Consider the following 144,179-nt stretch of genomic DNA (forward strand, 5'->3'; position numbering starts at 1 on the left):
TAAGCTTCCAGCTAAAGCCACCTTCAGATGAGAGAAATGCACACACACACACACACACACACACACACACACACACACACACACGCTCGCGCGCGCGCAAGCACATCTTGTAACACATGACCACAACCTCTGGGCAGACCAGAGGCAGCAGTTATGTGTGTGAGGTGTACTTGCTTGTGTGAATGTGTATTCATTCCTCTTTTCTGAAGAAGGCTTTGGCTGCAAGCTTATATGCAACAGTCTTTTCATCATGACAACTGAATATGCCATTTTTACAGAGAGTAGCAATCCATCTTTTTCTAATATTATTACTATGGAGTTAAGCACTGCAAGAGTTCCAGGAAGGTACCAGATACTTCTGTGCTCCATCATACTATATTATGCCAAGAGCAGCTTCAGAATCAGCGAAGAATTCTAACAGTTAATGTTATGACAGCAGCTGGTGTCAGAGATGGCTACATAGCTATACAGCTTTCCTCACCCCACAGATAAGCTTCTGGCAGACTAGTGCATTGTGGCGATGTCTACATGACTGTATTAGTGAAGGCTCCCAGTTACGATGAATGACATAGCTTTCTAAAGTGTTGGAATATTTGGTGAGATTTCGTGACTCAAAACGTAATACATAAGGCACATGTAACAGGACTAGAATTCGGCTCTCTCTGTTTTTCTGTCAGACATAGTTGTAACTGGGGAAGTGCTCTTTTCTTTGTATTGTTTTAGGAAGCTATCACACTTAAAAGTAAATGGTGTTTTCAGTCAAAAGATACATTTATCCTGATGGACCCAGTTATAAAAAACTTTTTTCTGATGAAAGTGAGTGTTTTCCTTACTTTACCTGTATGATGAAAAGAGTAAATTGCAAACTTGCACTTTTTGTAAATGGTGGGAGGCAGGTATTGCAGTACTCCAGCTCTTAAGTCAACAGTGGTGTGCAATGTCAAGGTAACATTTAAGGAGGGGGAGAGGCAATTAGCACACAAATTGGGCATTGTAAGAAGGTGGGGTGACATGCCTCACTCATACAGAGTACTCAAAGAGTGAAGCAAACTGTGGTGCAGTTTGATATATCAGCTGAGAAATATTGGTTTTATTATTTTCATGTTTTGTGCTTGTAGTGAATAAATGTTTCTATGTCACTTGGATATGATATTTATTGTCAGAATGTACACATCATATGAGTGAGTAAATCAACTCACAATTACCACTGAACCGGAGAATGGTAGTAGTGTGGCGAGATAAATAATAGTGAGCAATTTAGCTATTGTTGAGAAGTGTAGCATAGGTGACTGTGAAGGGAGTTGGGTGAGTCAGCACACAGGCAGCCAGATGTGTCTCAAGAAGCTGGTGTTTCCTGTCTGAATGGAAGTGCTTGCACAAAAAACATGCTAGGCTTGGAGGTGTTCTCATTCTCATATCCCTTAGTCACTGGTCTTCAGAGATTTTTACTATGTACTATAATGGATAAACATTTATGGGCCTTTGCAACAGCTGAGGTGTTCTAAAGCTCCACCATATTGTTCAAAGCAGCATCACAGCAGTCAGTCCAGCATCATTCTACATGTCAGTGCAAGGCATCAAAACTAAGTTTTCTCTTCCTGCTAAAACTTGGCAAATTAGTTCAGTCGCAGCAGCTAGCAGTAGTGGGTAGTAAAGTAGAGTTGCAGTTGCAATTTTCAGAAGATGCAGACACGCAAGATGAATCACTCTCAACACTGTCAATGCAGGAAGATTATACCAAAAAGGAATATGTCAAAATCGGGTATGTGGATAAATCTTTTGAAGAAAAATTAGATGACCGCCTTGCCCTCACAAAAAATATTCTTACAAATTACTAACTATTCTCAAAACTGAAGATTTGCAGTGTGTTACAGAAATAACAGAGTGTATAAAATAAGCACAATGTCCTGAATATAAAGAGCCGTTGGATAGTCTGATGTCTGACAAGGTTGTTGCTTTGGATATAAACCTGTCTTCTGAAAGTACTAACATACTGTAGGCACAGTGTACACTGCGAGTACAATCTTTAAAAAATAAAGTGTGAAAAAAATCTGGAGTCATTCAGTAATAACTACCACTTTTTTCTTCACCCATAACAAACTCACCAAACTAATTATGATTTATTTGTTGCTAGTTCTATTAATAATTTGCACGATGTGCTTTTTCATGATTGGAATGAGAAAATTAGTAGCCAGGCAACCGTGCACCACTTGTTGGTCACTAAGTGTTAGGCTTGCATATCATTTCAGATTAGGTAGCTCAAATTTAACAAAGAAGTGGATGAAAATTAGTAACTTTGCTAAAGATACTGCACAAGTATTCACATTTCAAAAAGGATTGCACAGCAGGCACCTGTCATTTCAGCAGAGAATATTTTCATTAAATGTAAGGCACTAGATTCAAAACATGATGTTTGACTCACCCAATAGCATTTATAAAAGAATTTCACAGTATGTTACCTGAATTGTGGAGGAAAAGGAAACAAACTGCTTTTATTATTGGTCATGTGCTGGGAGAAGCTACCAGATAGGTATAGGAAGTCTTGGAAATTTGTTCTAATATGTGAGAGTATTGGTCTCAAGGAATATAGCACGAATTATTGGTGGATTTCTGGAATGGGAAAGCGTATCAGCTGCAGCAAGGCTCTATGCAAAGTTTCTGCAAATATTTGTGGTCCAAACTAAACTATTTAGACAAGTTAATGGATATTAAAGATTCTATAATGGGCCTTGAACAAAAAATTATGTTTGTCAGGCGATGTGCTTTGATATTTGCACCAAGGAATAGTTATGACAATTATTTTCAGGTTTTTAGAGCGAATTGAGCATTTAACCGAATGCCAAGGGAAGACCAAGATGGTGAATGCCACAGGAAGGCCCTAAGAGGCACTTGACAACTGTGGGAGTAAGGAGTACTCAGAGTGGCCTTGTTCTGTGCAGTGGTCTATTAAAATAGAATAACACTCAGCTATAAAGCAAACGGAGATGAGGTCAGTCGAGGAAAAGAATTTTATATCACCATTTGAGTGTCACAAAGAGGTTTAAATTTTGAATGCTATGGGTCTACAGGGCCTGTGCACTGAAGCTATCCTAAGATATTATGGAATAATCAAATGGTTGTAGTTTGCAGTAGTCCTGCAGAGATGAAGAAAGTTACACAGCATGGGACAGTGTGAAGAGTTGCATCAAACCAGTCTTTGGACTAAAGATGAAGACAACAATGACAACAACAGTAGCTACACAGCAGTCAGTGTGTTAAGGAATAATAATTTGTCAAAAGATGCTTTTATATATCAATTGATTTCTCCTTTGCAGAATGTTTACTTTTTGACACAGCAATTAAATATTGCACCAACATCACACCAGTGGTTGGGTAAGCCTCTTTCAACCACTGTGCTAACATGATAAACATACACTGCACATTTTTGGGGTAAAAAACAGGAAAAATGCCCCATCTGAGAAACAGTGACAAGCCTTCTAGAACATTCTCTGGACCTATTTACCCCACCATGCATTAAACCATAACATTTCACAATGATGAATCACTTCATATGCATCCCCATTACTAGGGAGGAACTTGAGCTGGCAATGCTGCAAATATCCTAACTGCGTGCAGGACAACATTTGCTAAACAGCTCTCATAAATTTACCACCAGAAGCATTAAAATACTTGCTGTATAACCTTAATGAAATGTAGGTACCAAAATCTCTCTCATTATGGCAGTCTCACACATCATTGTATATATACTGAAGCAGGCAAAATAGCCCAGTTATTCCATGTCTCACAGGACAATTTCCAATACCTGCACCAGAAAATATAACTGTAATTGTGGCTGTAACTCAACAATCTTGCATCAAAAATGGATTTGGAAAATGAAGGGGGTTTTATGATAACCATGCAGTATTAATGACACTTCTAATCTGTTTTAGATCTCAATGCTCATACTGCCAGATGTTGTTTGATATAACTGATCTTGGTGGACACTTAAGTAATACAATCGTAAATGAGTCTCCTGGCAGTTTTATGCATGTAGCTATGAGCCAGAGTATTGGTAATACCATACACAATACTATTAATTACTGGTGTACTGTAGTTTCATGGATCAATAGGACAGTGCTGTCTTCCCCTCATTCTAGCATTTTGGAATAAGTTGTATCTGGTGCATCTAATTTAGGACTTGGGCTTGAACCACATTTCTGAATCATCAAGGTGGATGAATAAATGGTAGTGTCAAATGGAGTAGGATTTTCTCTGTCGAATCTCACTGACTGGGTGTTTAAATCTTCTTCATAGAGTTAAAAATACAGAGAATTATTTCTCATATGAATATTGTGACAATTGGACCTGGCTTTCCCATGGAAAATAATGTATTTGTGCAAAGCAAAAGATGCTTATGGTGTCAGTCAAGTCTAAAGATGTATTCTGAGTGAGAGTATTGTTCACTGTGTCTGTTAAGTCATTATCACAGATAATGAAAACTGAGATTGTCAAAATAAGTCTTCAAAATAGGTCTCAGAATAATTGTGCAGCTGTGGGATTATCTGACACTCTGCTGATCTCTGCTCCTTCTGCTGATTCATAACTCTAACCTACAGCTCTCCCAAAGATAAGCCTCTGTCATAACTTGCAGTGTTCATGAATGCAGGCTATGATGCCTGCATTTCGAGGAACTGTTGCAGATTTTTACATCTGGTAGCAATGATCCGAGTGGTAAAGAAATGTGGATCACTCATAAGTGCCTTAGTATATGAATGGCTAAGAGTGTTCATCAGAAACAAGGGTATTGTCAGGAGTGCGAGGAGAGTGTGACAAGATTGCTCTTATTCTCTAGATGCAGACAGGGGTAATAGCCAATTATGGCAGTTTTTTCATTATGTTGTGGTGTACAGAAAGGTGTGATCATTGAGTGACTGTAAAAGGATACAGGATGACTTAGACAGAATTTCTAGTTGGTATGATGAATGACAGCTTACTCTAAACGTTAGAAAAGATAAGTTAATGTGGATGAGTAGAAAGAACAGTTCTGTAATGTTGGAATACAGCGTTAGTAGTGTGCCACATCAAACAGTCAAATCAATTACGTATATCTATGCGCAGCTTTGCGAAGCGATATGAAACAGAATGAGGTTGTCAGGTCAACAGTAGGAAAGGCAAATGGCTGACTTTGTTTTATTGGGAGAATTTGGGAAAGAGTAGATCATCTATAAGAGAGATGGCATACGAAACAATTGTGTGACCCAGTCTTGAATACTACTCAAGGTTTGGGATCTCCATCAAGTCAGATTAAGGTAAGACATAAAAGCAATTCAGAGGCAAGCTACTAGATTTTTACTAGTATATTTGAACAGCACAAAAGAATTATGGAAATGCATTGTGAACTCAAATGGAAATCCCTGGAGGGAAGACAAGATTCTTTTTGTGAGACACTATTGAGGAAATTTAGGGAACCAAAATTTGAGCGCAACTGCTGAATGATTCTACTGCTGCAAAAATACATTTTGTGTACAGATCATGAAGATAAGCTGACAGAAATTAGGGCTAGAAATTAGGGCTCATGTGGAGGGTTATAGATAGTCATTTTTCCCTCACTCTGTTTGTGAGTCCGCAGCTCGAGGCTAGCGTTGCTGTCTCTGGATCATGGGGTCCCAGGTTCGATTCCCAGTTAGGTTAGGGATTTTTCTCCGCCCAGGGACTAGGTGTTTGTGTTGTCTTCACATTTGTGAGAATGACTAGATTGGATTGTGCAAAGAAAATGGGCTGAGTAAAAACTTTGACTTTGTACGGGCACTGATGACCGCGCAGTTGAGTGGCTCACAAACCAAACATCATCATCATCATCATCTGTTTGTGACTGGAACAGGAAAGGAAATTATTATGTACCATGCACCATACAGTGGCTCATGAGTTGTAGTAGATGTAGATGAGATTCCACTGTACATGCACCTCCTTGCAATGAGATTTTGTGAACAATACTCAACTCCTAATCCATTCTCCTTCCATGATAGTGTGTAGATTATTTGCCTATGTTACAACCCTTACCTTTGCAATTGCCTCACTGAACATAAAGAACATTACAAGAATGGACTGCGTGGTGACATTTAGATTTATAACAACCTGTTTGACTCTTGCATTGCTCGCTGCAAGATCTACAGTCCAAATAATGATTTGTTATGACACTGGGCAATAAGTACACTGAATGAAAGGACAGTAATCACCTTAGCATTGGCATCTATGAATGGTAAGTTTGTGCAATAAAGCAGTTTCGCCACAATCATAAGGTGAAGTTTCGTTAGCTCTTATGTTTTCATTCCATGCAAATTTTAATTAGCTCTGAGAATGTAAGTCTGTGTATGTGCTTCTGAAATGTTTCTACAGGATGGGTTCTTGCTGTGGGACTAGGGGCACTGATCACCATCATGTTGTTGTTGTTGTTGAGGTCTTCAGTCCTGGGACTGGTTTGATGCAGCTCTCCATGCTACTCTATCCTGTGCAAGCTTCTTCATCTCCCAGTACCTATTGCAACCTACATACTTCTGAATCTGTTTGGTGTATTCATCTCTTGTTCTCCCTCTACGATTTTTATCCTCCACGCTGCCCTCCAATACTAAATTTGTGATCCCTTGGTGCCTCAGAACATGTCCTACCAATGGATCCCTTCTTCTAGTCAAGTTGTGCCACAAACTCCTCTTTTTCCCAATAATATTCAATACCTCCTCGTTAGTTATGTGATCTACCCAACTAATCTTCAGCATTCTTCTGAAGCACCACCTTTCAAAAGCTTCTATTCTCTTCTTGTCTAAACTATTTATCGTCCATGTTTCACTTCCATACATGGCTACACTCCACACGAATACTTTCAGAAACGACTTCCTGACACTTAAATCTATACTCGATGTTAACAAATTTCTCTTCTTAAGAAACGCTTTCCTAGCCATTGCCAGTCTACATTTTATATCTTCTCTACTTCATCCATCATTAGTTATTTTGCTCCCCAAATAGCAAAACTCCTTTACTACTTTAAGTGTCTCATTTCCTAATCTAATTCCTTTAGCATCACCCGACTTAATTCGAGTACATTCCATTATCCTCGTTTTGGTTTTCTTGATGTTCATCTTATACACTCCTTCCAAGACACTGTCCATTCCATTCAACTCCTCTTCCAAGTCCTTTGCTGTCTCTGACAGAATTACAATGTCATCGGCGAACCTCAAAGTTTTTATTTCTTCTCCATGGATTTTAATACCTACTCTGAATTTTTCTTTTGTTTCCTTCATTGCTTGCTCAATATACAGATTGAATAACATCGGGGAGAGGCTACAACCCTGTCACCTCCCTTCCCAACCACTGCTTCCCTTTCATGCCCCTCAACTCTTATAACTGCCATTTGGTTTCTATAAAAATTGTAAATAGCCTTTCACTCCCTGTATTTTACCCCTGCCACCTTCAGAATTTGAAAGAGAGTATTCCAGTCAACGTTGTCAAAAGCTTTCTCTAAGTCTACAAATGCTAGAAACGTAGGTTTGCCTTTCCTTAATCTAGCTTCTAAGATAAGTTATAGGGTCAGTATTGCCACACGTGTTCCAATATTTCTACGGAATCCAAACTGATCTTTCCTGAAGTCAGCTTCTACTCGTTTTTCCATTCGTCTGTAAAGAATTCGCGTTAGTATTTTGCAGCCATGACTTATTAAACTGATAGTTCAATAATTTTCACATCTGTCAACACCTGCTTTTTTTGGGATTGGAATTATTATATTCTTCTTGAAGTCTGAGGGTATCTTGCCTGTCTCATACATCTTGCTCACCAGATGGTAGAGTTTTGTCGGGACTGGCTCCCCGAAGGCTGCCAGTAGTTCTAATGGAATGTTATCTACTCAGGTCTTTCAGTGCTCTGTCAAACTCTTCACACAGTATCATATCTCCCATTTCATCTTCATCTACATCCTCTTCCATTTCCATAATATTGTCCTCAAGTACATCGCCCTTGTATAGACCCAGTATATATTCCTTCCACCTTTCTGTTTTCCCTTTGTTGCTTAGAACTGGGTTTCCATCTGAGCTCTTGAAATTCATGCAAGTGGTTCTCCTTTCTCCAAATGTCTCTTTAATTTTCCTGTAGGCAGTATCTATCTTACCCCTAGTGAGATAAGCATCTACATCCTTACATTTGTCCTCTAGCCATCCCTGCTTAGCCATTTTGCACTTCCCGTCGATATTTTCTCCTTTCATCAATTAAATTCAATATTTCTTCTGTTACCCAAGGGTTTCTACTAGCTATCATCATTTTACCTATTTGATCCTTAGCTGCCTTCACTATTTCATCCCTCAAAGCTATGTATTCTTCTTCCACTGTATTTCTTTCCCCCATTCCTGTCAATTGTTCTCTTATGCTCTCCCATGCTCTCCCTGAAACTCTGTACAACTTCTGGTTTAGTCAGTTTATCCAGGTCCCATCTCCTTAAATTGCCACCTTTTTGCAGTTTCTTCAGTTTTAATCTACAGGTCACAACCAATATATTGTGGTCAGAGTCCACATCTGCCCCTGGAAATGTCTTACAATTTCAAACCTGGTTCCTAAATCTCTGTCTTACCATTATATAACGTATCTGAAACCTGCCAGTATCTCCAGGCTTCTTCCATGTATGCAACCTTCTCTTATGATTCTTGAACCAAGTGTTAGCTATGATTAACTTGTGCTCTGTGCAAAATACTACCAGGCAGCTTCCTCTTTCATTTCTTACCCCCAGTCCATGTTCACGTACTATGTTTCCTTCTCTCCCTTTTCCTACTACCGAATTCCAGTCACCCATGACTATTAAATTTTCGTCTCCCTTCACTATCTGAATAATTTCTTTTATTTCATCATACATTTCTTCAATTTCTTCATCATCTGCACAGCTAGTTGGCATATAAACTTGTACTACTGTAGTAGGTGTCGGCTTCGTGTCTATCTTGGCCAGAATAATGCGTTCACTATGTTGTTTGTGGTAGCTTACCCACATTCCTTTTTTTTTATTCATTATTAAACCTACTCCTGCATTACCCCTATTTGATTTTGTATTTATAATCCTGTATTCGCCTGACAAAAAGTTTTGTTCCTCCTGCCTCCGAACTTCACTAATTCCCACTGTATCTAACTTCAACCTATCCATTTCCCTTTTTAAATTTTCTAAGCTACCTGCCTGATTAAGAGATCTGACATTCCATGCTCCGATCCGTAGAACGTCAGTTTTCATTCTCCTGATAACGACATCCCCCTGAGTAGTCCCCGCCCGGAGATCTGAATGGGGGACTATTTTACCTCCGGAATATTTTACCCAAGAGGACACCATCATCATTAACCATACAGTAAAGCTGCATGCCCTCGGGAAAAATTACAGCTGTAGTTTCCCCTTGCTTTCAACCTTTCGCAGTACCAGCACAGCAAGGCCGTTTTGGTAAGTGTTACAAGGCCAGATCAGTCAATCATCCTGACTGTTCCCCTGCAACTACTGAAAAGGCTGCTGCCCCTCTTCAGGAACCGCATGTTTGTCTGGCCTCTCAACAGATACCCCTCCGTTGTGGTTGCACCTACGGTACGGCTATCTATATCGCTGAGGCACGCAAGTCTCCCCCCTTCAATGGCAATGTCCATGGTTCATGAGGGGGGGGGGGGGGTAATGTCATGGTTACTGAATGAAGTTCTGATTGCCTCAAATTTCCTTAATTTTATGCTGTACTTTGCTGTTTTCATCAAAGGTCTTCCTGGGTTAGGTCAGTCATGACAGAACAATCTGTATTCCAGTTCGCTGAAACCCTGGAGAGTTTCATTATAAGAGTTACAGAATCTTGAAAGAGATCAGTGATCAGGGTGCACTTATACACTGGAAGTACTGCCAAGATCAGATGTAATACATATCCATGTCAACTATAAATTATATCTAAAAACAAAGATGATGTGACTTATCAAACAAAAGCACTGGCAGGTCGATAGACACACAAACATACACACAAAATTCAAGCTTTTAACCAGTGGTTGCTTCTTCAGGAAAGAGGGAAGGACAGGAAAAGACGAAAGGATGTGGGTTTTAAGGGAGAGGGTAAGGAGTCATTTCAATCCCGGGAGTGGAAAGACTTACCTTAGGGGGAAAAAAGGACAGGTATACACTCGCACACACACACATATCCATCTGCACATACACAGACACAAGCAGACATTTGTGAAGGCAAAGAGTTTGGGCAGAGATGTCAGTTGAGGCGGAAGTACAGAGGCGAAGATGTTGTTGAAAGACAGGTGAGGTATGAGTGGCGGCAACTTGAAATTAGCGGAGGTTGAGGCCTGGCGAATAACGAGAAGAGAGGATATACTGAAGGGCAAGTTCCCATCTCCGGAGTTCTGACAGGTTGGTGTTAGTGGGAAGTATCCAGATAACCCAGACGGTGTAACACTGTGCCAAGATATGCTGGGCGTGCACCAAGGCATGTTTAGCCACAGGGTGATCCTCATTACCAACAAACACTGTCTACCTGTGTCCATTCATGCGAACGGACAGTTTGTTGCTGGTCATTCCCACATAGAAAGCTTCACAGTGTAGGCAGGTCAGTTGGTAAATCACGTGGGTGCTTTCACACGTGGCTCTGCCTTTGATCGTGTACACCTTCCGGGTTACAGGACTGGAGTAGGTGGTGGTGGGAGGGTGCATGGGACAGGTTTTACACCGGGGGCGGTTACAAGAGTAGGACCCAGAGGGTAGGGAAACTATAAATTATGTGTTTTGGCAGACTGTCATCATAATACTCAAGCAAAATTAAATAAGCAACACAGGAAATATTTCCAAACATTTTATATTCAGTACAAATTTAAAAGGAGATATTCTGTATGATTTTTTCCGTGAATATGATGATCATGGTCTCCCATTTGCAGTTGATGTGGATCAAGTAGAAAGTAAGTGTGACCTAGACAGTTATCTCATTGTTTAACTAAGAGTTACATCTAAATATATTACTAGAGAGTTCCAAAAAGTCTCTGTTGTGATGGTAGATGAGTTTGCAGAGATTTGAAACTCTGGCTTCTTGTTCTTGCCTCCGCCATGATTCTATCAAACATGGTAGTATGGTGACAGAGCAGAAACAATAATTTAGACATAATATCACTAAAACACTTGTATGAGTAATGCAATACCACTTATTGAGGCAAGTCAACACAGTTGCGTAACTCAAAGCAAACTAGCTAGTGGACTGTGTTCACTTCTAAATGGACATTATCCAAGCAGAAAACTTGGGTAGTATCTTCTGTGATTGACAAGAGCATGACAACCGAGATTAGTTTTTCTGCCATTATTGTGTTTATTAAACAAAGACTCTCCTTGAACTAAGTGTGCTGCCATGATTTTGAATACATTTGCTCTAGAATACCCCAATACATTTGAGACTGTTGTGACAAATGCGTCAACAATGTAGGCACCAACATTTAGCAGTGTAGGCAGCAACATTTAGCCTTCATTGGAAATTTGAAATGTTCAACATAATGGTACATCAAAGCAATGAAAAACCATGATGATCAGTGGTATACTCGTGGGTAAGATGATTTCCAGATATGGGATAACATGAGAGGAAAATAAAAGACACTATCAGCTCATTACAGGTAAGTTATAAAATGGACTTGAGAAAGTGTTTGTATTGAAGTTATTATATTATTTCACCAACCCATTTATGAGGAAAGGGGAAGGTTATTTAAGGATGACACAGGGTCTATCAGCAATGTTGTGAAGGTGAAGTGGGCAATAGATCATGTCGACAATCTCATTTCAAGGTTTCCATTATTTATTGTAACTAACGCTATTCATTTGAAGATCAACTGATTGTACCATGGCTATAATAGGTTAGTTCATGAACCTTGATATTATACATTTAAATGAATGAGACTCTTATTTGTATTGTGTAGTGGGGATATTGGTCTTAAATTTTATTGTGTTCTCTATCTCAATGCTTAATTGTAGTGTTAAAACACTAGTTAGTAAACTTACACACCAAGAAATGTTTATCTGTCACTTTTTTGTAGAGGTCAATTTTTTTATAATTACAGGTGCAGGAATGAAATAGGTGATTTTGAAACCACCACTAGTGATACAAATTTATTCTCAGCTATATAGAAGTAATATGATATAAATATACAGTGCTTGCCATTTAAAATGTCCATAACTTGAAAATGGCATCACACAGGTCCCGCCACTTTCCATCACACACATTTCAAATCTTTTATGGAAGTTGGACATCAGATCTTGCAGTACTGGTGCTGGAATTTCTATTAACTTTTTCCCGAATTTGATCCTTCCTTTCAATTCCTAGACAGTGTGTGGTGGGTCACACTGCAAGATATGTGCTTTCAAATTGCCCTAAAGGAAGAAATTACATTCTGAAAGGTCATGGGATCCAGAAGGCCATGTAATATCCCCATTCTTGAAGATGAGATGGCCAGAACAGTAGTTCTGTATCACATTAATTGAGTCCTGCAAGGTATGGCAAAAAAATAAGGCCCTATGATTCCAAACGATGATACACTGCTCCACACTACCACTTTCTGATGGTGAAGTGACATTTCATGAAGCATTTCAGGATTTTCACACAACCAGTATCTAAAGTTTTGCTTGTTAACGAAGTTTGACTCATAAAAATTGGCCTCATTGCTCAATTTCAAATTTTCACACAGGCCTGAGTTGTCATTCATGAGTTCCACCAATTCCTGACACAAGTGTAGTCTGGTGGTATTGAAGTTACTTTTGCAGTATTAGCTGCACACTGTGACCTGATATGTCAAGCTGAAATGCATGCTTAAATGCAGAAAGACTGGGGCTTTGGTGGAAGCCTGCATCCACTCTTGCAACATTCTCTGGTGTGCGCACACATTTCGCACTTCCAATCCCATCATTTTTCTGAAGCAACTGTATTGGATATTGCTTTCATTAGGCCACAGTTAAATATGTGTTTGGTGACTGTGAGATTGTGCTCCAGGGAAGTGCTTTGGGACACTTGCTATTCGTGTTATATGTTAATGAATTGGTGGACGTAGAAGTAGCCTCAGGCCTTTCACAGATGATGCAGTTATCTATAATGAGGCACTGTCTGGAACAAGTTGCATAAATATTTAGTCAGATCTTTACTAGATTTCAAAGTGGTGCAAAGACTGGAAACTTGCTTTAAATGTTCAGAAATGTAAGACTGTAAACTCCACAAAACAAAAAAAAACATAGTATACTATGACTATAAAATCAATGAGTCATAGTGAGAATCGATCAGCTCCTACAGTAATTGGATGTGACACTTGAAAACTCCAAGTTGGAATATAAACAATATAAGGTAAGGGATATGACACATTGAGTTGCAGACTGTTATGTCAATTTACAAAGGAGATTGCTTACAAACCACTTGTGTGACCATTCTAAACTATCTATCAAGTATGTGGGACCCATACCAAACATGACTAACAGAGGATATTGAACAGCACAAATGATCACAGGTTTGACCCATGGCAGATTGTCCCAGAGATGCCCAAGAAATGGAACTGGCAGACACTCTAAGATAGACATAAACTATCATGAGAAAAACTTCTTTCAAAGTTTCAAGAGGTGGCTTTAAATGATGACTCTACGAACAAACTACAAACCCCTACACATCACTCCCATACAAATCATAAGGACAACATTAGAAAAAATTACAGCATGGAAACACTTCAACAATCATTTTTTCTGCTCTGCTTATATGAATGGAAGGGGGAAGAATTCTAATAACCAGAACAATGGAAAGTACTCTATGCCATGCATTTCACTGTGGTTTGCAGAGTATAGATGTAAATGCTGATATTAATTGCATGCGACTAAGTTCTGAGATTTATGGGACTTAACTTAAGCATGATAAATTCACTTAGTTATAAATCATCAGTATAAAAAAATAATAAGCTTTATTTTAAATACAATTCAATATCAACATTGATGTTAATTCATAATATAGCACCAGAACTTGCAACAACCTTACATACTGCTAAACAGTTGTATTTAAAACAACAGAATATATATAATGCATGATTACATGACTTCCACTGCATTAATTTACATTCAAAATTTGTAAATGGCAACAAATTTTGTACAGAGGAATAATTCTTTTATATCACAGAACTCATTCAGCTGTATTCTGTCATACAAAAGGATTTTGCAATGTACATTTTAAATGAAAGAACTCTTCTACTTTTCAATGACTGGTGACATACATCTTTTCATAGCTCATCTTATCCTTATAACAGCATAATAGGGGTGCCAGACTGACTTTCACATTTCCAACCTGAATGCCTGATCACAATTCTGCTAACCAACAAATGTATTGAGATTAACTACTAAATTCTTGACTTATGTATGCACAGCTTCTTCAGAATTACACTCTTCATTGGGTGTGCAATACTACTATTTTCTTCTGTAGATGTATATGTTACATAACCTTTGGTACTTGTATGTACTACTGTTGTAAACCAAGTCATTCTTTGAACTTTTATAGTCAACCAGCCCATGTCCCAAAAAAGGAAAAGTACTGCTTTCATATAATAAATATACGACAAATTAATTTTGGTATCATCTCACTTTCCTCTCGGACAGCACATAAAAATACATTTTGTCAGATGACAAAGTTTTGCAAAATAAAACACTGTTTTGAGTTTTACTAGTAGTTCTACAAGGTCTTTGTAATGCTATATAATCTTTAACACTTTTAGCTGAGGATTTTTTTCCCCTTTGTATACTGTGATTGAGCACTAGTGTTTGGACTCTATAACTAAATAGTTGTAGAGACATTAGCTCCTAGGATTAGTACGTGAGGCAGACTCTCTTTTGCAGTACCATATGTAAATCAAAATATGGATTATGTGAACACAATTTTTTTGTGAAACGTTGGAATAAAAAAATTGTTTTACTGTAGTTGCCAAGAACAATTCATTAAGCAGTCATAGCCAGAGTCATAAAAAAAACTGTGTATTTTCTTGTCGCCTGAAGAACAATACAAAAGGCAGAAAATAAAATAAAAAATTATCATAATAATACATGCAATATTTCATAAAATTTCAGGCATAACATCAACAATTTGAAATAAATGAAATGATATACACATTTCTTTTTTCAGGTACATAATATTTAACATTAAAACATGTGTACACAAAATAATGTGCTGTGTCTCTGACGAAGACTAATTGCACAATGCCTTTTCTATCTCTTTCTTTGAACTGTTTTACATTTCCTCATTAGTCACATGAGACACATTATTCAGAAACAATATAAATAATCTAGCAAATCATTTCTACACAATCACAAATGTTCACTGCAGTGAACATTCTATTGCAGGTTGAAGGTTTGAGAGGTTTCCTGACCATTAATATATGCATACTGTGTTTTCTCCTAGAGATGTAAACTTCACAGTACTGTACAAGAGCCTGTGCCACATTTTTGACAGCAGGGGAGAGGTAACAGCAGTCATAATGTGTGCTCTAGAAGCTCTCCTGCCAAATACCAGCCTGTGAGAGGCTAATGTCTTAATTTGAATCCCTGTGTATCATACATATTTGTCTCAACAAGTTTTCCACTAAGCATTCAGCACACTGAGACCATACTTTTCTTCTAAACGTGCTGAATGAATCATAAGTGTGCAATGATCTGACAGATGTTTAGACTTAGCATGTATATTTTCTGAACTCTCTTACAACCCATTATGCCTTACTGATCATCTTCCACAGACTTTCTCTGTTGTGCTGAAGGTGCTTTTCAACAGAAGTGTAACTGCTCTGATTGATGACATGTGCAGAGGACTGTTATTACAAGAATTTTACAGAATGTTTTCCACTGAAGCAAACCAAAAATCCCAGTTCTTTCTCTCTTATTCTGTCTTATGTTCACAACATGAAAAGTTTTATCCAATTTACCAAATGAAATAGTGCTTGGTAATGAATGAATGAATGAGATGGAGAATTATATGAGGAGGGGGGACGGGGGAGAGGGGTGGAGGGGGGAGAGGGAGAGAGGGGGGAGAGGGAGAGAGGGGGAGGGGGAGGGAGAGGTAGGGAGGGGGAGAGGGGTGGAAGGGGAGAGGGAGAAAGCACAACCCATTGATAAAGTGAAGTATCACAAGGTAATTCAGTTTCAATGCCAGGCAGAATGTCACTGTATCAGGCCAATCTAGTTGACATCTTTACCAGTAGGCAAAATGTTGCATCTGTGTCAGTTATATCCAGGTGACTTCATCTGTCAAGACTGGCCTCACTAGCTGCAACATGTCTGTTGCTGCCAATAATGAATTTCCATACAGTAATCAATGGGTTGCACCATTCTGTTTTGGCTTCTCTGCTAGTGTGTTATGAAAGTGTGGTACATGAATTTCAGTGTGTACCAGGACTGAAAAAGCATACCTGCAAATACCACATGCAACTGCACCAGTAAATAAAGATAAAAATCTAAGATGAAATATTCCATATCATTTGGTAGTGAAGAAGTGGCAATAGACCTGAACAGAGAGAGAGTTGGGAAAGCATCTGGTTTTGTTGACAATCCTTCCAGGTTCCTGAGACAAATGGAAAATACGGGAAAAAGTGACTAATGACATTCTGTACAGGCATTTTCCAGTGTGGTAAAATACCAGCTAAAATGGAGCAGACTCAAATCATACTTTTAAAACCATATAAGCCTAAGAATATGACAAAATAGTTGCTGGCCTTTTGCTGTACTTAGCATGATATATAAGGTATTGAAAAGATCTCCAGAAACATACCTGTTGAGCAAGCAATATTCAAACCTAAATTCAACTGTATCAACCAATTACTATCGTTGACTCCTAGCACAGAATCTGATTTTGAGAAGAAACAGATTGATTTGACAGCAAAGTATGACACAGTATGAAGACATGAGACAGTATATCAACTATCAAAGGTTGTCTCATGTGTGAAAATCACAAATGCAATGTGCAGCAACATGACACATTCACAACTGAAACTCAATAATAGTCTTCCACAATAATCTATATTGCTTCCTCTCCTGTTCGACACATAGCATACAAGCCTGGGATTATTTAAAGGATTTTTATACCCACTGCTAACTAGGCACAGTCTAAAAGCCGTAATAGCCTATAAGTTATGACACCTATCCTGACCAAGGATCTGCACCTTCTCATCAAGTACTTGCATTACCTGAGGTAGGAATCAAGGCAGAAGTAAAATCATTTAAGATGCTGACTGTCACATGCATAGTGATAGATGTTTCACTGCCAGGCCAAGCCACATCATCAGGTGTGAGGCTTTTCTGTTGCTGCCAGTGGGCACACAGTGTCAGGCAAGACCACTGCCAATGTTGTGGCAGTCAAATTGTTAATCTCAATAAGAAAATGGCAAATAAGGAAATTTGGATCAATTCTAAAGATAAGATGCTAACATGGAATGAAAGTTTAAAATATATGAGGACTGTACCAGATAGAACAAATGTATTTGTCGCTTTGCATCACACTATAATGTTTTTGTTTCATTTTCCATAAACGTTATTCCAAAGCTCTGCACTGGTCAATACTAACATCTTACCCATTTTCTGTACTCAACACCTCACTCATCATGGAGAGATGTTGCTTGAATTTTTGCAGGTAAGCAAATGGGAAGTTGTGGTACACAAAATGGAAACCAAACATCATTGCATGGCACTGATGTCAGCTCATACCCAAGTGCAATGATTCATATTAAGAAATGAATTAACAGTGTCGCACTGGCTTTTTACATTATTAAACAACTTCTCCGCACAATAATATTGTGCACCAGGGATAGATTGATTGCCATTGCACTGCTTTAAACAGATTGGTCTTGCATTTTGGACAATAGTGGCTCCAACGACCATCTGGACATCCTGATTTAGGTTTTCCCACATTACTTCCAGCAAAGCCCACAGCTGACTACATGTCCTGTCCTTGTCCAAATATTCCTGTAAGTATCTAAATGCCTGTATATATGAATTGCATCGTCCTTCAACAGTAAATGTCCATATCTAATATCCTTGAACAGAGATCCACAGATGAATAAACTACCACTACCACCAACACCAACACCACCACCAACAACAACAACAGCAACAGCAACAGCAACAGCAACTACTACTACTACTACTACTACTATTACTATTACAACACTTGTCAGGAACAGCTGCCAAACTCAGAACAAGGAATAACTTCTGGCAATATAACACGAGGCTTATCAGCACAGCACAGAGAACTTCTGGCCCTAGCTGGTGCATACTGGGGGCAGGGTGCTATTGCCCAATGTGGCTTACAGCTTCAGATCATATGGATTGTAATAGAAACACTTAAACTTTCTGTCTGCTCTTAGTCAGAGAGAACCTCCATCCTGCAGCAGTAATACACTCTCATTTTTACAGTTAAGAAAAACTGACAGAAAATGCTGAGCTTCCTGCTAAATCATCAACAAAAATAGCTTCATTCCTGAATTCCTTCTCTACTACAGCTAAAGATGTCTGCCAAAATGTAGGCAGTATAAATGAACAATGGACACAATAATGTTAGTCTAGTCCTACATGGTGACCTATATTACAACCAATCCTCCAACAAAATATCATATATTTCTGAGAACAGGAAGGCTGATCATGGACAAATCACATGTGTGGCATATTCTTGAGATCTGCTCAAGTGTTTAGGATCCTCACTAGGTCAGATTAAAGGAACACATCAAAGTAATTCAAAGATTTGCTGCTAGAGTTGTAGCCAGCTTGTTCAGTCAAAAACGGAGATGATGCAATGACTTCATTTTTATCGTAAATATTTCTGGCCAAGTTTATAGAATGACAGAAAGAAAGTTAGAGCTTAATAACTCACTGAACCAGTGTTGCTACAGATAGAGCAGTAGCTTGGGCTGGGCATGGATGGGGAATGAAAATGGACATGACCTCAATGAAGAAACCAGTATCTGAAGTGACCTCTGGAACCCATAGAACACTTAAATTAGGATGGCCAGATGAGGAGTTAAATCCATCTCCCTCAATACAAATCTAAGGTGTTAGACATTGCATTATTTCACTAAAGACGTCTAAGGAATCGATTATAGGACAGACTGTAAAATAATTCTATTGCCTTAAACACATATTTCACATCAGGATGGTTAAAACAAGGGAGAGAGATTTGGGTATATACAGAGACATATAGACAATCAGTTTTACTGCACTCTGCTCCTCAGTGTGCAGTCCAAGCATTCTCCACCTACAGTAGACTGCAACATATTTACATAGGTTTTGGACCAGGAGAAAATAATAGCATGCATGTACAATCCACAGACAATCAATATTTCCATTTCCCATGTCTTTCCTATGTAACAATAAGTAAAGGTTGAAAACTTCCTTGTGCAAACCCAAGAGGAAGCATTTCATTCTTGTGTCCATTTCTACTCAACATTCTATGATGAAATCTTAATATATTCATTGTAACATTCCTATTAATCCTAACATTCAGAATCTGATATTTTTTAAGACAGTAAACTTTATATATCTTCTGTAACTTATTATTCACAATTCTGTGCTATATTTGTCATTGAATGACCCCCCCCCCCAACCCTCCACCCCACCCAACCCCAATTTTCTCAAAATATTTTATTATCTTACTCAACAGGTATTATACACTTTCATGTTGATCAAATATAAAATATGTGGAATCTTTTATTGATGAAATAAATAACTGATGTGTGGATCTAAGCCTGCCATGCACCTTCAATTTGACATCACTTCAGTGGCCTACTTGTCAATTTTGCAACTTATGTATTCCAACTGCTTCTCACTCAGTCTCAAGATGTTTACAGTACCTTGTTCCAGACCTCCCCACCACAGAAAAATCAGAGATGGTCATTGGGAGTTGAATCCAGGACTTCCACATTACGAGACTTGCCAGCTATGCTGATCAGTAGACCAGAGAAACAGTCACTATTTGTTGATGGTTTCTTTCATACTGGGTTAAAACAAGTCTAGATCACAATAATATTTTATTAATTATCAGTTTTGACTTAATGTAGAAGTCATCTTCAGAAAATGATCACCATCTGGCTGGTGTTGGTGACTCCTGGGATGTTCACGTGGCAGCATGATCATGCAATTCATGATCAGGTTGCCACATGAGCATCCAGTGAGCCTCCTGCAGCAGCCAGATGGTGCTCATTTTCTAAAGATGACTTCAACATTCAAAGCTAGTCATTAACAAAATGTTATTGTGATCTAGAATATCATATGTGCCCATTTGTATCACCAGTACACTGTTACTCCTCTGGACCTAGTCAAAATATATGGTTTCTTTCATAGACTGAGCCTTCTACTATGGTCAAATTATTACAATAAACAGAAATTTGTTTAGACTTATCCTGGTCTGCAAGGTTTTGAATTTAAATGCTTAAATCAAAAACCATACATAATATTTATTTCTGCTAAAAATTATTCTGATTTTTCTGGAAGACAGCTCCAGCTATACATGTTCCAGTTTCTGCTCTATACCACCTGTTTCCCAGATTTGCTTTGAAAGCATTCTCCAAACTCTAATAATATTTTTTCTGTATTCTGTATTTTTTGCACTGCATAGTATTCGATAACTTCATGAATAATTGTTATATAGAAACTTGTCTTAATTGAGAATCCCTTGAACCTATTTCATGATCCAAGCTGTTCCTACAATACTGAGGAATAATACTTAAATTAATACATGAAATATTACTCCTGCAATGCTGAGGAATAATACTTAAATTAACACTTTGAATATTACTGATTTTTCCCATCTTTCTTATTTTTTGATTATTCCAATTACAGTTTTATCAAATAATACTGAATATCTTAGCCTAACATAGTTTTGACAGCCATTGCCTTTATGAATAGCTAAAATCTGAGACCATCCTATCACAGTCCCATATTTTATTAATGTATTTGATGTTATTGACGCTATCTGTCATGGTGACACAGATATATCTACTGTTCACATATTCCCATTAAATGGGAAACTCACAGCAATTATTTCATAACTGGTATAAAGCACAGTGCAGTTCAACAATTTAGAGTATAAAAGCTGCAAAATAATTCAAACAGTTTTCACACTAGTTTGTTCTGACTGCAATGCTGTGATATTTTGATTGGTATCTTGTGATGTTCTAGCAGCCAGATGCTCCTGCAACATTGTCATTTCTTGCTTTAGTGATTCAAGACAACATTGCAAGTTACTTAGAGGCTTGTTTTCCTGTAATATTGAGCTCTGATATAAAAGATCTTGAATTTGTGCCTCATTATGAATTGCTGGAGGTGGTGAGATACTTGGTATCATGGTGTGGATCGTGTCTTTTGCCTTACTATGAAAAGAAATAAACTCCTTTTTCAGAACCTAGAAAACAAACAAAACTCAAGGTAATAAATTGTGCAATGTCGCGCAGCCTTTACTTACAATCCAACCTTACTTACTTCATTTTGTTTTATGACTGATTGCAATGCTAGCTTTAGTTCTGATGAGTGAGTCTGCAGGCGTAACTTATCTCGATGTATCATATCTGTTTCTTTTCTTAGTTCAGATAACTCATTATAAAGAACCTCAATTTTTCTTGTAAAGCCATTCTCAAGTGCTTCCCAGTTTTCCTTGTCAATAACTGCCCTTTCTTTCAAATCAGAAATTTCCTGTGTTCTTTGATGCAGATGATAACTCAAAGTCTGAAATTCATAAAAAATATATAAATAACAAATGTATATACAGAACATTCAAAATAACAAAGATACACTTCTTGGAATATGCACACCTAGAATGATAAAATTTCAGCTCCCCAAAATGGCTCTGAGCACTATGGGACTCTACTTCTGAGGTCATTAGTCCCCTAGAACTTAGAACTAGTTAAACCTAACTAACCTAAGGACATCACACACATCCATGCCCGAGGCAGGATTTGAACCTGCGACTGTAGTGGTCTTGCGGTTCCAGACTGCAGCGCCTAGAACCGCACGGCCGCTTCAGGTCCCCATAACATTCACTGGAAAAGGACCATAATTGAGAGTGAAGCAGATTCCCTTGAAAATTTTACATTGTGTTGGCCCACATCTGCACTAAAACTTGTATCTAACATATTTGTGAATTTATTTGTCTTCAGTCAGCTCTTGATATATTTATGCTTTTCTTCTTTTGCCTCCTCCCTCTCTCTCTCTCTCTCTCTCTCTCTCTCTCTCTCTCTCTCTCTCTCTCTCTCTTTCTTCTTATTTAGCTTTATTATCGAACATGTTACAAAAGATTCTCATCTTCTTCTTTATTATTATTATTATTATTATTATTATTATTATTCCACAGTCCAGCTAGTGTAAATCGCTGTTAACTCCTCTTCATTTGTTTTGCCCTTGAATTAGGCTTGCATCTGGTCAGTGATGAGATATGATGAGAAAGGTAGCATAGTAGTGACACATTGCTCTTGTAATCAAAAAGATCTTGATTTAAATAAAACTGAAGAAGGAATTAAATCTGTGCTTCATTCAAGAAACACTCTTCAAATGTATCACTCAAGAAACACTCTTCAAATGTATCACTGACTATTATCTATAAACTAAATGATAATATCATCAAATATTATTTGTATCGTATATCTGATATGTTGATTGAGGCTCAGGAATCTTATAATATACGTACGTTCACACAATGATATAAGGCTGTCAACAACAGTGGTGAATGTACATATTAAGCATAAAACACAACAATAAAATGTACTACCTGCATGAAACAGTTAAAAAGAAATTCAGGATACACAAGTTATTAACGCACATTGTGACTAGGACAGAAGTAACAGTGACTGCAATGAGAACTTATGACAAAATACTGATGTTTAAAATAATATAAAACATACAGACAAAATTCATGTACGAGAATGATGGAAGCCAAAGAAATGAATAAAAATATGTGCTATGGGTGGAGCTTGAAGTCCCCATTCTTATTTGACAGGAATGCTAGCCATACACCACTGCATCACTATAGTTAACATTGCAACATGGACTACTTACGTTCAATGCCCACCCAAAAACAAACTTCATTTCACATCTTCAGCTTATTTTCCCCTTCTTAGATCATCACTATGTTATTCTGAGGTTCTCCAACATGGGAATAGCTTCCATCATTACCATAGATAAAGATGAGAGTCAAATGTCTTGAAGAAAACTTAATTATAAGATCTGTAGATCAGATACACCTGAGGTATAGGATTTGCCCATTATGTCCAATGCTAGTCCAATGCCAGAGAGCCTCAGCAATAGTGGTTATCTAAGAAGGGGAAAATAAGCTGAAGATATGAGATGAAGTTTGTGCTGGGGAGGGCACTGCAATTGGGTAGTCCATGCAGTCATTTTAGCTATAGTGATGCAGTGGTGTAATGGGTAGCATTCCTACATAGTAAGCTTAGGGACCTGGATCCAAGCCCCAGCCATGGCACAAATTTTAATTAATTTCTTTGGCTTCCATCATTATTGTAGATAAAGATGAGACTTAAATGTCTCAAGGAAAATTTAATTATAAAATTCGTGTTATACATATAAATGCATTTGAAATAGGGATGCATTATTCCAAACTGGCATTCATAAATTCAACTGCAAACAAGAAGCAGTGTTTCTGTAGTGAATTTTTCATTTTTGTCCTGAAATTTCTAGACAGACTTAAGATGGACAGTGGTGTCATATCTCAATAAGGTACTCAAAACATTTAGCTCTGGAAAGATGCCTGTAGAAGAACTGTGGCTCAGAATTAGAACAGTTGACCATGCTCTTGACAGATTTGTTCTTAGTGGAACAGTTCATGATAGGAGGGACTCTCCATGGTGAACAGACACTGTAAAGAAATTGCTAAATAAACAGAGACTACTGCACAACTCATCCAAAACAAAGCATAGGGCTATAGATAACGGAGATGTTGAATCAAACAAGTTTGGCTGCCAAGAAGGCAATGCATGAAGCCTTCAACAAATACTGAGCAGAATATAGGTTTTCTCACAAACCAGTGAAATTCTGGTCATATTTAAAAGCTGTTGGTGGTTCTAAAGTTAATGTCCAGACACTAATGTATGACAGAATTTGAAATTAAGGGTAGCAAAACAAAAGCAGAAATGCTTAACTCTGTTTTCAATAAATTCCTCCACCACTGGAAAGTTCATGCTACAGAGCATCAAAGTAATAGGCATTGGTGCCTATCTCCTAGCCACCCCTCTGGCAGCAAACATGGCTTTCTACACTGACAGATCATAGGCAGAATCTCTCAGAATGTTGTTTGTTTTTCAGTGATCATGACTGATTGCCACAATCACCAGTTGAGAAGATGAAGCCAGCTGCTGCATGGACAGGCCTTGTCGCCTATGAATGTGGTGCTCCACTGCCTTGGTGGATTATAGTTTTGGCTCAAATGGCTCTGAGCACTATGGGACTTAACATCTGTGGTCATCAGTCCCCTAGAACTTAGAACTACTTAAACCTAACTAACCTCAGGACATCACACACATCCATGCCTGAGGCAGGATTCGAACCTGCGACCGTAGCAGTCCTGTGGATCCGGACTGAGCGCCTAGAACCACGAGACCACCGCAGCCGGCCGATTATGGTTTTGGACATGGGTTTCCATCTGTCGTTTATTTTTCTCCTGTGTGTCTAAAAACACTGTAGATTTTAGGGGATCCAGGAGCAAATCTGTGTCTGAAACCATCATCCCACTGAGGCAACAAAGCATCACATTCTTAAGAAACAAGACCAGTTTATGCAGCAGCTACCTCCATCCACTCCACTGTGGATTATGGCAATCAACAGCAATCACTGAACAACAAACAACACTGTGAGATGTTCTGCCTATGGTCCATCAGTGTACACAGTCACATTTACTGCCAAAGGGGTGGCCTAGCAGCAGGCACCAGCACTTATAACCTCAAAGCTTTGTAGCATCATTGGATGGTGTTGCTTGACGTGGATTCCCACACTCAATTTTTTTCTCATGACATGCTCTACAACCCCATGAGGTCTGTCAGTATTGTTTCGTAACACCCTGTATAATGAAGCAATGCCTGGAAAAAAAAAATAATAAAAAAAATTGCAGATCTTGATATGATTTCAGATTTGTGGAAAAATTGGCAACTTGCTATAAATGTTCAGGAATGTAAAATTGTACATCTCACACAATGCGAAAGAACTGTATACTATACTATAGCATCAGTGAGTTGTAACTGGAATCAATCAACTCATACAAATACTTGGCTACAGGAATTTGTGGGGATATGAAGTAGAATGAGCTTGTAGACACTTTTGTAGCTAAATCAGTTGGGAGACTAAGGGCCATTGTAAAGATACTGAGAAAATGCAGGCAGTCTACAATGAAGATTACTTACAAAACACTCACTTGACCTACCCTAGAATGCAAAATTATTGAGACTTTTGAGGTCACTTGTTGACATATTGCCTATTGGCATCTGTCTCGGGATCTACTGCAAACTTTTGTTTAATTATTTTCCTGGCATTTCACTAATATGAATAGCTGGTGTTATCAAAGGTTCACTGTCCACTACTGCTGGCAGACTGGAGTTGAGTCTACAGCCGGAGATTATATGTACCTGTCACGTCAACATTTGTAGGCTTTTCCCTTGTCATTCCACTTTGGTTCTTCCCTTGCTATGCACAAAGACATTCAGGAATCCATGACCTGTTTATCTCAAAGCTTTCTTCTTGCTTGGGTTTCCTTGTTGCAGTGAATGACCAATGCAGGTAGCATGGGGGAACACAGTGGTAATGACCAATGAAAAGCCCTCAGATACTGGTGCAAGAGATACAAACAATCTCTGGCTGCCGACTCGATTCCAGTTTACCACCAGCAATAGATGGTGAACCTTAGACAATGCCAGCCATTTGTGCTGACAAAACAGCTGCAAAATAGTTAAACAAATGTCATCCAAAGATCCTGAGACAGAAACCAACAGGCAATATGTCTATCCTAAAATATTGCTAAAGTGTGAGGGACCTGAGTCAGAAAGGTCTAACAGGCAATAACGAACACATAAAAAGAGTGAAAACATTAATCATGAAAGGTCTGTTTGAATGACATGACATTGGCATGGAAATTGTGAAGTAACCTGAACTGGCTAACACCTGAAGATAGGTGCAAAATATCCCATAAAAGCCTATTTACAAAGTTTTGAAAGCCACTATTAAGTGAGCCTCGTACATATTTCTCCTGTAGGGGCCACAAAGACAAGATTAAGCAAATTGCCAAGGGCATTTAATGAATCATTCTTCCTGTGCTCCATACACAATTTGAACGGAGGAAACTCGAATACATGGTGCAGTGGTGTGTACTATGCCATTTATCCACAGCAGCTTGCAAAGTATGAATGTAGGTATGTTCATAGAACATGCAATGGACTCTAATAGAATTTTGTGCATATGATGAGTTTGCCAGCTTTATATTCCCTTGAATCTCTGCACTATTTGTTGACATAATAGATTGTGTCCTCACCAGACAAAAAACATCCAGTTATTGACAGTTGAATTACAGCTCTGAAATGCACAGCATATCATATAGAAGATTGATTAGCCTACTGTCCCTGAAGATTTTGAGTTTCTCTTAACTCATTTAACCTACCGTAAAAATAGGTGTCACAGCATTCTCATAAAGCCTAAAAAATGTTTATTATCTTGCCCCAGCTGAAAGGGGCTCATCATAATCCAGGCACACTAAACAATCCATCTGTTTTGCCAGATTCTAGGGCCTACATAACAAAAGTAGTGTTCTGCCAAATTTTACGTTTAAGATTTACTTCTGTTGTCCCCCCTTTTGATGCTTCACTCCTGCTGATATGCTCAGCTATTAGCATGATGTCTCATAATGCTTCGTTGAAAAACAACCATGACATCTAAGAACAATCCACAACTGAAAACCATTTAAAACTTATCCTTTACTGAAATTCTAACACCTAGCTCTCAAACTTTTACAACACAGTGTTAGATCATGTGACACAGTGAAATATGTAGTTCATACCATTTACTGACATACCAGTGACTTAACTAAACAAAGTAGGGTATATGGGCATACACCATCATTTACTTCCAGACATGTATGTTACCCTTGATCACCAGAACCGACAACTATCATTTATTTGAAACACCACTTTGACATGACATTAAGTACTGCTGTATGGGAAATTCCAATATTGTTTATCGGATGATACAGAAGATGATGATAATAATGCATGTGACTAAGCCAGGAACCCCACCTATGGGGAGACCAACTCCCTGGTGTAAATCTTTTTAGTTCATGCCACTTTGGTGACTTGCATGTTGAAATACAGAAGAATACTCAAACAGTTCTCCTATATATCCTAAACTTATTCTCATCATTCAATCTCCATTTCTTCTTTCCACCATTTTTGCAACCTATTAATTTGCTACCAACACTGACATCCCCTTTTTTCCATTCATTTGGATTGTTCTTTAATTATATCTCTCACTATCCTTGCTGCAAATCACACCTGTTAACCTAGCACATCACCTCCTTAAACTGGCACTTTAGTAACAAACTTTCTTTCATTGTCTTAATCTCATGTGTTGCTTATAGCAAGTTCTAAGATATCTGATGTCATCTCCCTGTGACAAAGCAATCTGCATTTTCATGAAAGATAAAGGTTGGCCCTCAGTTTTAAAGAATAGAACACCAGATCTAATTTTGCGCTTAGTTTTATGTATGTATTTGATTTTCTAATTTCTTTCAACTTTTATTAGTTAATACTTTTGTTTTAGGGTGAAATCAGTAATTGTTTCGTAACTTAACTTCTATTGTTGAATTATAAACAAATAAAAATTCTGTACTAAGTATAAGCATTTGGAGGAACAACTAATAGTAATCTTAAATTACATTATCTATTTGGCTCTGTTTTGAAAACATGTTAGCAAAGCCAGCTCTTAAGTAATTCCAAATTAATTAACAGTGTTGTCAAAAGTATTGTAAGTTCGCATCACTATATATGTTAACTTCATGATTTAAACAAATAATTCGGCTAAACCCTTGTAGTAGAGGAAAATGTTAGAACCAATTTTTCAATGTATTCATTTAACTTAATGAGTGACATTTTAATTGTAATTTATGTAGCTTTAAATTCAAACAATGAGTAGTTTCAGTACCTATTTTGTGCAGATATGGTCCCGAGACAGTCCACAGCTGAGTTTCAGACAAGGAACCTGTATTGGTTAGATCAACAACAATTCATTTGTGAAATAATTGTAACACAATTAGGCCATGTGTTAAAACACTGACAGAGTCTGCTCCATACATATCTTTCTATTCTTCAAGAACTGTGAACTTCGTGGTTAGGTTTTTACTGCTCACAGATGTTCAATAGTAAACTATTGTAGCAGTATGTGCAGGTTTGCCTGCAGACTATTAATGAGCCTTATGGAAAGTTAAGACAATAGTGCACTGCCCATATATAACTGTATATTATTGGGGGATTGTGAACAGTGAAAGTAAACTACTGTGAAACCCAACTGTGCACCTGTCGGCTACACTATTTAAAGTAGTCAGTGTTGCACTTCCACACCTCATTTTTCAGCCAGTATCACAACACAGTATGTCGGCACTGAGGACAACAAATGAAGAAATAAAGAAGGCAAACTGTCACATTCCGAATAACATACTATGTAAGAATCTATACACCTTCTTACCATGGGCAGCTTCAGAAAATCAGATTTACAAAATCATAGATTATTTATTTCAGTGTAGGCTCTTCCATTTATTGACTTGACTGGGAACTTACAAGATACTAGATTGTCATTAGCCTATATGTGAGTGATGAGATTTCATAGAGAAACACTGGTGTCTAATCACAAATTTAAGGGGATCACATTATAAGCACTAGGCAAGTGTGTATGATGCATCTCTGAAATATCTGATACCTTTATCTGGTCTTCCAAAATTGGATCTTTTGCTCTGGCCTCTTCCAATTCCATTTTCACTTTAGCCAGTTCCTCTTGATAATTCTCAATTCTCTTCTGTTCAGCGTGCAGTTGTTCTTGCAGGCAAGAATTGCTGTTAGTTAATTCATCATACAGGGATTCTACATGCATTAGTTCTGATGACTTTCTTTCTAATTTGGAATGGGCATTGGTTAAATCCACATCCAAGTTCTTCAGCTCTTTCCTCAGCTGTGAATTTTCAGTTTTCTGGAGAAATATCTGAAACAAATCAATCATTCCTGATGATAATACTTTCAGTACTAGTTCAGAAATTTCAGATTTTTAGAACAAATCAAAATGAGGGTGTATATCAGATCTCAAGTAAATGAACACTGCACATACATCATGACAACATTAAACACAAATAATCTGTTTTATGGAAGACTATATTCCACACAGCAAAATGTTGCAGTTAAGCTCTAAAGTCTGTGTTATATGACTAGCAAGTTTACAGGATCTTCCCACATGCTGCTAGGGAGTTTACCAAGCTGTGTACACCTGAATACCAGGAGAGATAGCTACACATGTAGAAGCACAATACTGTCACCATTCTTCCAGAAATTTTTCTTGCAATAACATCTCATTTGATAGAAAATGATATAAATACCAGCAATCCAAAATTTAATAAGTTTTTATTTTTTACTTAGTAATTAATTAACAATTTACTGGTGTTTTCGATGGCACCATAAACAATAGCTCCAAATCTGAAAATTTGTTGCTAGGTCTACTTTCAACAGAAATACAGTCTGAACAAAATTTTTAAATGTTCTCATAATTATTAAAGACAATTTGTATTTAATAATCTTTACTTGTACAGCTAAAATCTTAATAAACTGTTCAAAAAAACTTTGCACTACCTGAAAACCTGCAAACACGTGTTGGTTTAAAGTCAAGGGAAGCAGGGAATGAAAGCATAAACCTTATGAAACTGAAAAAATTACTTCACTGTGAAATAAAAACAAAACAATAGAAAGAATAAAGGCAGTATGTTCAAAAATGCACATCTTTGTGCAACTATAAACTCAAAATTGACTGCTGGTAATGTTCAATGCTGTTTCTTGATGCTGGGCAATGTAACATGCTTGGATCCCCTTTGGTGTGCTGTCAACAGGTTGGTTCAGATGTTGATCAATCCTGGCCCAATTTTTTGATGGAGGCTCTTCTGAAGTCATCCAGTGTCTGAGGAGAATGTCTATAAAACACACTTCTAGTTTCAACTGGTCCCAAGCATGCTCAATTGGGCTGAGGTCAGTAGATATCATCCTCCATTGCATTCCTCCATTGCATTGCAAATCCTGTCTCCTGAAGGAAAATGCACACAAGGAGGGTACAGTGTGCTCATATATTCTTCATCATTATGCTTTCTGTGACCTGCTATTTCATGGTTAGTAATGGTGTTTTCGAAGTTGTGCTTCCAAGATATCTGAAATGGGGAACTGAGTCTAATTTCATCACTTTAAAAAATAAGTTCTAACTTGTTACTTTCTTGTTGATGGTCATTTTTACTGTCTTGGTGTTACTTATCTTCAGTTCGTGTATTATCATTTTGAAAGACAAGTCCATCACCAAATTGTTGACTGTAAGGCTTGACAATAAGTGTAGTATCTTGCCTCAATACTGCACAGTCCTCAAGTTATCCTCAATAGCAATCAGAGACATCAAACATCTATATCCACTTAAATAGTCTGCAAACCACTGTTAAGTACATGCCAGAGGGTACTCTGCATGCTGACACCTCTTAGGATTTGTTCCCATTCCAGTCTTAAATGGGGCACAGAGAGAATGACTGCTTAAATACTCTGTTTGTGCTGGAATTTGTCTGTTTTTTTTCTTCGTGATTCCTACAGGTCATCACTTAATATTGGTTCTTGAAATTTTACAAGTAGCCTTTTATGGAATAATTTAAGTCTATCTTCAAGAGTCTGGCAATTCAGGTTTTTTCAACATTTCTGTGATGCCCTCTCAAGAACTAGAACTAAACAAATCTGTGCTGCACTTCTTTATATACACTAAATATCCACTATTAACCATATTTGGTATGGGCCCCACACAACTGAGCAGTATTTTATTATGGGGTTCACAAGTGATTTGTAAGTGGTCTCTTTTATAGACTTACCACATTTACTCAGCATTCTGCCACCTAACCTATGGCTAAGCCTATGTGATCATTCCATTTCATATTCCTACAAATGTGTGCATGATTTAAACTTTAAATGACCCTCTTGCAACAAAACAAACAGTGTACACAAGCTGTCACACAGATGGCTATACATAGCAACTTTGTATGGTCAAAAAGAGTACAGATAAATAAAGAAATAGTAAGAGAGAATTATGTAACAAAAAGCTATCCAATTACTGCAAGTACCAAAGTATTACATGCACAAACGTCATTTCTTAATACAGTTAGAGCAGGTAATTTAATGAGGCTGTACAAAATTGGAGCCTTGTAAAGGCACAGTGAATTTGAAATGTTTCACTCATGCTGCCACACACATGAAATAATCACATTTTCAGAAATATTTTGGGATTTAAAATTAAAAGAGAATAATGAGTTTTCTTCCAGACTCACTACAAGAAGTCACTTTAAATAAAAAATTACCACACACTAGCTAAGATATGTTAGGTAGCTAGATGTGATATTAGAGGATACAGATAACTATTTTTCTCAATCAATGTTTCACTGATTGGAGAAAAAAAAATCTGACTGGCAGCTAGCATATCAATTGAGCTGAGACCCATAAAGCTCTGTGTTCAGGCTTGTATAGGGCTCATTTTGAACTCTGCTTTTTGCAATTGTATCACTGACTTCAAGTCATTCATGATATAAATAATTTCAAACATTTTAATGTTATTCCTGAATCTCATGATTTGAACATTTTTCATTGTTACTGTGTGTATAAATTTTCATGGTAAATGAAATTACTGAGGACTGCTTTAGTCAATATTAGAAGAAAAATTTTTCCTGGCAGATCTACTTTTGAGCAAGCAAGTATCAGTATACTGGTGAAAATTAATCATCATCTATTGCAGTTACTATTATTCGCACATCAAGATTGCTTGGAAATAAATCATTTCCACCAATTTTGTGGAAAATTTATTTAAATACTACTATGTGTAAATGCCTTATTTGCAATGATGTTTCAATGGAAAATCAGCATGGACTCAGAAGGGCAAGACTGTATGTACAGACAGCAATATGTGGATGTCTTAATAATCCATTAAATCTAACACATAAGAAATGATTAATAATTGGGATATTTTTAAATTTGTCAGAAGCATTTGACATGATTAATCATGAAAACCAGCTTACTAAGATTGACCACTGTGGCATATGAGGTCTTTTACACCTGTGGATCAAATCATTCCTGGAGAATTGTAAACAAATTAAACAAGTCATTTGACTAATTTGAAGTACTGTCAAATGTGGGCACAATCAAATATTGTGTGTTATAAGTCCCTTCGTACTCTGTATTAATGATCTGGGCACAAATGTTGATGTGAACAAAACTGTTGTATTTCTTGATGACACAACAGTTATACTAAAAGGTGAGAACAGTGAGGAACTAAAACAACCTGTAATTTGTGCCATGAAGTACATCAGCAGATGGGCAGACCACAGCCAGTTATTTATAAATAGCAGTAAATCTGCCACAGTTATTTTTCAAATGCAACAAATAATTAATGTTTGAAAATATAACATGGATAGATAAAAATTCTACTTACCATACGGCAGCAGGAGAAAACATAAAAGATGTAGAAAAGAATGAGCTTTCAGAGCCACTGGCTCCTTTATCCAGCAGAAGGGTTGAGAAGGATTGAAGGAAAAGGAAGAGGAATCTAGAAAGAGAGATCAAGGAAAAGGACTGGTGATGTTTAGAAAATGGGAAGAGTCATGGAAAAGTCACCCAGAACTGTGGGTTAGGAGAGACTTACTGGAGTGGATGAGAAGAAAATACTGACTGTTGGTACCTGCACAAGATGAGATTTGAAAACATGACAACTTCAAACGTGAAAGATAGGGTGATAAGACAGAGATTACTGAAAAAAAAAACGTTGTGAAAGGGTCAATAGGAGCAGAAAGCTAAGTGCATTATGCATGACAGATGGGTATGGGGGAATGGACAGAACAGAAAATAAACAATAAAAAATAAAAGGAAGAGGAGAAAAGGAATAGTTATTAAAAAGAAATGTTGAGACCATAGAAATTAACATAAATTTAGGCCCAGTGGGTGGCGAGAGCCAAGCACATGTTGTGAAGTCAGTTCCCACCTCTGAAATTCTGAGAAACTGATGGCATGTGCAGTACAACAGGATCCAATGTCACAAATGTCTTGTTATAGACCATGCGCTGCAACAACATACTGTGTATTGCCAATATATTAATGATCTGGGCACAAATGTTGATGTGTACAAAACTATTGTATTTTTTAATGATCTTTGCCAATTCACTCTTACTGACAACTTGATGGTAGTCATACCAATGAAGAAGGACAATCAGTGTTACATAACAACAAGTACACAGGTGGCTCTCCTTTTGACAACGTAAGTTCTGCCAGTTACAGGGCCAGTGTATGTGGTGGTAGAAGGGTGAGTACATCTGAAAAGTCTTACAGTGCAGCAGTGATAGTTACAGTGATAGGCTGGTATCCCAATCTTGCACATTTGGAGACCCACCAGATGGTATGGACATTGATGATGGCTGCTTAGTGGCACTGCTGCAATTGTTTGCATTAAATTACTGATGTAAACACCACCATATGCCTTGCCTATCCAGCTGGCCTGTCAGGGCTCGCACCCTCCTTTCAAAGGCAGCAGCACAGACACTCCACCTGTTAGTTGTGATTTCTCTGCATTGCCACATATATCTTGTTACACACTGTTGCCTTGGCTCTCAATTTTCTATATCTTAGTTTTTGATCTTGCTATGCCCCTTGGACTTATTTTGCCATGCCATCTCTGTTGTCTGCCATTCTCTTGTGTTGTCTACCCATTGTTCTCTGGCAACTCACTGTTGACTCTCTTGGCCAGCCAGCAACTGCTGGTTCTGAAATAATTTCTGGATTTATCTGACTCTAGTCACTATAGGTAGGAGCCATTAGAGAATAGAAATGTGGGCAGAAGGAGAGTCTGACAGGATACTTCAGAGATTGGAGGGGGTTAATGGAAAGATATTTTAGGTTTATGTTGTGACAAGAGTTGTATTCCTAAGTAGGACGTGATGGCCCAGAGAATCTGGTGTTGAACTAGGATGACTGTGACAATTACATACAGTGAAAGCTGTGGTGAGGCTGTTGGTACACTGTTGTAAAAAGTCAGCATCTGGACAAATACATTTGCCTTGAATACCATGGGTATAAGGGAGAAAAAATTTGACATGGAAAGATGCAACTGTAAAAATGTAAGTACTGTTGTTTGTTTGTTTGTAGGTTTAATATGAATAGAAGTGTGTATATGACCCTTAGTGAGGGTGAGACCAACACCTAGGAAAGTGGCATGAGATTGGAAAAGAATAATGTGAAATTTAATTGGAAGAATGTATTTATATACTCCAAAAATTTCAACAAGCCAGTTTACCATGAGTCCATGTGGCAAAAATGTCACCAACGTATCTAAACCAAACAAAGGGTTGGTGGCTTATGTATCCCAGGATAGCCCCCTCCATGAAAACATTGGCTTAGCAAGGAGTCATCTTAGTTCCTGTGGTCATACCCCTTATTTGTTATTATGTCTCCCCCATCAAAGGTAAAGTAGTTGTTGCGAAGTGTAAAGTTAATTAACATGAGTAGGAAGTACGTCATAAGTTCAGAATCAGGTGGGCACTGGTTGAGGTATTGTTCTGTAGCAGACATTCCATGTACAGGGGAATGTTGGTGTAGGGGAAGGTAGCATTAATGGTGACAAGCAAGGTGCGGTGGAAGTGTGACAGGAACAGATTTCGGATGATCTAGGAAACAATTCATACCTTCAATTTAAGAGGTGTGTCTTTGCACTATAGTCTGAAGAAGAAGGTAACAGGTGAGAGTGCATTGTTTGGGTGAAGAAAGAAATTTTATGCAATGGGGTATTAGTCCTTCTGAGAGGCATCGGGTTTTCAGTATGAACACTAGGTCACTTTGTATCTTCATGGCAGATTCTGTATGCAAAAGTGTCAGAAAGCTGGTACTGACCTTCATTTACATGCTCATGTTGATCCGGTACCAGAGTGGTAATTCTCTTGTCTGCTGGGAAGTTAGTGATTCAGGGAATTAAGTGCCTTGGTCTCCAGAGGACAGGTTAGGGTCATGCTGCAGGGATCTGAGAAAGGATGATGAAGCAACATTGGATCTTAGAAATTCTTGGAATGCTCGTAAGTGGTGATTCTGAGGTAGTGGTGGCGGATCAAGTTGGAATCTTAGTCAGAACTGTTCAAGACAAGATTCAGTGTTTGATTTGCTGTTGAAAAGCTTTATAGATTGGGTTGCAAAGTGATATTTCCAGTTGACATTGTGTATGAAGGACAGTAAGTCCTTAACCAAAGAGCCATGATTAAGTGTAGGTTTAGGGCTGAAAGTGAGACCATTTGATAAAAAGGATTATTCATGAGAAAGGGCATTAGATGAAAGATTGAGAACACTGTACTGTTGAGGCTGGTGCTTGTGTTTGTGATCGTGAATTTTTATTGCTCTGGGAGGCAGTGGTGAATGCTCAGGGATGTTAAGCAGGATGGTGAACCTCAGTCTGTAGAAGAAGTGTTGAGGTTGATAATGTGGCTGTTTAAAGAGCTGCAATGGGTCATGGATTGGAACATCACTGTTGAGGTACTTTAGTTGAAGGTAAGATGTTTTTTCAAAGTGAAGTCTGGACTGTTGTTGCACTTTATAATTGGCTTGGCAGATGATACTATCCAATGAAATGTGAGGGGCAGATAACTGTAGGATTTTATAAAAGGAGAGAAGTCTGCTGGAGAGGAAATTTGCAGACAAGATGTACACATCATAGATGAGCTGGGTAAGTGCAAGAAATTGCTGGTGAAGGGTGGGATTAAATCCAAAAATATGAACTTTCAAAGAAGCTGTTTTATACATGGGAGTTTGATTCTTTAAAGAAACATGGGTGGGAGGTGTATATGTATCCTGTAAAATGATTTGTTCCACATCTTTTGATAAAAAATTGGTCAAATGATCTATGGAACATGTAATTAGCTAACTACATTTTGCACCCTGTACATCTCAATCCACCTACAAATTGAATAATATATGCTTCTTACTATACTCTACATAAACAAAAAGTAAAATTTTGTTATTTGATATTATTCCTGGTGCAGCAATTTTAATCAACAGTAATGTATTTACTGATAGGCCTCATTTTCATTAACATTAAATAAAATATTGACTTACCTCTCTTTTTAATTCTTCGATTGATTTCAGATATTGATCAGCTTGTTTTTCAGTCTCCTGTAATCGAGCAAGTGCTTGTTGATATTTCATTTCCTTAGCTTTTTCATCAAGCTGGCCAATTACCGTAGGAATTTCAATATCACTGACATTTATTGTTTGTTGTATCATACTCTGCTGCTGCTCCAATTTACCTTTATACCTTTCGAGTTCCAACAAATTATTCTGATATTTTTCTGCTAAATTTTTCTGTTGCTCTAACTGTTTGTAGCTGCTCTCTAACTCCATTTCTAGCTTTTTAATTTTTGCCTGAAGTGTAGCAGCATCAGATTCGTCTTTGCATAATTCATCTTTGTGTATGCCTATCTGCATTTGAAAAAGCTGAAGTTGTCTCTCCGCTGCTTTGCGACATCTTAAATGTTCTTTCACTTTCTTCAGTAAAATTCTTGTGTTTAATTCATAACGCCTGTATTTTTCATGAAGTTCAGATTCCAGTTTTGTCTTCTGACATCTTAAAGTTTCAATCTCTTTCCTATACTGAACACACTCTCTGTCATATTGTTTGCAAAAGTTACATACATTTTTATTTTTTGTTGTACTAAGCACATCACTTTGTGGCTTACCTACCAGCTTAAACCCCTTTGCACTGCACAATGAATTCTGAAAAACATTTATATTTAGTTCTCCAATTTCTTCTTCCACACAATTCCTCGCTGGCATTAATTTTTCTGCTTCTAATAGTAAATTTTGTCTGTAGTCTGATAAGAATTTAAGAACTGCAGTCACTTTTACCAGTTTAAATACCCAGGTAGCTAAGAAGTTTTCCTCATTACATTCTTTCTCTTGACACTTATTATCAATATGTGAGGCTTCAGGCTCACAATTATTACACTTTTCAAGAAACATCTGCAATCCTGACTCCAGCCAATCAGTAAGAGTTGATGTTAGTTGAACAGGAGATATTTCCGGCTCACAGTTAAGTTCCTCAACATATTTAATTATGTTTTCAAATTTGCTGTTAATCTCTTCCTTTCTTTCTTGTGCTCTGTGATTTATATGCTCTAGTATCACAACTGTCTGCAGGAGATGGAATCTAGATAAGTCTACTTCTTTCAACAGTGAACAATTCTGATTTGTTCTGTCTTCCAGTTCTTTTTTCATATTAAAATTTGTTTCCTCAACTGCCTGTAGTCTTTCCTTTAGCTCCAACATGCCTTTATTCCTAGAGTCTACCTCTTCCCTGATTGTTTCAAGGTGAGCAGAAAGGGTATGCAGTTCTTCTTCGCGTGACTTAAGAACTTCTTGCAACTTAGAGTCATTAGACTGAGCTATTGATAAAGAATTCTGCAAATAAAAAATGTGATCTTTAAGTTTGAGGTTTTCATTCTTCAAATCATGGAGCTCCTGTTCCACATTATTAAATTCAGTGGTGCTATTTTGTTTACAGTTTAAACTGTTTGTCTGTTCATCTTGTACATGTTCTTTCATTGTATAAATTCTCTTACTCTCTTCAAGTTTTTCTTTCATCTCAATTATTTCATTCTCTTTTTCGAGCAATTGTGTTTTCATTGCAGTGTAACTGTGTTGAATACATGAAATGTCCTCACGCAGTTGTTTGATTGATGAATCTATTTCGGCTTTCTCCCTCAAGGCTGCTGAAAGAGTGACCTCTAAAGCAATTTTTTCATTTTTAATATCCATTAACTGTTGTTCTGTTGTTTTTAAAGCATCCTTAAGATGTTGGTTTGACATTTCAAGATGGCCATATTTGTTTTCTATATTTTGTTGACATGCATTTTTTTCATTTATGATTATTTGTAGCTCATTTGCTTTAATTAAAAGAGCAGCATTTTCCTCTTCTAACTGCGTAATCCTGTTGTCTCGATGTATAATGTCTTTCCTGAGCTCATCTACCTGCTGTTCTAGTTCAGATACTTTATCTGCAGGATTTTCTAGAAGTGATGTAGTCTCAAGACTTTTAGGGTCTTTTGAAGCAAGTCCTTCACTATTACCATCAGGGCGAACCTGACTCAAAAGAACTGCTTCTCGACTGAACATTTCTGCTTGGATAACTTCAAGTTTCCGGACCAGGTTCTGTTTTTCCCTAACCATCTTCTGCTCCAAATCATCTACCAAATTTTGCAGCTGGGATTTTTCTGCTCTTAACTTTTCAACAGCTTGTGAGTAAGACATCAAGTTTGTTTGAGATGCCATTAGGTCCTGTTGTACTTTCGTTCTTGCAGCCTGGCTAAGGTGCAGCTGATCACGGTACCAAGCAGTTAATTTCTGGGAAGAAATCAAATCATTTTTCAGAGTTGTAACACTGTTTTCAGCTTTCAGCTTTCCTTGAAGAAGTGACTGACATTCCATGTGCAAATCTGTAATCTTTGATTTTAAACCAGAAACTGATCCAATCTTAGACTCCAGTTCCACTTGAAGCTCCTGCAACTCAATACGCAGTTTTTCATTAATGGATTCCATGCTTTTCATTTCGTCCTTGAGCTTATTTTTCTCAGCAACAGACAAATCTACAGTTGATTTTAATTCTAAGTTCTCTTTGTTTTTCTCTCTCAGAAGCTTCTGAAGTTGATCATTTTCAAGGTACAAATTTTCAGACTCTCTGAAGAGGGATGTAAGTTCTGATGCTCTACTTGATTTTGCCTCACTCTCTAAAAGTTTTACTTTATTACTAGCATCCTGCATTTCTTTACGTAATATCTCAGTTTCCTTAAGAAGACTTTCAAGCCGCCCTTCAACATGTGCTTTCTGTCTAAGTGCCTCTTGGCACTTTTCTTGCCATTTTATGGCTAGTTCACTTTCCGTTTTTTTAAGAAGGACATCACTTCTTTCTTTACTTGGATAAATATCACATACATTCCTGTTATGTGGATCTTTGTTTGTACTCTCTGAAGGGACAAATAATTCACACTTGTTTAGTCTCACTCCATGGTCCCTAGAGTTCTTTCTTGAGTTCTGCTTTTTTAATGGCAGTACTGAAGTGTCCTGAATTAACAAGCGCTTAATGCGAAATATTTCTTCTTCATAGCCACTTACATCTGACACACTGGACACTGTTTCTACTAGATCAGAACAATTTGAGTCAGCATCAAAATGAGATGATGAAAGTGATATATTATCAAAGCACCTTTTACCTGGTTCCCATGCAATAAGATTGTCACCACTACCATCACGATTGGAGTTTGTTTCAATATTATGCATGACCCCAATATTTGAGGTATTTTTTAGTTCACAATTATGCAGTGGCATGGCAATACTGCCACTGCTCTCTGTATTTTTAATACCACAATTCACTCTTGAATTATAGTGAGACTGCTCAGGAATCTGGGCACAGTTTTCATTGAACCCAGAAAATGAAAAACGTTTAGGTGAATTATAAGAACGATCCTTATCAGCAGCTTCGACCTTCTTTCTGACATACGAGTGTATTTGTGTCAAAAGTGCATCTTTTTCAACAGAGCGTACATTGCATGTGTCAGTATCTTGCAAAAATTCAGAGTGCTGAATTGATTTCATATCCTTGAGATTATTTTTATCCATTTTGGGTGTCTTTTTTACAGCAGAGGCATGAACTTCTGGAATGACAGTGTGTTTGATGATATCATGAGGATGTGCTGTAATAGTCCCTGAAATAGAAACACAAACTGTTTCAACCATGAATAGAATTACTGAAGTTCAAAGCATTGTCACACTTGCCCATGTCAGTTACCTTTCTCTTCTTCTGAACATTTGACAGCTGATGCCTCTGTAACTGAGTGCTCACTCACATGATATCTACTACCCTCCACATGTTCCGCATAATATGTGCCAAATGACAACTCTGAAGCTGCAGATTCCTCATTACATTCAGTCTAAAACAAAAATGGCTTATTAAAGCAACTGCCTCTGCTTAAAATAAAAATAAGGTTTAAATTTTTTAAGCACACATCTGTAGTGATTAGTGTAAAAATGCAGTGTCACTAATGAAGAAGTATTTTGTGGAAATTGGATCTTTGCAGAGTTTCATGGTAGATCATTGTGTACCCATTTTGGAGCAGCATTCTACAAGGTTGTTCATGTGTATAATGTCAGCTTCTGCTAACTGGATGCAAGTGCAGAATGTTTCCCAAACATTTATAACAGACTATATTATCTATTGGGCAGCAATTTATTACTCATACATGGGAGCTGATTTCCCCCTCTCCCCTCCCTCTCTCTCAGGGATTTTTTTCTGCTTTTAGCTTGATGTCTTTGGTAAAATAAATATTGCCCTTACTCAAATGCAACAAATAGGTCTAACATAAAATTGTTAATATAACACTTTTAACTTGTTTGCTTCATACGAAGTGTGGTACATTACTAAGAAAAATTCCTTGATAATTCTATATAAACCACAGCATTTATCTAACACAGCAACACAACCACGTAATATTGTTTGAGTTCATTGTTTGTGTTCCCTGCAATTAATAACTGTTCTCAGGGCCTTCAGGACTTTCATTTGATTATACAAATCTGTGAGACATTGACTAAATTACTGTGTATCCAACATACATTACTATTGCTTTTAAAATTGGATTGATTTATTCTACCCGAAAACTAACCTGTATATATTATGTACCACATAGGATTAAATCAGCCTTCCTGTTTATGTGCCTAAACAAGGGCATTTGTAATTATGAAAAGAACAGATTGCTACTCACTGTAAAAATCAGAGACTGAGTTGCAGACAGACATGATGAAAAGACTGAACCATATTAGCTTTCAGCCAAAGCCTTTGTTGGAAGAGAGAAGTGCATATACATTCACACAAGCAAATACATCTCACACACACACACACCTATGATCGCTACCTCTGGTCACTCCAGTCAGAGTCTGTTTTCTGAAGAAGGCGTTGGCCAAATGCTAATATACAACAGTCTTTTCATTATGCCTGTCTGCAACTCAATGTGTGAGCTTTATGAAGGGCAGAAATCTGTCATTTTCATAATATTGTTGATGTTCTAAACTGGACTTTCCACTGTTAGGTATTTAAACTTACATGTTTATGAGTCAATTCAAGGAAAACTACATCAAGGACAATACACAAAGTGATGATACCCGTCCAGTACAGCAGCAATGTTGTAATTGTACTTTCTGCTACAGATCACATATGGAATTTGAAGCATTGTATGGGCTGCAACATTATTAAAATTTTAACATGGTATGTCTCAATGTGTATTCTTACCTCAGCTCAGTACAGCCGATAGAAACACAAAAAAAAAAAAATCGAAAATTTAAGCTCCTAGCTTTCGGAATAAATGTTCCTTCATCAGGGAGGAGAGAGGGGAAAGAAAGGGAAGAAGGGAAAGTGGATTTAGTTACTCACAACCCAGGTTATGAAGCAACAGGGAAAGGAAAACAGGGAAGGTAGCAAGGATGGAGGCATGGTTTGTCAGAGGGAAGCCAAAGATATTCTACTGCAGGTACTTCCCTGTTTTCCTTTCCCTGTTGCTTCATAACCTGGGTTGTGAGTAACTAAATCCACTTTCCCTTCTTCCCTTTCTTTCCCCTCTCTCCTCCCTGATGAAGGAACATTTATTCCGAAAGTTAGGAGCTTAAATTTTCGTGGGTTTTTTTTTTTTTTTTTTTTTTTTTTTTTTTTTTTTTTTTTTTTTTTTTTTTTTGTCGGCTGTACTGAGCTGAGGTAAGTACTGGCCAGCCCCTCTATCTCTTTGTTAGTAATTGTTTCACATCTTTATATGAGATTTTCCATTAATTAGTTCAATGTGTATTCTCTTTGATAGATTAAATTTATGTTCATGTGTTGTAATCTAGTAATGTTACCTTAAATTCTGTATCAGCATTGACAACAACATCAAAGGCCACTCTCGACCCACTGTTCCACTCTGCTATGGGGGCAATAATGACATTATGTTGAATTCCATTGGCATCAATGTATAGATCATGTTTCTCCATTATTCAGTGTACATTGCAGATTCATGATTTTTGAGCACACAATCTGAAATTACAAATGATTGGATAACTGTTATTCAAGGAGAATTACATAAGCACAAAATTAAATGCATAAACAAAATATTCATACCAAAATCATAGTTGGTATCTTTTCCCCTTCTAAAAACTGGAAGAAGTTTGGTAAGAAAAGTACTTTCTGGCTATGTGCAGTTTGCCTGTGCCTTTGTACAAGTTTTTAATTTTTCTTAGTGGGTAACAGGTTTATACAAAGTTTATTGCATAAATTTAATGTGACTAAGTGTGAATACCATTATATTAATCACATGCAGTGGACAGGTTGGCTCTATGCATTTATAACAAATCGTTATGTGGTGATGTGCTCAATGGGATTTAAATCAGGGGAATTTGCAAACAAGTTCATTTGCTGAATATCGTCTCATTCCAACAGCTCTTCCACCTGTGCTGTTCAATGAGGTCAAACACTGTCATTCATAAAAGTGAAGTCAGGACGAAAAACACCCCTGAAAAGGTGCACATGGGACAGTAGTACAGTGTCGCAATAAAGTTGACCAGTGAGTTTACTATGTTCAAAGATTTGGGGGTCAGTACACCCATGCTACATTGTGCCTCCCTGCATCATAGCACACAGACCACCAAAACAAACATGTTTGATGATGTTTCTGGGTGCATTACATGTCCCCACCTCTCATCGTGTGATATGGTCCAGATGTTATGGGGTGGGGAGGCATACTGCCATGGGGGTTACTGACCTCTAAATCTTTGATTACAATACACATCACAGTCAGTGTTATTGGGACACAGTACTCCTTCCACGTGTGCATCTTTTCAGGGGTGCATTTGGCCCCGACTTCATTTTTATAAATGACAATGTGCGACTGCATCGAACAGTGAATACAGAGGAGCTTTTGGAATGGGAAGATATTTGGCGAATGGACTGGTTTGCCAATTCCCCCAACTTAAAGCCATTCCAGTATATGTGGGATGTGTTGAGGAGGTGTATTGCAGCAAATCCACACATACCAATGGCCATCCAGCAGTTTTCAGCAGTGCTCATGAAAGAATGGCAAACCCTTCTATAATTACCTTGTGGCCAGCAGAGCAGGCACTGCCATCCATGATGATCACACCCCTTAGTCTACCTTTTCTAATGTCCAAAGGACCATCGTGAAACGCAGTGAATTCAGCATAATTATTGTCTTTGAACAAAACTGTCATCTCCATTGATCTCATTGTGCATTACTTTCAGTTATCTTCTGTACTATGCTGTAGCAATTCTTTCTATGTAAGGTCCAAGTTTCAGTAAGCTATGGTACTTGGCAGTGCCACACATGCAAAAGTTACTTTCGTCCTAAGTTTCCTACACCAGTGTATATATTAATCAAGAAATACTATATTTTGTGTATGGAAAACTAAGACTTTCTAGTAGATGTCTACTTCGCTTAAAATGACATTTATTTCTCAGTGTAACATGCAACCTGTGTTTGTAAGTACACATACAGGGGTATAGGGGAAATAAATGTAAACATTTATTTTATAAAAGTAGCTCAAATCATAATATGAGCATTTACAGTAAACCATTTTGTCATATTACATGATACAGTTGCTGACCAGTTGTGCCTTTCAGTCAGTCCATTCCTGACTGTAATGAAAGTGCCATTTTTTCCTTCATGAGATGATTCAGATTACTGGACAGGAAATGTTCACTAATTCGGTAGATGTTTATGGTGATGAACATGGCATCGTGTACAGGGCACATAATATTGGAAATTGTAAAATCTCTTGGCAATTTGTGGCTAATAGGTGAGAATCTTCTCCTTTCTATTCTGAGTAGTCTTCTGTTTGGAACAACCTAGTATTCAGAATAAGCACCTGCACTGTTTTGAGGTGTAGGGAAACAGGCAGAAGACAGGAATCTATGAATATTTAAGAGACTTTAATAAGGATATACAGAATTCTGATAGGGGACATTATTTTTCAGTACATGGCAGACATATTTATGTATTGGAGAAAGAGCTTCTGTGACAAGTACTTCAAGATGTGTAGACCTTTTGTCACATACTTCCTGAATACAAGCTTTTTAATAGTGGCAACAAAGTGTGCTGATGCTGGGGAGGGAGGGGGGAGGGGAGGAGAAGGTATGCATTGACAACAATATGTCAGAATTTGAGAGAGCAAACAAAACAGCATGTGTCACGAAAACTGTTTCTGGTAACCTCTTATTGTAGCTCATGCAGTCCTAAACTAAACAGGATTCACTAAAAGGACTCCTTCTTTTTATTGTTATGAACTGCAGATTAAAATTGAAGAAACTGCAAAAAGGAGGGAATTTACGGAGATGGGACCTGGATAAACTGACTAAACCACAGGTTGTGCAGAGTTTCATGGAGAGCATAAGGGAACAATTGACAGCAGTGGGGGAAAGAAGTACAGTAGAAGAAGAATGGGTAGCTCTGAGGGATCAAGTAGTGAAGGCAGCAGAGGATCAAGTTGGTAAAAAGGTGGAAGGAGTATATAGAGGGTCTATACTAGGGCGATGTGCTTGAGGACAATATTATAGAAATGGAAGAGGAATATAGATGAAGGTGAAATGGGAGATAAGATAAAGCGTGAAGAGTTTGACAATGTACTGAAACACCTGAGCCGAAACAAGGCCCCGGGAGTAGACAACATTCCATTAGAACTACTGACGGCCTTGGGAGAGCCAGTCCTGACAAAAAAGTCCTGGTAAGCAAGATGTATGAGACAGGCGAAGTACCCTCAGACTTCAAGAAGAATATAATAATTCCAATCCCAAAGAAAGCAGCTGTTGACAGATGTGAAAATTAGCGAACTATCAGTTTAATAAGTCACAGCTGCAAAATACTAAAGCGAAATCTTTACAGATGAATGGAAAAACTGATAGAAGCCGACCTCAGCGAAGATCAGTTTGGATTCCATAGAAATACTGGAACACGTGAGGAAATACTGACCTTATGACTTATCTTAGAAGAAAGATTAAGGAAAAGCAAATCTACGTTTCTAGCATTTGTAGACTTAGAGAAAGCTTTTGATAATGTTGACTGGAATAGTCTCTTTCAAATTCTAAAGGTGGCGGGGTAAAATACAGGGAGTGAAAGGCTATTTACAATTTGTACAGAAACCAGATGGCAGTTATAAGAAGCAGTGGTTGGGAAAGGAGTGAGACAGGGTTGTAGCCTCTCCCCAATGTTATTTAATCTGTATATTGAGCAAGCAGTATAGGAAACAAAAGAAAAATTCGGAGTAGGTATTAAAATCCACAGAGAAGAAATAAAAACTTTGAGGTTCGCCGATGACATTGTAATTCTGTCAGAGACAGCAAAGAACTTGGAAGAGCAGTTGAACGGAATGGACAGTGTCTTGAAAGGAGGGTATAATATGAACATCAAGAAAATCAAAACAAGGATAATGGAATGTTGTCAAATTAAGTCGGGTTATGCTGAGGGAATTAGATTAGGAAATGAGACACTTAAAGTAGTAAAGGAGTTTTGCTATTTGGGGAGCAAAATAACTGATAATGGTCGAAGTAGAGAAGATATAAAATGTAGACTGGCAATGGCAAGGAAAGCGTTTCTGAAGAAGAGAAATTTGTTAACATCGTGTATAGATTTTAGTATCAGGAAGTCATTTCTGAAAGTATTTGTATGGAGTGTAGCCATGTATGGAAGTGAAGCATGGACGATAAATAGTTTGGACAAGAAGAGAATAGAAGCTTTCGAAATGTGGTGCTACAGAAGAACGCTGAAGATTAGATGGGTAGATCCCATAACTAATGAGGAGGTATTGAATAGAATTGGGGAGAAGAGGAGTTTGTGGCACAACTTGACGAGAGGAAGGGACCGGTTGGTAGGACGTGTTCTGAGGCATCAAGGGATCACCAATTTAGTATTGGAGGGCAGCGTGGAGGGTAAAAATTCTAGAGGGAGACCAAGAGATGAATACACTAAGCAGATTCAGAAGGATGTAGGTTGCAGTAGGTACTAGGAGATGAAGAAACTTGCACAGGATAGGGTAGCATGGAGAGCTGCATCAAACCAGTCTCAGGACTGAAGACCATGTAGCTGAGATGGAACTTGGGTACCAGCTCAGTATTCAGCTAGTGGGATGTGGGATACTGACTAAAGACCGCATCCAGGCTGGCTGTCACATCAACCCTTCTCATTATTCAGCCAAGGAGATTCAATCCAGGACCAGTGCACCTCCCCATCTCAGAAGCGGCACTTGAACACGCACTACTATCTGGGCAGATATTCACATCTAAAATTGCCCCTATTATTTTCTAGAGCTATTGTGTTAGTGCTGCTGTCCATTTTCATTAATATAATCATCTTCACCTGGGCCACAATACTGGAGACAAAAATGTTTCAATATGAAATGAGCAGCAGCATTAAACAATTTTGGGAGGGCTTAGAAGTAGTCATCCGATAAGCTCACCAAAGACCTGCACCCACTCACACGTTACAAGTGGAAATTCTATGAGTTACTCAACAACTCAACACACAGAAAAATGAAGGGGCTCCAGTGAGTCACATTAAAACGAAACAAATGAAACTTCCACACAGCTTCTTGCAAGAGAAATTCACAAGAAGCTATGACTATGCACATTAGTTTCTGCAATTATACAGCCTGCCAAAAAGACACAAGGAGGCCATATCACAGTCATCCACTGTAAGTGACACAGAGCTATTGAAACATTTTACAGCATTGTTAAGCCCACTCTTTGATAAATGCCAACATCATTTTGGAAACTCATGCTACTTTCTGCAGTGAAGGAGAATGCCTAGGAAAAGGTAACATAATGGTGAGCTTCAGTGTGGTGTCTCTCCTCACCAGAGCCACATTCTCTTATTGTGAGTTTTAAAAATACCATTTTAATCTGTGTACTGTGAGTTTTAAAAATACCATTTTAATCTGTGTACTGCTTTTATTAATGACAAAGTATGACATAAATTATGTACATGCCATAGTATTGTTGACAATGTGTCAGTATGTACTACCTGCAGCTTTCAATTTCCTGGATTTTTTAGATCTGGGAAACAATAGTATTCTGATTGAAAAGATGGGTATCAAATTTGTAATCACAACTTCAATCTAATAAGCTTAAGTAATTCTTGACAAAACCTTTCACAAAAAAATACACATTATTTTGTATTGACTTAAAAGTAAAACTGCAACTAACTTACCAAAAGGTGAACTAACTAGACTAATTTGGGACACAGCCACTGTACAATAAATAAAGTTATAAAAACACAGACGTATAAATCCATTATTTAAACCTTGGCAGTAATTAACTTACAAAGGAAAATTAAGAGTTCACAAAAGTTGATTTCCTATGTGCAGTTTTGCATAGTTCAGTTTGTTAACAATTAATTGCAAATAACTGACAATTAGTTTTTAATTACATTATTGTTTTAATTTTTAACATTTTTATGTGTTCTTTTACAGAAGATGAATATTTTAGTACAGTTAGCTTTTATCATTACATTATCATATATGCTCTTTAACTAACCTAATGTTATCTTGTTATTTTTCTGGAATTTCCTAAACGGTAATTTTACATGAAATAGATGCACTGAAAAATCAAAACAACAAACTTTTAAGTTTTACAGCAATTATAAGTTTGTTCATAATTACAAAATCAGTGACAAATATGAACAGAAGTTATGAGACTTAACAAAACTCACAACTTTGTATTGTGTCAGGTGTACTGAGTAGATGTTTCTCGGTGTATACATTGTAGTCTACATCTATATACATACATAAATGTCTGCTTGTGTCTGTGTATGTGCGGATGGATATGTGTGTGTGTGTGTGCGAGTGTACACCTATCCTTTTTTCCCCCTAAGGGAAGTCTTTCCACTCCCGGGATTGGAATGACTCCTTACCCTCTCCCTTAAAACCCACATCCTTTCGTCTTTCCCTCTCCTTCCCTCTTTCCTGAAGAAGCAAGCGTCAGTTGCAAAAGCTAGAAATTCTGTGTGTGTTTTATTTATTGTGCCTATCTACCGGTGCTTTCCCGCTTGGTAAGTCTTGGAATCTTTGTTTTTATATACATACTCCTCAACACACATTACAGTGCTTGATGGAGGGTACCTCATGCCACTGTTGGTCATTCCCTTTCCTGTTCCACTGGCAAATGGAGTGAGGGAAAAATGACTGTCTATACGCTTACACACGAGACCTGATTTATCTTATCTATTCTTTGTAGTCCTTATGCAAGTTACTTGTTGCCAGCAGTAAGATTATTCTATGATCTGTTGCAAAGTTGTTCTCTAAACTTTCTCAATAGTGTTTCATCTGTAGATACCCATTTGAGTTTGTGTACGATTTCTGTAATGCTCATACATTGATCAAACCCACCTTTAACAAATATAGTATCATGCTTTGACACCTTACTTTAATATGACCTGGAGGGGATCCCAAACACTCTAGCAATACTTAAGAATGGGTCACATAAGTGTTCTGTATGTGGTCTCCTTTACAGATGATCCACACTTTCCCAGAATTCTCCCAGTAACCCAAAGTTGACCATCCGCCTTCCCTATAATCAAACTTACATGTTTGTTTCATTTCATGTCACTTTGCAATGTTACACGTAGATATTTATTTACTGTGAATACGTTAAGTAGCACACAACTAATATTGTATTCAAACATAACAGAACTGCTGTTCGTACTCCAAGTCACACTGTATCCACCTAAAACCACACAATAATGACACTTTCCTGTACATTACACTGTCATTAGCAAACAGTCACAGATTGGTGCACATCCTTTCTGTCAGATTTTTATACTTCCTTGGAGGTACTCCTGCTGATACCTTTGTCAGCTGTGAACACTCACCTTCTAGGACAAGGTACTGAGTTGTATTAGTCAAAAAGTCTTTGAGCCACTCCCATACCTGAGACCCTTTCTGTATGCTTGGTAGCACAGTATCCTACACTTTCCAGAAATCTAGGAATATGGAATCTGATTATTGCCCATCATCCATGGTTCACAAGATGTTGTAGGAGAAAAGGACAAGTTGAGTTTTGCATGTTGATTTGTGAATGGAAGTCTTTACATCTCAAGAAACTTTATTTTATTCTAACTTAGAATATAAGAACTCTGCAGCAAATCAATGTTAAAGACATTCATCTGTAATTCTGTGGGTCAGTTCTTTTTCCCTTCTTATATACGAGAGACTAGAGCACATTTAATCAGTCACTTGGAACTTGCCTCTGTGCAAGAGATTCACAGTAGTTGCAAGCTAACACAGAAAATACGGGGCCAATGCCAAAGAGCACTCTCTGTAAAATTGAAATGGAATTCCATCTGAACCTGGTGACTTACTTGTTTTCAACTCTTTCATCTGCTTTTCAACTGCCACTAAGTAGATAATACTTCCATATGGAAGGGACGTTTAGAATGGTTTCCATGTCGCCTAAACTAACTTCAACCCACCATACATTTCACAGCAGCCAGTGCACATATAACAGAATGAGTTGGAGACCCTCAATGCAAGTACATACACCTTGTACGCATACATTGTGTGGAGGATCTGCATAATCCTACAATGACATAACATCAAGAATGTTTCCTATCATCTAGAAAGATCACAGCATTACAAGAATCTGAGAAAGATGATCTAAGCCTCAAAAAGCTAGGGATCTATCAAAACACCAGCCAGCACAACAAACCATATTTTGGAAAGGGAGCACACAAGATTGAGGAGGGGTGTTACAAATGTAAAAATCTTTGTGGAAACCTACGAAGACAGCCACCAAGGAGTTAGCATTAGGAAGTACTACTTAGAAACTTGCTGCATCATGGATTATGGGAAAAATAAAGACACTAAGACAGTCCTTTTCTTTCTGAGACAGTGTACTTTGAGAAATAGTGCCAAACCAACTAAACAAGAGCCTTGTGAACAAAGATAGTGGTTTTCATCTTGGAAATATTGTTGTGAGCTGTGGTGCAAGCAGTGAAGTGTAGTGGCTAGCATTGCTGCCTCGTGTGCTGTGGGTTGTCAGTTCACATCTGATCACCAAAAACTATTTGCTTTTTAGTATTTTTAATTTCTGGAAGATTTTTTTAAAATATATTATGTTTGTACTGTTTGTATAGCTGGAATATTCAATGTTCATACAAAAACTTACATTCTGGGATATTTGGTGTTTGAATAAATAGCTGCACTCTTTGTAAAGGAGGTCAGTTCTGTTCTGGCTGTACACTGGTGTCAGTAATAAATGTGCTTTCAGTTCTAAGTGTTATGCTTCAATGATGACTCTTCCTTTGGATTTGGACTTGTTTGTTGTTTAAACATGACATTGTTTGGTGGAGATGCTGGGTACTTCAATACATCTATATTACCAAGGCTCCAATTAGGCAACATACAAGCCATTGCCTACACATACAAGAACCATAATACAAGCATTATATCATACCTAATATCTCTATATTTACAACATCGATGGGTTACAAAACAGCAAAAAGTCAGCTGCACATCAGACGTCCTTCAGTATTTCCTGGAGACACTACTAATCAGTACCCTACAAAACGAGTGAAAGGATTGCTAAATACGATAGGTGGGATGGCATTTTGTGACAATCAACAGGAAAGTCATCTAGCAGGACAACTGAAGAACAGGCCCCAGTGCCATGGTATAATGACACAGTCATATGTACAGAATGTTTTTCCCCGTCACCACACTATGAATATGAATGACAGAAGCTGCCTAAATCTCATATTTGACAAATGGAGTCATAGAAGACATGTACTCTTCTGGTACAGGATATCACAACAACATAAGAATTCATCAAGTAGTGCCAGTGCACTGAGGAAATGCAACAGACAAAAACACATAGACGAAAGAGAGATGATTGTCTACCGAATGTGGTCCCCATGGCAGTTGTGGAAGACCTCTACTACTTTGCCTCTCTCACACATAGGAGAGAACCACTATGACATAGGAGAGATTGACAATCCAGCACCTCACCAACACAGGTACAACCAACTCCTCCCCTAAGTAAAACGTCCTGCAGAACAGCAGAAGTCGGAGGGTGGAGGACAACATGCTGATCTATTTTCACTGTAGGTACCCTGGACACATTGTGCACTATTGCAGAGAAAAAAAGGTGTGTTTTTGACAATTATTATGCTGCAAGACATCTAACATCACAACACTTCTATTCACACTAGTCGACTGCAGGTAGTTATTACCTGATGTGTGGGCTGAAGATTACAATTGTACCTTGGATGAGTCACACATTGTAGCTACTCCCCATCACCATACAGAGGTACCAACCACTCGCCTAGCTACTGAATTCAGGGAAACTAAGTGAGTCAGCCACATAAAAGGTGAGGCCTCATGAGAGGAAAGTCATCTATGGCTGACAGTCAGCAAGATGACAGAAAAGCTCATTGATATCACTTTGATCACCAAGTAGTCCAGGTGCTAGTAGACTCATTGGCTTCTTTTTCTTTAATGTTGAATGCTTATTATCACCATCTAAAGAAGACTGTCTGAAGGTCACAAATGAGCAATACATCCAGCAGTTAGGAACATGTACTGCAAGAATAACTATCAGTTATAGAACACAGCCTTTTTTGTATAAAGAGTGTAGTCATGATATTATTCTCAGATGGGACTTCTTACAGGCATAACAAGCAGTCATAGACTGTGAAAGATCAGAGAACCAGAGTGACAAAGTCATTCCAACAAGTACACATAACAAAGATTGCTCTGGGCTGTTGTTTGCCATCGAAGAACTGGTTATTCTGCCATCATCAATTGAAATGACAGTTAAACTATGAAGCTTTTGTTGACTGCAAAAAGCTATTTGGGCTCACAAAGGAAATCTACGTGCCAGTGATGATCATAAGCATTGTTAGTGACCATGGAGAACTTTCACTCACTAACAGTTACAAGCAGCCACAACTCACCCATAAAGGTATGTGTGTAGCGACAGCTGAACCAGTGTGGGAAGGGCAAATATTTGGCAAATTTATGGGAAGGGCGAATTTGTTTCATTGACAAAGAATTATGCTCTGCTACCACTTCCAACAATGCATGGGAGGAAGCTACTATTGAAATGCTATGAGTATCTGGCCAGACCAACAAACTACACCGGCAAGAGATAGCCATTCTTCATTGACTATTTGGACATTTTCAAATACAGAGTGAAGAAAAGACCAACCGAGTGGTCTATGATAAAACACCATACCTACACTGGGAACCATCCACCAATTATCCAACATTCATATGGAGTGTCACCATCTGAACCATGGATAATACAAAGGAAGTGGAAAAGACGTTGCAAGTTGATATCATTGAACCTTGGAGAAAATAAGAACAGTCACAGATTTTCTGACTTCTTGGCACATTCATAATGCAAGACGTTTTCTCGGAAAGTGCTCATACTACCAGAAATTCATGAAGGACTTCTGTACCTATGTATGTCTCTTGGAAGAAGTTCTCCAGGGAGATGTCAAGTTTTCCTGGAACGAGGAGATGCTACATCTTCTCCAGTTATAGCACTGTATGACGAGAATGCTGAGAAAAACATCAAACCAATGCTACTGGTTTTGTGATACAGATAGTTATAGTAAAAATTCAGGAAGGTGCTGGAAATGTGATAGCTTATAGTTCCAGAGTACTCACTGAACGACAAATTCTGGCCACATTTATTTGACAAACTATTCAGTGCTGTGGTGGATCACTGTTCTCTATGCTGGATGAATAGCCATAAAGATCCATTGGATTGGTTGGCGAGATAAGCAGTGAGACTTCAGGAGCACAACTTTACAATGGTACACAAAAATCAACACAAAAAAACAAGGACACCAACTGTCTTTCAAGGAATCCTTTAGCGGAACACAGCAGTGTGGACAAATCTCCATCACTGCTGCATTAAATGCATAGCTGCTGAACAAAGGGAACATCCAACATTGCTGAAAAACAGAAACCTTGAAGAATGAGGAACCAACCAGATGAGGATTCCAATTATTACAAGGAATATTGTTTGAGAGGAACTATGATCTGATGGGTGGAAATGGTTGCTCATCATCCCAGCTCATCAGCATCCAGTGATCTCTGAAGTATTTCCACAGTTTACCAAATTCTGATCACAGGGATTTGTGGAGACTTAGACACAGGTATCACTGGCCATTTCTCTAGCAATTCATTATACTCAATGTGAGCAACTGCAAGGAATACTAACAAGTGAAGCACATGTCAAAATCACCTCTGATCCTGATCCCACGTGCAGCAGCACAACCGGGCTGGAACTGACCTCTTGGGGATGTTTCCAAAGTCAATAAATGTGAATTCAAGGACAATATTCTGCAATGACTACCACACCCACTACACTCTCACTACAGCATTTCTGACTGTAGAAGCAACAAAAATTACAAAGTCCCTTGTAGAAAACATCACTTTGAAATACACAGCACCCTATATGATGATATCTGTCCACAGTAAAGTTTTCCTGTCAATATTAGTATTAGAGATAATTTCACACTGCAACCTCACCCATAGAGTGACAACTGCCTACCATGTAAAAGATGAATAACCTCACAGAATGCTTTAATAAGACGTTTGCAGACATTCTCTTGGTTATATGTTGATGTCGAACAGAGAGATTGGGATTCAGTACTGCCAGTCATGACATTCACATACAACACAGTGAAGTAAGACGGTAGAGGCTTCACAACATTTTTCCTGCCCCATGATGTTCCTCTATGAACTAGGTGATACTTAGAATGACTACATGAAACATCTTATCACCAAGACCAGACAAACAAGTTATCATGGATTTCTAGAGGAGTTATTTAACACCAAACATCAGACAGTGATATATGACCTGGGGAGAGACTTGGCATGGACTTCTGGCCTGTGCAGGAAGGGGAACTATCAGAAAAGTTAGTAAAGTGCTACTTTGGACCATATTGTATCCTTCATTGCTTGTCGGACATCACACACAAAGTCAAGGATTATGACACTTCACCAAGAAGACAAATGAACAGGCATCATCTTGTCCTCCAAATGAAGCCCTACTGCAGTCAAGAGTTGGAGATCAGTGATGGAAGGTTCAAGATAACTGAAGACTTACTCAATGATCACAAACTTTCCATGTGAGATGCTACCTTTGCTCATCATAGTGAAGACAATATAGCAACACGACCAGAAAATGAGGATCTGCCAATGACACCATACAGAGGACAACTGACAACATCTGGGTTGAGGTGATGTATTCAGCTCCAATTAGTACATCTACATCTACATATATACTCTGCTAGCCACCATGCGGGTGTGTGGCAGAGGGCACTATTCACACTGAAGTAATATCCCCCCCCCCCCTCCCCCCCTTCTGTTCCACTCACGGATCGCGCAAGGGAAAAATGACTGTCTGAACACCTCAGTATGAATTCTAATTTCCCTTATCTTTGAAAGGTGATCATTGAGCAATTTGTAAGTTGTTGGTAATAATATATCCTCTACATCCTCAGCAAAGACCAGATTTTGGAATTTAGCGAGCAGCCTCTTCGTTTAGCGCATTGTCTATCTGCAAGTGTGTCCCACTTCAAACTTTCTATGAGATTTTTTATGCTCTCATGATGGCTAAATGTACCAGTTACAAATCTTGCTGCTCTTCTTTGGACCTTCTCAATCTCTTGAATCAGACCCCAACTGTTAAGGGTCCCATACATACAAACAATACTCTAAGACTGGACGAACTAAAGTATTGTAAGCAATTTCCTTTGTTACAGGACTGCATCGCTTCAGGAGTCTACCAATAAACTACAGTCTAGAGTTTGCCTTACCTGTTATTTGTGTAATATGATCGTTCCATTTGAAATCATTTCGAATAGTTGGTTGGTTGGTTGGTTTGGGGAAGGAGACCAAACAGCATGGTCATTGGCCTCATCGGATTAGGGAAGGATGGGGAAGGAAGTCGGCCATGCCCTTTCAGAGGAACCATCCCGGCATTTGCCTAGAGTGATTCAAGGAAATCACGGAAAACCGAAATCTGGATGGCCGGACACGGGATTGAACCATCGTCCTCCCAAATGCGAGTCCAATGTCTAACCATTGCGCCACCTCGCTCGGTCATTTCGAATAGTCAAGGATGTTACCGCATCCAAAGACTGGAAATTTATTTTGTACTCGTACATTAATGGGAATTTTCGCTTTGTTATACGCAGTAGGTTACATTTACTAATATTGAGAGATAACTGCCAGTCATTACGCCACACATTTATTTTCTGCAAATCCTCACAAATTTGTTGACAACTTTCTTGTGATACTACTTTCCTGTAGACTATAGCATCATCAGCAAACAGTCTAATGCCACTCTCAATACCATAAACCAGATCGTTTCTGTAAATTGTAAAAAGCAGTGGACCTATTATACTGCCCTGGGGCACACCTGATGCTACACTTGCTTCTGCTGAAGTCTCCCCATTCAGGATGACATACTGCTCTCTGTCAGTTAGAAAACTTTCTATTCAACCACACGCCATCGGATAGACTGTAAGTGTGCACTTTTTGGAGCAAGCGACAGAGTGAAACTGAGTCAAACGCCTTTCAAAAGTCGAGGAATATGGCATCAACCTGGGAGCCAGTATCTAGAGCGTGTTGTATATCATGCACAAAGAGGGCCAGCTGTGTCTTGCATGACCACTGTTTCCTAAAACCGTGCTGGTTTCTGCAGATGAACTTCTCAGAGTCTAGAAAGGTCATTATGTCTGAACACAAAATATGGTCCACGATTCTACAACAAATCAATGTTCAGTGAAATTGGCCAGTAATTATGTGCATCTGATTTTCTACCCTTTTTATAGATTGCTACGACTAGGGCCTTCTGCCAGTTCCGTGGAACTTTCTGGTTTTCCAATGATCTCTGACTGACGATGCATAAGAATGGTGCTACATTTGTAGCATAGTCAACATAAAATCTTACAGGGATACCGTCTGGGCCAGATGCCTTCCTGGCGTCTAAGGATCTTAACTGTTTTACAATCCCAAATACACTAAACACTATGTCAGCCATCCTTGTGTTTGTTCGATAGCTGAAAGGGGGAATGGTGCAGCAGTCCTCAACTGTAAATGAGTTTTTTAAAGCTAGGTTTAAAAATTCAGCCTTCTGTTTTATGATCATCTGTTACATTACCTATACTGTCAGCAAGAGAAAGTATTGAATTATTTGTAGCATTCATCAATTTTATGCACAACCAAAATTTTTTGGGGTTATTTTAGAATCTGCAGGTAAAATATTGCTTCCAAATTCGTTAAAAGAATCTCTCATTGACTTTTTGACAGCTACTTTCATTTTGCATAATTTCTGTTTGTCAGTGGGGCAGTGACTATGTTTAAAATGATTGTGCAAAATTCTTTGCTTTCTCAGCAACTTCCTAAAATGTTTGTTGAACCAAGGTGGATCCTTTTCCTCCCCTTTATTTTTGCTAGGCACATATTTCTCTAGCACGTGGTGGACAATACCTTTAAATTCTGACCAAAGATGCTCAATAGCTTTTTGTCTCACGGTGAATGCTTGGAGCTATGAAGATATCCATTAATGACACTTTTTTTTGCTTTCCCAAACATGAAAACTCTACACTGTTTCTTTGGTTTTTTTACAACTTCCACTGACATAGAAGCCACGACATTATGGTCACTAATACCTTCTTCTAGGTTAACTTCCTCAGAAAGATCAGGTCTGTTTGTCGCCAAGATATCTAATGTGTTCCCATCACAAGTTGCTTTTCTATCCAAATGCTCAAGGTTGTGTTTTGAGAGCACTCCTAGAATAAATTCACATGAATCTTTGCTTCTGCCCCCAGTGATAAACGTGTAATTTTTCCAGTCAGTGGGTGCCAGATTAAAGTCTACACCTTTGACTATTGGATAATTTGTATATTTATTTCCTACACATTCATGACTTTCCTTGAAATGTTCTGTGACATTTGATGCGAAAGCTGGTTGTGTATAAAAACATCTTCAGTACAATGGTCGCTCCTTGTCTGATTGACAGCTTTATCCAGACTATTTCATAGTCCAACCCAGTATCGATCTCAACTGCATTTCAACAGCTTTTAACTGCAATGAACACACCACCTCCCATAGCATCAGTCCTGTCCTTCCTAACATTGTCCAATCAAAGTTCAAAATTTCACTGCTATTTATGTCTGGTCTCAACCAGCTTTCAGTACCTAATACAGTATTGGCATTACCACTGTTTATTTCAGAGAGTAACTCTGGGATCTTGCTACAAACACTTCAACAATTTACTAACATGATATTTATCATATTTAAATCCTTAGGAATGACCTGTTTAGATGAACTAACAATTTTTACAGTTGGCACACCCACATCAGTGTCATGAATTGGTAATTTTTCAGGCCAACAGTTTGTTTTCCGTGTGGAGTAACCTAATCTAAAAAACCCCCATGTGCATGCCACAAGTACTGTGCTACCCATATAGCTGCTTCCTGTGTGTAGTGCACACCTGATCTATTGAGGGGCATCCTACAACCTTCCACCCCATAGCACAGGTCAAGGAATCTACAACCATTTTCATCACAGAGTCGAAGTATCCTCTGGTTTAGATTCTCCACTCGACTCTAAACCAGATGACTCTAGTCCACCCTGTGTATAATGCTGCAAATTGTCAGTTTGGCTTCCACTCCTCAAGAGATGGAGGCCGCCTTCGCCAATTTAGCCAGCCATTGAAAGGACCCAAGGATTTCCTTGGAACCCCAATGATGCCATCTGCAACTGGCTGCACCCCACATGTTCAACAGCCACTGGAAGAGCCTCTTCAACACACTGGGCAAAGCCCCCATGTAAACACACCGAGTGAATGTTGGACTTCTTCCCCGCCCTAGCACCTATGTTCCTGAGGGGCTCCTTGACCCACCTGACATTGGAGTTCCCAATAACTAACAAATTCCTATCCGCACATGCCTGTCTGGAGCAGCCACTAGCCTGGTAGAAGGTGCATTCTGATCTGGCTCAGTGTCCCAACCAGCATCAGCTAGCACACTGAACCTATTAGCAAAGTGCATGGGATTTGGCAGGAGCCTGCATCCCCCAGGCAGCCTCCACCTTGAGGCTCGAGACCTCGACACAGTCCACCACCCACACTGAGGTGAGAGTAGGCTGGCTGGCTCAGTTGCACCTGAGGTCAGCTCAGTGACAGAGAGCTGTGACATCCCCCCTGCACTTCTAGTACAGCAGAGGCTGCCCCAGGCACCCCATCCCCACCACACCTCGAGGTGGCACTCTGTAGCCTGTTGACTGTGGTCAACAAAGCTTCCAGCTGTGTTTAGACTGTGGCCAACTCCTCTTGCATCTGCACACAACAGATACAGTCCCTATCCATGAAGCTAATGTGTGATTTACTATAAGAAACTTAAGGAAACCTACTGTCACACAAGGTTAACAGCTACACTCTAGTTGGCAGAAATGACACACAATGAAAAACAATGAAAATGTATGGTAGAAGCTAGACCTGGTGCTTATTTTCCTACTAGGAGTTATCTAGTGAATACTAAAGGGAAAAAAAAAAAGCCAGCAACCTACAGTGAACTGCAAGGGGCTATCTAGTGAATATTATTAAAGAAATAAACAGTAACCTAAGGTAAGCTACACCTAGTGATTATCCCTTGTATTTACTCGTATAATGTAAACAAGTGTTTACGTACACTCGAAAGTGACCTAATAAAACCATAAAAACTTCTACCTTCAATGTATCGAGTCTAAATGACACTAATAAACATAAATACTGAGTAAAAACAAAGATTCCAAGACTTACCAAGCGGGAAAGCACCGGCAGACAGGTACATGAACAAAACACACAAACACACACACAGAATTACGAGCTTTCGCAACTGGCAGTTGCTTCGTCAGGAAAGAGGGAAGGAGAGGGAAAAATGAAAGGATGTGGGTTTTAAGGGAGAGGGTAAGGAGTCATTCCAATCCCGGGAGCGGAAAGACTTCCCTTAGGGGAAAAAAAGGACAGGTGTACACTCGCACACATACACACATATCCATCCGCACATACACAGACACAAGCAGACAAAGTTGCGAAAGCTCGTAATTCTGTGTGTGTGTTTGTGTGTTTTGTTCATGCACCTGTCTGCCGGCGCTTTCCCGCTTGGTAAGTCTTGGAATCTTTGTTTTTAATATATTTTTCCCATGTGGAAGTTTCTTTCTATTGTATTTAAATACTGAGTAATGTACATTGGCAGATGCAGGTACAAAACAAAACCTTTAGCTAACAATAAGAGTTCAGAATGTAAAGCACAAATACGAACTCTACTTTATAGGAACTGATGAGCTTACAGTACACAATCACTAAAGCCCACAACAAGCTAAGGAATTTAAGCAGGCGGCGAGGTGAGTATTAGCTTTCTGCTAACTAAACTGAAGTTGTATTATAGCACTGATTTACTCAGATATTGTAATGTAACACTAATTTACCATAAAATGACACTAATAAACGTGAATACTGAGTATTGTATACTTACTTAAACTGATTAACCCTCATATTTATAATGTGAACAAACGTGTACTTCTGAAACAGCAGGTTCCTGTTTCTTCTGGAGAGTGAGCAATGACATGAGCTGTGGTGCATGCAGTGTAGTGTAGTGTTGATATCACTGCTTGGCAAGTTGCCAGTTGAATCCTACTACCAGCAGTTATTTTTTATTTAGTACTTATAATTTCTCAAAGGTACTTCAAACATATAATAATTATATATTCCAAAATATTAGACATTTTTATAAATATCATCATTGTTAAATATTTTATGTTTGTATAAAGAGATGCATTCTCCATCCACACGTAGCATCCTGTTCTGGCTGTAGATTGGTGTCAGTAATAAACAAGCTTTCAGTTTTAAGTACTGTACTTTATTGATGTCTGCTTCAATAGCTGTGAGGTCAGCATAGTGGATTGCTAACTGAAGGGACCCGAGTTTGATTCCCAGCTGGACGGGACATTTTCTCTGCTCAGGGCTGGGTGTTGGGTTGTCCTCATGTTTGTATCATCATAATTCACATTTCACTATTTGGAAGCTGCTGTGTGAGAATGTCCTGAAAGCCAACAAATTTTTAAAAAATACTTCTTACCCTGCCTTCAAATTTGGGCTGGATTATGGTTTCAATGTGACAGTATGTAAGAAAATAATGTTGCACTTTGAATACTGAGGGCTCAGCAAGGGTTTATTAACTACGTGATGTTGGTGACAACTGAGTTATTAGAGCACAGCCACACACTGCACTACAGGGGTCACCACCAGGAGATGGGAATATTGATTAAGTGATAAAATGACATCTTCCTAGAGCAATTAATCATTCATCAAAAGTCACCTGAAGATTGTGAGATGCTCTGTTATCAATAATTCAAACTTGAGTAATATCTCAGCATGCAAGAATACATGAGAATAATTTCAATCAATAACCGAAGTTAGAGCGAGCATGCAATGACAAACAGCACAACTGGTGAGTCTCAATCTTCTGTTGCAACATGCATCTAAACTAAGGGTCAAGGTATCCACATGATTGTTGGTTTCATTTAGACATTTCATGGTAGCAAAATCAGATTTAACTCAGTTGTAGACAACAATTTCTTTATGATATATTTGGCCCTGTCACCCATCTGTTTTTATTTAAAATGATCACTTACAACTCATATTTATATTTCTTACTTTACTTGAAATTTTATTGTTCTGAATACCCTAATTTCTATAAAACGTGGTATTGAGCATTTTATGAAGTATCAGCATATTACACACACACACACACACACACACACACACACGCGCGCAGTACTTAGGTATGTACAACACCAGTAGTAAATCTTATGATGCCATGATGCTCTATTAAAGTGCATTATACAATATTAAATGTTTATTAGACAGAGACCATGCTTATGTTAATAAAATGCACTAAAAGAACACACTATCTTGTAGTTCAATGGACATTGAATAGTATTATACACTAAAAGGCAGTGCTGCTGAGATGGCTGTCTATGAAGGAGTGGAATGTGTAGCACAGAACAAATTTAAAATGTACAACTGTGATCAACATCTGGTTTTATAAAGACACTGCAATCAAATTGAAATAAAATCTGGGACAGACAGATGGTTAGTAAAGAATTAATAAAAATAAGAGAGATATCCAGAAGTCTGAAAAGCTATAAAGACTGGATCACTGTGCACATAAAATACTCGACTATAATGAGGATGGAAATAATGTTGAAAAGCAAGAGTTCAAGATATATTTTAAACATATAAGTAAATAATGTCCTGAAAAATATTTGAAATAATGATGAAATCTATAGAAATTCCTATTTGTAAAACAAACAAAAATAATCAGTTTTTGAAAATGTAATATAATTGGAATAATAAAAAATCTACAGATCATGTGGTGACAAGAGAACACACATACAAAAATGTGGAAATGTGCAAGCTTTTGGAACCCATGGCTCCTTCTTCTGGCTAAAGGGCTTAAGGGAAAGTAGAGGGATGAAAGAAAATGACTAGTGAAGTTTAGTAAATGGGGAGAGTTATAAAAAAGCTGCCAAGTACACTGGGTCAGGAGACTTACCGAATGGCATGAGAAGGAAGGACTGATTGTTTGGGGCTGCATCAGATGAGAATTGAAAACCTGAGAGCTTAAAGGGGGAACGTAGGTGCAACACGCTCCATTATGTCACCCGTAACACTTAGTATTACACAATTTTCCATAAATTGATCATCTTCAACTTGGCATTTGGTAAAAGAATTATTTGTCTCAGTGTCATGTCAATAAACTGTAGAATGGTGACATATTTATTATGATATTCCTAGTTATAACACAATAAAATGGCGACGAGCCAGCAACCACCTACATTGGAAGTCACACAACTTATTCATCAGCAGGACGAGAACCAGAAGCTGTTACTGAACACCCTCCAACCACTTTTTCAAAGCTTACCGCAGACACAAGTAACATAACAAGTGTCGATGAGGCTTTAGAGGATTGGAAAGCCTACAAATCAATATTACTGGAGAATTTCCACACATTCAAGGTAACTTATGCCAGCCTCATGAAATCTTTGTTTTTGTCATGGTCAAAACCTGAGATTTGCCAGCTACTGTGCAAATTTGCCCCCTTTGCTCACCTTTTCAAATATTCATTCATTACCAGCAGCATACCCATGTTATTTCCTCCCAGGTAGCATTTTACCAACACAAGACACAGCAAAAACAGACTCATAGACGATGGGCCACAGAGTTGTAAGGTTTAGGGAGAAAATGTCATTATGTGTCCACTAAAAGCAAGGAGTTGTGTGCAGAAGAAATGATCAGGGACATGATCATCTGGGGTATTCCAGACAGGCATTTCCAGCACGAGGCATTTCAACTTGAATACCTGTCATTGGCCTAAGTTTTGGACTTAGCACAAAGCTTTGAAGTGACCTGAGCAGCAGCCAAGAAACTGGAGTCGAGGATCGAAGCCAGCAGCCAATGGCCATACTAGTCGCGATTTGGACATAGCAACTGTACAGGTGGGACACCATTAACCAACATCATCTTCCACTTCGCTCGAGCTAATCAAACCAGTCTTGGATACCAAAGCGATTACCATCATGTCTGGATTGTTTTAAACAACATTAATGTGATGACTGTCCTGATAGATGGGCATATTGCCAAAACTGTTATAATAACAGCAATTTAGCTTCTGTACATCGTAAGTCCTGTCAGGCAAGGCAGCCTCCTGACCAACAGATGGACGTTAATCTGGTAGCCACTATAGACCTCCAATAAGCTTTTCGTAGAAGTGCAAAGAGAAACCAGTTCAATTACAAGCCGACACCGGAGCGACATTGAATATTCTGAATTACAGTACATATATTAAACTTGGAACTCCTGCCTTGCAATGAACAAAGAAATGTCTAATGGTGTATAATAAACATACCACCCCAGTACATGGACAGATTGAACTGCTAATGACATATCATAATGTCACCCACCACGTTACGTTCTTAGTCGTTTTAACAGTGATTCTGCTAAGAACTTGTTTGTACTTCACTCTTTTCAGAAATTTGGATTTTCAATAGACGATTCTGTGAATTTAGTATCCAAAAATGTTCTGTGCTTGAACCTAGAGATGCTCTCCCAGGATTACGAGGATCTGTTCACCCTGGAACTAGGCATCACAAAGGAGTTTTAGGTGTACATTGCACTCAAACATAATGCACGGTCTCAGTAATTTCGAGCCCACACTGTTCTGTTAGCTCTAAGAGACCAACTGAAGGAAGCATTGGATCACCAAACTGGAAGTGGAGTTCTAGAACCTATTCCTTGTAGTCAATGGGCTATCTCATTAATCATAGTGAGAAAGCCATTGGGGAAGATTCGCTTGTGGGGTGATTTTAAAGTAACTGTTAGCCATCAATTAGAGATTGAGACATATCCTATTCCAAAGTCAGAAGAATTACTGTCAAAATTAAAAAGAGGAAACTTCTTTTCTAAAATAGACCTAGCGGATGCATACCTTGAACTTCCCCTTGATGCTGAATCTCAACAGGTTCTTAAACTTAACGTGCTGAATGGGTTTTATAGTCTGAAATGCCTAATGTTTGGTATAGCAAGTGTCCCCGCCATTCTTCAATGGTTTTTGGAACAATTAATACTCAAAATGGATCGATGCATTAACTATTTAGATGACGTCATTGTAACAGGGAGAGCCACGGAGGAACACCTTTGCAATGTGAAATCTTTATTTAGTGTCTTAAGGGAGGCTGGCCTAAAATGCAGGAAAGAAAAATGTTTTTTCCAGCCTGAGATTGAGAACCTCAGCTACATCATTTCCAGCTCAGGCATTGGTCCTCTGGATAAACATGTCAAAGCCATAATCAAAATTCCCAGACCAACAATGCTTAAGCAACTTCGTTCCTCTCTGGGGAAGATATCGTATTACTAAAAATTCTTACCCACAGCAGCAACAGACACCACCACCTTGTCCCAGATATGCAAAAAAGGGGTTCCTTCCCAGTGGACACCAGCTTGCGAGTGCCAACATGTTGAAATCCCAGTTGTTGATGGCTCCATGTCTCACACGTTTTGATCCAAAAATCAGATAGTTATTGCAATGGATGCATCTGATACAGGCATCAGAACGGTCCTGGCACACTGAGAGGCAGAGGGCTCTGAGCACTTTGTGGCCTATGCAACAAAAACATTGACTGAGACAAAACGCAAGTACTCCCAAATAGAAAAAGAAGCACTGGCGATCATCTTCACATTAAAGAAATTCCACATTTTTGTTTATGGCACAATGTTTCACCACTGATTTCCTTATTCAATCCAGCAGCGAAGATTCCAGGCAGGCCCAGCTCCAGTGCTGGGCTTTATTTATGGCATGCTATCAACATGAGATCCACTCCCACAATATGACTGAGCATGCCAATGCTGATGCCTTCTGCTGCCTTCCATGTGTACCTAATCCAGAGTTCAGCAAAGAAGAAATCCTGTGTTTTCAGACTGAAGAAGAAGTTGATGAAGAAGCAGAAGCTGCTGTAGATTCTTTCCCCATTACCAGCTCCTGGGTCACAGACACAACTGATAGTGATGACATATTCCAACAAGTCTGGAGTCACATACTTCATGGATGACCTGAACAACAAGCACCCAAGGATTCCACGGCATTTCATCAGTTCTTTAATGCCCGCCATCAGCTCATGTTGATCAGTGGAATAATTCTGCTTGTTTCTGATGAGAGACACCCACAAGTAGTCATTGCTTATTCTTTACGTCAGCACGTCCTGCAACTTTTGCACCAAGGTCATTGGGGGCTATCCTGAACTAAACTCCTGGCTCACAGGTCCAGTTACAGGCTGGGAATGAACCAGGAGATTGAACGACTCACCCAAACATGTCCATCCTGCCAACACCAGCAGGCAGCCCCATGGCATTCATTAGCTTATTGGCCACCAAGTGCTCACCTCTGAGTGGATAAACATTGATTTCATCAGGACAGTGTTTAATGCCATGTTCTTGATAGTGGTTGATGCCTACTCCAAATTTCAATACATTGTCCATCACAGCCTCAGAAAAAAAAATTATGATTGAAGGTCTGCAGTGCTTGTAACTGACAACGGTCCACAGTTCCATAGCAAGGAGTTCTGTAGTTTCTGTGCCCAGCACAGCATTCACCACATTCCAATCCCCCCCACCTCCTTCCATTTACAATCTACTGGAGAAGCCAAGAGGATGATTTGCACATTCAAAATCAGATGAAGAAATACCTCCAGGATCACTCCACTGATGCATCACCAAGGTGTTTTTTAATAGGTACAGGTCCACGCACATCGGACGGCAGTCCCAGACCCTCTTGACCCTGCTCCTGCCAATGCTGCACTCAGCATCAGCCCGCTTCCAAGTTCTACCCTGGGACCTTGGTGTGGACAAAAGGAGTTGGCTGGCAACCAGCCTGCATTCCTGGAACAATGGTCCAGCACTGGGGCCAGAAGGTTTCTCAGGTACAGCTTCCAGACCAGGAGGTTTTGTCCACTTCACTCCATCTAGTTTCCAAAAAAATTTTCCACTTTCCTCCCCACAACACCGTTACCAGTCACCTAGTTCTCATCCTACCCAAACCCACCCAGCCTGTGTAATGTCAGACTTATACACACCTTTTGCCCACAGCCAGCTGACTAACACCACAACCCCACAAGAGCAACTTACCCCAAACATCACCCAGCCCCAGGGGGCTGCACTTCCTGGACTATGAGATGTCACCCAGTCACCAACCACCAGAAATTCTGGACGAAGATGAAGACATGCTGCTGGCTCCTCCTGCTCCGTTGCCAAGGGCACTCTTCACCCCTGGCCAGGGCATTTTCATTCTTATCTTCCTGTGCCCCAGGTCACTAACACCACTGAGGACTTGGAGGAGGCCCGTGGATGTAGCATTCATTCACAGGAGATGCTCCCCATATCTCTAAGCGAGTTGGGGGGTTGCATCCACCATTATTAAAACTCCGCACTGAGCAGTGGCATGCTCCATTATGCGCAGCTGAGAAGTGCATCATTGGCCACACTTCTCCATGCACGATCTGCTACTAACATCACATGCCATCTTTGTGCACATGTGCTTCAAACCATAGCAATTGGCCACGTAACACTCAGTGATTGGCTGCCCAGAATACACATCAACCCCAGCTGCCGGCTCTGTAACTATGGAGCCTTATTTAACGTCACTACTGACGTTTATAAGCAGTTCTCATTGTTCTGTGTTTCTACTCCACAACTTGGAAGTTGTTTGCTGCGGTGGACCTACTGTCCGGTGTTGATTTGGCTGTGCTCTGGACTTAGAATCTGAATGCTATACTTCAACTTTTACTTCAACGTTCACTCGGCTTAGTATGTCAACAGACTTGTGATTTCTGCCAGAATTCTGCATTTCACTTGCATTTCCTGGACATTGGTATAACCATCATCATCGGCAACTTGACACTTCGTAGCAGAATTATTTGTCTCGGTGTCATGTAAATATACTGTGGAAAGGTAATATAGTTATTGTGTCATTCCTACTTATAGCAATAGAGTAATAAGCAAGACAGAGATTACTGAAAACCTCATACAAGACTAAATAAGAGTGGAAAGCTAGAGGCATTATACAGGATAGACAGGTCCTATTCCAAACCCTGGCCTCCCGAGTAAATTTCAGATTCCTATTCTGAATCCCATCCCACTTTCCTTGATGTTGACCTTATCCTTACCGAAGGACAACTGCACACTTCTGTTCACATTAAATCTACTAACAAACAACAGTGCTTACATTTCGTCAGTAGCCATCCTTTCCATGTCAAACGTTCCTTCTCATACACGCTTGGCATTTGAGGTAAACATATTTTTTCGTTGCATATTCCTTTCAGCAATGCACCACCATTCCACCTCAGTCTTCACTGGATATAATTATCCCACCAGCCAAGTTCAAAAGCAGATTTCTCCAGCCCTAATTCCTCCAAAAACAGTAGTAGTAAATCACTTGTCACTCAGTGCTATCCTGTTCTTGAAAGAATTTATCAGCTATTTCACTTAGGTTATGACTGCCTAAATTCATGCCCTGAAATGAGGTGCATTCTGTCTGACATTCTGCCCCCCACACCTAGAATAGCTTTTTGCCCCTCCTCCCACCCCCACCCCAATCTCTGCAATATCCCGGTCAGACCCTATGGTCCTTCTGCATCCATTTACCTACCCTATGGCTGCTACCCGTGTGACCATACCGCTCTAACACTTACCCCACACATGCTCCTACCACCACCTGTACCAGCTCTGTAAGTGGCAAAACATATACACTGTCCAGCCGATAACATGACCACCTGTCAAAACCCTGGATAACCACCTCTGCAGCGCATACTGCTGCAAGACATGCAGGAAGAGAGTCAGTGAGGTTCTGGAAGGTACTGATAAGGACGTGGGGCTATGCCGACTCCAGTGCCGTGGCCAGCTGTGCTAGGTTTCTCGGCTGATGATCCGCGGCACAAACAGTCCAATCATGGGTTTCAATTTGGAGAATTTGGTGGTTATGTGAGTATGGTAAACTCATCCTGATGTTTTTTCAGCCACACATGCAGACTGAGAGTTGTGTGCATGTTATATTTTTCTGATAGTAGATGTCATTGTGCCAAAGAAAAACAAACTTTATGAAGAATATATTAAAAACAAAGATTTTAAGACTTACCAAGCGGGAAAGCGCCGGCAGACAGGCACAATGAACAAAACACACAAACACACACACAGAATTACTAGCTTTCGTCTTTCCCTCTCCTTCCTGAAGAAGCAACCATCGGTTGCGAAAGCTAGTAATTCTGTGTGTGTGTTTGTGTGTTTTGTTCATTGTGCCTGTCTGCCGGCGCTTTCCCGCTTGGTAAGTCTTGGAATCTTTGTTTTTAATATATTTTTCCCATGTGGAAGTTTCTTTCTATTTTATTTACAAACTTTATGAAGAGGTGGACATGATCCCTGAGGATAGATACATACTCGTGTTGATCCACTGTGCCTTCCACAATGATATCAGCCAGAGAATTCCACAAAAGCATTCCCCAGACCAAAAAGCTCCCTCCTTTATGATGACTGTTGCAGGATGTTTGCTTTTAGATGTTTCATGCCTTACACACTAATGTCCATCTGTCTGATTATGTATAAAATGTGATTCATCTGGAAAGGTCACCTGAGGATGTCTAGTTGCGGTATTAGCATGCAATGTTGCTTATCGACAACAGTCAGTGTGGGTGTACGAACCAGGTGCCTGCTGTGGGCATCCATACACAGCAACATTTGCTAAACACTGTTGGTAGTCCCTTGTTTCATCTGGGCTCAACACCTGCACGTCTATTCACCCATCCACATCTTGCAGTGCACAGTATACTTTAACCACGGTGGCACCCGAAAAGTTTCCAAATGTAGCCGTATCAGAAATGCTTCCATCCTTTCCCCATAAGCTAATGATCATGTCCTTTTGTACAGCAGATAAACTACTCTGTTTCCATATTATGACAATGACTGCACCATTTTCAGCATCCCCTGACATACTTTGTTATGTCTTCCAGTGCTAGTGCTACCATCTACTGTCTGTGAATGGTTACTGCACATTGATGTCGGAAATAGGCAAGTCACATTAAAGTGAATGGACTGTATACTGTCAAAGGGAAAACCAGTTGTGAAACAACACATTGCGTACCAGCTGTTACGTAAACATTACTCGACCCTTCTACATTCGTATGATTACAACCAAGTAATCAATTAGGATGAGTGGGCATAGACAGAGGGTGTGTACTGGCGACACAGAATATTCTGTTGCAGAGTATGCTCTACAACATGACAGATGTGACAACTTCGGTGCCTGTTTCACGACACGTGCCACCTGGATTCTCCTCCTGGCATTAGTTTCTCAGAATTCTGCAGGTGAAAACTAGAGCTACAACATGCAAACATGCGCTTGGTTCTGCCATCCACCTAGCCTACATTTATGTTAATTTCTTTGGTTTCAGCATTTCTCTTCAGTAATATTCCTTTTCTTCACTCTCTTTTAGTTTTCTACATATTCTATTTTCTGACCTGTCTATTCATCCCCCCTCCCCCCACCTATCTACCACACATAATGCACTTAGCTTTATGCCCTTACTAAATCTTACACAATGTTTTTTCCCCTCCAGTAACCTCTGTCTTGCTTACCCAATGTTCCACCATTGAGCTCTCAGGTTTTCCAATCTCATCTGGCGCAGACTCCGACAATCAGTCTTTCCTTCTGATCCCAATTGGTAAGTGTCCCCTGACCCACGGTATTTGGCAACTTTTCTGTAACTCTCCCCATTCCCTAAACTTCACTAGTCATTTTCTTTCATCTCCTTTTCCTTTCCCTTCAGCCCTTCTCCAGAAGAAGGAGCCATGGGTTCCATAAGCTTCCACATTTCCATAATCTTTAAATTTGTTTTCTCCTGCCACTACCTGGTGAGAAGATTCTTGTTATCTATCCAATTATATTATAACTGTGAAATTAGGTAAGTCTTGAAGCTAGTATACTTAATATAAATCATTCTACAATAAAGTCTTCTGAACCATGCATAACAAAACTTGAAGGTCCATGGGCTTTCCTGAAATGATGTGTATTTTAACAAAAAAAACTAGTTTATTCTGCATATTTTCATTCACTAATGAGTTACAGGATCATTTTCTGGAGATATTCAAACTACAAGGATAGTATTTATAGAACAGAAAGTGCATTATAAGAAATATTTTGTGTTAATTCAAGAACATCCTGTAGGGACCTATTCAAAAAACTATGTATTTTGACAACTACTTCACACTACACATATTCATTAATATATTTCCTCATTACCAGTACTTCTCTTTTCACAAAAAATATAAAAAGCATGAATATAGGACCAAAAGCAACCTCTACAAGGACCTCAATGAGACAGATACATGAGTATGCATCTATTCAACAACCTACCCGAGCACATTACATGTCATGCAGATATTTTAGTGGACTTTAAAGAGTGAATTAAAGAATTTTCTTATTGAGCAACTCTTTCTAATCAATGGAAGAGTATCTCCACAAAAACTCTTATTTTCAATGTTTTATGTTAATGCATAATTACTATATAATTTGCACTGTAATACAGTAATTTAATATAGTTTCACTGTTTTGCACTCATGTTAAGTTAAATGTACAATGACTTTTTCCAAATCCCACAGACAGCTCACTGTGGAATTCATGGAATATTATTAATGGAATGTAACATGTAAGGCAATGTAAGAAGCCTTAAAATACAGACCAGGTGTCAGGGCAGTGTAGCAAACTGACAATATTTGTAGAATGCACAACCCACTGAAATTAACTACCAAATAATTGCAGTTTGTAGTAGAGCATTTAGTTATGTACCAACTGCATCAATGAAAGGAAAATTTGTAGAGTAGTGTGAATAAAAAAGCTTGTTATCTGATAAGAGCTGAATTAGTAAGCAGTATTAATCACAGAAATACACGGTTCTAGGAAGGCCTCAACTGTTTTAGGCAAACTATAGATACATTAAATCATGCTTATTACATGTGGATATGATCCACAATCCTCCTGGATGTGAATATATCTCAAGCATGATGCCGCTATGGTCAGTTACATTTGTGGAATTGTGTTGAAAATTTATTACAGACACAAAAGTACTCTATAATACAACTGAATCTTTAACTACACATTTTTAGTAATAATTATTTGTATTTGACACTTTTATTAGTAACAATTATTTGCTGCTGGAATGTGACTACTTTAGATGCAATATGTTACTTACTTCAAATAAAGAAAGATGAGAACATTAGACAAAGGATTAAAATAGTGTAAAATTGTAATTTGAATAAGTGTACTAAACATGAGATGATAAAGCTGAATCATGATGCACAATAACTTAAAATGCTACCTACTGCTTAAAGAGGATGAAAGGGGTTAGTGGTGGTATGTGTTATATTTTATTGTATGTATATGTAACAAAACTGTATTGTTATAATAATGATGCTGCTGTTAACATCAGCTGTTCTATGTTTATGGTGAAATTTTACCACAATTTGACATGTGTCCTATACCTGAATCAAATGATCTAGATGATGTATGTTATGAGGCAAATACATTACAATTCACAATATCTGAGTTTATAACTATGGAAATGTGTGTTCGCTTTGGTGGTACATATACTAAAACTATGAAAATGCAGGTAAGCGATTTTCTGTAAAATTATTAGAGTCATTCAAAAAGAATGAAAACTAGTGAAGGGATTGTAATGCCATTGCCTATGGCAAAAGATGTAGTTCTTATAAGTGTAATGAGGCCGCAAACTTGCCACTAGAGGGACATGGGCACACACTCATATGATGACAGAATGAGAATGTGCACATGTCGACCACCCACTACACTGTCGAGCTAAAAACAGAGAAATGGGGGTTTCAAAAGAAGACCAACAGGGTATAGTGCATTTCCTGAGAGTGGAAGGAGTGTGGGGAATGGAAATACAGCAAAGTATGGCAGAGGTGTACAAAGACCAGTGCATGTCCTTTTCAAGGGTCAAGGTATGGCACAAGTGATTCAAGGATGGACAAATGTCATTGGCCAATGATGCACAATCTGGAATGTCACACTGCACTACTGATACCACTGTCCAACAGGTGGATGTCCTCCATTATTGAACAGCAGCGAGTTATGGTGGCATCCACTGGCCCAAAGGTCAAATTGAATATCACAATTTCAATGGGCACCCATTACTCTCTGTACATTTGAGGCATTCTTTGAGGAATTTCATTTCCCCACACTTCTTCTGTCACAAGGAAACACACTGCACCCCTCTCCTCTTCTTGTGAAAGCTCCATTTCTCTGTTTTCAGCATTAGAGAGTAGCGAATGGTGCATGTGCTCCCTTTGTCATCATGTGGCATTACGGTCCCTTCAGTGATTTTTATTTTACAGCCTTTGGTTCATTTCTTTTTGAATGAGGCTAATGTATTCATTGAGTTTGTAAGCAACAAGTATGGCAAATGAGAAAAAAAATGTTACCTCTGATCTCAGTGACTATTCCACCAATGTCTGCCACAGAATTGTTGTTAGGAAAACAACCTGCATCTTGACACAGAAAACAACAATAGAAAGTAATCAGAATGGGGTGAATTTCAGTATTAGAAGAGTAGATGATGGACATTATTCTAGATACAATGTACATCATTAGTGACTTGGCAGCACAGTTCCATTTACATCTTCATCTACATCTACACTCAGGAAACCTCTATAATTTGAATGACAGAGGGTACTTTCCATTGTATCATTTATTAGGGCTTCTTCCTGTTCCATTTGTGTGTGGAGTGTGGGAAGAATTAATTATTGCTTAAATGCCTCTGTGCATGCTACAAGTAGCCCAACCTTATCTTGAATAGGGGGTTGTAGTGTGAGGTGATGCAGTTTATGAAGAAGGAAGTATTCTGTTACTGTATCAAATGATGATGAAACTATTTATAAATCATGTATTTGGCTGTGGATGTTGCACTAGTTAAATTAAATATATCAAAGAATGAGATATATGGACAAAAACTGTAGAAAACACCCAACTATTTAAACCAGTTTCTGGACAAATAAGACTGAAAAGTATCAACATTGTATGTGATTCTGGTAGTGATGTAAGTATTACGTATAACAGTTAATTTGAGGATGAAGTAAATATAAGTAAATTTCCTTACTTTACCAGTACCTGGTGTCAAAACATTTGAAAACACTGAGACTGCTGGAAAAGTAAGTAATAACAGACGAGATTGCTGGAAAAGTAAGTAATAACAGAGGAAAGATTAGTTAATTTTAAACTGGAAGGATTAAAATTTGAGAAACCTATGCCTCTCTTGAACTATAAATGACCACCTTTGATTTTGAACATGGGCTGAATGACAGCTTGTCATGCCATCATTGACTTTAGCAGAGAGACTTTTGGTTTTATGTGTAGAGGAGAATGTAAAGAATTAAGGAAGTGAAGATTCTTATCTTATTCTAGTTTAAAGGATATTAAAACAAGTGTAGTGGCTGATTTATTTATAATGGCAAATGGTATAAGCCAAAAACGAAAAAAGAAATAGTATGATAAGGGAAAATTTACAGCTGCGGGCAGCTTCTCTAAAGTAATCAATGATAAAACTTTATTGAATAAGCAAGAACAGTCAGAACTTCTTGGTCATCTGAAAATATACGATGTTGTCTTCATATCAAGTCCTGGAGTTATAACGGACTTTGCATGTACATTAAAGGTCGAGGATCACACTCCATTCAATGTGAAACCATTTCCTATCCCACTACTGGTCAAAACCCTATAGTGGCTGTGAAGAATGTTGATGGCATATAGGGCATCCCCGACAGAATGGTCAATATGGCAGAACACTCATTTGAAGCAAAAAACATCTTATGTACATCTGCCCTTTTCTGAATGGTTTTTTGAGATGGAACATGATTAATGTACATTTGTTTTGGGGCTCAACTGCACTTACCTAATTACTGTACTGATTGTAGTAGTACAATTAACTGCTCAATGAGATAATCAGACCTTATACCACTAGATTTGTTTATGCCGTTGAATGAAATCTGAGCTGTATAAATGAAGGGGAAATATGTGAGATGAACTGTTTGGTCACATCATGGATGCTGATTCCCTCATTACTGGGTGTGCAGAAGCATTCAGACATGCAACACATCTTGTTCTCTTAAGAGTGCACAAGTGCCGTGAAGCTGAAGGTAGGATATTCGAACATTTATTGTGAACTGTCCAAAAGCTGTAACAAATACAATAATGCTTAAAGGCGTTAGAAAGACTGATACTTTGTAAAACACATGTTGTAATGTTTACTAACTGTTATACATGTGTAAACCTCGCAATGTATTGAATAAAACAGAAAATAAATATTATGTGCGTTAAATGTGTTCTATCTTGGAAACCATTCGTAATACAGCATATGTCCATATGATGCTTTTTGCCTCAAATTACCATGCCTGTAATATCCCTGAATATTAACCATTCTCTTGGAACACCCTGTACATCAGAAGAAGAAAGGGACAAACCACCCACCACTGCACACCGTTGAAGTAAGGGTAAAGGAGTTCAGTACATTATTACTATGTGGTTAATAGCAGGGTTCTCCAAGTACCACTGGCTAATGAATACAGGCAGTAAACTGCTTTCCTCTTTGAAGGAATGGAATTTTAGTTTAGAATACTAAAGAGGTCCATGGACACAATCAAAGCAAAGAGGCTCAATGTGACAGTTTTGGTTTTTATTAGAGCCTTAAACCAATTAGTTGGTAAGGTGTTATGGCACAATATCTTGACACATGTAGATGAAATAGTTATCCTTAGTTCTACATGGAAACAACACTGTGAAACTATGGAGAGACAATTCCAGGGGCTTAGAAGTGGAAGAGTAACTAGCAAATTATGTAAATCACAACTTGGGTGCTGGAAGATAAAATTTTTAGGCAATGTTATCAATAGGTGTAGTATTATTGATAAGTAAATACTCAGGATAGGTATACACTCGCACACGCACGCACACACACACACACACACACACACACACACACACACACACACACACACATCCATCCATACATATACAGACACAAGCGGACATATTTAAAGTCAAAGAACTCTTTGACTTTAAATATGTCTGCTTGTGTCTGTATATGTATGTATGTATGGATATGTGTGTGTGTGTGTGTGTGTGTGTGTGTGTGTGTGCGCGCGCGCGCGCAAGTATATACCTATCCTTTTTTCCCCCCTAAGGTAAGTCTTTCCGCTCCCGGGACTGGAATGACTCCTTACCCTCTCCCTTAAAACCCACATCCTTTCATCTTTCCTTCTCCTTCCCTCTTTCCTGACGAAGCAACTGCCGGTTGCAAAAGCTCGAAATTTTGTGTGTGTGTTTGTGTGTTATTTTATTGTGTCTGCCTACTGGCGCTTTCCCGCTTGGTAAGTCTTGGAATCTTTGTTTTTAATGTATTTTTCCCATGTGGAAGTTTCTTTCTATTTTATGAACAGAATTATGGTAATACTGAAAAATGGAAGCAAGGTTAGGGTTTAAAGTCTTGTGGATAGCAAGGCTATTATAGAAGGAGCACAAGCTCATATTAAGAAACCACGGAAAAGGAAACTGGCTGTGCCCTTTCAAAGGAGCCATCCTGGCACTTGATTAAAATAATTTGGAAAATCTTGGGAAACCTAAATCTGGATGGTTGGGTGGTGATTTGAACCATTGTTCTTTCAAATGTAAATTCAGTGTGCTAAACACTGTGACACATCTCATGGTATTGCCGAAAAAGAAGCTGTATGTGTTGTTTGGAGTTTTAAGAAATTTATGTATCCACTTTCTGGGAGTGAAGTATAGTTCTAATCACAAAGCTCTGACATTTTTAATGCATAGTAAATTGTTACATTTGAGAGTTTTTAGATGCTACCTGTAATTACAGCAGTTTTACTTCCTTATAAGATATATTAAAAGATATGAGAAATTAGTGTTAGATAAGTTATCTCAATTACATCTGAGTATGCAAATGACTTCAGATGTTCCAGCAAGAGAGTGATTTGGTGTTTACTTTACAGACCAGTACTTTAAGAAGATTTGTCTGTTTTTCAAAAATACTGACAAATATAGATGGAGATAAATATTTCCACTGAGTAATTACACAACTCCATGATAAGTCTTGTACAAGCATTGACACCTCTAGTTTGAAATTGTATGACAGTGTTCTGTTTAAGAAACCTTACAGCAGCAGAAACAGCAGCACTTGTTACATACACATACACTGAATAGCCAAAGAAACTGGTACACCTGTCTATTATCACATAGGGGCCCCATAAGCATGCAGAAGTGCCACAACAGGGCATGGCATGGACATGACTAATGTCTAAAGTAGTGCTGGAGGGAATTGACACCATGAACACTGCAGGGCTCTCTATAAATCCGTAACAGTATGGGGGAGTGGAGATCTCTTCTGCACAGCAGGTTGCAAGGTATCCTAGATATGCTCAATAATGTTCATGTCTGGGGAATTTGGTGGCCAGTGGAAGTGCTTAAACTCAGAAGAGTATTCCTGGAGCCAGTCTGTAGCAATTCTGGACATGTGGGGTATTGCATTGTCCTGCTGGAATTGCCCAAGTCCATCTAAATGCACACTGGACATAAATGGATGCAAGTGAACAGACAGGATGCTTACATATGGGCCACCTGTCAGAGTCATATCTAGGTGTATCAGGGGTCCCATATCATTCCAACAGAACATACCCCACACCATTACAGAGCCTCCATCAGCTTGAATAGTTCCCTGCTGTCACGCAGCGTCCATGGATTCATCAGGTTGCCTCCATATCTGCACAAGTCCATCCACTCAATACAATTTGAAAAGAGACTCGTCCGACCAGGCAACATGTTTCCAGCAATCAACAGTCCAATATGTTAGTGTTGACGGGCCAAGGTGAGGTATAAAGCTTTGTGTCATCAAGGGTACATGAATGGGCCTTTGACTCTAAAAGGCTTCTATTGATGATGTTTCATTGAATGGTTCGCATGCTGCCATTTGCTGATGGGCCAGCATTGAAATCTGCAGCAATTTGTAGAAGTGTTACACTTCTGTTATGTTGGAAGAGTCTCTTCAGTTGTTGTTGGTCCCATTCTTACAGGATCTTTTCCCGGCCTTGGCAATGTTAGAGATTTGATGTTTTACCAGATTCCTGATACTCACAGCACACTCATGAAATGGTAGTATGGAAAAATTCCCACTTCATTGATATCTCAGAGATGCTGCCTCCCATTGCTCGTGTGCCGACTACAGCACTACGTTCAAACTTACTTAAATCTGTTGTCTTATATAGGCATTGCCGACCACAGCCATTCTGCCTGTTTATGTACCTCTGTATTTGAATATGAATGCCTATGCCAGTTTCTTTGGTGCTCCAGTGTATAAGTAAATACTATTATTTCAAGAAAATGAGTTAGCTTGTCAAAAGAACTTTGTATAGGTAGACCCATTACATGCAGATTCATTTTCCATGTTTTCAGATTTATGTGATTATAGTTTTAAGTACAGCACTGCTACTAGTTAACAGTATGTAGAAGCAGTAATGCATCAGCACATATAAAGAAAGTGTGCCTGTTGAAGGAAAGTAGCATGTGTGAAGGTTATATTCAGCAGAAACAAAGCTGGAAGGTTTGGACTGTTAGACTTTCAGCATGCTCTGGTACTTACTGAATTCACTGTGAGAACTATTTGTGACCATGTGAATCAACTGGAAAAACTGCTAAATCTCAGTTAACTTAAGTGTGACTAGAGTGATCAAATTTCCTTTGGAGATGATGGAAAGAATGGAAATATGCTAAGCCACTGGACTGAGCACCACAGCCAACATTAAAAACATTGCATATCTCTCTCTCTGGAGCAGCCATTCTAGCTAAAGCTAAGATCTTGTATGCAGATTTAACAAAATAAGAGGATGATCCAGCACCTTTTTAGGCTAGCTCAGGTTGGTTTGATTGCCTCAAGCATCTTTTTATCTTCCGCAACATTCAAATGACAGGAGAGGCAGCTGTGACAGATAACGTTGAAGCTAAGGAATTCAAAAAGGCACTTAAAGGAATTGTGACAAAGGTTTTCAACCTTGATGAAATGGGCTTATTTTCCAAATTAATGCCTAGCCACACATTGATGTCTATTGACAAAAAAAAAAAAAAAAAAAAACAGCACCAGAATTAAGAACACCACGGTCTGATGCACCTTTCTTTTCAGAGGGAATGTTGCAGGGGATTGCTAACTAAAGCCCCTTATTATCTACTACTCTCAAAACTCTAGGGCACTAAAGGGCTGTGACAAGAGCAGGCTGGGAGTTCATTGAAGATGGAATAAAAAAGGGTTGATGACTTCTGCTATTTTCAGTAACTATTTTTTAATGAACTACACAGAGAATTGAAGACCTAGTATGAGAGAGAGAAAAAATCCCTTTACAAATTCTTCTCCTCCTTGATAATGTTCCTAACCATCCACTTTCCATTATTGATTCAAATAAAAACATTAAGTTCTGTTTCTAGCACCAAACGCTACATCTATCCTGCAACCATTGGACCATGGAGTTATTTCTACATTCAAGAAATACTATATGCATACAATTTTCTCCAAACTCATAGATGAATGTGATCCAAGTGACGAACTTACCATCAAGAGTTTCTGGCAACAGTTTACTATCAAGACGGCAGTTGATGTTATTAGTGATGTGTGGATTGACATCACTCCAAAATATATGAATGTTATATGGAGGAAACTGTGTTCCGAAGTTGGCCAATGCTAAAAGATGAAGTAATCACTGATATCACTGCTCCAACAAAAGAAACTGTGGACATGGCACGACAGATTGGGTGACATTGGTGAAGAGAATGTGTGTGCCCTCCTGAACTCTGATTCAGAAGATCTGAGCAGTGAAGATTTGATAGTTTTCAGTGAGCATAGTAATAAAGATAAAACAGACAATGAGGAAGTTTAGCCTGTTGGAAAGTTGACAAGAAAGAAAATGGCTGAGTCTTCCAGAACGATCAACACTGCAACGAGAATTTTTGGGGAATGTGATCCTGAAGAAGTACGAAGAGTGCAATAGTGAAGAGAGATGTTGAACATTCTCTTCAATGTTATAAAGAGTTGTATAGTCAAATGCTAAATGAAATTAGACTGCTACCAATTAAACAATCTTTGCAATATAGTGTGGCCCTTCGAATGAATGTCAAGTGCCTAGTGAGAACACTTCAGCTACAAAGGATTTGAATGTAAAGAAATAAATCACAGAACCTAAACTGACTGTAGCACCATTAAATTCTTCTGATTTAGATGATCCATAAACTATTTAGGATGCAGACTTAATGATAATGATTTCAGTGTATCATTGTGTTTTTTTAGATTTTGCATCATTACAATGCAAGTATAAAATGACTCTCGATTTAGACAAATTCGGTGTGTGTGACAATACCGTGGAACATAAGTATTGCACATAACGGGATTTACCCGTACATGTGCAATATATGTCAGAAAATGGAAGCAAGCACGGTACACCAATATAATGAACTGCAAAATATTTTTCCCTGTTGGTTCTCCACAGATGTAATATATTTAATTAAGGACATTTTTACATATCCCATCAACTGCTGTGTAAATTTTATGGAAATGTGTTGGCAGGTTGATGGCTGACTTAGTCAAAACTGGAATCTATGTTGGAAGAGCGACCAGGAAAAATACGTGCAGTAAATTCAAGAAAGTTGTGAAAATTAGGAAAAAACAATGAGACAGAGTGTATTGGCCACATGAAGTGTGGGTGATATGGTGTTGGTTTATGGTCATCAGATAAGCAAACTAAGAAAAAGCTTCCTTGTATGAAGGACTATTCTTTATCAAACCCATGCCTCATCCAAAGGCAGCTGTTTTACTTGTGGCAGGGAACAAGGCTTGTGTAGTGGCCATGATTTGAAGAAGTTTCTATATGGACATATGAATCCATTGAGTAATTGAATGATGAAAAAATATACAGGAGGAGCAATAGTAATTACTTACTGGGGAAATGATATTTAAGAGTATACTATCACTAGTTATAAGTCCATTGAGGCTGATACTTTCAGGGTAGAAGATAACAGACTTTTGTGTTTGCTTGAGTTTTATCTTACACTTTTTGATCGAAACCAAAGTCAGTCACTCTCCTCCTAACCTCCCTCTTCTGCTCCACCTCCCATCTCTCTTCATCACTCCACCCATCACAACTCCTCACCCCAGTTGAGCTGCAATTCCAGCGCAGCATATTCTGCCGACACAATGTAGCCGTTCAGCTACCAGACTTCTCAATCCTCTTTATGTGCCATGTGCATTTCAATGGTTATTGCCTCTAATGTTTGACGAGTTGTTACACTGAAAATAGGTATACATAAACAAAGAATTATACAGAGTATCACTTTCCACACTGATGTCATGCTGACATGCTTCCAAAGAAGTTCTGTGAACATATCCTTTGATCGATATAGTGGAACCACATCCATATGGAATATATGACTGCTCCTGATTTTTATTATTATACAAAATGGCCATCAGTCTGATCTTCTGAATAATACATCAAGTAATGATCTCATTGCTATATAAAAAAAGTAAGTTGACATGTGTTCATCTCCAGACCCATGACATGTTATTACTAATACAAATTCCATTATTTTGTGAGAGCTTCAGACTTTCCTCTGAATCACTGGGCAGCAGTGAGGATTTGGTGGCACTCACCTGCTAACTCTGGACAACAGGTGTGGGCTGCCAGCCAGTTTTGTTGTATATGCAAAGAAAAAACGATTTTGAATATGAAGATATACAATGATCTTTTATGAAATGAATTTTGATACACTGGATCTTCAGTTAGATTTTTGTATGTCTTCCTGTATCGAACAGAGCACATGTAAGGTTCATGTTGATGTTAATAAATAAGCAATGAATGTTATTTATTGCAGTTTTTTATTGAAATCCTCACTACAACAAAAAGAAATTTTTGATTTGTCTACAACTGAAGCTCAAGTAATGGAGTGAGATTCCAGAATGAAGGCATTGAGCTGAGTTTAATTTGGAAATGTAGTCCAAAACACAAGTCAAGAAGTAAATCTCTAACTGTGAATTACAGCTCTAAAGTAGTATGCAGAGCTGGACCACTACAACAGGTTTGTTTGACCCACCGGAGAGTGTCACTGAAATCCTGAAAAATCTGAATTTCTAGACACTTGAAGAAAGATGTCAAACATCTTACGAAAGCTTGCTTACAAAATTCAAGAGCCAGTAGTAAGGGAGGGACATAGGAATTACTGTAGTTACTACATACAGCTCCTGTAAGAACTGCAGAACTATAATTAGGTGAATTAATAAGTGCATAGAGGCATTTCAGCAGCCATTCTTCCTGCCCTCCATACACAAATGGAAAGGGCACAAATATTAATATGTAGTACAAAGAGCCCTCTGTCATGTATTTTGCATTGGGAAGGGTAGTCCAATCCCCTGTTGGAGGATATGGTTCAGTTTTTTAAGGCTAGAGTGATATTGCGTGATCAGAGGAGTGCTGGTCGGTGGCTGGTTAATAGGTTTATTGGTATCAGAGGAGCAGACGGTATATGAGATTTGTCTGTAGATGAGGTGTATAGGATACTGTCTGTCAGTGAAGGCTCTAGTAAGGTTGTGGGTATATTTTCGCAATTTCTGTTTACCACAGCAGATGTGGCATCCATAGGTGGCAAAGACTGTAAGGAAGAGACCTTTCGATTTGGAACTAGTGACAGTTCTCAGAGTGGAAATACTGTTGGCGAGTGGTGCAGCCAGCTGCAGTGGTCAAGCAGTTTTAGGCGCTGCAGTCTGGAACCGTGCGACTGCTACGGTCGCAGGTTCGAATCCTGCCTCGGGCATGGATGTGTGTGACGTCCTTAGGTTAGTTAGGTTTAAATAGTTCTAAGTTCTAGGGGACTGATGAGCTCAGATGTTAAGTCCCACAGTGCTCAGAGCCATTTGAACCATTTCGAGTCGTGCACTTAATATCGACAGATGTATTTATTGAGCAATCTAAAGGAGGAAGATTGACATATCGACATCGAGGAATTTGGCTTTATGCATTGAGAGTGATCAGCTGAAGCGGATTTTTGCCCCTTCCTCTCCCCCCCCCCCCTTTTTTCACTGTTCCTATAACTCTTTTTGCTCTGTCTTTCATAGTTTTTTCATCTTGCTGCATGACTGCAGAGCTATCTGTCAAAAGCCCTGGCTCTTTAGTGCTACGCCCTCTTTGTATCCTCCCTTTCTCCCTCGCCACCTTCATCAGTTCAGGCAGCTGCTTTCAATAATTAATTATCTACAACAAATCTCTTCGTGCCCATGGGAGTGATGTGTTTATGTCTGTGTGGTTGTCTGTCTGAATACGTTTACTTTGGCTGGAAAAAGAGCTAGAGCTTGAAAGGTAGTTTGAATGCAGTTTCCTGTTACGTTTCTCTTCTCCATGCATGTCTGCTAAAGGTGATTGGCTGCCTTTCCCTTACTTTATGTATTTGTTCATCCAGGAAATTCCATTATTGTTAAAAAATTAATTAAGCAGAGATCTTCTCAGATTCAGAGATAATGTACTTTATTTGTTAGACAATAAATTATGAACTGCTGGTATACTATGTGATCTATCAGAGGCATTTAACTACATTATAATACTGTGCTGTAAAAAGAAATGTTGCAGAATGGTTCAAATTATATCTCTTTGATAGATAAAAGGATGTCAATAGGAAAGTGTCTTGTATTAAGCTATCAGTCATCATCTAGCTGGGCTCTAATCACATCTGGTGTCCCATAAGATACCATTTTAGGGTCCCCAACATTATTGTTAGTATTAATTACCTTTAACCAGTAACTTTATTAGACACAAAGTTTGTTTTCGTTGCAGGTGATACAAACATTTCATTACATAGCAAATAAAGTATAGTTTTAGAAAGATCAACTAAGGAAATTTTTCCTGCACAGTGATAAATGATTTCTAGATAATACTTTGTCAATAAACTTTGAAAAGACACACTATATCCAGTTCAGAATTGAGTACCTACAAACAAGCCCATCACACAGACCTACACAAATTAATGAAGCTTCTCTTAACAAGGTTGGTACAGTCTGATATCTAGGTTCTTGAGTGATGGCTATGTGACTGGATTGGATTGTTTGGGGGAAGAGGCCAAACACAGAGGTCAAAGGTCATATATGATTGGGGAAGGACAGGGAGGGAAGTCGGCCGTGCCCTTTCAAAGGAGTCATCCTGGCATTTGCCTGGAGCGATTTAGGGAAATCACGGAAAACTTAAATCAGGATGGCTGGACGCGGGAGATGGCTATGTGAGTGAGGATGTACAAGAATCAAACTAATCTGGATGCAATTTGGAGATGTCACTAGTGTTCCCTGGGAAAAGAAGATGCTCGTCCACCTAAAATCATATATACTGGGTGCCCCAAAAAGAATGACCCAATTTTAAATAGAGTTGTTTATTAAGAAGAAGGGCTTAATGCCAACAAATTGCACACTAAATTACTCAGAAAAGACAGAAGTTTATGAAAATCCATCATAAATGTTCAATATTTCCTCCATTGGCTGCACAGACGACATCTAGTTGATAGCCAAATTCATCCCAAACTGAGCGTTAAGGAGTCTTCTGTCACTGAAGCTACAGCAGCTGATATTCTGGTTTTTAATTCTGGTTTTTAGTTCATCAATGTCACGAGGTAAGGGAGGAACATAAAAACATTGTTTAACATATCCCCACAGGAAGAAATCACATGGTGTTAAGTCAGGGGAAATAGGAGGCCAAGAGTGTAAAGCCTGGTCTCGTGGTCATGTAGGCCCTATCCAACGTTAAGGCATGTTGGCATTGAGGAAACTGGACTCGTAGTGACATCTAGCAGATTTTTTCTGCAACTCGAGGCCATACTGATTACATCTAGTGTTGTTTCAGTTACCTAGTGATATTTGTCTCAATATTATTACAAGTTAAAATATGGTCATTCTTTTTGGGACACCCTTTACAATGCACAATGATAAGACCTATTGCATTATATGGTACTGAGTGATGGCCTGCACTCAGAAGTGCTGAGCACTCGGTACATGTCATGGAAATGTGCTTACTGAGAGGATCATTAGGTTTTTCTCTGCTCAACCATAACAACAATACAATGATTTGATAATTAACTGGAGTGGCTTTAGTCAATGACAAGATGCTTGACTGGATACTTTGTTAGTATGGACGCTCACAAAGGCACCACCTAGGACAGTCATCAGCTCAGCCAATCATCTCACTGTCAAATAAGACACAAAAAGTGGACCCCATTCCAATGGGAAAGCTATAGTAGTAGTAGTAGGAGGAGGAGGAGGTGGAGGAGGAAGAGGAAAAAGATGAAGGAGAAGTGGAAGAAGATGCAGTTCGGGACTTGTAAGAGGTTTCCTCCCAGTATATGTATAAAATATAACATGCAGACAGAAGAGCTGACAGTGTTAGATTCTTGGAATTGCAACTTGATACTAAATTCAGTTGGAAGAAGTATACTAGAGAGCCGTTAAAGCACTTAAAGAAATCTTTATTTGCAATGTGGATACTGTCAGACACAGGCAATATAAAAATTAAAAAGCTAGCACATTTCACTTATTTTCATTCTACAATATAACACAATTATTTTTTGGACAGCTCATCAAGAGAAGCTAAAGTTTTTCAAGTTCAAAAGCATTTAATACAAATTATTAGTGGTGTGAACTCAAGAACATTCTCTTCTGGCCCAGTCAACAAACAGGAATACTAAATACTGTTTCTCAATACATTTATTCCTTATGAAATTTGTCATAAACATATTCATTTAATTAATACTAGAAATACTAATAATATTTACATAACTTTAAAGCCATTTATTTTGAACCTGAATGCTATTCATTATTCAGGAATACAATTTTCTATAACTTGCCAGCAGCCTCAAACTTTTTATTACATCAACTATTTTTCAGTAAAACCAATTGATGTGCATATCAATCAAAGTGGGCAATACAAAAAAATGACTTCTGCTCATCTCCAATACAGTAATGACATAAATGCTAGTAAGTGTTTGAAATTGATTTTCTTTTTTATAATGCATGGCTACAAATGTCTGAGAATTATCACATGCAACCCAGTGTGTTAATTATTTACATTTTTGTAACAGGTTTATTATTATCTTCTAAATGAAAATATGTTTGAAATGTTTTAACTTATTGCAGATCCATGACGACCGTTTCCCTTAGGATCTGTGGATGGAATAGTAGCACATACCTCTTTTTGTAAATAGGTATTATGTATTATCATGTTATGACATGTTCTACATCCTTGAGGATCTCCTCACATTTTTTGTCATCAGCAAAAGATGCAATATAACCTACATTGACCTTGGTCTGCTGCTGTGGAAAGGTGTCTATCCTGTTCACTAAAAGCAGCTATGTAACTAAACATTTCCCCACCTGAAGATGAAGCTATGAACCACTGAAATGCACAGTGGCAAAATAAACGACTCATGAGGAAACTTTTATTTGTATTCATCAACAGCCACAGCCCTAATGATGATGTCTTTCGTATCTCATTTCTAACCTAATCACAAAACTGTGTTCTTTCTTTCAGCTCTGCTGCCATGAACTACATATCTCTTTATCTCATTCTGTCGTTTATTCTTCTCTCTGCATACAATTTATGCACACTTTTTATGGACACCTTAAGAAAATATTTCTAATTTTGAAAGCTAGGGACTGTTACATTTGGCATTCGGGTGTAGCTCCCACTGAAATTAACACAACTTAAGGCAGATACTGCAAATATAATTACCGCTGATGAAAACAAGACAAGTTAAATTTGTCAGCTGTGACTGTCTAATTAATTTAAATATGTATTAATTTCAAACATTTTCATGGATCCCTCACTATGAAGGAATTATCCAAGTGGGACGGAAATCAGTAAACATAATAAACATGTAGAGAAAAACAATTGATTACAGTTACAGAAAAATCTGATGATTTATTCAAGAGAAAGAGCTTGAGAAACTGAACAAGTGAATAACACGTTGGTCCACCCTTGGCCCTTTTGCAAGCAGTTATTCAGCTGGGCTTCACTGATATGTCATGGATGATACTCAAAGAGGATCTGTTATAAAATGAAATGGCATCCTAGGCCATCACTCCAGGTTGCTGGACCCTATGGTGGCTGACAGTCAAGTTGGTATCCCAGCACTCTCCAAGGCCTCATCAGACATGTCTTCATTGGTGTCTGAGGCCTGGACTTTCATTGACTGGAGTACAATTGCCTTCAGTGATTAGCCCCACTTTCAACTGAGCCCCAATGACCAGTGAAGAAGTGCCTGGAGATGCCTTGGACAACAGTGGGGTACCAAACTGACTGTCACCTGCCATATTACCCAACAACCAGGAGTGATTATCTGGTGCGCAATTTCATTTCACAGCAGGACCCCTTTGGTTGTCATTACGGCACCCTTAAAGCATGGCAGTACACTGATGATATTCTACGCCCTGTGTTATTGCCCTTCATAGCAAGCCATCCTGGGCTTACATTTCAGCAAGATAACGCCCTAGTGCACATCACAAGAATTTCTATTGTTTGTCTTCATGCTTGCTAAATCCTTCTTTAACCAGCAAGGTCACCAGTTCTCTACCCAACTGAGAACCTTTAGAGCATTATGTGAAGGACTCTCCAACCAGCTCAGGATTTTGATGATCTAACACACCAGTTGGACATAACTTGGCACACTATCGCTCAGGAGGTCTTTAAACAACACTATCAATCAATGCCAAGCTGAATAACTGCTTGTATAAGGGCCAGCGGTGGACCAACATGTTACAGACTTGCTGCATTTTTGAAGCTTTTTCTCTTGAATAAATCACATAATTTTTCTGAAATTGTATTTATTTGTTTGTCTGTAGATGTATATCACATCTACTGATTTCTGTCAGATTTGGATGATTCTTTTGTAGTTGCATTTTTTTAAATACCAAATTGGGGCATTGAATGTATAAAAGTAAGGGTGACATGAATGGTCATTTGTTTGTTTGGCTCATAGGAAAGTCATAGAAATGTTTAAAAACAAACTGGCAGACTGCTGAAGACAGATACCAATTATCCCACAAAAGGCTCTTACAAAGTTTCGAGAGCCAGTATTTAATGAGGCATTCTTATTCCCCACATGTATTGCTCCTCTATGGACTGCAAAGACAAAATTAGATTAATTATAGCATGCACAGAGGCACTTTAGCCATCCTGCTCACTACACAATTGGAGCTGGACAAAACCCGTGCCAATACCGTCTGCCCTGTACTTCATAGTAGTATTTATGCAGATACAATTCTGCCAAGAGACACACACATCAGTTATCAAAGTGCATGAGAGGAAAACAACATTTCACAGTGTCTGTCTGCAACCCAATGAGTGATGTTTACCGTGAGTAGCAAACGATCCTCTCCCTAATACTGTTGATTTTCCGATGTAGAGTTTACACTGTCTGAAATAGAATTTCCAACTTTTTCATTTGATGTAGACAAGAATTGCATCAGGCATCATGTCAAACATTAGGTAGTGATTAAATTGTGGTTGACTGTTAGTAAATGTAGCATGAGGCTATTGCCCATATACTTAACTATTTAAAGAGCTCTTCCAGTAACATTTGGTTGTGATAGGTTACATTGCCAATTTTCTGAATTATCAAAATGTGCACTGGTTGGATCAAACTATATATTTATTTTGCACTATTAGCTGTTGTGCATATTTAGGCTGTGTAACCATTTTCAAATGATAACATACTGTAACCCACTGAATAGACACATTTGGATTTGCAGCTGAAGCATTTGTTAGATGATATAAACAGTAAAAACTGCCATTCCCCTTTTTGAAGATGCTGTTTTGCTGAGCACACTCACTGGGTTTTTTGACGTGACTCTTTGCATTTTTGTGTTAGGTTAAGTGTGCAGCTAATGGTTTCTACATTTTAAACAGCAGTCTAAAAGAGGTCATTTTATACACTGTATGTTGTCATTATTACTCACTTGTGAGCAATGAAAATTTTCTTCCTAAATGAAGAGTTGCCCCAGAATATGATGGTACGAGCGAATTAAAACATAGAAAGTAAGCCAACTTTTAGAAATTTTGATGTCCAAAAACAAATACTGGGATGGTTCCTTTAAAAATGGCATGACCAATTTCCTACCTCAATTAGAAGCTGTGCACCAGTTGTAATGGCTACATTAAAATCTGATCTTCTCTCTCTGTAAACACCTAAGAATTTCGAACATTCATTTTCTTCATTCATTCATTTTTCTACCATGCATAATTTTTAACAGTGTGGTCAGGTTAGATGTAGCACAGAATTGTACTATATATGGTATTTCGTTTTATGTTAAGTTCAGTTACAGTCTGTTTGCAGAATACCACTTATGAATTTTAAAGAAAATGTTACTTTACAGTGCTGAGATCCTCAGTTGGTTGTGATCACTAAACCTGAATCATTAGCAAGCTGAATTCTTTCTGTTTCTTTAATGTACAATGGCAGCTTATTTACATAAAGCAAGAAAAAGAGTAGGCCCAATGCTGATCCCTGTGGTGCGGTTTAGTGATTAGTCCCCATTCTGAAGACGCTGTTGTGTTGCATATAGTAACATTATTTCTCAGGGTGGCAAGCGGAATACTTTTAGCTAGATTAACTATACAGCCGAATGCTTCTACATTTGTATGTTTCATGACTGCAGATCTTAATATTTCTGCACATTGAGAGACAGTGGTCAGTTTTCAAAACAGATCAGGATTTTTCAGGGTGCTTTGGATACTACTATATTTTTCACTGAATGAGCCTCTCTCACATATAACTGCACCATATGTAGAAACTCTAAGATTTCATATAATACTTCCTGCTAAGGCATTCTTTTACATAAAACAAATAATAGTAAATGAACAAAATCATCATGAGAAAGTAAGAGTGGTATCACAGTTAATGTACCTGGGATAATAAGGGTTGTCGAATGTTCATTTTGGTTCATATTTCCACACCCTCCAAGTGACAAAAATTATGCTGCTTCCCAAATATTACTGATTTTAATGGAAATGTATTTAACTTCTTGTCTGTGTTTGAAGTTATTCACTATAAACTACTGCATTTTGGCTATGATCACTATTCCAGTAACAGTATTACTGTGACAGAAATCTAGCATGCACACCTTCAAAACAAAATTTTTGTATTGCTTTTAAGTATCCCATCTGTCTCCACATATGAATGTTTGCTGTAATATTTTTATATAAAATATTCTGGAATTATTATCTTAATTGACCAACTGACCTGCATCCATATTATTCCCCGAAAGAAAAAAATGCATTACACTCTATTCACCGTAATACTAATGAGGGGCTTGATAAGTCGAGACTGCTTATTTTTTATGAAAAGTCAAAACAAGGTTTATTTTATCCTCCCGTTGTATCATGGTAGTCATAAACCTGTTGTCATTACAAAAACAGACAGGTTCAGAGCGCCACAATTTGTGTGTTATGGCATCATTAAAACTAGAACATTCCTTTTAATCTTTAGCAGAAATTGGTCGGCATTAGTATAACCTCAAACTGCAGTTTGCTCAATCAAAGTTCTACATTGCACATTATAAGGCTACTACAACATACAACAACCTTTTATTTACGTGATCAGCTGGGAGCTCATGTGTAAGATAAACATAAGTGAACAGCATACGCAGCTATTGGAAGATCATGTGTAACTAATTGGGTAAAGCAAGTATTCGGACGACCGGATTAATTAAAGAGCATGAAACAGGACATTGTGAAGTAGTCTGTTCGGCCTCACTCAGTCACAATCATTCAGAGTGACCGGAGCAATATGCCCATTCCGCGAAGTACTCGTCCCATGACAGCAGTCCGATTACGTTAGCTTCCTTCTAACGCCAACATAAACCTAATTTTAAGTTACTAATAAAAATTAGTGTTTAAAGTAAGTGCACTATTTCTGTTCCCATATGTGTAATGTTCATTCTTGGACTTTCCATTCGTGGTAGTAAATAAGCACCGGAAAAATGAACATTTGGATTAGTATGCCGAAACCAATCAAAATGTATCAATTTCAAACTTTTTTTGGTGAAGGTAAGTTAATTATTTTACAGGATGCATCAATCACATACATTGTTCAAACCATGGCAATTGTTGACAGCCACAGCCATATGATGACAACTCAGCACCGTGTATTTGTTGCTACTGCCTATCGATACCACAATCGATAGGAGATATGAAGTTTACTCCAATCGCAGGTAGAGCTTTGCACGTGAATGGCAGATATGTGCAGAAATGAGATGTACGCAAACCCGGAAGTTGGAGATGTAGGTTATAGCGAAATTGCTCAAATCAGTTGGTGCAAATCCCGTTTCCGCAGGCAAGTTGAGGACTGTGGGCCACAGGGTATATACAACTATGAAGTGACTATGGGCTACTGCTCATGTCCTGAACATCAAATCGGTCTAGTCACTTGATTTTGGGACGATGTTCCTTTTCTACAATTTGCTGTGAATTGTCTTTTATTCATCTCATAACGTACATTTCCAAACCATTTGGTTTGCTAGCAGGAGACATGTCAAAAATTTATAACACAGTTACAATATTTTTTACGCTAATAAATAATTGAACTAAAATGAATAACAACAACATAAGGATATTTCTTGGAATATTTAACACAATGTATCCAGCTCAAATTTCCAGCTTGTGTGTGTTTGTGTGTGTGTTTGAGGTTTACGGGCGCTAAACAGTGGGGTCATGTCCTGGATGAATTCATCCACTGAGTAATAACATTTCATGTCTGTGCCTCATATAGCTTTCTTTTAAACGGACCTAAATTCACCTGCACTAACTTCTTCCCTTTTAATTTAAGACATATTTCCAGTCAAATATATTGTGGTCCATGGGCATACAGTCTGAGATGATGCTTGGGGAGCACAAAATTTTCATTGTTTCTAGTATCATGTGAATGAACAAAATGGTTTCCCCCAAATAGTTCATGTCTGATGTACGAAAATATAATACTCCCATATATGTATAGGGATGTCAGAGATAATATTTTAAATTTTCTAAACAATGGATGACATGGTTCTTTATTATTTGCATTGCACATATTTAGAATGATTTTTTCTGTATTTTAGTATCTGCACTATGTTTGTCGAGTTTCCCCCAAAACAATACCTTACTTAATAATGGATTCAAAGAACCTTGAATTTTCCATGTGCTCATGTCAGTTGCACTTGACAAATCTGCTTAGTTTGTTTGCTAGGTAATCAATGGGTGCCTGCCAGCTCAAATGTTTATCTACTTTAAAATCTAAGAATTCGACTGAGTCAATTTGTTGTATATCTTGCTTGTTATGAACAATTTTAATCTGCTCACATTTTCACTGTTTCGACTTGAATTGCATCATGTGAGTCTTAGATAAGTTTAGATTCAACCCATTTAGCTGAAACCAATTTTCTAAGGTACTGAGGGTACTGACCACAGATTTGGGAACTATTTCTGAACCTGATCTTTAGTTAAGACAGAAGTATCATCTGTGAACAGAAGTAATGGGGAGGTGATATTTAAGGATAAGTCATAAACATTGAAGAGAAATAGGGCTGGGCTTAATATGGAGCCTTGCGGAGCACTCTGAGATTTTTTTACAGTCAGAATAATAAAATGGCTCTGAGCACTATGGGACTTAACATCTGAGATCATCAGTCCCCTAGAACTTAGAACTACTTAAACGTAACTAACCTAAGAACATCACACACGTCCATGCCCGAGGCAGGATTCGAACCTGCGACTGTAGCGGTCGTGCAGTTCCGGACTGACGCGCCTAGACACGCTCGGCCACACTGGCCGGCAGTCAGAACAATAACATGCACAATTTAAAGAGAAGCTAACTCTTTGCTTTCTGTTTGATAAGTAGGATTTAAGCCATTGTAGGTCACTGCCGTTAATGTCATACTTTTCACGTTTGTAAATAAGCAATGCATATTTACAGAATCAAATGCCTTTGAGAGGTCGCAGAAAATTCCTGCCACCTTGTTTCTCTTGTCTAATGATGTACTTATTTTTTTCAATGAAACTGTTCAGTACTTCTAAGGTGTTCTTCCCCTGATGAATACCAAATTGATTGTTTAGAATAACAGAATATTTTGCAATGACGTTTTGGATTCGGGTAACAGCAAGTTTTTCAAATATTTTAGATAGACTGGGAGTACTGTGACAGTACAATAATTTCCCATGGTATCTTTTGATCCCTTCTTGAAGTGTGGATTGACTTCAGTATATTTCTGTGCCTCTGGGAAATAGCCCTCTTTAAAACATTGATTTATTATTTGAGCTATGGGTTTGCAATTTTATTGTGTACTTGTTTAATAACTTTACTGGGTATTCCATCCCAACTTTCATATTTTTTGTGTCTTAATGTTAGAACAGCATCCTCTACATCCTCCATGGAGACTTTTAAGAATTTTATAAATTTTTCAGAGCTTTCACTTAGGCCAAAGGGATTTACTCTGTTGTGATAATCTGTTACACCTACACCAGACTTTGCTTCATTTATAAAGAATTCATTAAAGTACCCTGGTATTTGAGTTGGATGTCAATTTTTGATATTTCTTGTTTATGGGCTTTAACACCCAACTCAGATTTAATGACTGACCACACAGCCTTTGTCTTATTTTTATGATTTAAAATTAGCCTGTTATTTGTCATTTTTTGTATGGCCTTGAAAACTCTTTTAAATACAGTTTTATAGAGTCTAACATATTCAATGACTCAATATATTTATTATATTTTAGTTCTCTATGCAATTGCCTTTTCCATACAGTGGAAATTTTTATACTCTGGGTAAACCACTTAAATTTATTTGTCTTTTCATTACTGCATGGACTATTTGGAAATGTTTCATTAAAGACACCAAGGAAAATATTTAGGAATTTCTCAAAGTTTTCACCACTTAAGTTACAATGTTCAAAAGGCCATTTTTTCTCTTTTAGCGTCTTACTAAACAGTAACAAGTTTTCTTTGTTAAACTTCCTGTTCATATGGATTCTCATATGTGAGATGTTCTTGTCTGTCTGTGGCAGGTCAGTCAACAATGCACAATGGTCTGAAATACCTAGATCTAGACAAAATGTATACACATTTTCATATACGTAACATTGTCAATACAGGTTGGTGATTGGTCATTGTATGCTGGTTGGCTGCTGATTGGCCTTGTTGATTCAAAGAAATCCCATTTCAAACCATATTTCTTTACTAACTCAGTGAATATTGAGATGTAACTACTATCATATGTGATATCAATATTGAAATCAGCAGCTGTTATATTTTTTTTCTATGCAAAGATCTTCTAGCATAGTTAGGAGCTTAGATAAGAATAGATCTGTTGTTGACATCTTTGGAATTCTGGATATTGAGGATATTATAACAATTTCTGGTCTCATAATTTGCATCACTACGTAGAAGTATATATATATGAGTCTCTACATGACTTGTTTCTTCTGCAAAAGCTACTTGCTAATCTCAAATTTCCTATTTTGTTTAACACTACAACCGCTGATACTTGGACAAACCTAGAACCGTAGCTGGGTCACTAATGACCCACGATCTTTTCCTTTATTTCCCCTATGTCAATGGGTTATTGTTACTGCCAATGAATCTACTGTTAGAAGCACTAGAAAATTGAGAATGAAATTAACAAAAATAAACAAGGTTTACACAAAGTATAATTTTATATTTTAAAAATTACACGTATTTGCTGAGTGTTTTTACTACATAATGAACACAAGTAATAGTCTTTTGATGTACATTTGTTACACACAGTTTTCTTGGACATGTGACACTTTACAAATGATTTGTTTCCTTCACAGCTAGACTTTACAAGACAACGTATTCACTTTTTTTGTCTGTCAGGAATATCTTCAGGTCTGACAGGGACGCTTGTCTTTCTAGTTGCTGCACACTTCTCAGCAAGCTCCGCCCCCAGCTGCAGGATGAAATCCCTGCATTTCAATTTTTTATCATTTAGAGAATTGAACAGTACCACCCATTTATCACAGCCAAATCCGGCAAGTTGTAAAATGTGTCTCGATGGTGCTTTAACAGAGTATTTGCGAGCCATTTGGTCAACCACATCCCCTCCATATTTAGAACAGTTATAAAACGTAACTGTATCTGGCTTCTTTTTTATACCATCCTCAATCGTCACATAAGGACGCATAGTGCTCAGTATCAAGACATTCTTGTTGCTCTTACCCTGATAAACAGTTTTTGTGGTATCATCTTTTTTCAACACTACTGTGCTGTATAACTGTTCTCTTGCCTTCTTGATACAGACTGGTATTTCCCTGCGAGATCGATTTATTGTGCCCACAAGACTCGTAGAATTAGCTTTCAGCGTCTCAGAGAGCGCTAAGGAGGTGAAAAAATGTGACATTTATTCCTTTGTTGAGGTAAGGTTGCATCAATTTTTTTACAACAAACTCACCAAGACGCTAATCACTCCGCCTAGTGTCATCCTTTCCTAGATATGGGATAGCATTCACAGTATATTTTGAGTCTTTATCTACCGCCATCCAATACTTTTGCCCATATTTGTACGCTCTTGAGGCCATAAACTGTGTGAATCTGCAACGGCACTTTGAAGGATAAAGCTGATCGTCGATTGTTATATATGGACCCAGTATGTAGTTAGACTGTGCATTCGCAATTATCTAATTCCAGATTTCTGATACCAAAGCAAACTTATCTTCTCTTAGTCGTTCTGATCTTGTGGATCTAATGTCAAATCTGAGATTACGCATTATCTCTCTGAATCTGTCACGAGCCATTGTTGATTTCACAAAATTTTTTCCCAACTTCACTGACCTCAATGCGTCTAGTTCTAAGGTCTTAGCTCCAATAGCATAACGGACGTACAATATAGCTATAAAAACTTCCAGTTCTTCAATTTTTATATTCCACTAATCTGAGCTCAGTTCACAATGTGCTTCAGTTTCTGTACATTTTACAATATGTTTCAAAATTTTGTCTGTTATCATTAGATGCCTTGCACTGTAACAGGTCTCATTCATGTTTCGTTTTGCATGAGGAGATGGTCCTGTCCTATCTTGGAAAACATTCTGTTGTCCATATCTTCCAGCTGAACAGTCACCTATTACTCCAACTTTCCAGGTTGTTCCATCGGGTGCTACAATATCGCTACCTAAAGGAAACTGAAGTAGTCCAGAACCCTGGGCATTTTTTTGTACACGCCGACCGTGAGGACGTCCACTTCCTTGAGTTGACTTAGTCTTTGTGGCAGCTGTTCCTGTAATAGTAGTTGTACGTATTAGAACGCTATTTAATATTGAATATGTTGTGTCATATTAGAACAGAGAAACACCTTCATAAATGTAATATACACTCCTGGAAATGGAAAAAAGAACACATTGACACTGGTGTGTCAGACCCACCATACTTGCTCCGGACACTGCGAGAGGGCTGTACAAGCAATGATCACACGCACGGCACAGTGGACACACCAGGAACCACGGTGTTGGCCGTCGAATGGCGCTAGCTGCGCAGCATTTGTGCACCGCCGCCGTCAGTGTCAGCCAGTTTGCCGTGGCATACGGAGCTCCATCGCAGTCTTTAACACTGGCAGCATGCCGCGACAGCGTGGACGTGAACCGTATGTGCAGTTGACGGACTTTGAGCGAGGGCGTATAGTGGGCATGCGGGAGGCCGGGTGGACGTACCGCCGAATTGCTCAACACGTGGGGCGTGAGGTCTCCACAGTACATCGATGTTGTCGCCAGTGGTCGGCGGAAGGTGCACGTGCCCGTCGACCTGGGACCGGACCGCAGCGACGCACGGATGCACGCCAAGACCGTAGGATCCTACGCAGTGCCGTAGGGGACCGCACCGCCACTTCCCAGCAAATTAGGGACACTGTTGCTCCTGGGGTATCGGCGAGGACTATTCGCAACCGTCTCCATGAAGCTGGGCTACGGTCCCGCACACCGTTAGGCCGTCTTCCGCTCACGCCCCAACATCGTGCAGCCCGCCTCCAGTGGTGTCGCGACAGGCGTGAATGGAGGGACGAATGGAGATGTGTCGTCTTCAGTGATGAGAGTCGCTTCTGCCTTGGTGCCAATGATGGTCGTATGCGTGTTTGGCGCCGTGCAGGTGAGCGCCACAATCAGGACTGCATACGACCGAGGCACACAGGGCCAACACCCGGCATCATGTTGTGGGGAGCGATCTCCTACACTGGCCGTACACCTCTGGTGATCGTCGAGGGGACACTGAATAGTGCACGGTACATCCAAACCGTCATCGAACCCATCGTTCTACCATTCCTAGACCGGCAAGGGACCTTGCTGTTCCAACAGGACAATGCACGTCCGCATGTATCCCGTGCCACCCAACGTGGTCTAGAAGGTGTAAGTCAACTACCCTGGCCAGCAAGATCTCCGGATCTGCCCCCATTGAGCATGTTTGGGACTGGATGAAGTGTCGTCTAACGCGGTCTGCACGTCGAGCACGAACGCTGGTCTAACTGAGGCGCCAGGTGGAAATGGCATGGCAAGCCGTTCCACAGGACTACATCCAGCATTTTTACGATTGTCTCCATGGGAGAATAGCAACCTGCATTGCTGCGAAAGGTGGATATACACTGTACTAGTGCCGACATTGTGCATGCTCTGTTGCCTGTGTCTATGTGCTGTGGTTCTGTCAGTGTGATAATGTGTTGTATCTGACCCCAGGAATGTGTCAATAAAGTTTCCCCTTCTTGGGACAATGAGTTCACGGTGTTCTTATTTCAATTTCCAGGAGTGTACAACTTGTAAAAATTCAACACGAAACAAAGTATAAACATAAGTGTTGCAATTGAAATTAGTGTCTACGCAACATATATATAAACAAAAATTATTAGAAAACAAACACATAAACAAGCATACCTTTCTCATCAGCATTCAGTAGAACCTTCTCAGGAGTAAAATCGTCTTCTGATGAAAAATCCGGAACTATTGGCGATGGAAATTCTTCCTCAGATAAAGACTCCAGTGGTTCGCCCTCAGATTCATTATCTAAAATCTCATTTAGAGCATTTATAATGTTTTCTTCTGTGCGTAGAAATTTGACCACAATATATTCGTAAGTTACAAGCACTATCTACACCAACAGAATGCACTACTAAACCCGTTTTCGTGGTACAAAACTCTGGGTGCGCAATATCTGCATACAAGGTCAGACTTGTTTGAACCTCTCTCCCTCTCGTCCCCTGCTGAAAACTGGAACGTCAGCCGGATGTGAAGTAAAAACGAGTTTTGCGATTGAAGCTACATGAAAAATACGATTGTTATAGCGACTGCGCTGGGCGGGTTAGAACAGACCCTTCCACAGTTTTAGGTGAATCTTCAATTTCTCTTTTATGTTTTCGCCATAAAATGTGAAATGAAGTATAATCACTAATTACCTTATTTCATAAAAAGGCACAGAAATGTAACACTCTAGACAATAATACAAAAGAATGACAAACAAAAAAATTATCAAGTGGGTCACGAGTGACCCATCTGTGGTTCTAGTGTTAAAATTTTAATTGTGTCCTCAGTAAACCAGTGCTCAGTTAAACAAACAACGCTAATATTTGTTCATTCTGGCAGAGTGAGTTCCAATTCGTCTCTTTTGGAGCTTTTATAACATATCTACTTTAACTATTGCTTATAGGCTGTAGCATATTTCTTAATGCTACACACTTTTCTTCACCCTCATCATTACTTATCAGTTTCCCGTATTTTTTATGATGTGGCAAGTATCTATGAAAAACTTACTGAATATTTTTGAGCCCAGCTTATTTAGATGTAAACCGCCATCGGCAAGACACTTGCACTTAGAAATGTTTGGGATCAATGAAGACGACTCCTAGTTTATTGCACTGTTCTTCAATAATGGCGTTTTTTCTCTGCACATAGCTATCACTGATCTTTTGTACACAATTCCACTGATTATTATTCTGGTATTCCTGTAGCGGCTTCTGGTCATTCAGATAAGTTTCCTTGGGTCGTTTACAATTTCTTCTCCATTGCTGTTTCGAAGGGAATTTGTTCCCACCTGAATAAAAAACCTTTTGGGTTTCTGTTACACTTATCTGCTGCACTCTCTTGAGTTTAATACGTTGTTTAGATATGTATGCAACTGATGCGTCCTGATTCCTGGTCGAACGTCTATTTCAGGATTTGGAACCATTACGTTTTTCAACAGTGAGTCACCTATAATAAAGAACTCACTTTCTTACCATAACGCTTCTTTCTGTCTTTTTTGTACGTTACGCTGGTCCACTTATATTAATTTGGTTCTTTGGTATCTTCAGTTTCTTTTTCTTTCGTAATGGCGCCTGAATTTTTTTCGTGGTTTGTTAGTTGTATCACTCCGCGTATTTGCCGATGTAGATCCATCTAATACTAGAGTTTTTTCGTGTACACAACGTTTTTCACGTTTGAATACAATGTTTTCCTGCTTTAACAACATCAGATCTGCCGTCAGAACATCAATGTTACTTTGTAGAATACGAATAATTTCTTCTTTAGAATTTTATGCTGATGTTAATCGCGTATTTTCGCCACTTACACAGTCGAGGCATGTCCAGTGAATATCATTATTTATAAATTTCATACACACGTTTGCGCACTTGTGTAATCAAAAGTTTACTTAATGCACCGAATTCATCTGACTGCACGTTTTTCACACTTTGTGCAATAGGGAGCATTTAATTTCAACTGATGTTGGAGCATCCTATCACCACAAAATCCTACCATCGCCATCTTGACACTGTTAAAATGGTAATAGTGAAACTTGAATATTACACGTATTCACATTGTTTTATATACATTTCTCGGCGTTTGAGTTTTAGTAACAGCTTTGGTGCAGTATTGTCGTTGCTATGGATGTAATACAATGCATGTGAATCTATTGAAAGAACACTCTGGGAACTTCCTTCATATGGCTAAAGTATATTTGCAAGTGAGTGAAACAAAGGTCAAATGGTTCGTGGTGAAACAAATTATTGCAATAATAATTTATTATCAGTGTATGCTGATTTTATACAACATTCTTTTTAATAACTTGTTCAGTGTAGGGTAACTTGAAGATGATGAACAAACAAAGAAAGTAGGAATTAAAAACTTCATTATACAAGTTTTAAACATTTATGTGATTGCATATACACTTAAATTTATGAGGAAGTATACAAAAGCATTACTATATTTTTATTTCCGCCTGAAGATAATGTAAGTATGGTGAATGTTGACGGTATTTAATGTGAGGTGAAACCATTGTTTGTAAGGAAGGGACGATACTGCTTCCCAGTTGAACTGCAATGAACTTTTGGAAAAGGGTGGTCTTTCGAATATAACTAAATAATTTAGTTTTCGAGTTTATAATAGTTGTGAACTGGAAAATATGATTTCATTTTCTGTACCCTTATTTTTCATTTATCTCTGTTCTCTCGCTTGTTTTAATATTTTATGTAGTGGATCTAATTTATTTGTACTAATTTCATGACTTAATTCCTTTAGGGGCATGTCATATGTATTATTAGTTTCTCATTTGAAATGAACTTATTGTAATAGCTGACAATGTGATTTCATTTTAATTTCCATCGAATATTACCTCTAGATGTTAATTATTATTAATTTGTTATTATGTGCTATCAAAACATACAATAATCTTTCTCTGACATTTGAAAAACAATCCTTGTATTTCATGTATTCCAAAATGCTTTTAAGGTGAAATTTGTTACCAAAATACTTTCTGTTCCAAGCAACAACCTACCATGGAGAAACTTGAAACAGACACAAAAATGAACTTTTTTGGTATAAAATGATTCAAATTTTTTTTTGAAAACATCAACCTCATGAACTAACTGTTACATGAAAGTGAAGTGCAGGGAGTTCCAGCTAATAAAAAAATCTAGGAACTGGAGAGGGTTAAAGTCAAAAATTGTCTCTAGTTATCCCATTTTACAGTTTATAAGAGGTTGCCCTTTTACTTTTCATAAGTGTATTTAACGATGCTGTAAGAGTGTGTGAGTGTGTTTGTGTGTGTGTGTGTGTGTGTGTGTGTGTGTGTGTGTGTGTGTGTGTGTGTGTGTGTGTGTGTGTTGACTTGGAGTTTATGGGCACTCATCGCTGAGATTATCAGCTCCCTTACAAATGTGAAACGAAACCAATGTGGATAAAATGAAATGTATATTTGTAAATGTCATATTGATATAAGGCATTTTATACGTAGAAAAATATCGAAATGGAGTAATATAAAATCTTGTATTGTAGAGATACTTTCTGCAATTGTATGGTCATGTGTTTATGGGACAAGTGCTAGATCAATTTGCAAGTGTGTTCGACGAATCTGCCAGTCAGTGTATATATACTGGTGCTATATTCATATGCCGATAAAATTTATTCGTGAAAGTCTGATTTCCTCCCATTTATGCAAGTTCTCAAGCCTGTGAGTGTATCTAAATATTTCTGCATCAGACAGTTTCCTATACAGTGTCATTAATTAGAACAGATCTGGTAATATGAAGCACTGCAATAGAAAGCAAAAAAAAATATTGTTGGCTGTCACTTATTTTATAACTGCCAAATTCAAGCACTGATCTCTTATTTTCTTTTCTTTGTGTAGTGTTTGTTTTTACTGTTCTGATGAGATGGCGAAAAATTGTTATAGACATTTTGTTGTCCATAAAAAGCAGAAGAGTAAATTAAGAAAAACGGAAAATAATAATGAACAATAATGTGGTGCAAATTGCTTACCATATTTTCTGCAATAATTTCATAGGTTCAAAGGCATTGTCTTCTTGCAACACTTCACCACCATATACAGTGCATTGTAATGTAATAAATTAGGACAGAGATTCATAAATAAGTATATGAGCAGTAGGAAATGTAAAAAATTAGTTTGCTGTCACTTTTTATCTTGTTACTGAAGAAACGTAAATAACCTGGAATATGAGATATGATACTGTGGTGGAGAAAAACAATACCATTGCTCTTCGCCTCTTTAAGCAGACTTCAGTTCCTGGTATAGAATGGTTAAGATGTCTGTAAAATGCGTATACAAAGCTTCACAGCAGCAAAGCAGTAACATCCTGAAACCATGTGACTTGAGGTACAGGACATGTTGCGAACAGAATTCTCATTCTGTACATCTGAATGCTCACTCCATAGATGTTCCTTGTCCATGTGAGCATTGAGAGTTTTAAAATGGCAGATTAATTAACAGCAGAGAATATAGCTGTAGAGACAGGAAGGCAGCTGCTTATAATTCCTTAATAGATTAGATTAGATTAGTAGTTGTTCCACAAATCATGAATACAACACTTTGTAATGATGTGGAACGTGTCAGATTAATATCTATACAAAATATTACATTACACAAAATATTACATGACACTCAATATTTTTAATTTTTAATTTTTTTGTGGGGTTTGGGGAAATTACCCACTTACTATATCCAAAATTTCATCTAATGAATAGAAGGAGTTGCAATTAATAAATTATATTAATTTCCTTTTAAATGCTATATGGCTATCTGTTAGACTTTTGATGCTATTACGTAAGCGACCAAAGACTTTTGTGGCAGCATAATTTACCCCCTTCTGAGCCAAAGTTAGATTTAACCTTGAGTAGTGAAGATCATCCTTTCTCCTAGTGCTGTAGCCATGTAAACTGATATTACTTTTGAATTCGTTCCAATTGTTAATAATAAATTTCATAAGTGAACATATATATATATATATATATATATATATATATATATATATATATATATATATATATATATATATATAGAGAGAGAGAGAGAGAGAGAGAGAGAGAGAGTGAGGCTACAGTGAAGATCTCTAGCTCTTTAAATAAGTGTCTGCAGGATGATCTTGGGTGAGCTCCAGCAATTATTCTGATTAGACACTTTTGTGCAATGAATACTCTTTTACTCAATGACGAGTTACCCCAGAATATGATGCCATACGAAAGCAGAGAATGAAAATAGGTGTGGTAAGCTAATTTACTCAGATGTATACCTCCAAAATTTTCAATGACCCTAATAGCATTAGTAGCTGAACTCAAACGTTTCAGCAGATTATCAGTGTGTTTTTTCCAGTTCAACCCCTCATCAATGCATACACCTAGAAATTTTGAATGTTCTGTGTGGAACTGTATATACTGTTCTTTGTCAAAGTTTAATGAGAGCCCATTTGCAGAGAACCAATAATGATTTTCTGAAAAACATTATTTACAATTTCACCAGTTAATTCTTGTCTGTTGGGTGTGATAGCTATACTTGCATCATCGGCAAAAAGTACCAGCTTTGCATCTCCGTGAATATAGAATGTCAAATCATTAATATATATTAAGAACAGCAGAGGACCCAAGACTGAACCTTGCAGCACCCTATTCTTGATTGTTCTGCAGTTTGAGAAATCACCAGCTTTTTGCATATTATGTGAACTGTTTATTTCAGCTTTGTGCACTCTTCCAGTTAGGTATGATTTAAACCATTTGAGTGCTGTCCCATTCATACCACAGTACTTGAGCTTATCTAGAAGTATTCCATGATTTACACAATCAAAAGCCTTTGATAGTTCATAAAAAATCCCAATAGGTGACTTCCAGTTACTCAGAGCATTTAATATTTCATTAGTGAAAGTATATATAGCATTTTCCGTTGAAAAACCCTTCTGGAAACCAAACTGACATTTTGTTAAAACTTTATTTTTACAAAGGTGTGAAGCTACTCTACAAATCATTACTTTTTCAAGATTTTTGGATAAGGCAGTCAGAAGAGAGATTGGGTGGTAGTTGTTGACATCACACATATCCCTTTTTTATGCAGTGGTTTAACAATGGCACACTTCAGTCTATCTGGGAAAATACCCTGCTTCAGAGAGCTATTACATATGTGGCTAAGAACCACACTTATTTCTTGGGAACAAGCTTTTATTATCCTGCTGGAAATGCCATCAATTCCACATCAGCTTTTATTTTGAGTGAGTTTATTATTTTCCTTAATTTCAGAAGGAGAGGTGGGTGGAATTTCAATTGTATCAAATGGTTTGGGTAAGGTCTCTTCCAATAACTGCCTTGCTTCTTCTAATGAACATTTAGATCCTATTTTCTCTACAATATTTAAAAATGATTATTCATAATGCTTTCGACTTCTGGCTTGTTGTTTATCAAGTTTCCATTCGATTTGATGGTGATGCCATCATCCTGGTTGCCCTTCTCCCTTGTAATAATAGTCGAACATTACGAATGGTTGACCCTACAGCAAACGGGAAACAGAAATAATAAGAAATCATTGCAGACCGTTTACTGCAAAGTGCAAAGCAAAGTAGCAAAATCTATTCGATCTGGTGCCAGAGGATTGCTAGTATACTTTCACTCAACACTGTCCTATAACACAATCTTATGAGACAGTGTAGTAAAAAAAGTAGATCCTACATATTCTAAGTGAGTATGGTCAGAATAGTGTGGTAAGATGATAATGAAGGAGCTTGATACAGTGCCTCCAGGAGCGTAGGGATATTTACGTTTGTTTTACTTCCTAATGTTTGTGGTTCAGAACAAGAGCGATTTAGAGGTGAACTGTAGAATTCACTAGAAGTAAAAATTTCGTGATAAACGATGAATCCTTGTCTACACATTCAGTATGGCGTTTTATATTAGGATGCAAAAGTCTTTAACAGGTTTGTAAGTAGCTTTCAGGCAAGGAATTGAAAATCCCTAAAGTATAGCTCATTGGCCATGCACATAATTTCTTAGAATATACTGTGTTTCAAACACCCAAAAATGTAACTTGTCAGATCTGAGGTGCTGGTATAGTACTTTATTTAATTTCAAGAAATCGTCCCTCAGGACAGCATAAATAGCTTCAGATATGTTATGTATGATTACAAGGAATGTGTATTTCTAAACCACAGCCGAAAATTCTAGAGCCTTCTTGTTCCTTCGTATTGCCATGAATCTTACCATCACTATCAGCTGTTGATAAGGAGAAATTGCTATCCTCATACAAGTATTTTTCGGTGTTATACAAGGACTTATAAGCCTCAAAGAATAATTATGCTTTCCACATCCACCCTAAATATCTACACCAGTCATTGGGTTTCCCCTGCAACTTGTGAAATAAATTTATCTGCGAAAAATACCTTCATATAGGCAACCACTGTCTAGACAATTTTGATCTATCTTCCAATTTCTTGCACATTTTTCTTTACATTTTTTAAAAATCAGTTGTGGAAATAGAACATAATTTAGTTTCCTCGATTTCTGAAAAATGAAATTAACATTGGGGCTATAAAAGCCTACTCGTTTGCCATTCACATCTCTTTTCTACACTGACAGATGGTTGGTGAGCAGTAGATTGGAATTTGTGTCAGGTTCACATTTAAAAAAAGAGGAATGGAGCCTGTTTGTTTGATGTTGTTAATCCCATGCAAATACACGTTTTGTTATCCTAAGACAAATAAATAACTTTATCTGGACCGAAAACTGTGGTGACACTCTCAACAAACATTATTGAGACACATAAAAATGCTCCAACATGTTGATCAACTTGTGGATGGCTGGGCTCCATGGGAATGATCACAGTGTACCTCTTCTGCTTGGAGGTGTTACTTTTCCTTTGGAGCAAGGAAACAAATGTGCCACTTCTAGATATAGTGAATCTCAGGTCTAGGAGCTTCACATATGGATCAGATAGGATATGGCAGGTGTGAACGTCTTCACACCATCGGCGTTTGTCAGCAGAAGCACCAACACAGCAAATCTACGATGGTCTTAAGAAGATCTGGTTGCTGCTTCTCTGCATCTGGACATCCAAAGGCAGATCATAGTGTCAATGATTTAGCTATTCCTGGATGTTGTTGTTGTTGTCTTCAGTCCTGAGACTGGTTTGATGCAGCTCTCCATGCAGCTCTATCCTGTGCAAGCTTTTTCATCTCCCAGTACCTACTGCAACCTCCATCCTTCTGAATCTGCTTTAGTGTATTCGTCCCTTGGTCTCCCTCTATGATTTTTACCCTCCACACTGCCCTCCAATGCTAAATTTGTGAACCCTTGACGCCTCAGAACATGTCCTACTAACCGGTCCCTTCTTCTTGTCAAGTTGTGCCACAAACTCCTCTTTTCCCCAATCCTGTTCAATACCTCCTCATTAGTTATGGGATCTACCTATCTAATTTTGAGCATTCTTCTGTAGCACCACATTTCGAAAGCTTCTATTCTCTTCTTGTCCAAACTATATATCGTCCATCTTTCACTTCCATACATGGCTACACTCCATACAAATACTTACAGAAACGACTTCCTCACACATAAATCTATACACGATGTTAACAAATTTCTCTTCTTTAGAAATGCTTTCCTTGCCATTGCCAGTCTACATTTTATATCCTCTCTATTTCGACCATCATCAGTTATTTTGCTCCCCAAATAGCAAAACTCCTTTACTACTTTAAGTGTCTCATTTACTGATCTAATTCCTCAGCATCACACTACTTAAATCAACTACATTCAATTATCCTCGTTTTGCTTTTGTTGATGTTCATCTTATATCCTCCTTTCAAGACACTGTCCATTCCGTTCAACAACTCTTATAAGTCCTTTGCTGTCTCTGACAATTGAAAATGTCAACGGCGAACCTCAACGTTTTTATTTCTTCTCCATGGACTTTAATACCTACTCCGAATTTTTCTTTCATTTCCTTTTCTGCTTGCTCAATATACAGATTGAATAACATCGGGGACAGGCTACAATCCTGTCTCACTCCCTTCCCAACCACTGCTTCCCTTTCATGCCACTCGACTCTTATAACTGCCAAATTCTAAAAAGCCTTTCGCTTGCTGTATTTTACCCCTGCCACCTTTAGAGATTGAAAGAGAGTATTCCAGTCAACATTGTCAAAAGCGTGCTCTAAGTCTACAAACGCTAGAAATGTAGCCTTTCCTTTCTTTAATCTGTTAGATTAATCTGTTAGATAAGTCGTAGGGTCAGTATTGCCTCACGTGTTCCAACATTTCTCCAGAATCCTAACTGATCTTCCCTGAGGTCGGCTTCTACCAGTTTTTCCATTTGTCTGTAAAGAATTCACGTTAGTATTTTGCAGCTGTGACTTATTAAACTGATAGTTCGGTAATTTTCACATCTGTCAACACCTGCTTTCTTTGGGATTGGAATTATAATATTCTTCTTGAAGTCTGAGTGTATTTCGCCTGTCTCATACATCTTGCTCACCAGATGGTAGAGCTTTGTCAGGACTGGCTCTCCCAAGGCCGTCAGTAGTTCTAATGGAATGTTGTCTACTCCTGGGGCCTTGTTTCAACTCAGATCTTTCAGTGCTCGTTCAAATTCTTCACGCAGTATTGTATCATTCCTGGATACTGAGAGCAAAATTCTTGCAGTTAGATTTATGAAATTCCCCTTTTTTAAAAAGAAGTTTGCATTTGTTTAATTTTAAGCGTTTTTCACACTGTTTAAGTTCCTGTCATAGCTATACGATCATTTGTATTTGGTGCCACCAGCAATTAAATAATGTTTGCAACATTTTGATCAATTTTCATACAAAGTTGAGAAAATTTTATATTTGAGCATGTCTTACAACAGATTATGCGTTCAGAAGTAGTTGAAGAGGTGTCAATTTCATTTCTGTCTTCACTAATTTGAATAAATTCTATGTTTTTTATTTGTTGAATCTGAAAAATTAAAATTTTATTCAAAAATGGAAAATGAAGACACAGATTTATCTGTGATCATAAAATTTTAGATTTGTACCCTAACCAGTCACTCTGTATTAAGCATTAATGTACAAATACATAAAAAAAGCAGAGCTGACATACATGAAGAATGCTCTTCATTTCATTATCTGTGTGTATGAGAAAGGCTGGTGCAGTTGTTAAAGGATTTCTCAAGAAGTTTGTTTGAAGAAATATTGAACCACGCTGCCTCTATAGCTGTCCATAATTGCAAAAGTGTTTCCAGTGCAAGGTTTCGTGCACAAACTGGACTCTTAATTATATCCCATAAATGTTAATGGAATTCATGCCAAGCAATCTGAGGGGCCAAATTATTCACTCAAACTGTCCAGAACTCTCATAAAACGAACTGGGAGCAGTTGTGGTATGGTGATGTGGTGCATTGTAATCCATAAAAACTTCATTGTTGTTTGTGAACAAGAAGTCTACGAATGGCTGCAAGTGGTCCCCAAGTAGCTGAACATAACCATTTTCAGTCACTGATCAGTTCAATTGGATCAGAGTATCCAGTCCATTCCATGTAAACACAGCCCACACCATTATGGAACACCACTAACTTACACAGTCCCTTGTTGACATCTTGGGTCCAAGACTTATTGGGCTCTGCACGACAACTGTATTCAGATATCGCTTGTCTTGATCGTTTGCCCACAATAAGCTGAGTACAAATGATAGCTCTGCCAATGCACTGCCCTTTAATACCTTGTGTATACGATATTATCGCCATGTATATAGTGCATATCGCTGTAAATTACTTTTGTCACCTCAGTGTATATTAAGGGTGGTGCAGGGGTCTTTCACATAGCTTTCAAGGTCCCACTTCTGACATAATTAAAATAAAATGAAATTACATAAATAATAAAACTTGATTTATACAAAAATTGAATTAAGTGATATTAATACACATCTGTGCAAGTAAGTGTGTTTAAAACTTTTTTATGCTTTAAACATTTATTTAAAACACTGTCATACTTCAGCATGAATTAGTGTGGCAGCTTCACATGCAGGGTGTACATGTTTGTAATATACTGTCAAACCCATATGAGCTGCATCGAATTATGTAGTACCACATTGTAAATTTCAAGAAGGTCTACATAAAAGTCTCTGAGAGCACATGTTTATCTTTTGAGGTTGACTCAAAAGCGCCATTTTTATTTGACTTCTGAAGCCACTTGGCGCAGTGACTGCAAAACCTGAAAATGGTGATTGTTGGTGAACTGTAAAAGAGAAAGATGTCATTTCACTGACTTTTTTCTAGATTTTATTAAGATATACAGTTTGGTACTAGATACAATGATGTAGTTTACACAGCTTATTGCACAAGAGGGCACTGTTCACAAACTCTTTTATTTTATATTCATATTTATATAATTTCCAGTGATCATATCATCATTAAATATAGTTTAAATTGATGCACGATCAGTTATGAAGAAGGTAAAAGATGTCATCTCAGTAGCTTCAGTAGTTTTCATGTGATCATGGGACACACCACAGCTTAATAGTTACAATTTTATTTGAAAGAATTAAACGTATTCCCACGTATGATGTGCGTATTAGAAATGTGCTTCTTATCACACCTTTCGTTTGAAACCAGATATGATGTGTTAAGCTTCATTTTAGTTTTTTGTGAATGTGAAATTTAGGTTATAAAATCCGCCATATTGAATGTACTACAACAATGTTATACACACTATGACATGCAGAGTGATGCATCAAATGACTCCTAAGGCAAAAGCATAACATTTAAGTAGTTAAAAGGGGGTTTAATAGGATAACATTACATACACAGATGTTAGAACCATGTAATAAATCGTCCATCAGCTTTGCCACAATTGTATTTGTTTTATACATTGATTAAAACACTTTAATAAGAACATTTTTTCTTTGGAAAGTGTATTAAACAGTGTCTTTAACATATGACTAAAAACACTTTATTTTAAATATTCTAACCCTGAGCAGTATTCAGATGGACAGACAGTGACAGGTGGACAAAAAGACTCCATAGAAATAATAGTAACCATTTTGATGGATCCCAATTAAGTTGACCTTTTGTTTATGTATTATTATCGACCACAAAGTTATTGATCTGCGAGTGAGGACGTTCTGGTTGCCTCATCGTGAGTTTCTGGCATGATTTTTTATGAGGACATGCTGAACCACTTGGCAGCATACACAGAACTGCTCTGAAAGTATTCAAGGTTCGATACATTTTTCTTGATCACCATTGTACTTGTTTACTGTAACATTACCACATGTTTCTGATAATAGCCAAGGGAGCCCAAGTGTAGTAATATCATGGTCAAACGTTAAATGTCAATGGAGCATTGACTTACAAACGAAAGGCAAAATCGTTCCTTTGCATGTTTGCTTAGAACTGTCTGCAAGCCACTTAACATACGCCTTGTAAAAGTTTTCATATAAATTCATGGTGAACACAATACATTGGTCATATGATGCACAGTGATTGCGATCAGCATGGCAGGGAACTCTCAAAAGAAATATGACACTTGGCAGCACTTGTTCCAAATTGTGGAATTCCAGGCAAGACCAGGTGTAAAACATTCAGTTCAGTTCGTGGAGGCCATAAAGATTGGTGTGCACTTTCGTACTGTATATGCTCAGGATTAATTTAATGAAACAAAATGTTATCTGTTATAATAATGTATATTCTCTGTAATGAAAACATGATGCGAGATTTCATTACCTCCCCTCCTCATATGAAATCTGGTGATATTTTGCTGGACCCCCACTGCCTCCATTTTGAGCTCACATAATGGACATTCTGGCGAAATAAATCAAAAAATTAAATTTATTGTTTTTTTTAAAAAGAGGAAAAATTATGGATATGGAACTGTAACTTTAGAATTTTTGCAAGGCTTTTTTACGGACTGTATTGACCAGCTTGAATGCGGACAAATTCAGTGCTGCGTGAAATTTGCCTTTAATATAATTTAACATTCCGATTAATTACATTTTTGAATTCTACATCATTGTTGATTTATTCAGAGTTCTCACCTTAGACGTAGAATTAGTCCTTCTGCCACAATACTAATTCATTAGTCGCCATCGATGTTCTTCTCTTTGTTGACCATGTGTATCTTCCTGAGTCGGCATCGGTTCACTTCACGAAGACAGTGGAAACCAAGGAATAGAATGCTACGTCGCTTTAAATAATTTTCGTAACACTTCGATACATCTCACTATTTTTTATTCACAAGACAATAAGACTTGCTCTGCTCATCACAAAAACCATAATTACTAACAAGATGGCTGCCTTTCCGCACACACCAAAAATTACGTCCGTCCTCCACAAGGCCACAATCGAAAGTGTCCCTTAACTCCTTCTTGGACTATGAAACAAAAGAGAATCTAATGTGAACATTACAAAGATTATGATCTACATACCTGTCAATTTAATCTTTGGCGCAGCCTTTGAGGTATTATATGTCTCTGCATCGGAATGTGTCATTACAACTGCCCCCCTACTCTATACTGTCACTAGAAATTTTTTTTGGTTGATGGGATACAGTAGTCGACCTTGCAACTGGTAGGGTTTGGGGGTCTTTTATTTACAAACTTCAAATTTACTGACTCATTTTCATGGCACTGTGAATTATTTGGTATTACTGAGTGTGTGTCAGTTTTTTGGTATACTTATGCTAATATTTACAAACCTTAATCCTAATATACAAAGTTTTGGTTAATAATGAGAAAACGACATCATGTAGTAAAGTTTGTACAATAAAATATGCAATGAAAACAGCGATATTTACAAATGTTTCCTTCCTCTTCTAAGTTCTTGTATTGCTTTCTGTATTTATTCCAGGGCGACGAGCTTGGTTCGCTAGCCCCAGTGTTGAATATGGGCGGGTGATACGCGCGCCTAATTGTTTGGTCGTCCATTAGCGGGCGACGTTGGTTGAATGCGCTCGCCAGTGCGGTGAATATACACCGACGTGCGGGTACTGTCTAGGCTTCCGAACCTCAGTATGCGTGTGCTTTTTGTAGTTCCTTCCAATACTTAGACTGGATACGAAGAGGTACATTGGAATATGTGCCCCGAAGAACACACCACACTATGTGCGAGGCGGAGGACGATCCCGTCGATGAGGCTCCAGGCAAGAAGCGTACCATGTCAAACTTGTTTGGCATTGTCCTTTCTTATTATGACACCATGGGTCGTTTGACGATACCAGCTTCAATTTTCGACGTCACTTGTTTAGTCTCGCTGACACTTGCAACAAAGCACTGCTTTGCACAATTTTAATTTCTACACACACCACTTTAACCGCGAGTATTGCGATCGAAACTTTCTTTTTCACTACACTTTTTTCTTCGCATTAACCCCTTTTACCTATTGTACTGACATTCATTTCCCTCAATACTTCTGGTCAATGTACATAAGAATTCACAAGTTTGTAAGTCACAGGACTTGGCATGAAATACAAAGTACATCACATACAATGGAATAACATATACAATACATTGTTTACATTAATTACAGAAAAAAAACTATCGACGAAAATTGAAAAATTTTTGACCACTTATAGTGGCTTCTTCGTCTTGGATTTTACTGACCCACACACCTTTTTCCATTAATCTGTTAGAAGGAACAAGCCCCTTGCTTTCCTTCTTGAACTCAAGTGTAAGTTAAGGTTTACCTTACGTTACTTATTCTTCACACGCAACGACATGCATCAGCATGCAGAGAACACACCTGTAGCCGCTCGACTGAAGCTTGTGAAGGGAATTTTTGTCCCTTCTACTTAGAGTAGTGGCAACGACTACGTGTATGCTACGATTTTTACGTATAAAATCTGAAAATGCACGAAATAATCATTTATATGCAGCATAACCCTAATATGTATAGTGTTTTGTGCTTCAGCACGTTCTGGTGTGCTTGTAAATCATTACCTCTAATAAAACTTCCTACATTGACATGGACATATAAACATAAAATTTTGAAGTTCAGGGTGTAACTACTATTACTATGTACAGTGGTTCATAATAGCGGCACGCCCTTGTGTGCGTGTATCATCTTCAATTAAAGTGCGCTAATAGGCGTCTTGTGTTATCATGGGAGAAAAAATACAGACTTTTTAATGCATCGGTTGTCATAAAAATCTATGTACACAAATAATCAGACTTTCATAGCTTCAGTGAAGCATGAAATTCTGTATGACTTTTTTTTCATAGTTTATTTTATAGACGATTCCTTTGCTTACACGTCGTCGATCACACTACTTACCTGTTTCTCGTATAGCGGCGATAACATTTTCATTCTTTGTGACTGTAAATCTTATATGTATGAAAGATAAAATTTTGACATGATTTATCATTTCATATTTCAAGTGTGTAGAGTAATTCATACCTTCCTTCTGCATACATGAGTGAAGCATCGCTAATGTTGCACTGTGTATCAGGTTTTTCGTATTTTCTCGTAACTCGTAGAGTTTTACGGTTTTAATTAAGTTATTTCTTGACGTTAGATATACATGTTTATACGAGGTTGTCTTAGAGTTTAATTTTCCTTATACACTTCTATGTTGTTTAGGTTCCGCACATGTACAGAGCTTCTTTCGCCTTTCACACATTCATACATACGTTTATACACACAAAAAATAACGACCACTATAATATACACTTTGCTGGTGGGGCCCTTTTTCGGTACTCTGCACCATTCCTTCAATATTCCAAAATAACTCAGGGTGTGCTGAGCATCATCCCCTCATACTAATAATACTTACAACTAAATATTACTTCTTGCATACATAATTGCCTTAATGTCTATTAATGCGCAATCATTCCATATTTTCCTCCTTTACACTTTTAGCTTCCATACGTGTACCCTCGTGTATAGCTTAGATATTCTACAAAGCTCATTGCTTTAGGTGTTTCCTAACATTAATGTGTTCCTCTCTCTATAAATCCTAGGTATTTGTTTTGAGAGCGAATCAGTTCATTACTCATGCTGCATAGATTTGTTTATTATTTTCCTATTTTAAAGCTTGTGTCATTCTCTTCCTTAGTCACAAAAATTCACGCGTTTATCTTGTTGTTCATTCTGAAAATCCCTCGCTACTATGTAATGTAAATGTAAGCGTTATCTCTTTGCTTTTTTCTTTGCTGCTAGCTTTTCCCTATATGTAATTGTGTGTTTTTTCGTGTACCTAGTCTTTCTTCCGTTTATATATCGCAGCATTTATTTATTTATTTTTGTGCTATTTTCTTTCTCCTTCCATACAAGCTAAGATTTTACTCAATACAATATAATATGACAATACCGTCCATGACCAGTATGCACTTGTATGTTCACTTTTATTACGTAATACCAGTTTATAATTAAATTTTGTAAGCTACTATTTAGAAGACTTGTGTACCCTTTTCTTTCTTGTTTCTGAACGACTTTCGTCACTGTGTCTCATAGTAAGCGTGGTTTCAAAACTTTTAAACGTTCCGCGCATGCGCGCTTATGTACCATGACTGGACTGCAGACGCGGAGAAAACTTTGCATTGTTGGTGAACATTATTCGTGACAGCCGCCATCGTGTAATATGAGTCACGTGTCGTTTGGACTCCACTGCGCATGCGCCTTCGCGCTTTATATACACTCACTTGATCCGACAGGGAAGAGGGAAGACTTCTCCCCGGCTCGCTGCTTACGGCGTGCCCAGTGCCCTTGTCTTGTCATGCCGCTATCTCGTGCTCGTCAGCTGAGCGTTGTATTGCAACTTTGACGCATGGTTTGTTGCTCGTCTCAAGCGAACAAACTCTGACCTTCACTCTAATTTGTCATTGTTCCTCTCTCTTGAATAACTGAGTTAGACTACAAAAGTACCGTATGGTTTATTTTATAGTGTTAAGACTCACAGTAAGACATGTTTCATTAGGTGTGGTTAACTATGCGTTTTTTAGCTGGCATATGCCCCCAGTTTACTACTAGTTTCGAAGTTTAACTGAAATTTCAGTTATGTTTTCTAGTTTAATGCATGTTTTTCACTAACTGACTGTCTTTTGGTTTCGTGTTCGCAAGTTTCTTAGGTTAATGACAGCAATTTTGCTATGTGATCCAAGGTTGTATAATTTCAATTTTGCTAAAATAACATATAGCCTTTAATGAAAAAATTCCTTGATATCCTTGTGGGGGTATAACCCTTTCACTTTGCCCATTCGTGTGTTTGCTAACAGATAACATCCTGGTTGAGGTTTGTCTATTATAATGAAAGTGCCATCATACAACAACTGCCACTTTTTGTTTAATGCCTTAATTTAGAGGATTTTGGGTGGGTACGTAATAGTACTTCCTGTCCAATGTTAAATTCCGTAACCTTTCTTATCTTCTTGCTGAACTGTTTTTTCCTTATTTCTGCTTGTTCTTCCATCTGTAGTAATGCTTGACGTACCTTTTGTCTAGTGTTATTTCCTTTGTGGCTAATTTAGGTAAAGGTTTAGCCCATTCGTCAAGTTCTGTGCCTTGAAACATTAACTTTGTAGGTGTAAAGTCTGTTGAAGTATGAATTAAATTATCTACAATATGCTGAAATGGGGCTATGTATTCCACCCACTTTGTCTGTTTATTTGGTATATAAGTTCTTATAAAACGATTAAATTCTTTAAAATTTCTCTCAATCGGGCTGGATCTGGGTGAAATTTGGATACCAAAATATGTTTTATGTTTTGAGATTCGAGAAATGTTTTCCAGTTCTTACTAGTGAAGTATGTTGCATTATCAGTTAATATAATTTTCGGTTTTCCCGTTAGTGGTATGTAGTCTTCCATCATGCGTTTCATTATTGATCCCAACAGTACTGCTTTTATAACATACATTTTTAAATACTTTGTGAAGACATCATAAGACGTGATCACATATCTAACTCCTCCCCTAGCTGGTGGATATGGTCCTGCTGCGTCCACGGAAACTAGTTCTCTTGGTCTAGTTGGAATGATAGGGTGTAATACGTCTGAACAAGATCTATTAAGATGTTTAACCTTCTGACATATTGTACACTTTTTTATTATTTGTTCAATCCTGCATCTGAGGTTCGGGAAGTAACAATACGTTGATATTTTCGCTGTACATTTTGATACCCCATAGTGTCCCCATACTCTATGTATATGTCTTATCAAATTGTCTATGTATTCTTCCAGGATGCATACACACCAGGTGTTGGATTGTGGTTTGCGCCTGTAGAAAAGAACATCGTTTGACAGTGTGTAATATTGTTTCAGTGTACTATTGTCATCTGCCTGCAGTTTTTGCATAACTTGTCTCCATCTATTGCCTTCCTTTTGTAGTTTGATAATGTCTTTACACATCTTTCTGTAATATGGTTGAAATGTGCCATCATGCATCAGAAAAACTCTAAAATCATAAGTCTGTTCGATCAATTCATTTAACTCGCTCAAGCCTTGTGGTAAGCGCAATAATGCGTCGGTAATTACATTCTGTTCACCCTTGATATAAACTATCTCGAAATCAAATTCCTGGAGGAATAAACACCAACGTGCAATCCGTTTGTGCAGCAATTTACATGTGAGTAAAAACGATAATGCTTGATGGTCACAAAACACTCTATAGCTAATGCTTCAAGTTCATTTGCTGAATAGGTTCTTTCACATTCCGTTAACGTTCTACTGGCAAAACTAATTATGTTTACTTTTTGTTCTCCATTATCATTTACTACTTGAACAGACAAGAGCCAAATCCCTGAGTTGTAGTTCATGTTAGGACGCTTCAAAATGGGTGAGTTTATGAATGCCTGTTTGATTTTTACGAAATCTTCCTCACATTTTTCTGTCCACAACCATGTCTGATTTTTCCTTAAAAGGTTGAGTAGGGAATCACTATTCAGTAACTGTTTGGGCACGAATTTTCGAAAGAATGACGTGACCCCCAGAAAAGCTTTCAATTGTTTACGTGTTTGTGGTGAGGGGAAATATTTTATGGCATCAAGCTTTTTGGATCTGGTAAAATTCCGCCTGGTGAAATAATATGGCCTAAAAATTTTATTCGATCCCTTCCGAATTCGTACTTCTTAAAAATTGCTGTAACGTCATATTCTCGGAACTTTTGGAACACTTTGTGTACGAATTCTACATGTTCTTGCCAGGTCTCCGTGGCTATCAAGAGATCGTCTACATACATCGTCACTTTGCTAATCAGTTCTGGACCCAATACTCTGTCTAAAGCCTCTATAAACACTCCAGCACTCACGTTGAGTCCAAATGGCAGTACTTGGAACTGATAGCCTCTACCAGCATGAATGAATGCAGTATACACTCCTGGAAATGGAAAAAAGAACACATTGACACCGGTGTGTCAGACCCACCATACTTGCTCCAGACACTGCGAGAGGGCTGTACAAGCAATGATCACACGCACGGCACAGCGGACACACCAGGAACCGCGGTGTTGGCCGTCGAATGGCGCTAGCTGCGCAGCATTTGTGCACCGCCGCCGTCAGTGTCAGCCAGTTTGCCGTGGCATACGGAGCTCCATCGCAGTCTTTAACACTGGCAGCATGCCGCGACAGCGTGGACGTGAACCGTATGTGCAGTTGACGGACTTTGAGCGAGGGCGTATAGTGGGCATGCGGGAGGCCGGGTGGACGTACCGCCGAATTGCTCAACACGTGGGGCGTGAGGTCTCCACAGTACATCGATGTTGTCGCCAGTGGTCGGCGGAAGGTGCACGTGCCCGTCGACCTGGGACCGGACCACAGCGACGCACGGATGCACGCAAAGACTGTAGGATCCTACGCAGTGTCGTAGGGGACCGCACCGCCACTTCCCAGCAAATTAAGGACACTGTTGCTCCTGGGGTATCGGCGAGGACTATTCGCAACCGTCTCCATGAAGCTGGGCTACGGTCCCGCACACCGTTAGGCCGTCTTCCGCTCACGCCCCAACATCGTGCAGCCCGCCTCCAGTGGTGTCGCGACAGGCGTGAATGGAGGGACGAATGGAGACGTGTCGTCTTCAGTGATGAGAGTCGCTTCTGCCTTGGTGCCAATGATGGTCGTATGCGTGTTTGGCGCCGTGCAGGTGAGCGCCACAATCAGGACTGCATACGACCGAGGCACACAGGGCCAACACCCGGCATCATGGTGAGGGGAGCGATCTCCTACACTGGCCGTACACCTCTGGTGATCGTCGAGGGGACACTGAATAGTGCACGGTACATCGTCATCGAACCCATCGTTCTACCATTCCTAGACCGGCAAGGGAACTTGCTGTTCCAACAGGACAATGCACGTCCGCATGTATCCCGTGCCACCCAACGTGGTCTAGAAGGTGTAAGTCAACTACCCTGGCCAGCAAGATCTCCGGATCTGTCCCCCAATGAGCATGTTTGGGACTGGATGAAGCGTCGTCTCACGCGGTCTGCACGTCCAGCACGAACGCCTGTCCAACTGAGGCGCCAGGTGGAAATGGCATGGCAAGCCGTTCCACAGGACTACATCCAGCATCTCTACGATCGTCTCCATGGGAGAATAGCAGCCTGCATTGCTGCGAAAGGTGGATATACACTGTACTAGTGCCGACATTGTGCATGCTCTGTTGCCTGTGTCTATGTGCCTGCGGTTCTGTCAGTGTGATCATGTGTTGTATCTGACCCCAGGAATGTGTCAATAAAGTTTCCTCTTCCTGGGACAATGAATTCACGGTGTTCTTATTTCAGTTTCCAGGAGTGTATTTTCTGCTATCACTATGTAGGGCTATTTGCCAATACGAAGCCTTCATGTCAACGGATGTTAAATATTTCACTCCATGAAATTTAAGCAATTGCTCATCTAAGGTCTCCGGCCTTGTGCATATTGGTACAATGATCTTACTAATTTCCCGCGCATCAAGTACTAATCTGACTGACCCGTCAGGTTTGCTGACAGCTAGGATGGGACTGCAGTACGGTGAATGCGAAGGTTCTATCACCTTCCACAGAACCATTCTATTTCTTTGCGAACCGCTTCCTTCTTTGCCCATGATATCGCATATGATTTATGGCACTACATTTTATGGGGGTAGACTTCCATTTTGTATTCATAATTTTTGATTATTGTCGGCTGTTTTCTAAAAATGTCTCGGTATTCATAAATAAGATCTGCTAGTTCATTTTGTTGAGTCTCTGAAAGACAAGTGGATTTTCTTCCTTCTCATGGGCGGCCAGTTCATTAATTATTTCCGTGTCTAATTGTTCGGTGAAAGGAATATCTATCAATAACACTTGTGGGTAAATTAATTTTACTTCAGCTTGTTTTTGTAATTGGCCGTTACGCTCTACTGTTGACTTTACAAGATGGCCCTTGACTTTACAAGATTGATCCACTGCCTACGTCGATGTTTACTTTATACTGCTGGAAAACGTTCATACCTAAAATACAATTGACGATTAATTTGTCAACGATTAAGAACGTACAGTTTATCGTGACATCGTTAATGGTAACAGGTATTTGCGTCTGCCACTTAATACTTTTTGACTTGTTACCTACAGCTGTCAAAATTTTACAATTTTCCGTTGGCAACTCTGGTACTTTTAATGCTTTCGAAAATTCTTTAAATAAACTGTTAGAAATAATATTCGTAGATGCGCATGTATCTAAAATTACGTTGGTAATTATAGATCCTATCTTTGCTGTTATTACAATCTGCACGAGGTCACTTACTTTGTCCGGTTCTTCACATAGATAATCTTCAATGGTAGCATCCTGATCATATCTTAAAAATAATTGTTTAAGATGTAATGTGTGCTTGTTTGTGCCCCCTGTTGTCAAATCGGTCGGCCGGTGGGGGCTCATTACGACCGATTGTTGTTTACCGGGGGAGACAAGGGCGTTGCTTCATTACTGTCCGTTACCTCCACGAAGTGTACTGAGTGGTTATTCGGTCGCCAATTAGTTTCCGGACCGCTGCGTGCAACATTTTCTTGCGACTGGCCATCGCTATTTCTCCATGGTTATTCATTCCTATTACTATAACTATTGTAATTTTCATTTGTGTGCCGCCCTCCATAACGCGCACCTGACCAGTCATTCAAGTGATATCTTTCATTCCGATACCAGCGTGGACCGTAATCCGTATTACATCTTCAGTCTTCACGTCTCTGTGGCGCCGAATTCCTCCGATTTCCGTAATTCCCGTTTCCATTATTTGACCTTGTCGCATACAGATGCCAACTGTGTTGGTTTTGTCCACTGCCATTAAAATGATTCCCGGTACCGTTGTTTTGATTGGTTACGGAGTGTTCATTCCGATTACTTGTGTTTGGCTCTTCTTCATATATTAGATCAATTGAGTCAAGCAGGGAAAGAAAGTATTCAAGGTCGTTCTCTGGTATGGTTACCAATTTTTCGCGTAATTTTGCGAGCAGTCTGTTTTTCAGAATTTAGAGAACATCTACATGCGGTATTAGATTGTTCCAATAGCGCGTCTTATTCAAATACTTTTCGAAATACTTTCTCAACCCGCCGTTTTTTAGGTTGAACAGTTGTGGGTTGAATACCTCACGTCGCAGTCTTTCTTGGGATCCAATAGACCAATATTTCTCCAAGAAAGCCCGTTCAATTTGTTCGTAGGTGACGCACTCTTCAGCCATGTCTGTGGCCCAAACAAGTGCGTCGCCTTGTGTGAAGCCTACTACATATGTAATCTTCTGTGCCTCAGTCCAGTTTCTTGGTAAGACATTTTTAAATGCTCTTACGAATACGACTGGATGAGTTTTTCTGGATTCTGTGGAGAAAACTGGAAACTGTCTATGTTTCAACAGGCTCTCATCGACTAGAATCGTCGAGATGCAAGGCGACACGCCTACTGCCTGTTGCAGTACCGCGTTTGGCGAATAGCCATTGTTTGCCTGCGCCGGTGCGTGCAAATACGCCAGACTGGGGGTGCGTGGTGTTCTGTGTTATTGACATCGTAATCTGGCACGGGCAAATAAGTGTCGCGCTGCCTATTGCTTGACATAGGCAAGTCATTTGAAACATTCAGTTTACCAGCAATTTCCTTGCGTATTCTGTCTTCGGCTACTTTGATTTCATTACCTAATTTTTCAAAAAGTTTTGCTTCCCGGTCAGTTATTGATTCATTTACATTACCGGTTTCTAAAGTTTCATTTATTTTGATAATGTCCTTGTTGATACATCGAGTCTCCTGTTTCAGAAAACGGACTTCTTTGTTAACTTTATTAACTTGGTCTGGTATTTCTTCACATGCGGACTGTACTCTGGTTAAATTTAATTGAATAGCCTGTACGTTTTCATGTATTTCTTTTTGTACCGTTTGAGTTTGATTGTGTGTTTCTACGATTTCTGACAGTTCCTGTTCTTATTTGTTTTGTAAGATCTGACAATTTCTTTTCTAAATCATTTGCCAATACATTGTATACACTATTGACTGTTTTGATGACTTTGTCTTCAATCTTTTGATCGAATTCATTGGTGAGTTTATTTAAGCGTTGATCGAAATGTCTGTGCATGTTTTCAAATTGCGTGTTTACACCTGAAAACTGCTGTTGGAACCCAATTTCCATGTTTGACAATTTTGTGTTTGTCATATGGTGGCTGATTTCTAGATTCGCCAGTTTTGTGTTGGTTGTGTTGTGGCTGATTTCTAGATTCGTCAGTTTTGTGTTCGTTGTGTTGTGACTGATCTTTAAATCAGATAATTGCTCGCTCACGTTTGACATCAGATTATATAATGCCTCAAGCATAACTGACGAAGCTTGTGTGTTTGTATTTATGCCATCATTTGTAACCTTTGTAACCGGGCTAGGTTCACTGATTTCACGCGAAATATTTTCATCTGATCTGGTAATCGATGCTTCATCAACTGTGTACAAGGTTTCATTTGTAAGTGGTTCGTTATTTTTAATCCCTGTGGAGTGCAACTGAGTTGTATTTACTTCTACATTATGTTGTGCTGAAACACTAATTGCGTCATCATTTACGTCGCTATTGTCAGAATCGGTGATGTGTCCATGAACATTTGTCAAATTAAAATTCGCCGATTCCACTGTGAAGATATTATTTTTATCTGTACTTTACTGTTAATCTAAATCTTTAAATTCTCTCGCAGTTGCATTAATAAAAATATCTCCCAATTGTTATTTGTTGTGAGTCGGAAATTTACAAGATGGCGCACTACGTCTTCTAATTCTGCAATTGTTGAACATAAAAAAGTAATTATCAAAGTGTAATTGTGTGTTGCCACAAACACTACCAGGATTTTATTATGGAAAGGAAAAGGTTCTACTTTAAGTGGAGCTAAGCCAAGGTGCAGCCGCTGCATGCGTTTGCGCTTTCCTACCTTAATTCCGGCTGTGCTGCGTCACTCACGATTACGTTAGTTTTGTAAATCCTTGTACTTGTTCCTTCTGGTTATTGTGCCACCCGTTTATACTGTTAATATTGTTTCACCTTATTCGTCATTTTCCATGTGCGTCATGTAACAGAGAAACAGTAATTAGTACAAGTACATTTGCAGTACAACAATCAAGTACTTACTCTTTGTTCCACCAGCACTGTCCCTGTCAGTGGTCGTCAGTGTGGCGAAATAAATAAAAAAATTAAATTTATTGTTTTTTTTGAAAAGAGGAAAAATTATGGATATGGAACTGTAAATTTAGAATTTTTGAAAGGATTTTTTACAGACTGTATTGACCAGCTTGAATGTGGACAAACTCAGTGCTGTGTGAAATTTGCCTGTAATATAATTTACCATTTCGATTAATTACATTTTTGAATTCTACGTCATTGTCGATTTATTCAGAGTTCTCACCTTAGACGTAGAATTCGTCCTTCTGCCACAATACTAATTCATTAGTCGCCATCGATATTCTTCTCTTTGTTGACCGTGTGTATCTTCCTCAGTCGGCATCGGTTCACTTCACAAAGACGGAGGAAACCAAGGAAATACAATGCTACGTCGCTTTAAATAATTTTCGAAACACTTCGATACTTCTCACTATTTTTTATTCACAAGACAATAAGACTTGCTCTGCTCGTCACACAAACCATAATTACTAACAAGATGGCTGCCTTTCCGCACACACCAAAAATTACGTCCATCCTCCACAAGGCAACAATCGAAAGTGTCCCTTAACTCCTTCTTGGAATATGAAACAAATGAGAATCCAATGTGAACATTACAAAGATTTTAATCTACAACGACCTATATAGACAACATAGACTGGTTATGGCACCGCCATCTTTGAAGCAACTTGAAAACTGAGCCGCCGTGTCTTGTAACGCCAAGGTGCAGCCTACACCGTCTGCTAGTGCTGAATGTTGTTATTGTTTACTACGCATTGCGTATAAAAAAAGCCAATATGCACTGGCAATCTGATTTCTCTACTGTAAAACATATAGTGATGAGGGCTAAAAGAAATGAAACACACTTCTGACAGCAATTAATTGAAAAGTTTATTACGAAATGTTGCAGTTCATTTCGATGCAATGCCATATAGATTAGGTGAAAAACAATTTTAAATAATTCAGTAGGTCCAAAAACGACCAATTGACAGGGCAGGATAGGGTAATTTAACAGACTTCCTCAAATAATTATAAACTTTGAAGGAGTAAAAATTGAGTGTAAGGGCAAACTGTCTTATTTCTTTAGGATATTCAGGAATTGAACATTTGTTTTGCATTCCAAAAAGTGCTTCAGAATATCACTATTTTTGTCACATCCTATCACTTCAGAAGCACAATCTTGAAGTCTCTTATTTAGGCCTACAACCACTGTTTCATATGTCACAATTTGTTTCTTCTTTCTTGAAACACTTTGCCTTGAAAGTTCCACTTGCTTCCTCAGCGTCTCAGTCCTTTTCTGTAGTGCCTCATAATTCTGTTTCAATTTTTTTGGGGCTAGGCAAACAATAAGAATGATCTGTATGATCATTCTGACTCACTCTTTCACCTACAAAAATTAAGTATTATCATTAAGCTTTATTTTTCTTTAAACATACATTGATTAATAGTAAAATTCACACATAACCCATGTAGCAAATAAATAACAGGAAAACTATTTTACCTGGTTCATTTGATAAGGAAGCTGATTCTTCATTGACAGGCTGTTCCCTTGGTTGTCTCTACTATAGTTGTTTTCTGCAGGTGGTCAGCAAACGTAAATATTGTCAGTAATGCGTTTGCCAGAAGTCGCCTTTTCTTGTGTGTACTATACATGTGTCTATCTTCAACGAGCATATGTAACTATATTGAGTTGGCTGCCACTTATCTCGCCTAATATTGGCTACCCACCGACTTAACAGCTCTTTCTTTTTCAGAGGAAATCTAAAAATAAAGAGAGGTGTATACAATAGCTTATTTACATTTTGTATACAGCTTAAACACGAAAATTATGCACAAGACGCATTTTGATACTCACCTGAAATATGATATTCCAGTTGTTTTATCACTTCTATTAGCGCAATGTACGCTGCACATACACTGGGCATCATTCACGATCGGTCAATAAGACTTTTAAAACAAATTACAACCGGAAAACAGTGATTTTCTAACGCCAGTACTATACACCAAATGTAAATATACTGTGTACTGACATGTAGAAGTTTCAAAAAATGGCGGCTGGTGATGCTTTTTGCTGCCGCTGGGAGCGCTGTTACCTCACAGATAGCCACTCTATGTAGTTTATATACCTCCTTGATAATCTACATCCTCTCAATTTAATCTTTGGCGCAGCCTTTAAGGTATTATATGTCTCTGCGTCGGAATGTGTCATTACAACATATCCTTATATTGTTTATCAAATACCAGGGACACTAAAAGAAACATTAACGAGAAGAATGCGAGATTACGGCAAAGTTATTATGTGCTCCTGTGACCTTTACAAATAGTTATCTTTACTGGGAATGAGCGAGTGATCCGGCGGACAGTGTGAGTGGCAATATGCGGTTATTTACAGATGACATTGTGGGGTACAGGAAGAAATCGAAGATGAGTGACTGTAGGATGATATAAGAAGACTTGGACAAAATTTCTACTTGATGTGATGTGATGTGATATTGTTTCTTTGAATTTCTTCATTACGCTCAAATTTCAAAATATTGATGTATATCCTTTTGCTTTTCAGTGTGGATTGGATAGTTATCTTTACAACGAAAATGGTCCTTGACGGTATGATTAATCGTAAATCTATTACAAAACTTTTATAATCAATAGGTGTTATTGGAGAGCCAACAGCCTTGCCGCAGTGGTAACACCTGTTCCCGTCAGATCACCGAAGTTAAGTGCAGTCGGGTTGGACTAGAAGTTCGAAGGATGACCATCCATTGGCAAGTGGGGTGCACTCAACCATTGTGAGGCAAAATGAGAAGCTCCTAGATGGAGGAGTAGCGGCTCTGCTCTCGAAATTGAAATACGGCCAGGAGAGCTTGTGCTGGCTACATGCCCTTCTATATCTGCATCCAGTGACGCCTATGGCCTGATGATGACATGGCGGCCGGTCGGTACCGTTGGGCCTTCTAGGTCTGATTGGGTGGAATTATTGGAGAATTTTGCAAGTGCAGTATTTGCGGAAGTTACATCATGTTGACAAAAGTTCCAGCTTCAAGAACATCCAATGAATATACGTGCTGGTGTAGAAGAAATAATATTTGGAGGTCTATTCCCAGAGGGTAGTGGTTCGAAAGACTGAGACTGAATTTAGAAGTAATAGTCATGTTAACATACTATTTTTGCTATGAACATTCTTCTGTATCTGTCTTGCACGAAACAGGGGTTGTTTGTGATACTGTAGTCGATTGGTTTTCATGGAGGGTTGTATCTAGGGTCAATCAAAATCACACGAAAAAAGTGTTAATATCTCTTATTGAAGAGTGTGTCGAAGGAGATTCAGTAATAATGTCGTATAGGTCTGCTTAATACAATGGATTATGTCACAAGGGTTATCATCGTTTGGATGTAAATGATAACATTCAATTTAAAGATTGTGAGACAGGGGCATCTAGAGATACTATTGTGGGCATTAGGGACGTGCAAAGCTCTTTGTTAGGCTGTAAAATAGAGGGATTTCAATGTTGAAAGCCCTTTGGGATGAATAATGTAGGAGGAAGAGTATTTCTAAAGATTATTGTGTATTTATAGCATTTATGAAAAAAGCCTGTGAAATGTAAAAGCCTTGTTTTATTAGTGAGGTGTTGGAGGGTTTCACATTTTTCTCTTATTTTCTGCTATTTGTCTGATACAGTCGCCTGTGGATTTGGCATTTTTTTTATTTCCTTGGGAGGAAGTTTTTCTGTCGTTTTAATGTTTTTTGGGTGCTATGGTGGGGCGAAGGGTTGGTTGCTTTGTCTTATGTGTGTGGGTTTCTGTCTCTGGTTTGTGTCTTTTATTTTAAAAAATTGGCCAAGTGAGAGGAGGTGGTGGGGAAGAACTGATTTGGGTGGTACCTCTTTCATGTTTGGCATTTAGTGTCTCTTATTAATTTTTTGATTAATTGTTCTGGTTTTTGCATATTTTATTATAGTTTGACCTCCTAACGTTTTTATTTCTTGTTATGTCCTTACCCTGTTCTTCTTCTCATCCTTAAACTTTCGCACCTCTGGAAGTTTGTGTGGTAAGTTTCTTTATATCTGGCCGATTTTCTTTTTCTTCATTTCCATGTTTTTGCTGTACTTCTGCAGATTTTACTGTCATTACTGCAGCACAAATTCTACAGTTCGTCATTTTCCAGCTATTTTATCTGGTGTGAGTCATGTGTAGTCTGGTAACCGCTTCCAAGGTCTGTAGTCTTTGTGTTTGCATTTTGGGTTTTCAAAGATACAAATTTTTGGAAATATTCTGTTTACTACTTTGGGAAGGGATGTTCTTTGAAATGGATCAGTAGATTTTCCCTATATATGTGAATTCTTTTGTCGATTCCAAGGTATGCATGTCCTGCGTTTTTACAAAGTGTGTTCTCACTGGTTTCTTTCAGAATTTCCTTTTTTTTCTTCCTATCCGTACTTCTGCAACAAATAAAAAAAATATTTATTGCAGTAATGCAGAAAGTAACAGTGAAATAGAAATCCTACAACATACCACTAATCGTACTTTCTGTAAAGATGGTGTAATGACACATTCTGATGCAGAGACATACAATACCTTAAAGGTTGCGCCAAAGATTAAATTGAGAGGCATGTAGATTATAGTCTTTGTAATGTTCACATTGGATTCTCTTTTCTTTCATACTCCAAGAAGGAGTTAAGGGACACTTTCGATTGTTGCCTCGTGGAGGATGGACGTAACTTTTGGTGTGTGAGAAAAGGTAGCCATGTTGTTAGTAATTATGATTTGTGCAACGAGCAGAGCAAGTCTTATTGTCTTGTGAATAAAAAATAGTGAGAATTATCGAAGTGTTACGAAAATTATTTAAAGTGACGTAACATTGTATTTCCTTTTTCCACCGTCTTCGTGAAGTGAACCGATGCTGACTCAGGAAGATACACATGGACAACAAAGAGAAGAACACCGATGGCGATTAATGAATTAATATTGTGGCAGAAGGACTAATTCTACGTGTAAGGTGAGAACTCTGATTAAATCAACAGTGACGTAGAATTCAAAAATGTAATTAATCGGAATGGTAAATTATATTACAGGCAAATTTCACACAGCACTGAATTTGTCCAAATTCAATACGGTCAATACAGTCTGTAAAAAAGCCCTTCAAAAATTCTAAAGTTACAGTTCCATGTACGTAACTTTTCTTCTTTTCAAAAAATCAATAAATTTAAATTTTTATTTATTTCTCCACAATGGTGAGGAATAATAATTTCTGAAATCAGTAACTAGAACTGACGTTTGTAAATTTATAACATAGCATGGAAAAGAGTGGAACTGACAATTAGATTTTATATATGCAGGTCAGTTATAGTTACCGGTTCTAGACAGTTCATGGTTCATTACGTACATCGTTTTTTAGCAGGTGTGCCCACTAATAGGAAATAGGAAGACTGAATTTGTAATTGCTCTCTAAACTATTGTGAAAAACTTACAAATATTGGCGTTTGTAGCTAAAATTAAACTATACAGCTGTATTCTAGTTACCATTACAATCGTTGCATCGTTTTTTATTTAGACTTTTTGGTAGCAAATGGGCACACTAAACTGTTATGAGTTTCTACATTTGGTATTACTCAGTAGACTCTATGACAAAGAAAAGACCTTTTCGCATTAGTTCAGAGATCAATAAGAAATCTGAAAATCACACAAAAAGCTAGTTCACAGATTTAGTGCAAAAACTTCGAAAATGTCGGTTAGACCATTAGTGACAGAGTACGTCGAGTACCTGTTGTTAATAACGCGAGTACACCGATCGTTTGTTACATATTTTTACGAGCTTCAAGGAGGAGGGACCTATTTTTAGTTATCTGTGTAGTTACTAGATTCTTTTTGTAATTTCTTGCGTGTTTGAGTGATTATTGGGCATAACCTTTTATTTTAATAGCAGTGTAGTGTACAGTACCGCCGTTGCTGTCGACCTACATATCTTACAGACTTTTGTTTGTTTTGGTTACAACAATCAGTGTCGGTTAGATCGTCAGTGGCAGAGCATATCGAGTTCCTGCTGCTAATAAACTGAATACATCGTTCGTTTGCTACATATTTTTATGAGCTTCAAACAGGAGTGTCATCAGTAATGGATAGGAATTGTGATTGCTGTGTGCAGATGCAGCTGAGTTAGTGACCCTTGGCTCACATCTACAGGCGGTGCTGGCTTCCACCACACAGCTTGAGGCTGCTGCTAAGGAGCATCACTGCATGAGGGTTGGATGTGGGGATGTGATGGATGTCGAGCATGTCCCACACATCCCCCAATCGGTTCACTGCTGTGGCCGCCCCAGACACTGCATGCATTGAGGTTAATCCCTCACCCATGGTCGAGTGGGAGATCATTCCAAAGTCTGGCAGGCAGCAAAACACATTCCAAGTGTCCCATCGTAGGGCCTCCCCAGTTCGTTTGACGAGCAGATTTCGGGCGTTATCTGTAGCGCACGAAGTCTCTAAGCTGGACGCAGTCGTCCACCGTGTTCCAGAAGAAACATCTTGGGGAGCAAGGTCTGGGCATTCACAGAAGATGGGTTCGCTGCAAGTTGGGAGCTCCAATGTTTCGCGTGTAATGGGGGCCCATAGCAACATGGCACCCAAGGAGGGGAGGGAAGCACTCAATGTGCATACTGGGGGGCTCAGGCGGTTCTGAGACTTAGTGTAGGCTGCAGATTCCTTACTTGCGCCATCGGGTGGTGGGTTTCCTGGTTCCGCTTAATAGACCACAAGATAACTACACACAGGAAACGGCTACACGGGTAATGGAGGCTGTGTGGAAGGAACTGGGCGGTTTTTTATGTTAGAGGGTCTCAGGAAGCCACAGAAAGGGCGTCCATCTAAAAGGGCACAGGTAAAACACAATAAGGTAGTTGTAGCAACAATCGGTATTGTATTTGTAAATTGCCATAGCTGTGTTGGGAAAGAACCAGAGCTCCCTAATAGAAAGCACTGAAGCTCAAATAGTTATAGGTACAGAAAGATGGCTAAAGCCGGAAAAAAGTTCAGCCGAAATTACTTCAAATGACCTAACAGTGTCCTGAAAGGACGGATTAAATACAGTTGGTGGTGAAGTACTTGCCTTTGTCAGAAGTAATTTACCTTGCACTGAAATTGAAGTAGATGCCTGTAGTTCCTGCAAAATAGTGTGGGTAGAGGTTATTCTTGACAATCCGACATAACTACTAATTGTTTCGTTTTACCGACCCCTGACTCAGAAGATATAGTTGCTGAACAGTTCAAAGGACACTTGAGTCTCATGTCAAATACGTGCTGCACTTATACAATTATAGTCAGTGGTGACTTCAATCTGTCTTCGATATGCTGGAAAAATTATACGTTTAAAGCTGGCAGCAGGCGTAAAATGTCATCCAAAATTGTACTGAATGCTTTCTCAGAAAATTATTTTGAACAATTAGTTCATGAGTCCTCCCATAGCGTAAATGGCAGCGAAAGCATACTTGACCCCTTAGCAACAAATAATCCTGGGCAAATGGGGAGTATCGTGATGGATACAGGGATAAGCGACCACAAGGCAGTTGCTGCTAGGCTGAATATCATAACACCCATAACCATCGAAAACAAATGCAAAGTCCGTCTATTTAAAAAAGCTGATTAAAATGCTCTTAACGCCGTTTTAAGAGACAGTCTTCACTTCTTCCTATCTGACCATGTAAATGCAGAAAAGACATAGAATGATTTCTAAGAGGTAGTATCGACAGCAATTGAGAGATATACACCACATAAATTAATAAGTGACGGTACTGATCCCCCATGATATTCCAAATGGGTCACGTTGCCATTGAGAAGCAACGAAAAATGCATGCCAAATTTAAAAGAACTCAAAATCCCGAAGATTGGCAAAGTTTTGCAGAAGTTTGAAAGATAGCGAGTACTTCAATGTGAGATACTTATAATAATTTCTACAACGAAACTCTTGTCTCTGAATCTGGCAGAAAGCCCAAAGATATTCTGGTCATACATAAAGCACACCTGTGGCAAGACGTAATCAACACCTTCACTGCACAATAACCACGGTGTAGTCACTGATGACAATGCCACTAAAGCAGAGTTATTAAACATGGTTTTCCGAAACTCGTTCACCAAAGGAGAAGAAGTAAACGTTCCTAAATTCCAATCAAGAAAGGCTGCCATGATGAGAAACATAGAAGTATATATCCTCAGTGTAGCAAAGCAGCTTAAATCACTAAATATAGGAAAGGCCTCTGGTCCAGATTATATAAAAGTCAGGTCCCTTTCTGAGTATGCTGATACAATAGCTTCATCTTTAGCAACTATATACAGCCGCTCGCTCACAGAAAGATCTGTACACAAAGAATGGAAAATTGGTCAAGTCACACCAATTAAAACAAAGGGATATCTTCTCATGACATCTAAATCACCAATCTTCTCCACCGATTGGGCAAAATATACTGTTGGCACCAACCCACATAGGGAGAAATGATCATCACGATAAAATAAGAGAAATCAGGGCTCATACAGAAAAATTTAAGTGCTCATTTTTCCCACATGATGTTCTAGAGTGGAATGGTTGAGAGACAGCTTGAACGTGGTTCGTTGAACCCTCTGCCAACCACTTTACTGTGAACAGCAGAGTAATCACGTAAATGTAGGTATAGATGTAGATGTAGAAAATTTTGAATTCCAATCATTCTATAGTTGAATATTTGGAATCGAAAACTTATCTCCTGTACAAGTCACTTCTAGTTACTGATCCTAACCTTTCTATGATTAAATAGATGGAATTGGTAACTAGAACTGTCCTCCTATGTAGGTGAATTTTAGTTACCAATTCCAACCATTCTATCCTCCATAATTTAGGACGTTTTTCAGCAGGTTCGTGCACTGAAACGTGACAGAATTTCGGCAGTCTAATTGGTCTGTGAATTACTGTGAAGAAGTTATTAAGAATGGCATGGGTAACTAGGTCTGACCACCTATGTACGTCAGTTCTAATTACCAATTCCAACGATTCGATGGTTCATGTACTGAATCGTTTTCTCAGCAAATGTGTCAGATGAAGTACGATTTCTGCACTTGTAATTGCTCTCTGAACCACTGCAAAACAGTTACTAATATCGTATTGGTAACTAAAATTCATCTCCTATAAAGGTCAGTGAAAGTTACCTTTTCGCCACAGTTGTTTAGAGAGTAATTACAAATGCAGATATTCTATTACATTTCAGTGCATACAACTCCCACATAAACCATTTATATATGAAACTTCCTGGCAGATTAAAACTGTGTGCCCGACCGAGACTCGAACTCGGGACCTTTGCCTTTCGCGAGCAAGTGCTCCACCAACTGAGCTACCGAAGCACGACTCACGCCTGGTACTCACAGCTTTACTTCTGCCAGTACCTCGTCTCCTACCTTCCTAACTTTACAGAAGCTCTCCTGCGAGACATGCAGAACTAGCACTCCTGAAAGAAAGGATATTGCGGAGACATGGCTTAGCCACAGCCTGGAGGATGTTTCCAGAACGAGATTTTCACTCTGCAGCGGAGTGTGCGCTGATATGAAACTTCCTGGCAGATTAAAACTGTGTGCCCGACCGAGACTCGAACTCGGGACCTTTGCCTTTCGCGGGCAAGTGCTCCACCAACTGAGCTACCGAAGCACGACTCACGTCCGGTACTCACAGCTTTACTTCTGCCAGGAGTGCTAGTTCTGCATGTCTCGCAGGAGAGCTTCTGTAAAGTTTCTTGCTGAATAAGTTTGATTCGTGATGAATGAATGTCATTGCTTCAGTAATAAAAGTATAGTTAATCATAGTAATGAGTAAATACTGAAGGGTAACTATAAAAAATGTCCTCTACCTATTACTCATCTTATAGTGTGTCAAAATATCGAATTAATAATATGCCAAATGTTATTGTAATGATGTTTGGTTTATACCTCCTAAAGCTCCAGAAACAATTCTTAGACTAGTAATAGTAAAGATAAATGCTCTTAACTGAATACAGTATGATAGGACTATTATTGGAGCAATGTTATTAATGATAGGTAATTAACTCATCTTGATACTCCATATTTGGGAAACCAAACTAATAATAATAGTAATTATTATAATTATAATCTAAAATCTCTTTCTCATTGTAATGAATGCTTTATCTGAGTCAATAAAAGCGAAAAAATAATAATGTTGATTCTATTGCTTGAACAATAAAATGTTTAATAGATGAGTTATGTATGATTACATTTCTATTGTTTGTTTATAGGTAAACAAATCAGAGAAAGCTGAGATCCAGTCCTGCTCAAACTCCAATTTAGGAATTTGATGAATTGACACTATCACTCCCATCATTAATGTTGGTGTAGAGAGAAGTTTTGTGGAGTTGTATGTCATTGAAATGGAGATGTTTGTATCTAATTATATGTGGTACCAATGCATTAGTTTAATTTTCGATTTATTTCATTAAATTTACTTTATTTCATTTAATTGTACACTACCTTTTTTAGGCAGATAATCTCCTTATCTCAGATGTTTACGAAAATGAATTGTTATCTAATCACTTATAGAAAATAATATTACGTTTTTATTATTAATTATTGTAGTGTTAACAATCATTACATTATGGTATTTTGTATCAATTTGATTTTCTCTGTTTGTTACACATTAAACAGAAAGTTCATCATCAACAATAATTAAATCTCAAAGGTCAAGAAATGTATTCTGTATCAATATCTTAATCTCGAGAGTAGGATTAATTTCCACATTACCATTATAATAAAGAATTAAATTAAGTTATTTACTTACCTGCAAAATTGCCAATAAAAGAATAATCTTTTAGGCCTTCTATACAAACACCTATTCTGACTATTCGTCACCCACAAGTAAAAAATTTAATTTAATATGGATTTGTATTCTCTCACATACTGTTTATCTAGGAAGAGGGCAACTGAATAATTTCGAACATTGCGTATTATCTGATTATAAATTGGACTAGTAGGATTAATTTATATCCACACAATGTATTTATATTAGATGTAGATGTAACACTGTATGTTTTAGATAAGCAACAATGATTATTGCTTTTCCAACAAGAGTCACATTATGTAGATAATTACTAACATTGTATAAACGACTTTCTTCATGTTTAATTCTGCTTTATTATGAGTACTAGGATCTAGTTCCATATTCAAAACTGATGGATTAGAGGAAAATATTTGGAAATTCATCATTTAATATTGACCTCCATGACACTTGCTATGTTATTGAAATTTCCCTTATCTGTTATCTGTATGAGTACTAGTTTCAATATGATAATTGTTATTCAGAGATACCATTTATTTGCAGGAATAACTATAAGTAATACATGATTAAAAATTCAATTTTCTATCGTATTTAATGGAGTTAATCCAACATTGTTTTGATAACATTTTCTAATAGTAGCAGGTATGTGATCAGGACATTCTCATTATCCTGATGTGTATATATATATATATATATATATATATATATATATATATATATATATAATTAAATGACTTAAGAGTGCTGGACCTACTACCTCAATTGTTGGAAAGATTAGTTGCATTGTCATTACACAAGGAAGAACAAATACAAGCTAACATTATCTGGAGAGGTAAAGTAAGTAGGTCAGCATAACGATTACAAAATAATCCTTCAGGAGCACACAGCTAATGATAATTATCATTAATTTCAAGATTCTCATACCATATGGCAGACTGCTGCAGTATATATAAACTTCTGGGTGACAAGAATGAAAATACCTGTTTACATAGAATATTATTATGTATGAAATAAATTCTCTTTCACATTCTGCTGGCTATTTCATCTGAATAAATCAATACAGTTGAAACTATTCCTTGAACCATAAAATAATTAACTGACACTTCATTTATTAAAATGTTTAAATTATTTACGAAAAAGGGTAGTAATAAAACTAAGTCGATACCTAATCCTATTCAAATTGGAAATGGGGAGCATTTGTATTATTAATGTTGATAGAAGTAGAAATGTGTAGAGTTGCTGGTCATAAATAGGAGAGAATGGATGTTTTTATGAATGGGATGTGAACATATTAGCTTACATTTTTATATTATAAGGTAGTTTTTGATACAAATGGAGGTAATTTAATTATGTACTATGTAATATTAGCTAAATTATCATTATTTGCTTTATTTACCCTGTGAAGTAATGCTTTAATCACTCAATTATGTTTTGTTAATTAATAAATAAATTAAAACCTTTTTACAAAGCTTGTTTCTCCAAATTTTTTATGAAATGGCTTAATTTTTGTACGGCAACAGCTTTTTCTTATTTTTTCAATGTAATTAATTTAATTTTTTTCATTTAGTTATACATGTTAATATAGGGTATTACTTAATATTAACTGAATATTTTACTTTCCATACTTGTAAAAAGGTGTAGCTACCTGCTTTTTATCGAAGAATAAAACATAATAATATAAAACAGTTCAGGAATTACATATTTTATATTAAATTAAAGCTTGTTTTATTGGTCATGAATATGGCATTTCGAAATGATGTGGGAAGTGTCAGATTAACATATATTTTTCTTTACATGACATAATTTTCTTTCAGAAATTCTTTTAATTTGTGTTTAAATGCTGGCTGGCTCTCTGCTAGATTTCTCATGCTATTTGGTAGAAGATCAAAGACGTTCATAGCAGAACAATTCACCCCTTTCTGTGCGAAAGTCAGATTTAACACAAAATAGTGAACATCATTCTTTCTTCTAGTGTTGTAACTATGCAATTTGCTATTAATTGTGAACTGGGATGGGCTATTGATAACAAAGTCCATAAGTGAATATATGTATTGCAAAGGTACTGTGAATATCCAGAGTTCCTTAAATAAATCTCTGCAACGTAATCTTGTGTGGGCGGCAGGTATTATTCTGATTACACACTTTTGTGCAATGAATACTTTCTCTCTCAATGATGAATTATCCCAAAAGATGATGCAATATGAAAGCAGTGAATGAAAATAGGCATAGTACACTAATTTACTGGTATTTTTCTAACCAAAATTTGCAATAAATCCAATAACATAAGTAGCTCAACTTAAAGATTTCAGAAGATCATTTAACTTGATTGTTCCAATTCAATTTCTCATTAATGCACTCTCCCTTAAATTTTGAATATTCTGCCCTAGCAACAGACTTCTGTTGAAAGGCCATGTTGGTGTTATCCCATTTGCTTACATATACTGTATTTCCTCAAAACGTGGTGGGAGTCCATTTGCAGAGAATCACTTAATAATTTTCTGAAAGACTTTATTTAAATTTTTTGATATAATTCTTGTATGTTGGGTGTGATTACTGTACTTGTATTATCAGCAAAGAGAACTAGCTTAGCATCTTCATGAATATAGAGTGGCAAGACATTAATATATATTTAGAATAATAGGGGACCCAAGACTGGACGCTGTGGGATGCTGTCATTCTACCTTTCCAGTTAGAGGCCTCTGCTGATTTTTGTAGACTATCTGTGCTGTTGATTTCAACCTTCTGCAATCTTCCAGTTAAATATGACTTAAACCATGAGTGCACTGTCCCATACATAGCACAATATTTAAGCTTATCTGGAAGAATTTCACAATTCACGCTTTCAAAAGCCTTTGATAGATCACAAAAAGTCCCACTGGGTGATGTTCAGTTATTCAGAGCATTTAATATTTGATCAGTGAAAGCATATTGTAGTGATTCGAGAATTTCTGCGTAAATTCTAGAACCACTCAGCCTTCTACACTCTTGAATACACGATAATCTGGATATTAGTGTGGGATAGTAGTATCCTGCACGTCACATGTTTGTGTGTGGCAGGTTTGAAATCAATCAAGGGAAGAAAGTTGATGCGTGGGTCTGATGGCACCAACAAGTACCTTTCAGCAATCCACAGGTGTTTTAGTGTGGGTGTGTTATGACTACTGTTATTAAAACAAAAACAAAAACATTGAAAAAGTACTCTTGTAGACTCTTGCCGCAACCTTGTTAGAGGCAAGACTCAATTTATGATTAATGTTCAGCAGAGGCTATGATTCCAACATAATGGTGCACCTCCACATTTTGAAATTTTTTTGATAGTATTTCGACATAATATTTCCAGGGCAATGGTTCGGACAGGGAGATACAGTTGTATGGCCTCCAACTTCACGTGACCTTAATCATGTGTATTCTACTCTGCTGATGCATGTGAAACAAGTGACAGTGTGCATTCATGCTGCACTTGTATCTGTGGGTGCAGCCATGTTGCAAAGAGTTCAGAGCTGTATGATCCAGAGAATCACACAATGTTTAGACATGTAGAGGGCGTTGCTTTGAGCATCTGCTCTGAGGACAATGTACTGTTTTGTAAACATCATTTGGTCATTAATACAGAAATTATTATTGTCACTATTTGTCGAAGTGTTACATCTGACCAAGCATACTACATGTAGTATAAATGAATAATAGATTTTGAGTTATATAACTGTGCTATCATCTTTAGAACCTCAAAATTGATATTCTGTCCTATGACAGGTCACTTGTTTCAAATGTCTATTTCTGATTTGTCTGACCATATTTTCGTTATGTTCACCATTACAAGACACATTGCTATGTAAATATCAGATACATGTGGCATAATAAATGTTACATACAACAGTGTTATATGGAAGAATGAAATTGGCAAATAAAAACAAATACACCTTGAGCCAGAATCAAACCCTTGACGTCCTGTATGCTAACTCAAAGTGTTTCCCATTGCAGCAAATGTACAACTTTACTCCTATATGGTGACAGAGGTAATTAATGTGCATGTGATTACAGTGTTGGCAGATTGCCAATTTTTAATGTCCAATTACTGCCACAAAAATATGCAGGGCAATAATTAGTGTTTGGTTTTATTTTAATGGTAGTTATTGTTAATTCATTGTAATGGATTACAAAAATTACTTTTCTGCCTGTTTATGTAAAACATGCCCTCTTGATGATACTTTGAGATCCAAACGATGAAGTTCTAAGATGCCATGGCAGTTTGAAGATTTTTTGGTAGCATAATCAGTAATCTATTAATTAGGGGCAGTAATGAATTACTTGATGAGAAATCAGCTGCCCCTTGAAAAATTTTAGAGTTTGACTTTGAGTCAACAGGCTTAAATTTTTGTTTATGGTTGGAAGAGCTTATGTAGTTTGACATTTTCTATATATATATATATATATATATATATATATATATATATATATATATATATATATATATATCGCTTTTTATAGTATTTTTACATTAATTGAAGTTACTTTTTGGGGGATGAATAATTAAACTCTTAATTAATAATCAGTAATTTATGTATATTGTAAACCGTAGTTTATCATCATCAGATTAAATTACCTTAGTGATAACAGTGTGATTGTTTTCAACATTTCATATTGACTAAGAAGATTCCAGTCTCAGTGTTGGATTAAGAAACATTCTTGATGTTGGAGCCCAATACTTAGGCCTGTTGGATGCTTAAATTCTTGTTTTCAACATTTCATATTGACTAAGAAGATTCCAGTCTCAGTGTTGGATTAAGAAACATTCTTGATGTTGGAGCCCAATACTTAGGCCTGTTGGATGCTTAAATTCTTACATCATCTGACTTCAGACTGGTGTGAGTCAGGTTTTCTCCTATCACATTACTAGAGGTCTTCGCGGATAAGAAAATTGCAATCCGCATCTGCACCACATTCGCAAGGTCCTAATCAGCAACCATATCCACAGCAATTAATCCACATCCGCAAGCTCCTTATCCGCATCCACATATATTTAAGTTTTGTATGAGTAATTAATAGTAGTAGACAGTAGTACTTAGAATTATGGTATGTAATGACATACTTATTGTAAGGGTGCCATTTCTATGACAACTTAACCACTTTTGACTTCTTAAATCACAGGAAATGCTCTATACCTACTCTAAAGCAGACCATTCCAAACAGGAAAGCATTGGCGCTCCAGAGCACACACAGTAGTTGCTCGGATCTCCTAAGATTGGAAACGCTATTTAAAAAAATAACATTCAATGCAATAGTATTAAATGATGAAAATACGTGTGTAGAAACAATTACATTTCGCTGCTCTTCTGCCAAGGCAGCTGAAAATGATGATGGTTTTAAACTGTTACTGTCACATTTTAAACAGTTACTAGCACATTGCATCATTTACCGACAGTTGTTTTGTACTCACTGCTTGGATGTGTCAAATTTTGAAGCCATTCAGGTCAGGTGATGATTATATTATAGCTCACGCTTTCAGTCCTCGTCATTTCCAGGTGAAAATATTTACAGTATTAGGCCTACACTGCAAAACGCTGGCGCACCTGTGAAAACGTTAAACTGCCAGCAATAATTGACGTTGTCTGGAAGAAATAATTCGTCTTCCGAAGAGTGACAACAAAATCAGTGGTTATAGAAATTAGGAGTCCATTTATCTTTAGGTAAAAATACGATTGAAATCTTGAACCTCACCTTTTGGCTGATTTATCGAATTAAGACCTAGCGATAAATGAAATGCCTGTTTCATTCTCAACTAAACAAAGTTTTTCACACTTTAAAACATCTTCAACATTGGTCTAAATCACTAAGACAAAATTTGCAGTAGATTTCGCAGTTAATACTTTCAATGTTAAAAAATATTTTTTTTCAGAGTTTAATGGAACTGCAAACGATTTCAAGATGTCTATATAAAAACCACTGTCCCATAACTTCAAACGTTAGGCACTGTTCCCTGTTAAGCAATACCGAGTTACAGTTAAAATGTTCAATTTTGTTACGAATTTCAGCCCTTATCTTTACTAATTGGCTGGTAAATTAAAAGAGACATTATTGTTTTGGATGATTTGAATATTTTGTAAGTTTTCAATGTGATCAGAATAATCTTTCACGGGCTATTGCAGTCACAGCTTGTTGGTGATCGTGAGCTGTAGTTTGAAGTCCCACTTGTAATTAATTACAAGGCACGCCGTGCCACCGCTACGACCGGGCTGTTTCACTGTCCACAAAGAGCGACAATGCTCGGCGGCTGCAAATATTACTGTAGTGCACGCTAAAATTTAGGTAGGCACTTATGAGATCATCATTACCTAGTTTAATAATATTAACATGTTATCTGTTGAATGTCTTGTTGCGAAGAGTAAAAACTTAAAATTGACCTCTTTAATATGAAAATTACAACAAAACAAATTGCTTGTTAAATATTTCCTTCTTTTACCTAATGCTACTTAAATGTTCTTGTTGGGAATAGTAAAAGCACTAACAATATGCCGAGGAAATTCTTTACTATAAATATTACAATAAAAACTCACAGGCTTCAGATTAAATATTTTCATCTTCTGCTTGCTTCTGACTCAAATTCTGTAAAAGAAAGAATCAGTAGAAAAAAATTGTAACTAATTCAGATAAGCCCAAAAAATACAGTGAAGTAAGAGCAGTACAAGTACTTTTTTACTTTGGAAAATTACTATGCAGGAACATGATGTCATCAATCGTCTGTGGCTTCAAAGACGTGCATCGGTCTTGCATTATTTTTCCCGCAGTAGAGAAGCTTCTCTCAGATGGTGCGCTGGACGCTGGAATGCACTGCACGAAGTATGCGAGTTTGGAAAGACGCGGATAGACGTTTTCACGTCCATGCCACCAAGCTATCAGGTCGATGCCTTCCGAAAATTGGACTTTATCATTCGTATATCTGAGGATTTCGTCTGACGCGAAGTCAAGATCTCTCGTCGATTCGTCTTCTGAGGAATCTTCAAATTCATTAAAAAGTACGTCAGACTTCTGTTTTTTTGCAGGAATTCCAGATGTTGTTTCCTCCTTATCTTTTAACTGCGGGCAATTTATCGCATCATAATTTTTCGCTTCCTTTGCAACTTCATCTTTTTCGGCACTGCAAATAAATTTTAGGTTTTTATATTTTGGATTCAAAAACGTTGCAAGTTTATGGGTTACTGTTATGTCCCATTTGCTGTTTAAAATACATCTGGCTGTACTCTTTAAACCTATCAGAAATGGGCTGTCGCCATACTTTTTTCAAGGAAGGAGAGAAGTTTTAACTTCCACAACACACACAAATAAAGCATAGGGGTTTTGGAGGCTTGGAGATCACAAGAAAATATTTTAAATGGTGTCAGAAAGGTTATTGTATTTTCCAACATCCTCTTGTCTATAGAATCAATCAAATTATCTTGATTTTTCTCTGACAAAATTGACAGAATTTCAAACCATTGTGAATTAATAGACTCAAACATATCCAATTTACTGTTCCATCGTGTGTCTATATCTCCTTTCAATGACTTCTGAAGGCGATTCTGAAGACCAGATCATTTAAAGAAAGTTGTGATAGCTCGACAGGAATTTATTAGTCAATGCACGTCACTCTTCTCATCATTCGCGTCTCCTCGAGTCGTGTGCTCCAGCATAGTATTAAGAATGTGTGCTTGAGCACGAGAGCCTCTTGTATTGGAGAAGTGCTCCCACAAAATTTGGACCTCTATCCATAACGAACATGATGTTATTCACAGCACTGAATAAATCGAATGGCCGTAGTATCTTAATTAATTCAAGTTTAATGTTTTCTCCTGTTTTTTTAATCCCACTCTCAAAATTTCTGGTGCACAGCACTCGATCCTCAAGTTTCACTTCTTCATAATTAATATAATGTACAGTCACTCCCATATAGTTTATTTTACGGTACGAATCAGTCCATAAATCGACAGTTAGTTCTCCACCTATATCTCTGAATATATTCATCACTTCTGCGGAGACAGTTTCACGCAGACGATCGGCCGTTTCCTTCCAATTTCTGGATATGGTGGTTGGATGAGGTAGCAGTTCCTTAGCACTCACTGCACCGTACTTCGCCCCCACATCAATAAGAAACTGTGCCGTCTCGAGAAACCCAGATCCACATGCAACTTCGAATGGTAAAATGTCTTTGCTGACAAGATTAGTAAGTTTTTCTGTCGCGGCTGTCTTGAAATTTGGCGGAACTTCAGGAACTTTCACGTCTCTCTTGGTATTTAAATAAGTAATTATGCTATTTTGTCCAGCCTCACACAAATGTTTTAGCAAATTTGAAGTTCCACTTTTGTGTCCTGTGTAGGAATATACTTTTTTACATGCAAAACAAGCCACTATATATTTTATCTTTTCGTTCCCATCAAATACGTATCCGAATTTTTTCCAAATTTGCGATTTCAATTTGTTTTCCTTCACTAATGTAAAATCACCTTTTTTCACTTTACACGAAATTGTGTCCATCGATATGGTGTTCATTTAAAGATAGAACTCTCACTGATATTTGCTATGATGCACGTTGTCACTCGGTCACTACAAAGCACTTACTGAAGGCAGCGGAAAATTGCAGCGGGCACCTGTCTGGTAGACAGTGGGCAAGTTTGCCACCCAGAGAGCACTACCCAGGCCACACAAAAGACAGGTCTCTTGGGTACAGCTACGATGGTCGTAGCCATGGGCTGAGGTCGACAGACATTCGCTCTACCCGGGCCCTGCAAGATTCCAAGAATGTCAACAGACTTGAAGTTTTCAACTAACATTGCAACATATGTACTGGGCAGATGCCTTGCTCATTATCCGCAGATGACCTGCGGATATCCGCGCCGGTCACAGTTTTATCCGCCAAGTAACAAATACTGTGGATATCCGCATCCGCACAGACCTCTATACATTACTATAAAAGGTCAAGGTCGGTAAAATACTTTTATATTTCTCATTAAAGCTGACTAAATATTACCTTTACAGATTAATGTATTAAATAGATAATTTTTCGTGTAGATGATTTATTTATGTTTATTTTGAAGTTTCTTTCTGCAGATATTTTTGTTTTAACTAAAAATTAAAAAAAACTTAACTGTCTGAACAGGCCTTGTAAGGCCCAATGGTACCGACTAGCTGTCGTGTCATTCTCAGCCCACAAGCGTCGCTGGATGCTGATATAGCGGGGCATGTGGTCAGCACATTGCTCTCCCAGCCATATGTCTGTTTACGAGACTGGAGCCGCTACTTCTCATTCAAGTAGCTCCTCAGTTTGCCTCACAAGGGCTGAGTGCACCCCTCTTGCCAGCAGCGCTCGACAGACTAGATGGTCACCCACTCAAGTGCTAACCCAGCCCAACAGCACTTAACGGGAACTGGTGTTACCACTGCGGCAAGGCCAATAACTTTGTTTTAACTAGTCAAACTTTTTTAAAACTGTTAGAGTGAAAGGTCTTAGCTTAAATTCAGATTTGAAAAGGTCCTAATAAGGTAGAGTTTGATGGTAATACAAAACCTTTTAGTGATGAAATTAATTCGTTTGTGAGAGGGGGAACTATTCCTACCACAACAAATTGTTTACCTTACTAATATCCCACTGTTTTGAATTTGAAAATGTCTTCAGCTGCTTGGGAAACTTTTCTTTCTTCAACTTATGTTTTTTCTTAGGTTTTCTTACTTTTTTATTTTGTATTAGAATAAGTGGCTATACTGTAATAATGGTGGTTTGTCATCAAATTTATGTTGCTGTTCATTAGGTTCTTTACATTCTGTTGCTTGAACTGTTTCATATTAAATTAGATTATCTGTGGCTTTAGTGTATCTAATAATTTTAATTGGTGGTTTTAACATATTTGATTTTCCAAATTATCAATTATACAGTTGATCTATTGCTATTCATTCCCCTTAGCTTTAGTGTGCTTTGATTCGTGTTTAGCCAGATCTAATCAGATGCCTTTTGATTTTGTTGAAATGAACGAGAATCTGAATTAGACTCACGCTATAATATTAAATATGGTGCAAGTGGTTTTACTTTAAGTTTTTGGAAGAGTATATCTGAACTATTTTTATAAGTGTTTTTACTTTAAGCTTCGATTTTTTAGGTGGTGATTATTCTTTCATGCCTTTTCATGAAGCTTCCTGTTTTCTCTTTTGGTTTTATGCCACTTAAAGGAACTTCACCTAAGTTCACTACTATTGAGTTGCTGTATATAGCATGTAAGACATTTTTATCTGTATCTTTAATTTAGTATCTGCTTCGTTGCTTTAAAGGTGTTATTAATTAAGTTTCTTGGGTGTTCTTTTTTTTAAGTTTAAAATGTTGTTTGGAATGTTAAACTAGTTTTATGTTTTCCAAATGTATGCTTTTCCTAAGCTAATTGGCTAATTTTAATATTTCTCCTTAATTAATTCATGTCATGCATTTTCAACATGAACATTAGTTAGGAAATAGGTACATAAAGAAAGGTTGTTAGAATTTCTTCTGTTATATCATAAGGTTCTTCAATTGATCCTTCTCGAATTATTTTAATAAACATATGACAACTACTAAAATCCAAAAGAAGATTTGATAAATAGGGTAAGATTGATAACCTCAGAATGGCATTTTATTAAAAATGTTAAAACTATTAGAATTACAATTAAAAGAAATTAAGGAATTACAGCACTTAACTGATCATAACATAGTGTAACTGAATAAGAAGCATCATTCTGGTCAAATATGTACTAGTGCTACAAGAGAACTTGCTAGTTCAAAAATATCCGGACCTCCTAGAAGATAACTATTAATGAAACATAGTATACTTTATAATGATATTGTTTCAAATGTAATTGTGCCCTTAAATGCAAAATAAGGCTGATTTATGGTCAAATTTACATGAATATGGATAAATTTGTCATTAAGAATTTCCAGTTGTAGAAATATCAGTTGCAAATTCATGCTGAAAAAATTCTTGATATCATGCAAATGGGTGGGGGTAGGGAGGGAGGAGGGGCAAACCAAATGAAGTTGGTGACAATCAAACTGCATGGGACAATTTAAATGTGAAAGCAATGCTCGTTATACCATCTTCAATGAAATTTGATCAGCTACAAAGTGCTCGTATGATAACATGACAAAATGTGTGCAGGTGAAATATGAGCCAGACTAAATGCTATTCACAAACGATGATCTGAAGTTGATAAAATAGCACTGAGGCAAAAGGTTTTTGATTATAGTACATCATCAACAGGCACAATCACAAAATTCCTCAGTCAAATTGAGTCTTTGTTGTAAGTATTATCTGATACATGTACACCTGTTACAGATATTGACAAAACGGCTAAAGCTTCGACTAGTCTGGCATTTAAATTTTGCACTTTTCTGACTACATTGTATTTGTGTGTTGAAGATCAATAAATGTTCAATAATTTGTCTTCAAATTTATTGAAAAACAGATATAAACCATAAGAGTGTGATGAAAAAAATCAACAGAATTTGCAGCAATTAATGTGGGGAAAACAAGTAAGATCGATTCAAAGAATAACAAAACATCTAACAGTGTCAGTAGAAAATATGTTGAATGTTATTACTATCACAAAAGGAGATATCTGAAATACGTTTACAGAAAACTTTCAGCAAAATTCAACAATATGAATTATAGTTCTGAGCACCAGACTTTGAGTGCAAAACAAGTGAATGCTTCTGCTCCAGATTTCGAAAATATTGGGTTAGCTGATAGCACTGCTCCAAAACACATAACATCATTTCAATCTCCTGACACCTATGGTCAAATTAGAGGCAACTTGGATGTTAACACAGAAGACATTGGATTCATATAAATATTATCATTAAGGTAAAATGGGAACCTTGCACTTTGGAAACACATTATACATTCCAAAGCTAAAAAAAATTATTTTTGGTTTGGGGAATGACAAAAAATCGGAAATAAAATGTATTTTTGACAGCAAGAAAATGAAAGTTTGCAATTAAGGTGTGACTTCAGCTAGAATGAAGTTGGACATGTACCATTT

General features: G+C 38.0%; 1 protein-coding gene across 3 annotated transcripts; it reads right to left on the reverse strand.

Annotated features, from left to right (window-relative positions):
- Positions 1-20,785: 20,785 nt before the first annotated feature.
- On the reverse strand, positions 20,786-90,308 carry LOC126273917 (golgin subfamily A member 3-like). 3 transcript variants are annotated; one of them, XM_049977068.1, is made up of 8 exons: positions 90,163-90,245; positions 60,263-60,446; positions 42,202-42,376; positions 40,109-40,250; positions 36,385-40,025; positions 28,949-29,227; positions 21,473-21,715; positions 20,786-21,395 (listed from the first exon to the last, which is right to left on the reverse strand). In XM_049977068.1, the coding sequence occupies exons 3-8, from the start codon at positions 42,331-42,333 to the stop codon at positions 21,099-21,101; spliced, it is 4,734 nt and encodes a 1,577-aa protein (XP_049833025.1). In that variant the 5' UTR covers positions 42,334-42,376; positions 60,263-60,446; positions 90,163-90,245; the 3' UTR covers positions 20,786-21,098. The 3 variants fall into 3 exon arrangements, with proteins under 3 accessions (XP_049833025.1, XP_049833024.1, XP_049833026.1); XM_049977067.1 differs by lacking the exon at positions 60,263-60,446 and having other exon boundaries at positions 90,163-90,308; XM_049977069.1 differs by lacking the exons at positions 60,263-60,446; positions 90,163-90,245 and adding an exon at positions 47,879-47,941.
- Between the last annotated feature and the right edge of the window lie 53,871 nt (positions 90,309-144,179).

Source organism: Schistocerca gregaria, chromosome 1, assembly GCF_023897955.1.
Source record: "Schistocerca gregaria isolate iqSchGreg1 chromosome 1, iqSchGreg1.2, whole genome shotgun sequence".
Taxonomy (NCBI): Eukaryota; Metazoa; Arthropoda; class Insecta; order Orthoptera; family Acrididae; genus Schistocerca; species Schistocerca gregaria.

What these genes read in the sequence shown, in the direction of transcription:
- LOC126273917 (XM_049977067.1), bottom strand. Translation starts at nt 42,333, where the DNA reads ATGGAGAAACATGATCTATACATTGATGCCAATGGAATTCAACATAAT. An exon ending in TTTTGGAAGACCAGATAAAG is followed by an intron (nt 21,716 to 28,948) that starts GTATCAGATATT and finishes TATGAATTTCAG; the next exon opens with ACTTTGAGTTATCATCTGCA. An exon ending in CAGTCATAAAACAAAATGAA is followed by an intron (nt 21,396 to 21,472) that starts GTAAGTAAGGTT and finishes TTTGTTTTCTAG; the next exon opens with GTTCTGAAAAAGGAGTTTAT.